At 41.1% G+C, this 144,179-nt stretch overlaps 1 protein-coding gene, 1 long non-coding RNA gene and 2 pseudogenes across 9 annotated transcripts in view; 1 reads left to right on the top strand and 3 right to left on the bottom strand.

The window, feature by feature from the left end:
• The window catches only part of LOC116566742, a 1,313-nt pseudogene extending 1,074 nt beyond the window's left edge, over positions 1-239 (bottom strand). Inside the window, exon 1 of the transcript XR_004275997.1 lies at positions 1-239. This exon is cut by the window's left edge and continues 1,074 nt beyond it. The product of XR_004275997.1 is annotated as a keratin, type I cytoskeletal 18 pseudogene (transcript).
• Positions 240-25,258: 25,019 nt separating this feature from the next.
• Positions 25,259-27,488, bottom strand: LOC116524271 (annotated as a pseudogene). Its single transcript, XR_004257247.1, has one exon. The product of XR_004257247.1 is annotated as an annexin A7-like (transcript).
• A 22,976-nt stretch (positions 27,489-50,464) lies between these two features.
• On the top strand, positions 50,465-65,773 carry LOC116524270. Its single transcript, XR_004257246.1, has 2 exons — positions 50,465-50,942; positions 64,446-65,773. It is a non-coding gene; the product is annotated as an uncharacterized LOC116524270 (long non-coding RNA).
• SOCS5 (suppressor of cytokine signaling 5) lies at positions 64,703-123,017 on the bottom strand. Of its 6 annotated transcripts, XM_032239471.1 has the most exons (3): positions 90,175-90,230; positions 88,279-88,313; positions 65,060-68,841 (listed from the first exon to the last, which is right to left on the bottom strand). In XM_032239471.1, exon 3 carries the CDS (start codon positions 68,827-68,829, stop codon positions 67,219-67,221), a length of 1,611 nt encoding a protein of 536 aa, XP_032095362.1. In that variant the 5' UTR covers positions 68,830-68,841; positions 88,279-88,313; positions 90,175-90,230; the 3' UTR covers positions 65,060-67,218. The 6 variants fall into 6 exon arrangements, with proteins under 6 accessions (XP_032095363.1, XP_032095361.1, XP_032095362.1 ...); XM_032239472.1 differs by lacking the exons at positions 88,279-88,313; positions 90,175-90,230 and adding an exon at positions 122,800-123,017 and having other exon boundaries at positions 64,703-68,841; XM_032239470.1 differs by lacking the exons at positions 88,279-88,313; positions 90,175-90,230 and adding an exon at positions 122,455-122,725 and having other exon boundaries at positions 65,057-68,841.
• Positions 123,018-144,179: the final 21,162 nt, after the last annotated feature.

Raw genomic sequence — 144,179 nt, 5'->3', positions numbered from 1 at the left:
TCATTTTCAAAACAAGCATTATGAGAACAGACTGAACTTGACTGGCTGTTATGAGAGGTAAGTGACCTCGTGCCTATAACGTCCTAAGTCACTGAGACATTGGTGGTCCATGGATGTTACTGATTATTATTCGCTATGTTTTATGGTTGTTGTTGGCATTACATTTGACTATTTACATGATACACTTAGAAGAGTGCTTATGGCTGGGTGTGATAGCTCACGCCTGTAATCCCAGCACTTTGCAAAGCTGAGGTGGGTGGATCACCTGAGATCAGGAATTCGAGACCAGACTGACCAACATGGATAAATCTCGTCTCTACTAAAAATACAAAATTAGCTGGGCATGGTGGTGCATGCCTGTAATCTCAGCTACTTGGGAGGCTGATGCAGGAGAATCGCTTGAACCTGGGAGACAGAGGTTGCAGTGAGCCAAGATCATGCCGTTGGACTCCAGCCTGGGCAACAAGAGTGAAACTCCATCTAAAAAGAAAAAAAAAGACAGTGCTTGCAACTTAGTTATTTTTTAAAGACTCTTTTTGGGAGCAGTTATAGGTTCACAGCAAAATCGTGAGGAAGATGCAGAGCTTTCGCATATACCCCCTGCCCTCACACATGCACAGCCTCCCCGACTACTGACATCCGGTGCAGTTGTTATAACTGATGAACCTACAATGACATATCATCATGCAAAGTCTGTATGTTACACTAGGGTACATTCTGGGTGCTGCACATTCTATAGGTTTGGACTAATATATACTGACATGTTTCCACCATGATAGTATCATTTGGAATAGTTTCACTACCCTAAAGATCCTCTATGCTTCACCTACTCATCCCTCTCATCCCACTAAGCCCTGATAACCACTGATCTTTTTACTGTTTCCATAGCTTTGCCTTTTCCAGAATGTCATATAGTTGGAATCATTCAGTAAGTAGCTTTTCAGATTGGCTTCTTTCACTTAAAACCTAGTAATTTAAAAATAGACACAGCCACCATTTTCATCAAATCCAAGACCCATATTTTAAAAAATTGTGGTAAAATGCACATAACATAAAATTTATCATCTCAAACATTTTGCAGTGCACAATTTGGCGGCAGTTAGTACATTCACAGTGTTATGGAGCCATCACCACTGTATAGCTCCAGAATATTTTCATTATCTCCAAAGGAAACCCTGTTCTCTCCAGTAGTCATTCCCTATTCCTCCCTCTCCTAGCCTCTGGAAGATGTTTAAAGAAAAAAAATCACTTCTCCAAACATTTGAGATTGCACAGTGCTTACAATCAAAAACATCATTTTTTTTTTTTCAGGGCAGAGTCTCACTCTGTTGCCCAGCCTGGAGTGCAGTGGCACACTCACAGCTCATTGTAGCCTTGACGTCCTGGGCCTAAGTGATCCTCCCACCTCAACCTCCCTGGCAGCTGGGACCATAGGCATATACCAGCTATGGTCATGGATGTACATGACCTTGCTAATTTTTGTATTTTTTGTAGAGACGGGGTTACTCCATGTTGCCCAGGCCGATCTCAGGCAGTTGACCCACCTTAGCCTCCCAAAATGATGGGCTTACAGGCATGAGCCACTGCACGCAGCTCCAAAACATCTTATAATCATCGTTTATCCTGCGGCGTTCCCACATAGTTGTCATTGCCTGAATAAGCATAAATTTGGTCTTTTGCTCTTTACAGCTATGAGTTCTAAAAGAATGAGTAGTTTTGTGCATTCCTAGATATTTTATGTGTTGAATTTAACTGCCTCTAAAGTGCCTTCAAGACTGCTATGGCCCAACAAAGAAATGAAAATTTGTGAAGAAGGACATGAAACAAAGCTGCAGGGCATAAACTCAATATGAATGAGGCAAACATTCACCAACAGAGGCACCACCATAGTCTGTGCTTCTGACTAGAGTCACAATCAGGTGCTTTATGGGACAGGAAAGGAAGAGGTAAATAGATGAAGTTGTGCCATGTTTTGTTACTGAAATATGTCTGAAAAGACGACCTGTCACATATCAAGCAAGGCACCCAAGGCCCAGAGAAATTGTGAAATCCCTGGGAATAGCTAATAAACAATTTCAAAATAAAGGGAGGTTGGTGTGTCTGGTTCATGTGTCATGTGAGGCTATTGTTAAGGTATTATGATTCAGTTTAACGGCAGTATATTTTTTCATGATGGTACATAAAATTTAAAATTGCATACTACAATTGATAGCATCTTAAAATGATAACATAGTATTATTATCATCATCACAGTGCATTTTATTTCCACATACTTGTCTGTTTCTCCTACTGGATTGTCAGTGTTTTGAAGAAAAGGAATTTCTCTTATTTGCTACCGTACCCTCAGTGCCTTGCCAGATGTCTGGTATGTAGCAGGAGCCAATAAATGAACAAACAAAATTCATTTCGGAGATGAAGCTCACCAATTTAATTAGTCTTAACACCTGGTTTTAAGGTTGCTGTGAGAATTAAATGAAAAACAGCTTTTAAGACTTTGCCTATTATAGTGCTTGGCACAAAGTAAGTGCTCAATAAAGACTCATTGGTTGGTTGTTGTTTTTGTACCAGTTAGGATAGTATTTGGCTAAAGTGACAGAAGACCCAAAATAATAATGGTGTAAACAAGAGAGAAGTTGATTATCCCTTCAGATAAGCAAAGTGTGGAAGTTAATAGCCCAGGTATGGGAAGCTCCATGACCATCAGGGTCTCAAGTTCCTTAGTTGCATTGTTCTGCCATTCTCACACATGGCATCCACCTTATAGCCCAAAATGGCTGCTTGAGCTCCAGCCATCATGTTTACATTTCAGCTGGAAGGAAGTAGAAAAGGACGGCAGAAGAAAGGTACCTCACCATTTATCAATACTTTCTAGGAGTCATCATGACACTCTGTTTACATCCCATTGATCAGAACTTGACTACATCTAACAAATGGCATCTGGAAAATTCAGGCTTTTGTATAAGCAGCTTTGTGCCTAGCTAAAATTCAGGAATTTCATTGCTGAAGAGGAAGGGGAGAGTAGATGTGCAGGGACAAGTCAGCTCTGCCAGAGTTGTTCAACTTCATGGTGCTGACTACAAGCCCAACATGGGCTCTAAGAAGGCTTGTTCCATAAAGGCGGTGGAAGACTTCTAAGTGGAGATGGGCATGAGCTGGGCTTTGAAAGATGAGGAAAAACGTGGATGGGATAGGTAAAGGCATTTCAGGCAGGGGAATGGCCAAACAGAGGCCCTAGGGCAGGGAGGCACATGTGTGCCTGAGAGTGAATAGGGTTGTTTGGTCGTGTAGGGGCTTTGTGTTGGGAGGAAAGGGGCACTCAGATGGTAATTAGCTGGGTGTCAGCCCTGGAAGTGGGGGTCAATCCTGTGCTATGTAAGCAGCATGGAGCCACTTAGCCCTCTGAGCTTTGCTTTTGTCCCTTGTGAAATGTGCACAGTAATGCACCTGCTGTAAAGATTCAACAAAATGAGCAAGAGAAGCGCTTTGTAAACTGTAAGTTCCTACACACTTTAGATGTTCAAAAAACAAGCAACTGTTATCACAACAGAGGCCAAAGCTTGGAAGGGGAGGGCTTGGAGTTTGTACATACTCATGCTGGTCCAGGTGGCTCACCACTTGCAGATCCCCTTGGGTGGGCATGGGTTGTGGGTGGTGATTGAGGGACTTGAGGGCAGAGAGACAGGAGCCTTGGGTGGGGACAGACAAGGCACACAGATACTCCTAGGATGGGAGACAGTGATAGGAAGAATTGGGGGAGGGCAGACCCGGACTGTCCCAGTGCCCATTCCGCTCCCACCCACACCAGGAAGCACTGTGTGTCAGGGTCCTGTGCTAGCCAGGGCCTACTCCTGGACCTCCGAGCCTACTGTAGTCAAGTCAGTAGGTTGCTAGGCTCTGGAGCAGGTCCAGCCCTCTGGGGCATGGACCTTCTTCACACCACTGTGGGAGTCTCTGTGGCAGAAGCCAAAGGCCACGAAAGGTGATGGTGTAAAGAGGTGCAGAGTGCAGAGCAGAGCTGACTTTGGTCCTGGAGCCTCACCAAGCTGCTGCCTTCCCTGCAAAGGGGCAACCAGGTTGCTATACTATACCATCTTAGTCATCTTGGGCTGCCGTAACAAAATCTGGTAGACTGGGTGGCTTAAACAATAGGAGTTTATTCCTCACAGTTCTGGAGACTGAGAAGTTCAAGATTATGGCACTGGCCAATTCAGTTTCTGCTGAGGGCTCTCCTTCTGGCTTGCAGGTGGCTGCCTTCTTGTTACATTAGGGTGCACTTTTGGTGCTGCATATTCTGCCACAGGCAACAGGCCTGTAGCCTCCATTTAGGCAATTGTAATATCTTAGATGGGACCTCCCACAGCCATTTGCAGGGCAATCGTACCAATGCCTGCATCTATCATGGCATCAATGACAGTTTCGTAGCCTCACATGGCAAGGCAGAGAGAGCACTCTGGCTTCTCTTCCTCTTCTCATAAGGGCACTAATCCCATTATGGGGGCCCCACCCTCATGACCTCATCTAAACCTAATTACCTCCCTGAGGCCCCACCTTCAAATAGCATCATGTTGGGGGTTAGAGCTTCACCTAATCCCAACATATATTCCATAGCAGACATCTAATTCCATCTGGACACCTGCTTTGGCCCCTGGGCTCCTGCTGTGTCCCTGTACTTGCCTGTCCCTTCAGGACATGCCCTGAGGATGGTGGGCTTTTGCTCTAGAAGTGTCAGGCAGGGGAGCTGCACCAGGGCTGGCGCCTCTGCTGAATGTACGCAGACTGCCCTGGAAGAAGAAGGGTGGCAGCTTTGAGGTGACCTGCAGCTGCATGTCAAGCCCACCAGGTTTTACTGCGGCGATGAAACCACACAGTGCCTTCTCTTTTCTTTTTTCCATGAGATTGCTGCAAAGTGGGTTGTCAAGGGGAGAACTCTGGAGGGGGAGGAGAGTCCAAGAACTGGTCAGAGAGAGACAGGACAGAGAGGCACAGGGTGAGAGGGAGGCTGAGAGTGGCATGAGGACCTGGAGAGAGTCGGGGACACTGGCATAGACACAGAGAAAGAAGCCAGAGCTAGAAAGCAGAGGGACAAGGTGGCAGAGATCTGGAGACACAAAGAGAGATGAGGTCTGCAAGGCAGTGCAGAGAGCACCTGAGGCAAGTGAGGCAGGATGCGGAGGACAAGGAGGAGGGGGAGGACGGGGCATGGGGGAGGGGAGGCAGACAGAGGACTCGGAGGCCTCACCCTTCTCAGAGGCCCCTTCCCCAACCCAACCCATCCCAAGACAGGCAGAAACAGGAGCATCCAGGGCAGAGCTGCCCACTGGGCATCCAGGTCTCCCCACACTCTTACCTGGCTGCTCGCCCCCTCCAGCCCAACGCCTCACCTCTGAGTTAGGGGACCAGGGCTTGAGTGAGGAGGGCTATAGTACCTCGAGGTTCCAGCTGACAGGTGGCTGATCTCATGGGTCCAGTATGGCCAGGCCTACAGGCAGGGGATGAGGACTTCTGAAGCCCCTCGTAGCCCCCAGCTGCCTGGACTGCAGTGAGGAGTCACTCACACTTATGTGCTATTGGCAACGAGATGAGATGAGGGCCAAGGGCTGCCAGGGGATCACCACAAATCGGACAGGAAAACCCACCAGAAGCCAGAGGTTGAGGACAGAGGAAAAGCAAGTCCACCTGCAGGGGCGGGCAAGGCTGCGTCCTCCCTCTGCCTGCTTCCCCGCACGTCCTCAGGTAAGTGCCAGAGCGAGGCCCTAAGCTGTCGTGGGGAGTGACTGGGGCTGCTGTGGCGCCTCCTCAGGAAGCTTCCCTGGAGCAGGGGAAGATAACAGTGTTATTTTTCATAAACAAAGATGGTGACGAGGGAGGCCGGGGCTCACGGCTCCTCTGAGATCAGCTGGCCTGATCCTCCCAGTGTACAGAGAAGGGCAGGCACTCGCCCAAGGCCACCAGCCCAGTCCATCTCTCCACGCCCGTTGGCTGCCCTTCCACTGCCTCACAGTGACTCTCTTCTGACTCGCCCGTGTCTTTCCTGTCTTATCTCAGTGACTCTCACAATAGCCCTGAGCTGTGGGTAGGGTTGCTCCCATTCTACCAGTAGGAAAACTGAGGCACAGTAGGTGACCTGCACAAACTCCAGCCCTCTGAGGCAGAGCTGGGGCTAGCACTGACAGGGGCCTGGGGTCCTAGCTCAGTGCTCTCTCCACCGCGGCTGTGATGAGGTGGCTCATCTTCCTTGGTGGTGGCCCACACTAAGCTAACATCCCCAGGCTTCTCTCCTCACCTCTCAGCCTCGGGCAGACCCTCCCTGTTGTGGCAGAGAAGGTGGTCAACTCTGAGCGGAGCCCCGACTCTGTCTCTCCAACTGGACCGGTCCTTCCTCATCAAAGAGACTCATTCCTTCGGCAGAAGTCTTCTTTTCCATGGGCCACTTTTAAATCTGCCCCCGCTTCCTCATCCTCTGCCCCATGCCACCCTGAGTTCATGACACCTCAGTGAGGGGGAGTGTGTCAGCCACTAGCTTTCCGTGGCAGGAGGCTTCGGGGAAGCCACAGCACAGTGACGCATGGGTTGATGTGCAATGAGAATATTTTAGAGCTGAGCTATCCTTCTGAGACTGGAACACGTGGCTGCCAGAGGCCAGAGGGCACTGTTCCCGAAGAGGGGAAAGGAAAGGGCAGAGAAGACAGCAGGGCGGGGACAAGGACAACCTAGCAGAATTCGAGACATCCTCAGGGCCGGCCTTAGCAGGCTGCTGTCCTCTGATGCTCAGGGTCAGTCCCTCCCAGGCTCTGGAAGCCCATTCTTGCCCTCCCGGGACCCCCACTCCCAGCACGTTTCTGCAGCACCAGCAACACTTTTCTCTATCTCCCGATCTCCCTGGTGGCCCGTTTCACCCCACCAAAGTGGGCCTGCGCAGCAGATGCGTCCCTCACTCCACTAGGAGATGTGTGAGAGGCAGGGGCAGTCGCATTTCCTCATCCTCTAGACTCCAGGCAGGGGACCCCGGGAACCGGACAGCAGGGCCCTGAACTCATCAACCGCCTGAAAGCCTGGCCGTCTGGGTAGGGTGCCCAAGTCCTGTTGTGGTCAGCTGGGCCAGGGCCCTCGCACAGAGAGCACCCGAGAAGTCAGCGCAGCCCAGAGGAGAGGCCCAAGGGTGGCCGGTGAGCAGCCAGAGAGGGACCAGGGATGGCTGCCCTCCCCTGCAAGGCAGCCTTTGTAGTTCGTCGAGAAGAGACAGATGGGTGTGGGGGGAGCTCAAGGGCTCTGCCTCCAGGGCTTTGCAGAAGTACTTCCTTCCCAGAGGGACCAGATGAAATTCAGTGGCCCTTAGGACAACTGCTTCCCTCAGTGAGCCTCCTCCTAAGAAGCCAGCTGTCGGGCCAGTTAGCCACCACCCCAGACAGAGTTCCCGCACTGGGCAGTTTCTGAGCAGGCCATCAGGGAAGAGGTCAGCCCCCACTACTGGCTGTGCGGTTGCCTTCCAATCTCTGATCCAATCCCGTGGAGCAGGTTGAGGAGGTGGTTTTGCAAATCAGCTGGCACCAGCCATAACAGCTTTATTTGGGGCCTTTCCTCTAAGGAGCTCTAAGAGAGGCAGGTACCAGAGCTCTTCGGCTTGACACATGGCTACCAGGATCTCAAGGCTGGATTTCTTGATTCATTCAGTAAACATGTACTGAGTGCTTGCTGTGTACCGGGACTTGATAATGCAGGGGATATAGAGTCCCAACCCTTGTGGAGCCTTAAAAGTAGCCCATGATTACAATCAAACCGGGGAGAACAGGGTGTTCCGGGAGCTCCTGGAGGCCCTGACTCGGTACTGGGGGTCAGGGGAGATCACCTTAGAACGTGGACACCTGAGACAATGGCCAAAGGATGTCAGGTAAGCAAGAGGGTGCAGGGAAGAGCCTTCCAGGTAGAGAGGATGGCCTTGCAAAAGTGATGGTGCTTCCCAGGAAAGGCTCCCAGAGCAGGTGCTGGAGAGACGGGCGCAGAGATACGCAGGAGCCACTCGCACAGGGCCTTGCTGGCCCGGCGTGTTTATACCTGTCCCCAGTCCAGCCAGAAGTTTTCTGGGCCTCCAACCCCAGCAGGAAACCCAGTGCGAAAGAGTTATTTCCTGCCCTCAGAGAGAAGAAGAAAACAAAAACCCCAGCAATTTCTGCCTAACTCCAGAATGTCAAAGTTGACTTACGCTGGTTGGGTCAACTTTGACATTCTGGAGTTAGGCTGAGAGACTTTCTCTTTCAAAAACAGTGCTTACTGCTTTTCTATTTAGAAAGGTAGCACATGCCCTATGTAGCAAAATGTACAGAGGAGGGTGAAATCACATAGAACCTTCATGTGGAGATAACCAATAAAACACTTCGTTTTTCCTTCCAGTCTTTTTTTTTTTTTTAAACATGCACTTTTACATTTGTTACATAGCTGTGGCACAACTGTACATGCGATTTGTTACCTGTCCTGTTCCCTTAATGTCTGTTCTAATGTTATTAAAAAATTCTTCTTCTTCTTCCTCTTCCTCCTCCTCCTCTTCTTTCCCTTCTTCCCCTCCTTCTTTTCTGAGACAGAGTTTCACTCTGTCACCCAGGCTGGAGTGTAGTGGCACGATCTTGGCTCACTGCAATCTCCGCCTCCCGGGGTTCAAGCGATTCACCTGCCTCAGCCTTCTGAGTAGCTGGAATTACAGGCACATGCCACCATGCCTGGCTAATTTTTGTATTTTCAGTAGAGACAGGGTTTTACCATGTTGGTCAGGCTGGTCTCAAAGCCCTGACCTTGTGATCCGCCTGCCTCGGCCTCTGAAAGCTCTGGGATTACAGGCGTGAGCCACCACGCCTAGCCAAATTCTTCCTTTTTAAGGACTGTATAGTATGCTGCCATATGGCTGTATCATAGTTTACTGAAGTGCCTTCCTGGGCACTCCTCCCATGTGGCTTTTCCTGGACTTTTCCTAGGGTTTCCCCCTCAGCCCTCAAGACCCCAGTCCTCAGTAGCCCCTGGAACAGCAGTGCCAGAGCCAACCAGTCTGTGGAGTTACCTGGGGGGCCTGGGGAAAGCTCACAGGCTTCCAATAAGAATCGAGGATGTGGGGCTGAAAGTCTGCATTTTAAAACATCTCCTCCTATGCTATGAAGCCACTCCTGCGTCAGCATTTGGAAGATGCCGTTTCAAAGCCTTCTAGGCTGCATAGCACCTGCATGGCCACATGGAGTTGAAATAGCTTATTTTAAATTAGGCAAATCATATCTATTTTGCAGAATTGTTGGGGAAAACAGAGGTATGGCTTGTGAAGCTCAGGGTCTGTCATATCTTACGTGCTCAAAAAAATTGTAACTGCAGTTGTTACCATTCCAAGCAGAAGCCTTTGCACTGTGTCCTGCTCAGATGGACACTGTCGGTTCCTATACCCATCCCGGGAGGGGCTTTCCTGCCTTAGGACCCAGTTCTCCTCATTCTCTTTTGCATCAAATACGGAATCTATGCTCACCTTTTCACGAACACGCCGACTGTAGGGCAGTCAATAGAAATAAACATCAAGCTGGGTGTGGTGGCTTGTGCTCGTGTAATGCCAGCACTTTGGGAGGCTGAGGTGGGAGGATTGCTTGAGGTCCGGAGTTCAAGACCAGCCTGGGCAACATAGTGAGACCTCATCTCTACAAATAATAAAAGTAAAAAAAATAGCTATTGTGGTGGCTCACGCCTGTAGTCCTAGCTACTAGGGAGGTTGAGGCCGGAGGATTGCTTGAGCCCAGGACTTGGTGGCTATAGTATGAGCTATGATCGTGCCATTGCAGTCCAGCCTGAGCGACAGAAAGGCTGTCTCAAAAAAAGAAAAAAATCATAACATGTTGCCCGTGAGTCAGAATATGTATAATTGGGACTGTTCCATATGGCAAATGGTGTTAAATGACCAGGAAGGGCCTGCGACGGGGGAAGAGGTTCTAAACAGATGGTGAGGGGCTATTAGAACCCCTCTTCCTGTCTAATCAAGGAGGAGGTAAAACTTCAGGAAGAAAAAGAGGGAAATTAACCTTTATGAAAGTGGAGTGTGGTACCAACCAGTGGTACAAACTGCTATTGGTTGCTGATGAGCTAAACACGGACATTGAGCGTAAGCACACAGAACAATTTTACAGCAATTTGACATTGACATTACCACAGTACCCAAGTGTGTGATCATTTTTTTGGAAATTTTTATTGCATTTTACAAAAGCACTGATCTGTGACTGATTATACAGTTTAAACAGGGATTCTTCACCACAGCGAGCTTGAAAGGCACTGGTTTAGAGACTGGGATTATGAGCTCTCACACCCCCTCTGCAGGGTCTTGAATTAGGGGCTCCATCACTTCTCCTCTGGTCCCTCTCCGGAAGACAGCACCCATCCCATGCTTGCTTGCCAGGCGTCGGCCAGAGGAAGGCAGTCCTGTTCCCGGGCCCCCCATCCCACACCAACCACAAGGCAGGGGTCAAGACTCCCCAGGAAGAAACCGGGCCGAGTTTGAAGGATCTAGATTTTCCCAGGAGGACAGGAGTGTGAGACCCTCAGGACAGACCAATGTGAGGGGACTGGCATGTTCCTGAGGCCTCAAGGGAAGGAAATTCCCCGATGACTTCTGCCCTTTTTTTTTTACAATCACCCCTCCTCATCAGGGAGCTTCTCTTGTGTCTGATGTCAGTTCTCACTGCTGGAGCTGAAGTCTTTGACTAATAGTCAAGCCCCTGCTCCACGCTGAGTCTGGTGCTAGCTGCTCTGGGGGCACATGCAATGGAGATATTTTTGTTAAGCACTTACTCTGATTAACTCATTTACTTTTCCTGATGATCTCATGAGATAAGTCCTATTTTTATCTTCATCGCACAGGAGAATCTCAAGGAGGTTGGCAGTAAGGGACTGGCTTAAAATCACACAGCTAATATGTAGGTAGGCCTCCAGCCCGCCCTACTCCAGGACCCGAGCACTGAACCACTGACTGATGCCGTGGACCTGCCTACGAGGATCTCACAGTCTAGTTGGGTCTGTGAGAGCCTTGAAGAATCCCAGAAGAGGCAGGTAGTCCTGAGTGTGTGGCCCAGGAACCTAGAGGAAGGAGGGACACTGGGGAGGAGGCAGCCAGCCCTAGGCCTTGCTCCTGGCTCTCCATGCTCCCCCGGGAGGATGCTCATATCCTGTGTTTCTGCCTCCTTCCTCCCCAGATGTGATCTCACTCCTTTCCCTGGAGGCCCCAGAAAAGTGGCTATTGTTTCCTTCCACACAGAGAGTTTGGGGACCCATGAGACCCTCTCACTCTGTCAGGGCAGCTAATGTTCCCGGCAGTGATAGGGTTGGGTGGTGCCCCTCAGCCTCCCAACTACACCGTTTGTATTTTTCCTTTGAGAATGGTCTGCATTAGGAATCTGGAGGAAAGACCCTTGTTGGAGTTCTTCCTCTTTCCCATTCTCCTGTTTTCCTATCCCCTACTTCTGGTATTCCCTGCTCTTTGGATGGGACAGAACAGGGTAGAGCAAGTGATATCAGGAGAGCCCAGCCAGTATCCTGCTGTCCTAAGCTCTCAGTGGAGCATCACTGAAACTCTCAATGTGCTCATCCAGTAAAGCAGTGTTTGAGGATCCAATAGGAAATAGCTGTGGAAGCTCTGCTTGGTGTGGCTCTGCCTGGTTTGGCTTCCCTCTCATTCTAGACTCACTCAATTCTTGCAGCTTCCAAAGCTTGGCTCAATTCCACTGCCTCCAGGAAGCTCTCTCTGACTACACAAGTCTGGATCCAGGCCTCAGCCTGGAGGGATTATTGTTCACACTAGTGATACGAGGCTGTGTTCCATCAGCCCTAGAGAGCCGTGGGGACACCAGGCAACCCTATCATGACCACGGGTTGGAATTTGCCATGCTGCTCCACAGCACCAGGCCCCACACAAGCTCAGGCTTGCTCTGCTCAGAACTTCTCTGCTTTAGGACTTGGTGGTTTTCCATGTTTTTCACCTGGGATCACCAGCTATGGGGGAATCTCTTAACTCCCAGGGAGATGGTTTTAGAAGAGATCTTTGTTATTCCCACCACACTGGTGAGGAAACTAAGGAAGGACCTGGGCAAGGTCACGAAACTGGTTTATGGACTGCAGAGTCAGGACTCAACCTGGGTTCTGATGCTGTCAATACACCCCAGGCTGCCACCTTTGCCCAGGGCCCGAAGAAAGCCCCGCACAACACAAGTGCCTGCACCTGGGGCTCATTAGACCTCTCAGTGGGCTTTTGCCCTGTCTTTGCTCCAGCAATTCCTCCTCCTGGCATTCTTAACCTCTCCTAGAACCCTCCCACAGCCCCACAAGGAGCCAGGCGGAGACAGCAAAGGCTGGAACAGACCCTACACACTACATACATGGGGATCCCAGGCCACAGCGGGTGGGGCTCTGCTCTTGGCAGGACAAACCGTCCTGGTTCCGAAAGGCCCCAGAGGCCAGGACAGAGTTTTAAATAACCAGTGACAGGCCAATTGTGAGGCCCGGTTTAAATTAGTTGTCAGGGCTCCATTGAATCAGGTTTAATTGTTGGTTGGTGCTGAAATGATGAATGAGATGTGGCTTTAAATAGGAAGCATAAGTGTTTCAACCTCACCCTGGGCTGGAACTGCAGGCAAGATCTGGTGTCCTCTTGTTCAAAGAGCTCCCTAGAGGAGAGGAGGCGAGAGGATGGGTGGACTGAGCGGCCCAGGTTGGCTGGGGCTGCTGCACCTGTTTCTGAGTGGTCTGGTGTTCCAGGACAGACACAAGGATCACCTGTTGGAGGCTCAGGGAAATAAGGTCTCAATAATTCAATCAGTCAGTCCTTCTTCAGCCCATCTGTCCACTATTTTCCTTGCCATCCTTTGACCAAGGATGCTTATTCCCACCTGTGCCTTTGCAGGGGTCCCAGACCAATCTTCCGAGAGTTGACAGAGGAAGTGGAGGGAAAAGGCAGACAGAAAAAGTCCACCGTACTTGGGAGTTCCTGCATTTGGACCTCACTCTGTCCCTCATCATCTGCTTGGCTTTGAGAAGTCACATGAGCTCTCTGAGCCTCAGTTTCTACATCTGTGAACTAAGACAAAGCTTGCCCTACCTCCCTCCTCCAAGGAGATGTTGAGGGATCAAGAAGGCTAAGGCGGGGAAGGAGCTCTGAAAACTGTCATCGTGCCATTACTGATGATCAGCGATCAGTGCCTCCCCTGCCTGGCCCTGGGCCAAGCTGGGGTGAAGGGAGGGCGGAGTGTGAATCGGGAGAGGGAGCCCCCAATGTGCCTCCTGCAGCCCCCTACCGACCCCCAGCAGGTCACTGCCAACTCAGTGGTGGTTTGGTACCTTCTCCAGGGTTGCTGGACAGTTCCAGTTCTCTGGGCCAGGGCAGCATTCCCCACCCACCTCTCTCATCTGGGGCCTGCCTGGTAGGTTCCCCCAGCTGCATTTTCCACCTCCAGCTTCCTCTAACCCTTACCTGGAGCCAAGTGGGGCAGTCAGAAGAGAGGGCAAGAGAAGTCCCACAGAGCCAGGTTGTAACCGCCAGTCTTCTTGGTAGAGGAAGCTGGAGGGCTGATTTCTGGGTTTGCCTCTCAAAGCTGGAAGAATGGTAGCAGGTGGGAACAAAGGACCAGCCACTGGTGAGGGAAAGCTTGGCGGCTCCGAGAAGGCACTGGAAGCCTCCACAATGGTGTTTCTGGGGCTCAGGGCTGCAGTGGCTGCTGCTGGTGACACCCTCCTGAGAGGGCCAGGAAGGGGCCCTCACACCCATGTCAGCAGGCTCCTGTGCCCCTGGCCACACCAGGCTCAGCAGAGTCCTCTCCATTAAGCAGGCAACTGTCCTAAATTGCCACGTTTCTCATGATGTCACTCCCAGAGGTGGTTAGCAGCTCCCTGTGGCCTATAAGGTGGTGCCTAAGCCCCTGAGCTCACCTATGACTGTCCTCATGGCCAGCTCCACCTGTGGCTTTCCCCCTTCCCTTGTACTTTCAGCAGCAGAGGGGTGCACTGAGCAGATGCAGGATTCCACACTGGAGTCCAAGCTCACACGTCATGTTTTTGGTTTTTGAGATAGTGTCTTGCTTTGTCGCAGGCTTGCCTGTCTCGTCTCTGCTCCCTCCCTAGCTGTCATCTGGCCCCAGCCTCCTCACCTGCTGGCATGAGGAATATTTACCTGCCCCAGAGCAGGGCTGTGAGGGGTTGGGAGGAGCTGGGAGATGGCCCCAGGACAGCAGCACAAGGTGCAGCTGAGGAGCTCAGGTAGGGCATGTTCAATCTCCTTCCTCACCTTGCAGGCTTGGTGGGATTGTCTGAGGAAAGAATCTACAGGAGAAAATGTGCTGCTGAAAACTTTTAAGAACACAAATTCTGGCCTCAGGAACCTCTTTCTCCTGTATTTCAAGCAAATGGGTCTGTGCACTCCAATAGGGCCTCCCAGGTGAGGGGTGGGCCACATTCCTCCCACCCCCAATACCCTCTGATTCCCACCCATTTCTCTCCCACCCTCCAGATCAGTGGCCCTGGGTTCCCTGTGGACACTAGCAGTCCTCTCTGCGCCTGCACACCTTCTCTGTTCTCTGTCTTTGATATGCATGCCATTTCATCTTCTACCCTCAACTGTCTTTTGACTTTTACCACCTCCAGGAATGGAAGATTTAAATCACCCTTGTTATATTGTAAAGGGTGGGAAGACTCCAGCTGACCCTAGGGTGCATGCAGAAAAAAGAGACCAAATACTTTTTTTTTTTTGGAGACAGAGTCTCACTCTGTTGCCAAGGCTGGAGTGTGGGGGTGTGATCTCAGCTCACTGTGACCTCCACCTCCCAGGTTCAATCAATCCTGCCACCTCTGCCTCCTGAGTAGCTGGGAGGCAGCTACTCACACCCCACCACACCCGGCTAATTTTTTTTTTTTTTTTTGTATTTTTAATAGAGATGGGGTTTCACCAGGCAGGTCTCGAACTCCTGACCTCAAGAGCCAGTACGCTTGGCTGACTAAACGCTTTTCTATTTCTATGTTTTTTTCTTTAGCTTAAAAAAGTTTGTTGGGGGTGGGGAGTGGGCTACAGAGGAGATGCTTTTCAAGAGAAAAACATCATAACTCTGAAAATTCTGGTGAAGGACAGAAAGCTCAGGAAACAGGCTCCTGAGAAGGTAACCAGGGTGCTAGAGCACGCATGACCTGCTCTTTGCAGTTTCTGAGCCCTCTCTGCCAGCATTACTGTGTGCTCCTCCCGGACATGTGAAGTTGCTATTATTGGAACGCCCACTTGCGTTGATGGGGGAAACAAAAGTAGGTACTATAATTCCCACCCCATAGAAGAGAAGCCAAGGTTTGGAGAGGTTAAATACTACTGATGATAAAACAACGACGATAGCTACCATTGGCTGAGTGCTAATTATGTGCAGGCTCTGGGGGAAGTGCATTGGAGACATCTTCTCATTGACTCCCTTAGCCATCTGGCAACATAGACACAATCGCCCCCATTTGATGGAAACTCAAAGATGTTAAGAAATGAGTCCACATTTAGGAAGTGGCAGGGCTGGGCTCTCAAGAGCACCCATTCCAATTCTAGGACAGGGATAGGGACAGCCAAGGGTCATCTGGGGCCATCTCCTCATCTCTGAAGGACAGACATGACCGAGGGCAGAGCTCTGGCTTTCTTTCCTTTGCCTGGAGTTAGATTTAGGACTTATAGGACCCATAGATAAAAGTGACAGAGAGGCAGTTTTTAGTCCAGTCCCCAAAAACATTTTAGATGAGACTTCCCTTAGAAATAAGAGGCACACACAAGGAGTTCAAAATCTGGATGAAACTTCTACCTGGAGTGCTGTAGAAGAGACTCCCTCTGTGCCTGGGACAGACAGGGCTTGGTCTCAGGGCTGGAAGACCATATCCCAGCACTACCACTGACCTACTCACGTCATGACCTTGAGCCAACTACTTGACCTCTCTGAGCCACAGTTTCCACATTTGTAAAAATGGGAAAGTAAGGCCTTTCCAGAAAGATGGTCATGTGGATTTTGAAATATGAAATAACAGGTGCGAAAGCACTCCTGGCTTGGCCCAGGGTTGGCATCCAGTAAATATTGGCTGAATCTGAATCTAAGCCAGGCAGGGGGCTGGGATCAGAGGACAGTGACAGTCCCTTGCCACCCCAAATGTCTATGACTTTCATCACCACACTGGCCATGGGCCCTGCTTATTGTATTTGCCACAGGTAGCCAAATACCCAGGTGAGGATGTGCCCACAGGGCCAAGAAGAGATCTGCTAAGAGTATTCAGTTTCACGGTGGCACACCATGTCCTTGGTTCAACTTCTTTTTGGAGAGGAGTGTGGAGAGAGGAGGGGAAATCTTATGATCTGTCTGAAGTGGAAGGAGAGCTCTTATCTCATTTCCTTCTCAGAGCTACATGTGATGGTGTGACTCGGCCGTGGACGTGCTGGGGAGAGTAACGGGAACTGACAGAGGCCTGGGCCACGTTCCCTAGTCCTCTTCCCACACAGGCGTCCAGAGAAGGGAAACTGGGCCCTCTTTGCCGTGCCAAAATAAACTTGCATTGTTTCCAGCTCCATGAGAGGCCTCGAGTGAAGCTTTTGCCAAACCCTAAAAGGAAGGAAGGCTGCGGGGGGAAGGGGCCCTGGATCGGGGGATGCACCCACCACCCCTCTTTCTCCTGACTTTCCGAAAACTCCATGTGGGCAAGCTCTAAAGCAAATCTCAGATAGTACTATGAAAATCTGGGCTTTTAGGGGAGAAAGAAAGAACTGGAACTTCCATTTGTTGAGGGTCTGCTATGTGGTAGGTACTTTGCTCATTAAGAGTCATGTTGGTGGGCTGGAGGCACATGCAGACGTGGGTTCAAATTCTGACCCTGGCCCCATTTGCTAACCAGGTGACCTGGGCAGCAAAGAACTCTGAGCTTCCATTTCCTCGCAGGTAAAATGGGGCTGTTACATAACAGCAGTACTTCAGAGAAGTGCGGCGAAGGTTAAGTCAGGTCATGGATGTAAAGTTCTCAGCATAGTGCAGGGCATATAAAGGCCCGCAATATACGTGAGTTATTATTGCTGTTATACAGCTGCTACTACTAATAACATTTTAAAACTTTCACGAAAATGCTGAGAGGTAGGTATTGTTCAATAAACATGACAGATATGGGCAATGGGGGCTCAAAAGAGGCTGAGGAAGTTTTTCAGGGTCTGACAGTTCATGAGCGGGAGGGTCAGGTTCAAACTCAGGTCCGCCCGGCTTGCGGGCCCATATGTGTTGCACCTGCATCTGAAATGAGGGCTGACTGGGTTTTCTGATACAGATGCCAAGTTGCTCTGAGGCTGGAAAGCTGGAAAACGGCAAAAACAGAGACCATGGGCATCACTTTCATGGCCCAACTGCTCCCCAGACTTCATAGGCTCAGCTAGTATCCAGCTGGTTCTGGCTGACCACCAAAGCCTAGGGTTCTCCTTCCCAGGCCCTGGGGCTCCTCTGTCTTTCAGCTTCCATCTGGAGCCGGCGTCTGCAGCGTGGGCCCCGTCTGTACCACTGGACCCCAGGCCTGGCACAGTTGGCCTCTTGCTCCTGCATGGACAGCTTGTGGGAGCTGAGCCAAAGCAGCCTGGGATTGAAATCCTAGCTCTATCCCTCACTAGCTGGGTGATGCTGGGCATGTTACTTGCTCTCTCTGAGCCTCAGTTTTCTCATCTGTAACTCTGGAGCAACAGTACCTAGTGAGAATTATAGGAGACAATGAAAATGGCAAGTGCTCTGAAGGTGTTAGCTCTCCCTCCTCCCATTCCCTGCCTCTGGAAATGGGTGCTCCTGGCTCTCCTGCTCACTCAGGATCATAAGGCTGTGGAGCCCCAGGCCGGGGCCTATTTTTCATTCTGATATGTACTCTCTGCATGTCATCCTTAATGAAAAACGAATAACTCATGTGTTCATTTCATTAAATGCTGCCCCCACAAAAGTGTGGGCTTGTGCAATTCTCCAAAGACTGTCAGCTGGAAGATATCTCAGAATTCCTCGTAAATCAAAAGGTTTCATTTTGCTGCCAAGACAGTCAATTCTCTTTGCTTGAATAAGGCGGTAGGCGGTGCTGGGCTGGGATGGAGTCGGAGACTTGCCTGCTTGTCCGGGCTCTGCCAATTACCCACACAGGAAGGGAGCAGACTGCCTGTGACTCTGGCAGAGGAATGGGTGGGGTGGGGTGCTGGATCCTGCAGGGTCCTTCCTTCTCCTCCTCCAGTTCTAAAACTCTAGACTGTGAGCTTCCCTTCTCCCTCTGCCTCTCCCAGCCCCTCCCACTATCCTCCTCCCCCTCTGCTCCCCCATCCTGGCATCTCCAGTCAATCAGGTCAAATCAGCTCAGGGCAGAGTCTGCAGAGAAAAAGCATCTATGCCTTCCTGGTAGAGGATGATCTTCTAATGCCCCTTAGCGCAAAAGCTGCCCTCCTTAGGAGTGAAAAGAAGGGCAGCCAAAGTCTGTGTTTCTATTGTGGAGTCCAGGAAGAGCGGGGCATTTGCTCATGGAGCTAAGGATGGATAAATTTAGAAGTAAAAAGAGGTTCCCCTCCTGCCTCCAGCTTTGGAAAGGGCTCCCAAACCAGCCCAAAGGGGCTTCGTGGTCACCTAGTGGAGCAGGTTCTGGACCACCCAGAGGGGTCCGCACTTTGTGGGTGGCAGTGGGTGAAGGTCCCAGAGGAAACTGGGACTCCTAAAAGACACAGTCAGAGCTGGTCTCTTGGGGAGGGGAGATGAGGTTTGCAGAAATGGTCAATGTCTTTAACGCTGGGGTGTCTGACTGAGAGCAGGAGATAGACATCTCTTCTGTGTGTGGTATAAACAGACCCTACAGCATATTTAATGATTTAGTGAAAGATTGCTTCTGAGTGCAGGTGTTGGGAAGGAGAAGGAGACAAAAGAATGACAAGGACAGAAACAGACACAGGCTGAGGGGACAAAGAGAAGTGAGGAGCCAAGGGGAAGGAAGGGGAAAGGGGACAAGAGGAAGAGAGAAAGGAGAAGAAGGAGGAAAAGAGGAGGGAGAAAAACAGGCGAGAAGAAACAAAAAAGGGGGAAAAAGAGTGAGGAAGGACAGTGTTTCCCAACACGTGTCATCTGAGTGCCGCCCTCCTTGACAAGGGGGTGGGGGCATCGAGCAGCCAGCCTGCATGCTCAGCAACATCTCCACACCTCACGTCCTGGTCATCGCTGTGCCTGCCGCTCCAGTGCCTCCCCAGCAAAGGTGGGCTCAGAATCCGCCCATCGACAACTCCAGGAGCACTATTTACCTAAAACACCAAGAGAACAGGTACCCTGGAGCTGTACAGGAGGCACTACCCCCTGTGTGGCTGACAAATCCCAGCAGCATAGTAAGATGGGGACATAACGAAGCACTCAAAATACAGAATGCGCTGTCCCATTCACTAAATCATTAAATATGCTGTACTCTCTGTTTATACCACACTAGCACTTTGATGTTTATAAAATCGCTCTACTCACCATGGGAGGCTTAAAAAAATCCCTTCACTAATTCTGAAAATAAAACCCCTGGCCAGGCATGGTGGCTTACACCTGTAATCCCAGCACTTTGGGAGGTTGAGGCAGGCAGACCACCTGAGGTTGGCAGTTTGAGACCAGCCTGACCAACATGGAGAAACCCCATCTCCACTAAAAACACAAAATTAGCCAGGCGTGGTGGCACATACCTGTAATCCCAGCTACTCAGGAGGCTGAGGCAGAAGAATCGCTTGAACCCAGGAGGTGGAGGTTGTGGTGAGCCGAGATCATGCCACTGCACTCCAGCCTGGGGGACAGAGTGAGACTCTGTCAAAATAAAATAATAAAATAAAATAAAATAAAATAAACAAAACTCCCTAAGATGTCTATCCATCCATCTAACTGTCCATCCATTCATCTGGAGTCCATCCTTTCAGTGACCTTTTAATTGAGGAGCTACAGTGTCAGGCACTCTGCTTTACTGGTACAAGCATGAAAACTTCCCAGTCCTTGCCCCCGGGGGCTCATTCACTGCTGGGGAAACACACTTAAGTAATTTATTATATACATCATTACAAGTAAAGTCACGAATAAATCAATTTATCATATTCAGCATTCTGGGTAGAATAATAACTGTATTAACAATTGTTATCTGGGAAAAACAAGACAATCCAAAACAAAGCACGTGTGTGGAGTGACCATTACAGGTCACCTGTGATATAGTCCCCTGTCCTTCAGTAGCGGATGCCCGGCTCTCTCCACCTCTCAACTGTGCCCTGATCTCTTGCTTGGCTAGTGTGCCCTGAGTTCAGAATCGGCATCTACAGTTTTATTCCCTCTTTTTATTTAAAAAATAAAACCATTTTAAATGCATAAAACATATGCATAGTTTAAAGTAGAACTATAAAGCTAATAGTTCTGGGCGTGGCGGCTCCCGCCTGTAATCGCAGTACTCTGGGAGGTCAGGCAGCAGGATCGCTTGAGCCCAGTAGTTCACAACCAGCCTGGGCAACACAGCAAGAACCATCTCTACAAAACATAAAAAATTACTTGGGCATGATGGCACATGCTGGTGATACCAGCTACTCGGGAGGTTGAGGCTGGAGGATCACTTGAGCCCAGTAGTTGGAGGCTGCAGTGAACCATGATCATGCCACTCCAGCTTAGGCAACAGAGCAAAGTCCTGTCTCTAAAATAAAATTAAATAAATAAACAAGGCAAATTTTTTTGACCACCCATGAGATAAATAAATAAACTAGAACATCGCAAGTACCTGTTAAGTTCCTCACTACCAACCCCACAGATCCTTCCCCAGTCAAATCTGCCTTCTTTCCTTCAGAGGTAACACTATCCTAACTTTTCTGTTAATCAGAAAAAGTCTGATTCAACCTTGCTTTTTTTTTTTTTAATGGTTTTACCATTTATGCATGCACCCTAAACAGTATTAGAGTGAATAATAAGCGGCATTTATAAGAGAAAAATAGCTGAATATCCGCAATTTCATACAGCTTCATATAGTTTAACCCACTAGTTTAGTCTATTTTTTAAACTTGGAAATAAATATACTGTATGCATGCTTTTATGATTCACTTCATTTGGTCAGTATAGCTACATGGACCTATTTCATTGCATGTATTTTCACTGCTGAGATTTCATATACTATATAAGCTCACAGTTTATACATCTTACCGTTGATGGACATTTGAGTTGTCCCGGTGTTTGGTCCTTACCGACATTGTTGGAAGTTTTCTTGTCTCTGGCGCACACATGCATGGGTTGCCCTAGGGTGTTTAGCAATACGGTTTGCTGGATGACATGGTCTTTAGCATTGCTAGATCAAATCCAGTTGGTTTCCACATTGGCTGTACCAATTTATACTCCCAGAGGCATCTGCATCCTTGTCATCTCTTGGCGTTACAGACTTAATTTTTCCAATCTGGAGGATACAAAATGGTATCTTATTGTGGTTTAAATTTTTATCTCCCAGATTATTAATGAAGTTGAGCTGTTTGTTTTTTTCTTGCCTATTTGGATTTCCACTTTTCAGACTTGTCTGTTCAAGTCTGTTACCTTTGAAAAACTGTTTTTCCCTTGATTTTTAGTTTTCTCTATATTCTGGATATTAGGCCTTCATTGGTTATATGTGTAGTTCCAGTCTGTGGTTTGTTTTCCTCTCTGTATAGTCCCTCCTCAGTCTTCTCTCTCTCACAAAGTTATTTATGATAAAATTCCGAACATATACAAAAGTAGATAGAGTAATATAATCAATCTCCTTGTACCTATCACTCAGCTTCAACAATTATAATTTCATGGACAATCTTGTTTTGCTTACACCTTTCTAACTTCTGCTCCTCTAGCTTCATTTTTAAGCAAATCTAAAACACTATTCATCATAAAATTTTGAAGATTTATCTCAAAATTTATCTCTCTTCATAACATAACCACAATACCAGTATGACACCTAAAAATATTTTAAACTATTTAATATCACCAACTTTTATAATAACTTTTGATAAACAGAGGTGCTTAATTTTAATACCTATCTACTTCATGGACCTATTTATTTATTTATTTATTTGTTTGAGATGGAGTTTTGCTCTTGCTACCCAGGCTGGAAGTGCAATGGCATAATCTCAGCTCACTGCAACCTCCACCTCCTGGGTTGAAGCAATTCTCCTGCCTCAGCCTCCCGAGTAGCTGTGATTACAGGTGTGTGCAACCATGCCTGGCTAATTTTTGTATTTTTAGTAGAGACAGGGTTTCACCATGTTGGCCATGCTGGTCTCAAACTCCTGACCCCAGGTAGTCCACCCACCTCAGCCTCCCAAAGTGCTGAGATTACAGGTGTGAGCCATCGTGCCCAGCTATTTCCTTACTTTTATATCTCATTTAAGAACTCTTGCTCTGAGACCGCAAAAGTGTTTGCTTCTCTCCTTTTTTAAAAGGTACATAGTTTTACTTTTCACATTTAGCTGTTTATTCCAAATTAAAGAGATTTTGGTATGTGGTTTGAAGTAGAGGCTCATTTTTTTCCCCTTTAGCTCTTTTTTCCCTCCAGTATCATTTCTTAAAAAGTCTTTTTCCCACTGCCCTAAAATCTCCAGTCAGTCATATATCAAGTATCCGTATATGTGTGAGTCTGTTCATGTCTCTCTCTTCTGTTTTATTAATCTGTTTCTCTATGGCTATGCTAATGTCACGCTCTTTTAATTACTATGGCTTTATAATAAGTCATGATACCTGGTAGGGCAATTCCATCACCTTGTTCTTATAATTATTGCACTTTCATATGAATTTTATAATAAGCTTACCAAATTCTACATGCAAAAATGTGTTGGGATTTTGATTGTGATGCATTGAATCTACAGATAAAGTTGGGGAAAATGGCATATTTACAATATAGGCTCATTCATCCATAAATATAGTATGTCTGCATTTATTAGTGCATTATTTAATGTCTCTCAATAAAGTTTAATATTTTATACAAAATCAGCATATATTTTATTGGACTTATTCATAAATACTTCGTTTGCAAATGTAAATGATCACTTTAAAATTTTTTATTTTCTCAATGTTTATTGCTCATCTGTTGAAATAAACTTGTGATTTGCACGTTTACTTTGTACCCTGCAATTGTGCTAAACTCTTTTACGTGGTCTAATAACTTGGATTTTCTATTTAAACAATAATATTGCCTGTACATATTTAACAGTTTGTCTCATCTTCCCCAAACTTAAGTCCCTTTCTCTCTTTCTCTTCCTTCCTTCATCCTTCCCTTTCTTTCTTTTCCTCTCTTTCTTTTTCTTTCTTTCTTTTCTCTTTCTCTTTCTTCTTTCTCTGCTCTCCTCTTTTTCTCTTTTCTCCTTCCTTCCTTCCTTCCTTCCTTCCTTCCTTCCTTCCTTCCTTCCTTCCTTCCTTCTTTCCTTTCCTCTCTCTCTCTCTCTCTCTCTTCTTTCAACAGAGTCTCACTCTGTCACCCAGGCTGGAGTGCAGTGGCATGATCTTTGCTCACTGCTACCTCCGTCTCCCAGGTTCAAGCGATTCTTCTGCCTCAGGCCCCTGAGTAGTTGGGATTACAGGCACATGCCACCATACCTAACTAATTTGTGTATTTTTAGTAGAGATAGGGTCTCATCATGTTGGCCAGGCTGATCTTGAACTCCTGACCTCAGGTGATCCACTCACCTTGGCCTCCAAAGTGCTAGGATTACAGGCGTGAGTCACTGTGCCTGGCCCTTTTCTTCTTTGTTGAAATGGGTAGGATTCCTAGTATAATATTAATATAAGTAGTGATAGTGACCATCCATTTTTCTTTTCTCCATTTCAAAGGCAGTGGTTGGACAAGATGATCTCTTTCCAATGCAAAGCTCTTGATTTTCCTTATAATCATCTTCTTTTTGGCTCAAGAGACTACTCATAGCCTTCTAGAGTGAGACTAAGAATCATAATTTATATGCCGACTTTATGTTTTTGAGACAAGTCTGGCTCTACTGCCTGGACTGTAGTGCACTGGCACAATCTCAGCTCACTGCAACCTCCACCTCCCCAGCTCAAACCTTCCTGCCACCTCCGCCTCCCAAGTAGCTGGGACTACAGGCGCAGACCACCATGCCTGGCTAATTTTTGTATTTTTCATACAAACAAGGTTTCACCATGTTGCCCAAGCTGGTTTCAAACTCGTGGGTTCAAGCAATCTTCCCATCTCAACCTCCCAAAGTGTTGGGATTTGGGGTATGAACCACCCAGCCATATTCAGACTTCTGATAGTTGCGTCTCTCTAGCCTGAGTGTAGAAGATCCTGGAGTCTGATCTCTGCTCCAACAATCCATATTTATTGAGTCATTTCCTCTCAAAACCCCATTCCTCCTCAAACTCCCAAGCCATTTCTGGTTCATATTTTGAATCATGACTAATCGTCATAAAAACTGTGATGGCCAAAAGGTTGGCTGTGCCCATATCCCTTTTTGAAATTCTCTCTGCCCTCCTCCAGGGTGAGAGTGATGGACTGTGCCTTTGCTCCCACCTCCTAGCTCTGGCTGAAAGATGCGACACATGCTATGCTATGCTGTTGATCTGGGGTGTCTAAGCTGTGTCCAGATGGGAGAACACCAGATACAGCACAAATAGATTCTCCAGGATCAGCTCCTTTCCCCAGAGAAGTGCCTAATGCTCTGGCCTGCTTTTATGGAGGGTTACTAGAACAAGCAGCTATTGGAAGAAAGTTTGCCATATAAGTATTGGAGATGGTGTTCATTGTGTTGTTCAACATTCCCTACATAAGGACACATAGATGATATTATGTTTGGAATTAAGTATCGGTCTAGTGAGTCTCTCCTGTTGAACTAACATGTGTCTGCAATGGGGCTGATACTTTCTGGAATTATTTTTAGATAAATTTTTATATCCTGTAAACATTGTTCTGTAGTTTTCTTGCACATTGGAGTAATGTTTGAGTCTCAGATGGAAAGCTAGATGTTGAGAGAGAAAATGTTTACTAAATTCTTTTGACCCTCACTTAGCACATCAGGAGGTAGGTCTGGCTGACTACATTTTAGATGATGAAGGAAAGTGTATCCCTTCTATCCTCACAGACTGTGGAAAGGGGAAGGAGGATAGAGAGAGAACAGGTAGCTCAGGAGCCACACTCTTCTCTGCCTCTACCGTTATTACCTTCCCCACCGATGTGTCAGGAGACAACCTGGCAAGTTGGGAGGTTTTTTGTTGTTGTTGTTGTTGTTTTGTTTTGTTTTTTTTTTTTGAGATTGCTGTGATTTTTCGTTCAATTTGACATCTCGATTAGAATGAAACTAGTAAGAATGAAGCTTTACAAACATTGCAATATTACCGTATCATTGTGATATGGCTTTACATTGATTATATGTAGAGAACAAAGTGACATTAGAATTAAGGCAATAACAACATGTGCAAACCAAGCACATTACCCTGATATGGTCCTTAATAGAAAGCTCTTTTGGTTAGCTGATGGTTGATATTGCTGCATGCAGGTCATTGCTCTGAAGGATAAGCTGTGCATAGCTTCATTCGTTAAAAAAAAAAAAAAATCCCTCCTACTGGCCCACAATAGCCAGAAGAAGTCTTCGGTAATCTCCACTCATGTCATCTGCAATCACTGTGACCAGGGTCTTCTGATACATCTGAGTGAAGATTTGTTTTATTTGTACAAGATCAATCTCACTTTGAGTGATCACAATCCTGACCAGGGTGGAGTCATCTGTGCCAGCACCTTTCATAGTGTAGTAGAGCCTCTCAGCAAAGAAGGCAGGGCAGCTCAGGGCACACTGCAAGATGGTCTTCAAACCACTTTCCACCATCCGGAAAACTCATGGCTCACACTGCTTAACAAATCTCAGTTAGCCATCCTGGAATAAGCCTCCATGGTAGCTCACAGCTGAGGAAAGCTTCTCGTGGCAAGGATCATGTTAAAGCAAGATTCATCAGTCCCTAATCTCCCCTCGCCAGCTCGATAGAGACGCTCAGCATCTTCCTGAGCCATTTGGTGGGTTACACTCTGTTTTCATCACGATTTCCCTGGCACATGGACACAAGTAAGCATTCAAAATGTCCTGAGATATCTGACCTAATGTCCTTTTCAAGGTCTCATCCAAATTCTGACTGATAACATCTGACAATTTCTCAGATTTCCTGATTTGTTCCTGTGCACAAAATTTCAATCAATACACATTCCAGAGTTCCTGCATCGCTTTCCGTAAGCTCCAGGCATCATAATTTGTAGGAGGCATGAATATGGCCAGGATCAGTTCTTCCATATTTCCACTTAACTCTGATTTGAGATCTTTGATTAAATCCTTGCCATATGAGGTCTTAAATGCTGCTTTAATGTTTTGCCTCTGATCATTGGAACGGTTGGCCACCACATCCACAATTGCCTGCTCGTCTGTCCCAAAACCCTTCATTGCCTTATGGAGAATTTCTGCATCTCTCATAGCATTGAAGTTGGCACCTGGTCGGATAGTTCCTTGAGTGCCCTGAGTCATTGTGGCAGGCTGACTAGGGTAAGTAGGCTGTCCTCCAGGATACTGAGAAGGCATCTGTCCTCCAGGAAAGCCACCAGGTAGTGGGACCTGTGCTGGACCACCTCCATAAGACTGTGAAGGTGGCTGTGGATAGCCAGAAACGTCTGCTCCACCTGGTGGGACTCCACATCCATGGCCTGGAGGAACTCCGGGATAGGGTGGAGCTCCCCCTGGCTGCGGGGCACCAGGATAGCCTCCAGGGGCTGGATAACCTCCAGGCGCAGGGTAGCCTCCAGCTCCTGGATAGCCACCACTTGGCACTTGGGGGTAGGCACCTCCCCCCATTGGAGGAAAGCCACTAGGATAAGGATACTGACCAGAAGGGGGAAAAGATGACTCCTGACCTGCAGGAGGATATCCAGGGAAAGGTGGGTAGCCTGTTGGGGGATAGCCTGGGTATGACATTCTGACCCGAGCAGCAGCATCACAGCCAAACCTGGTTGTCTGCCAAGCTGGGAGATTTTAAAGCAAGCAGATGTCAGAAGGCCACAGGGAGTGGCCTTCAGAAGGCTAGAGACAACCTTCTCCAGGAACACTGGGTCCAGGAGAAGCACCCACATGAAGATGTGGAGGTAGTGCAGGAAGTAGGAGGTAGGGGAGTCTGAGACAGCACCTGAGCAGGTGTTGAGAAAGCCAGCAGAAAGGCAGAGGCCTGGAGACAGGACTGAGTGACCACTAGGACAGCTGGCAGGGATCACGGGCTCCAGCAACAGCTCCTGGCACAGCACCCCAGAAAGCAAGATGAGGCCATCCCATCACAGCAGTCATGAGCTCAGGAAGCAGGAGGTGAAGATCCAGGCGATGCCACAGGAACCCAAGGGTCTCCCTTCTGAGCTGCGCAAGGTTCTGGTCAGAAATGTCTGCCACACTGGGATTCAGCAGCCAGAGAGGGCAGTCTTCAGAAGGTTGACATTTACCTGAGTCAGTCCAGTTATCTATGAAAAACAATTTTGATTACCAGATCAAGCTTGACATTTACCAAATTGGATAAAATTTAGGATTTTACCCTCCTGCTTCCCAGTGGAACTGATAAGAAAGAAGATGTTCATTATAAAGAAAAATTTAGCCAGGTGTAGTGGCACATGCTACTTGGGAATGTAAGCTGTTCGAGAGGCTAAGGCAGGCAGATCACTTGAACCCAGGAGTCCAGCCTGAGCAACAGTGAGACAGCCATCTCTAAAAAAAAAAAAAGAAACAAAATTGTAAAAGTTACATTTTTCCCCATCGTTGCATCGTATTGCATTTTCCCCCTCACTGCATTGTAGAGTAAATGTTTCCTCCCTACACGTCACTACACATCCTTTTTATGAAACTTAGAATTATTAATCTCACTGTGGTCTCTGTTTAGCTGCAGAGCTGACTCGTGTGTTACACTCAATGACAACAAATGTTCTTGCACAAGTGGGGAAAGGGTACAAGACTTGGAGTTAGGCAGGCCTGAGTGTGTGACCTGGGCCGCATTATGACTTCTGTGGACTCCGGGCACTTTTACACTTGTGGACTTCTTCCTCCACAAAAAAATTAAATACATTTTACAATTGTGTGGGCATAAAGACAAATCTATTAATATCATATATTAAAACATTTTCTTTAACCTAAAGATTCTTTTCTCTTCTGATATTAAAAGAAATTTTAAAACATTTTAGTGGGCTCCTAAAGGTATCCTGGACCCTGCGCCTGTTGGTGAGGTCGGCCCTGCTTGCACTGTTGCCTGGCACAGGCATGCCTCTTTGCTTGTCTTCCTCATCTGTAAAATGGGGCTGTTGGACTCAATGATGGAGTGCATTCAAGGACTTGGCACCTGGGTAAATAAATGTGGTTTTCCTTTCTTCATCTCCATGGATTTGATTTTCTATTTCTATTTTCGTGATCTTGCTGCATATGTGGTTTTCACTGTGAGTCACCTTCAAAATTCTCTTTGGAAGTAGGTGGAGTATAAATTAGAAATAAAAATTCCTTTTTACTTCCTCAGCACTTAGCACAATGCCGAGCTTTATATTCCCAGTCCTTGTTTGTTGACTGTGCCGGTAAATGGCTCCCTCCCGGCCAACCTCCGCCCACCACCCTGTCCCACCCGGCCTGGCTGCTCTTAGAGGAGGCATCCTTTCTTTCGTTCTTTGGTCTCTTCTCTCTCCCTCTGAATTCTTCTTTCCTTAGTGGCCTGTGCTCATCTGGCTGTCAGAGTGAGGAAGGTGCCCGCTAAATGTCACATGGTGAGCCGGGTAATCTTCCCACAGCCCCACAGGTGCACACCCTGGCCCACCCAGGAGGATGCTGTGGCTCAGCAAGGGATTGCCTCCCTACGTGGTGGGACCGGGATTTGAACCCTGGCCTGTCTGGCCAGGTGGTGGCATGGTGTGTTAAGCCTCCATGGTGTGCAGTTTCTAGCGGTCTGAAATTTCTTGGCACTGCTCAAATAAAACCCTACTGGAAAAGATGGAGGTCCCTCGAGGTGTGTGCTCAGCTTTGTCACCATCGCTCAGGTCCCACCATTCACCCAGCTGGAAGCTTGTGCTGAAACTCTCTTCCTAAATGTTAGATGGCAGCAGTGCCACAAGCAAGGGGGGAGGAACCGGAAGCCACAAAGCTCACACTGGAGATTCAATGGTGTGTCCATCAAGAAGGTGGCCACCAACAAATTTCCTTTATTAGCCAGACTTCAGAGTGCTCGGCTCCAGGACTTTAAGATGGCACCAGAGTATTCAATGAGCTGGTGTATGTGAGGCGCTTACAACAGCTCCTGGCATATGTGTTGGCAAGAGCCGAACCGAATGCACCGACTCATTCAGCACACATTGAGCACCTACTGGGCTGCATGCTGGGAAGATACACATGAATAAAACATCTTCCCACTTATTCAAGAGAAGGCAAAATAAAAATTGCCCCGTGATGGGATAGAATCTGCAATTAAAAAGAAGAGCATGTGCAAGTTTATTTATGTCCTATTACACAAGCTCCTCCATTCTCCACCCCACCCCCACCCTCTCAATCTGTCGCATTCAGGGATCTGGGGCTCTGAGCATTTGCTTGAATTAAACAGAGTCAATGGCATGTCAGAGTTGGAAGGAGGAGGAATGGAGAAGGTGGAAGAATGAGATGGAGGGATAAGTTTAAAAGAGAGATGTTGGAAGTCAATGCACAGATGTCTCATCCTGGAGAGGAGACGAGGTCAGACAGACAGACCTGGAATGTTCTAGTGGGAACAATCATATTATTAATAACTGTGATAACGATTCATGTTACTGAGTGCTTCCAGTGCCAGGCACTGCTCTAAGCCTTAACACAGATAAGCATATTTAATTCTCCCAATCCCCCAAGGAGGTAGCTCCTATCATAAACTCCATGTTAGACCCCAGAGCCTCAGCAGGGAGCAGTGACTTGACCACAGGCACCACTGCCAAGAGGCAGCCTCCTGCCTGGAGCCTGCCTGTGCTGTGGCCGTCACACACGTGCGTGTGACACTGTGGGCCAGGTGAGGTCAGGGTGGGGTATATAATACCACCACAGCCGAGCTAGAGTTTAGAGCAGAAAGCATGAGGTCGGACTGGTGGAGTTTGAATTCTGGCCCACCATTACTAACTCTGTGGCCTTGGCCAGGGTCTTTCTGTCTTGGTTTTCTTATAAATTAAATGAAGATTGAGGATGGTGATGATGACACAACCTCCTGGAGTGGTTGTAAGGCTTTAACACAATTCTGCACACACAGGGTTTAGCAGGGCCTGCCCAGATGAGCAAGATACATGGCAGGCATCCCTGAGGTCGTGATTTGTCCCTAGGAGAGTTCCCCCTGCCATCATCCAGGCAGATCAGTTCAGGCTTTCAGACTTCCACGCTCACAGATGAGGGGGCCAGCTCGTGACAGACAGTGGGAACAACAGAGGGGGAAATGCTAATGAGAAGTGACCCCACCCATGGAGCCTGTCCCCAAACTGATTGAGCATATTGGGAAATGTGCCCAAGTGTGGCAGGACGTGCCCCGTGGAAATGCCTTGGGCATGGGCAGTTGATGACTGGCCACGGGAATGCTGGAGGACATCGCCTGATCTCTGCCTCCAAGCAGGGCACTGTCTGGCAGGGGGCAGAAGACTCTTCACAAGAACCAATGAGTGGCCCAGGTGGGGTCTTCCCAAGAGTCACCTGCAGCGTGTGGTCCCAGCCGTTGGAAAGCAGGGTGACCAGTGAGCCATGGGCTGGGAGCGGGTATGCACAGGCCAAGGGGCTGTGGGAGGTGGCGTGTGTGTGGGATGCTGTGACTCAGCCACCCAAGGACTAGCTTCAAGTCTGGCTGCCCCACCTTCATCAGGCCTCCGCGCTTTTGACCAGCCATTTCTGATTTTCTCTCCTTTTCCTCTTTTTGGTGAGGGGCAGCTGTAGTGTCATAAGTGAGGCACAGCCAGGGCTGTTCTGGGCTGGGCTGACTCTGCTGTTTGAATGTACAGGGCTCATTCTACAGTATACCAATAAATGTGCCCATGAAAAAGAAGACCTTTAGAGATGTGCTCATGCAGATGATTCTATCCCACCTGTCACAGAGGGAGGCACGGCAACCATCTGCTAGATTCTCTATTCCCACCCCACCCCTTACATTTTTAACCACAGATTTTCACAGTTTGCCTTACTTATTTAAATCTGTTATTTAGAAAGACACATGTATGGCTAAGTAAAGAAACGGCAGCTTTTGCCCATTGAAGCCTGTTCTTCACATATTCTGTAGCTGGCTGGGGTCCCCTGAGAGACCCTTATATGTGCAAGCTTGGGTGTCCTTTAACCAGGCTGGATTTATGACTGAATCCACTGTGGATTATCAAGTGCTCTGTACTGGGCGGGAGGAGAGATGACAATTAATGTGACTCGTCTTTCAGAGCAACATCGAGGCCCCAGTCTCTTGGTCTCTACTGCGGGGGATGTAGATCCCTCCTTTAACCCGGTGACAATACTGTATGTCCATATGCTATGCTCTTGAAGTCATGCTGCTCAGCCAGACCACTGATTTAGTTATTCAGCACCGACTGCATGCCATACATCATGTGCCAGGCACTGGCAATGCCTCGGGATGCGACGAAGTCCCCACCCTCATGGAACTGACACTTTTGTGGGGAAAGAGCTAGAAAGCCCAACATGGACAAATTGTGCTAAGTGCCCTGGAAGGAACAAACTGTGACAGAGAATGGAGAATAGCAAAGAAGACCAGGGGAAAGGAGGGTCCACAGAAGACTGATGTGGAAGCCAGGCCCTGGCAGGAAGAATTCCGCACATGCAGAGGGAGGGTGAGTGCAGGTGGGGAGGAGAGTGAGCTTTACATATCGGAAGCAGGAGCAGAGTCTGGCCGTGGGCCTCCTCCACACCACCTACCTGCAAGCCCTGGGGTCTCCCTGGCCTTCTCTGTCTTTGTGGCTCCTTGGAATAGGAAGTACCAGGCCCTGTGCTTCTGTCCATGGCCAACAGAGCTCCCTAGAGAGCCTGGCCTGCCTGCTCACCCAGTCGTTCCAGGCTATGCCAGAGCCTGCAGCTGGCCAGTCCCGAGGAGTTCCGCACCTCCCTCAGCCCCCACAACTCCGCCCCACCACACCCTGCTCAAGTTACAGAGCTTTCAGCCTTGCAGCCACCGCTGCCATCTCTTTGGGCCTCTGGCCACCTTGACACAGCCTCATCCCTCTGATCATTTCTGCTGCAACTACAAGGCACCATTCACTGCCCTGACGTGACTTCAGCCTTCAGCACGCTGTCAGGAATATGCTACTGCCTATTCCCCTTCTTTCTAGTGACATCTGGTGACTTCTTTGAGATCTCTTCAAATGCTGCTCCCTTCTGCACCTCCTCTCCCACGCCTTCCTGCCTCCTTCCCCTCTGTTCCTGGCACTTCACTATAAGGCTTACTTACCCCATCGTTAGCTATTTGAGTCTCTCCCCGGCTTCCCAAGGGCAAGGTCTGAATCACTTTTATACTTGCAGTTCCAGGAGCTGATGCAGGGTAAATCATCAATACAGCTTTGTTGAATGAATTCCTCATGAGCCCTTTAGAATAATAATCTCCTTCATGTATTCGGCATTTAACAAGCTTATCCAAAACTTTGTGCCATTGTATGCTTGCAACACCGTTAAGAGTAGGTGGTGACCTGCTGCACAGGTAGGGAAATGTGGAGAAAGGTTACGTGACTTATGTTAGATCACACACAAATAGGTGGCAGGGCTGGGGCATGGTCCTAATATCCTTACTCTTAGTTCACTGCTCTTCATTAACTTCAGAGCACTCAAGCCTGGAGTCAGAGAAAAAACACATTTCTCAGTAACACATCTTAAGATATAAGCTGAGTACATACCTGTTTTAACACAAACTTAAAAAAAAGTGCACCATATTTGACCTTAGACTTCTCACGCCAAATAAATAAATTAATTAAAAGTGCACTATAGACAGGAGGTAGGCCTTTACTGAGCACCTATTATATACGGTTATATACGGAACTCGGTATTCTGGGAGACACAAAAGAATTACAAGACTCTCCTTCACAGTACTCACAATTATTCAGGGAAAAGGACCAAGTGACAAACAGAGCAAATGGAGATAATGTACGGGTGGGTAAATGCAGAAGCTCTTGGAGCACAGTTGCTCCTGAGAGGCCCATGGAGAAGGTCCCAGGAAGTCATTCCCATGGGAGAAGTGATAGCAGAGAGGAGACATGGGGATGAGGAGCAGAGTGGGCAGGTGCAGAGGACAAGGAGGCAGCCCAGGGGCTGCCTGGAGGGAGGAGCTTTATAGGAACACTTGTGTGAGTGCTCCTCTGAGGACCAGAGAGGACACAGACATGGTCTTCTGGGATGTCTCAACCACACGTAAAGCATTACTCTTTCTCATCAGTTGCCAGAAACAGTTTTAAGAATAACAAACTCAATCTCTGGCATCAGAAAGGATGCCTCATCCCCAGGGATTCTAAGAGGGTAGGAGCTGTCTTTCCAGCTCAGCTCAGCTCGGCTCAGCTTAAACCAGCTCAGCTCAGCTCAACTCATCTCAGCTCAACTCAATTCAGCTCAACTCAACTCAGCTCAGCTCAGCTCATCTCCACTCAGCGTGGCTCAGCTCAGCTCAACTCAGCTCAGCTCAACTCAGCTTGGCTTGGCTCAACACAACTCAACTGAACTCATTTTAGCTCAGTTCAGCTCAGTTTAACCTGGCTTTTCATATTACCTGTCAGTCATGGATCAGCACTTCCTATCCCCAATGCCACAGACAAAGCTAGTGAAGTAAGACACACAAACAGAGGTTTCTGTCTCTTCTCTGCCCCAACAGCAATCACGACAACCACTCCCTGTTACCTCCACCTACCCCCATTGTAGGCGCTCATAACAAGGTCCAAGGACCCAGCTTCATTACTGAATATGGTTGGCAAAGGCTCTAGCCCTAATGGAAAATCCTGGAGAACACTCCAGGAGTGTGATGGAAGTGTGATGACTCTCCTTGCAAACTGAGACCTTAGTGAAATGGACACAATGAGAGAAGAGGTTGTTGTAAGCCAATGGCCCTGTCTGCCTGGCCCCATTGGTCTGGCCATTGAAGTTGTGCTGGAACGCAGGCAAGTGTCCAATGTGTCCCTAGGTGAATTTCTAAGGTCATAAGGAGGTTTCTGAAGGACACATAGGGGCCTCATGGAAAAGTAGGTTTGGTGGGGGCCCTTCTCTAATTCTCTCTTTCAAAGCCATGCATTGCACTGATTCAGGGTACCAGGCTGGGCTCTGCTTCTTTCACTCTGTCCTATGGCAACACTAATATATTTCAGCAGCTCTTTAACCTAAAGACCTGTGGGTCAGTGTAGAGCAGGTCACACACAGAGCATCTCTAGTTGAGTCTGCTGGCCTCATCACAATGCCTGGGAGCTGTTCATGGGCCTGTAGAGTTCATGCCCCTCCTCATGTGTCAACACAGGAGCTAGTCCACGCTGAGGAAATCATTTATTGTATCTTTCCCTAACAGAGTTTCTGTGGAGAGATTCCCCACCGATTTTCATAACTTCTTTCAAAGTTTGACAATCTTTGTTCAGGTGTAACCTGGATCTAACCTCCTACTACCACACAAGCCAGTTCTCTTTGGTCTGATCCTCAGAGACAGGCCCTTGAGTGAGAAACTCCGGATGTACACCATCACATTGGGAGTGGAAAGGTGGAAGAGAGAAGAGACAACAGAAAGGGGAATGCCTACAGCCACTGCAAAATCAACAAGCAGAATGGTGGTAGATGCAATAATGACCATGATGGCTACCAGTTAGTAAGCACCCACTCTGTATTAGGTGCCCTACATGGACATTATAAACATCTCATGTCATTACATGTAGCCGTCACCATCTCTGCCCTATGAATGAGGAAACTGGAGCTCAGAGATGAGGTTACTCGTTTGATAACACGGCAGTCTAGGGTAAAGCTTATATTTAACCAAGGGCTTACGATTTCAGCCTTGTAATATTATCTATTCAAAAAATACTTGCGTGGGCCAGGCATGGTGGCTCACACCTGTAATTACAGCACTTTGAGAGACTGAGATGGGAGGATCATTTGATATCAGGAGTCCGAAACCAGCCTGGCCAACATGGTGAAACCCCGTCTCTACTAAAAATTAGCCAGGTGTGGTGGCACGCACCTGTAACCTCAGCTACTCGATAGGCTGAGGCAGGAGAATCACTTCAACCAGGGACGTGGAGGCTGCGGTGAGTAGAGGTCATACCTGGGTGACAGAGCAAGACTGTGTCTCAAAAACAAACAAACAAACAAACAAAAAAAAACCTCAAAACCATTTGTGGAGTATGTATTACATGCCAAGCACTATTCTAGTCATCATGAACATACATGAATACAAACACATGGACAGATATCTCTCTCATTTCAGAGTTGTTCACAGAGTCACAGCTGCAGTGGAGAGAAGCAATTATGCGCAGATGAGTAAGAGAGCCCAGGGATGCTGAGTGACATGCTTTTTGTCACCCAGGAAATTGAAAGGCAGAACCAGGTGTCTCAACTCTTGAATTCTCCTTGTTATTTCTCTCATCTTTGGAAGTGAGCGTTTCCTAGGTAGACAAAATAATCTTTTATTTTCTGGGTTCCTGGCCAAGAAGTCCTCTTCACTGCTTTGGAGGGGTTTTCCTTGCCCAGGGAGACACTGGTAGGTCAGCCCTCGTGTTCATGGTGCCTGCTGCTTGCAGAGAAAGTTACATTCCTGGACCTTCATCTTCCGGAAGCATGACATTACTTTTTTCTTTTTATGAGGTCTTTTTCCCCCTGGGGCTGCTCTATGTTCTGAAATGTGAACATGGTAGACAGGATGGATACATTTTTGGAACAGTAAGTACAACCAGATGTGTGGATGGGGCTGAAGAAACACAGCGAGCTATAAATATCCCTCAAACATTGCTTAGCTGCATCTCACAAACTTTGACATGTTGGATGGTCATTTTCATTTGACTCAAATATGTTTCCATCCCCTTCATGATTTCTTCTTTGACCCATGGGTTATTGGAAGTGAGTTTTTACATTTCTAAGCATTTGCATATTTTTCACATCTTTCTGTTACTGATTTATAATTTCATTTCAAATTAGTATGGCCATTCATATTAGTATTAGTACTCTAGATTATTTAAATTCTTGTAAGTTTTTTGAGACTCTCGATCTCAGCATACAGTCTATTTTGGTAAAGGTTCTATGTGCACTTGAAAAAAATGTGTCTTCTGTTACCGTCACATGAAGTGTACTATACATGTCATTTCTGTCAAGTTAGTTGATAGTGTTGTTTAAGTCTTCTATGTCTTTGTTTTCTAATTATTTGTTCTATCAGTTACTGAGAGGGATTTTGGGATCTCCAGCTACTTTTGTGGATTTGTCTATTTCTTCTTTCAGATCTGTCATTGTTTTGCTTCCCGTATTTTTAAGTTTTCTTATTGGGTACATATACATTTTGGGTTGCTTTGTCTTCTTGATCTATTGACCCCTTTATCATTATAAAATGTTTCTCTTTATCCACGGTACCGTCATATTCTCTGTTCTGAAGTGTACTTTGACATAACATAGTTACAATGGCTTTTTAAATGATTAATGTTGTGCATGGTATTAGTATGTGGTATAGCTTTTCCATCCCATTCCTTTCATCTGTTTTTTAGGGTTTATATTTTAGGGTTTTTTTTTAAAGAGTGTATAGTTGGGTCTTGGTTTTATATCCAGCCTGACAATCTATGTTTGTGAATTACGGTGTTGAGATAATTTACATTCAATGTGATGATTAAGTCAGATGTATAGCTACCATCTTGCTACTTGTTTCCTATTTGTCCCATCTGTTCTTTGTTCCCTTTATTCCTTTTTGTCTTCTTTTGCATTCATTGTACATTTTTAGTATTCTATTTTATCTCCATTATTAGCTTGCAAACGATATCACCTTGCTTTATTGTTTTTAGTAGTTGCAATAGTGTTCAAAATATACATAATTAATGTATCAACTCTACCTTCAAATAATATTATACTAATTCACATAGAATATAAAAGCCTTCCAACAATATACTTTCATTTTTGTGCTATTGTTGTCATAAACTTACTTTACTGCTGCATGTTATTAACATCACAATACATGCTTTTGTTCTAAATCATTGTTTTTAAAACTAATTTTAAAAAAAGGAAAGGAAAAAAGGTCTTTTCTTTTTATCCGAATGTTTGCCATATCCTTGTCTCTCCAGTTCTTTGTGTTGCTTCAAGTTTCCACTTGACAGCATTTTCCTATTGCCTGAAGAACTTTATTTTTTGAAGTCCAGTGCTACTGGGAACAACTGCGCTCATCTTTTTTCTATCTGAAAAAGTAACCATTTCACCTTCATTTTTAAATCAGGTTTGGGCCATAATATTGAAAGACATAATCCTGAATGCCACAATCCTGTTAAAATCCCAAGAGATCAAAATCCCTAAAGTCTAAAATTCTGGAAAATCATAGTGCTGAAAGATCAAATTCTGAAAATGTAATTTTGGAAAAACTAATTTCAAAAATTCTTTAAAGACATTTATTTATATTTTTAGAGAGAGATTTATTTGAGAAACATATAAAGACAAAACAGAACACTTCATACTTTACCCAATAAAATGGGCAATCATAACATACATATTTTTACAAGCATACACACTCAGGTATACTAACAGCAGTCACATGGATATAACAATGATAAGGAGATGACTCATATTCATAAAGAAATAGGTGAAAAAGCAAAATGTATACATGCATAGCAGTATGGTTGGTAATTGTGTGCACACCCAGCTTTATAACTGCTGTCATTTGAAATAACATGATGGACAACCTAAGTCTTTTGATGAGATCAATCAAAAACATCAGTGGGTCACCACTGTATATGCAGTGGCCCAAAGAGCCAAGATTTTGAGACATTTTATCTTTCTCAAGTGCAGATGTACAAAAAGAATATCTTTTCATTTACTGAGGAAGTTTCAATATTTTACATATATGGACAATGCTTACACACAAAGTCAATGCTGTGATATGCACTTTTGTGGAATTACATTTGCAAAAATTGCACAAGACAAATTAGAACTCACTAAAAGTCTTTATACAATTTATACTTAGTACTGGAAATGATGTGAAGATGAAATACAGAGCATAGCAGATTGGTGCTATGTGTGAAGGGGCAGAAATCATATACAATTGAATAATTTAGCAGGGGAGATTTCTTGTATTTTTTTGCCTGCATTTTCACTTCTATGATCTTTGAAACACTCACTGCTCTTGTATTTGGAGAGTGGTTGAGGTGTACAAATTTCTAAGTAGATGATATCCCTTTGAAATTCTGGTTATTGCTTGGCTATTGCAATTAAGCAATTTTCTGTTTTTTGCAGTGTCAAAAATAATTAGCTTTTTTTTTTTTTTTTTCTGAGATGGAGTTTCACTCAGTTGCCCAGGTTGGAGTACAGTGGCACAATCTCTGTCCCTGTAACCTCCGCCTCCTGGGCTCAAGTGATCTTGCCATCTCAGCCTCCCATGTAGCAGCTGGGATTACAGGATCATGCCACCAGGCCCAGTTAATTTTTTATAGAGATGGGGTCTCTGCCACGTTGCCCAGGCTGGTCTCAAATTCCTGGACTCAAGCGATCCTCCTGCCTCAGGCTCCCAAACTCCTGGGATTGCAGGTGTGATGCACCATGCCCAAACTAAAATTATTAGCTTTAAAATTTTTATCTTTCACCATTAAGTAGCCTTGTATTTTTTTTTTTTTTTTGAGACAGAGTTTCGCTCTTGTTACCCAGGCTGGAGTGCAATGGCGCGATCTTGGCTCACCGCAACCTCCGCCTCCTGGGTTCAGGCAATTCTCCTGCCTCAGCCTCCTGAGTAGCTGAGATTACAGGCAAGCGCCACCATGCCCAGCTAATGTTTTGTATTTTTAGTAGAGACGGGGTTTCACCATGTTGGCCAGGATGGTCTCGATCTCTTGACCTCGTGATCCACCCACCTCGGCCTCCCAAAGTGCTGGGATTACAGGCGTGAGCCACCGCGCCCGGCCAGCCTTGTATTTTTCATTCACAGTTTTGTTTTGTTTTGTTTTGTTTGTAAAGAAACAATTTCACAGATCACTTCCATTGAGCTGTAAGGAATATATTAAGAAGGAATGATACTTGGCTTCTCCAATACCAAATCTGTATTAGGCAATAATCCCCAGAGAAACAGAAACAATAGGATATGTATATAGGTATATGACAGGAATTTTTTAGGGGAATTGGCTCATGCGATTATAGTGGCTGAGAAGTCCTACGACAGGCTATCTGCCAGCTGGAGACTGTGGAATATGGGAAGTATGGGTCAGTCTAAGTCTGAAGGCTTCAGAGCCAGGGAGGCCAATGGTATAACTCTCAGTCCAAAGCTGAAAGCCTTGGGACCCAGGTTGGGGCTGCTGACAAGTCTGGAGCTCTGATGTCCAAAGTAGCAGAAGAAAAGCCTGTCCTAGCTCTGAGAGAGAGACTCATTCACCTTCTGTATTTGTTCTCTCTGGACCCCTGGATGACTGGATGGTGCATACCAATAGCGAGGGCAGTTCTTCCCCACCCAATCTCCTCTGGAAACACCCAATCTTCCACACCAATCTCCTCTGGAAACACCCTCGCTGACCCACCTGAAATAATGCTTTACCAGGTTTCTAGTATTCCTTAATCCAGTTAAATTGACACCTAAAATTAAGTGCGCAACTCCCCTTGTCAATTTGGCACATAGATGCATCTCCTTAAACCAAACTTAATTTCCAAATGAAGACAATAACGAGGTAACAGTTCTGCGTAACATGCTGCAACTAACATGATGTAACTATCTTGTGTACAACCGAAGACACACTAATCCCTTCTCCAGAATTTAGCTTTCAGAATTTTAGAAATTAGGATTTTAATCTTTTTTTTTTTTTAGACTTAGTCTCACTGTGTCTCGGCTCACTGCAAACTTCCGCCTACTGGGCTCAAGCAATTCTCCTGCCTCAGCCTCTAGAGTAGCTAGGGGTAGCACGTGTCACCACATCCAGCTATTTTTTTCTTTTTTTGGTATTTTTAGTAGAGGTGGGGTTTCACCATGTCAGCCAGGCTGGTTTTGAACTCCTGACCACAAGTGATCTGCCCAACTTGGTCTCCCAAAATGCTGTGATTACAGGCACGAGGCACCATGCCAGGCAGGATTTTAATTTTCAGGATTTCAACATTCAGGATTATGGCATTCAGAATTATTATTGGCAACATTTTAAATTATATTTTTGCTAGATTTACAGTACTGGGTTGGCTTTTTCCCTATCCATACTTTAAAATGCATTCCATTGTCTTTTGAATTGCATTGTTTTTGATGAGGAATCTGTAATATGTTTTATGTTTTTTCTTCTGTACAAAATGTTTCTTTTGTCTCTGGATGCTTTAAAGATGTTTTCTTTGGAGCCATTTTTCAGAAATTTGGTCAGATATTAATAACATCTTGGTGTAAGACATTTCCCTCTATCGATTTATAGCTCTCATCAAGTTTAGGGGGGAAATTCACCATAAAATTTTCAAGCTTTTTTCTATTTCCTTCTCTCTCTTATCTTTGTGGCACTCCAATTTCACGGGTACTAGACTGCTCGATATTGTCCCACAGGTCACTGAGGCTACGCTATCTCCCCCTACTCCCGCTCAAGTTTTCTTTCTTTTTTTTTTTCCTTTGGTTTAGATAGTTTATATTGCTATGTCCTCAAATTCACTGTTACTTTCTTCTGTAGTGTCAAATACGCTGTTAGTCTCATCCAGTGAAATTTTTATCTCTAAAAGTCCCATTTGGTTCTTTTTCATATCTTCCATTTCTTTCCCATTATCTTCGTTTTTCTTTGACTGTGTAAACTTATTTATAATAGTTGCTTTAAAGTTTTTGTGTGCTAATTTCGTTATCTCTGTCATTTCTTAATTAACTTTTATTACTGATTTTCCTCCTGGTTATGGGTCACATTCTCCTGCTTCTTTCCGTGCCTTGAAAAGAATATTCTTTTGGATGCTGGGCAGTGTGGATTTTATTTTGTTCTGTGTTAGATTTTGTTATGTTCCTTTAAAGAATGTTATCTTTGCCCTGGCGGGCAGTTAAGTTACCCGCAGATTAGCTTGACCCTTTTGAGGACTGTTTTTACGCTTTGGTAGCACTTCTGCTAAGGGATGACTCTTTGTGGTCTCTAACTGAATGGCTCTGGAGCTCAATGTGCACTTTCTATTCTGCCTGGTTGAACGCAAGTATCTTGTAGCCCTGTCTGACTGCTGGGAATTGTTCAGCTTGTATCTCCCCAGTAATTCTTTACTTAGTCTCATGGAGTTTCACCATACTCAGGTTCAGCTTGGTGTACAGCAGCAGATTCGGGGGACTTCTCTGCAGATTCTGGAAGCTTTCTCAGCATAACTTCCTTCTTTATGGTACTTTGTCACACAAATTCTGGCTGACTCAGCCTCCCTGAACTTTGATCTCTGATACTTCAACTCAGTAACACCACCAGGCTCTTCTAGGATCCCACTCCCTGCAACATGGTCCCAGAAACTGTCCCCAGGCAGACACTTGCTGGCAACAAGAGGGTTCACCTCATTTATTTTTCTTCTCTCATTTATCACAGTCCTAGGCTGACTGTTAGGTCTAATACCTGAACACAGTTGTGGTATATAATTTGTCCATTTTTGTAGTTGGTCACGGTAGGAGGCAAGTTTGGTCCCTGTTTCCCCAAAATGTTATTTATCATTTTTAACAAAATGAAAAATTACAAGCACACAGAAAAAATATGGAGAAAATTCAACCAGTGAACATGTTAAAATTTGCTATATGTGCTTCAGATTTTTTTTAAAGAACAAAAGTATTACAGATACAGCTTCAGTGCTTTAAATCTTTTTTGATTTTATAACAACCCTGCCAGGTGGTGATAATGACTTGAATTTTATTCAAGGAAAAAGAAACTTTCCCAAGGATGGCATAGCTAGTCCTGGGCAGAGCTCGGTTTAGACCTTTTTAGGCCATCTTCAGCCTACAGAAATAGACTCTTAGGTGACCTGCACATAGTGTGTGTGGGAGCAAGAAGGCCTCTGGGCTGACTGGGGGGCAGTGGAAGGGCCCATAGGGAGGAGTGTGAGAAATGCCTTTGGGTTAGCTGGGTGTGCCCACCGACAGAGTCTCGAAAAACACACAGGAAACTGGCTTTCTTTCTGTGAATCAATGATGCGTGAACCTCTTTAACCTGCGTATGACTGGGCTTTTGAAACGAACTCCAAAGCAATGTGACTTAGCCGGGGAAGGAGGACACGAATAGCCAATAGGTATGGATGAACTCATTTCCGCACCGGATTTTTTCTCAGCCGCTGCCATCAATCAGGTTAACTAAGGCTCCCTGAAACATCCCTGTCGTCACCTGAAGTGACCAGTTTTGCTAGGTCTCTGTGGCATCCCTGTCGGGGGCCTTTTCATCGTCTGTGACTCAGTGGCTGCTTCCTTCCAAATGGCTGCCTTGCTGCTCAAGTGATCCACCCACAGACTGCATGGCTCAGGTCCATGTTGAATTTCACAGACTGTTTCATTATCAAATTTTAGTAGCTGGAGAGGAGGTGAAAGTTTTCACGCAGGTGTGCAAAGTTCTAAGGAGGATACAGGAGTGGGAGGTGTCATCTGGATCCCTCCATGGATGGAAGAACAATTCTTTTTAACCAAAGAGCCAGATTAAGCAAACACTAATAATCATGGATATCGTGGAAACTTCTTGTTGTGTTTGAGGTTCCCTTCCTACTCTCTGGGAACCACCCCATCCTCTCACTACACAGTTTCAGGGGGTCGGGGGGGCAGTCGTATTCTTATGTGGCTTGGCTTCTGGCCACACTGGTTCTCTCAAGCTGGGCCATGAGTCCCTCCCCAGAACCTCTGGACGTGGGACCTAGACTAGCATTGCTGTCTGTCTGTGAAAAAGGAGCTGTGCTTTGCCAACTCTGTCAAATGTGGGCAGTCCCCACATTTCCTGCCCTGGGGAAGCAGAGGCTGGTGGTTAGCAGAGAGAAAAATGGAGCAGGTGCTTTAAGAGGTACATAGATAAAAGATGGAGAGAGCCCCATCTCATGACTGAGAGCCTGGTTGTGCCCTTGGGTCTTATGACACATCCAGGATGTTTCTTTTTTAAAAATCTCCATCTTGTGTAAGTTAGTTCAATGTGGGGTTATTTAATACAATCTGCATTGGGTCTGCATAATGGTAATGATTACATACTTAATCTCACCTAGGACTAACAGCCACTGTAGCAGGGCAACTTCAAGGCATTAAGAGAATTGCTGCGGGCAGGTGAGAGGGTTTCCCTCGGGTGGGTGGGGGTTTAGAAGAAGGTCCATTTTAGCTAGACTTGTTGACGCTCAGCATGCCTGGAGGCAGAAGATTATGTGTGTTGATTCCTTGACACTTCAATTTCAGTATTGGAACTAATGTGATTGCTAAAATATCTAAGTTCCTCTTTTTGGAGTATTTCAGTATAAAGCAGGGTCTCCAATAAAAATATTGAATATAATGTGAACCACATATATGTAACTGTAAATTTTAATGTGGCCACATTAAAAATGTAAAAAGATATAGGTGAAATTAACTTTAATAATATATTTATTTAAACTGATATATCCAAAATATTCTCATTTTAACATAATCAATATAAGCAAATTATTGGTGAGATATTTTATCTTCTTTTTTTGGCCTTAAGTCTTCAGGGTGCAATGTGAATTTTAGACTCATGGCACATCTCAGTGTGGACCAGCCACAGTGCTTGAGCTACAAGAGCTTGAGAGCCACGTGGAACCAGTGGCTGCTGCATTGGACAAGGCAGGCTTCTAGCATTATCCTCAACTAGCCAGTAGACCTGCCCTTGATCAGCAGGGGTTTCAGAAACAGACTCCCCCTTAGGCTGGCTCAGAAAAGAGGGCTTTTGTGCAAGGATCTATGTGAAAGAGATGGTGTCTCAGAACAGGGGCCTTGGCCTGGGTGGCTTTCGTGGGAGCTGGGACCAAGGTGGCAAAGCCATGCCAAGCTAGGGCCACACTCCCACCTTTCCAGGAATCTGTGGAGCATTAACCCTGCTCTCTGAGCATCTGCTCCATTGTCCTGACTCTGCTCCTGGCCCCTTCATGCCCTTGCCTGCACATGGCTGTCATGGAGATAACCCGTTTCTCTTCGTTTCCCTGCTTTCTGCACCACAGTCCTTCTGCTCTGGCTCCCACTTCAAATCTCAACAGCCACTCGGTTTCCCAAACTTTGTCCTGAAGGGGGAATCTTAAGAGGCCTGGATCGCCTTTTTCGCCAGGCCACAACTCAGTGGCCTTGGGAGAGGCTACCTTAAGTCAGAGCCCACCCGATCTAGCTAGTTATAGCTGAGATGGGAGGAGGGGCAGATTCCTATGGAGGTGGTCTCTGGGAAGGTGACAGAAGATTGGCCTCTCATGGAACATCTTTTTCCTTAATGGGAACAAAGGAGACAAAAGCCACTCTTTCGAGGGTTCAGACACCCTTCTCACAACACTCTATCCAAAGGGAAGAGAAATGTCCTCTCTACACGCCAGGTTAATTCAGTGGCGGTCTAGAGGCTTCACAGGGAAACAGTCTGTGTGTGGCAGCAGCTAGACTCAGATCTGAGGGTTTAAAAGGAGCAAGAGATATGAATTCCCAGTCATCTGTGCCCTTGTGGAGATCCAGACACAAAAGCACAACATTCACAATAGACTCTTACTAAAGAGCTTCCTTTTGGTCTGATTCCAGCAGAAGGTTCATAACTTGCATTGCTAAGTCCTCACTTTCCTGGGAGGAAGATGGAAAGGTTAGAGAAAAATGCTGCTCAAGAAAGGTCATAATTCCCTGGAGTTGTTGGACACGACAAAGAGGCAGGTGTTCCAGTAGAAAGAGCACCAATTTCCTACTCCTTGTCCCCCAGTAAGGAGACCTCAGCCCACTCTAGGATTCAGTTTTCCCTGCAGGTGAGACTGAGCAGGACTGAGCAGTGGGGCCAGGCCTGGAGGGCTTGGAGTTTGTGGTGGATGGATGGGGGCAGGGCCCCTGCTTCCAGCTCCACAGCTAGCCTTGCCGGGAAGGCTTGGAGCTGCTCCCTGGCCTTGATCAACCCTAGGGAGCAACAAGCAAAAGGCTCTGAGCCAGGGCATTGGTGCTGCCAGAAGGGCCCCAGCATTTGGCCAGAACTGAATATGACGTGGCAGAGGTGGGCTGCTGTTCCAGCCAGCAGCCCACCTCCCCCAGGTTGGGGAAAGCAGAGACCACATTCATTCAGCCTCAGAGACCACACTTTATTAGCATTGCTTTCATCGTATTAACACAAGCAATAACAAGTGCTTTCAACATCCTAAACCACACATCTGGAAGCTACAGTGGGCTATACAGATATAAACCCTTCAAAGAACTGGCCACTTGTTCAGGGTTTAAGGGGCTCTGATGGACTTCAGACCGGTCTCATTTGATCCTGAGCCCAGCCCCACATCACCACGCTGCCGTGCCCATGCACAGCCAGGCCGCATGGTCATGACTGCCCAGGAACCAGCCAAGTTCTGATGTTCTATCCAAACATTGCCATTCCTAGAATCAATGGCAAAAAAACAGGACTTGGAAATCTCCTTGATAAAAGAGCTTTCTGTTAGAAAGTTCGACCAGCTGCAGTGGGGGCTCCAGAGGACAGACGTGTAGAAGAGAACGGCGTTTATAGGGGCTGGCTTTCTGCCCCTGGTGGGACCAGCCCAGCCCACTCCCGGAACAGCGCTGAGTCCGCCAGCAGAGGGCTGCACCCTTGGGGCCTGCTATAGGAGTGAAGCCATATTGACAGGTTCTGTGCATTCCCCTGACCCATGCTTGTAGGGCAGTGCTACTCACAGCTGGGGCGCTGTGGGCACATTAGCCAACATCTCAAAGGTGGCAATGTAACCCTCGCGTTGCCTGCTGCACCGGGTGACTTTATCAGTACAAAATGGAAGAGCTATGTAAATGGCTGGGTGCTGAAAAATGTAATGATGGCACTTGCTGAAATGCCATTTAACCCACAGAACATATTTTATCAGCTGCAAAAGTGTCCTTACTCTTGGAGTAAGGACAATGGAAATGCCAGGGCAAAAATGCAAAACAAGAAATACTGGGCCAACAGCAAGCCAATAGACGGCATTTCCCATTTCACTCTTGAAAAGCTTTGGCTGAGCCTCTGGGTGAATGTGGCCCCTCTGGCATTGGTCCTGGGGCCCACTGGCACAGTTCCCTTTGCTGATAGAGGCGGGTTTCCAGTCCTGATTCCTTCCCCACTGCCCCCAAGGATGTCCACTGTCCCCACCTCCCTCTCTTCCTCTCACACCTTCCATGCCAGGCTCCTGCCAGAAATGCCATTTGCCAACCTTAAATCCTCACCTCATCCCTCCTCAAGCCACACCCTGAGTGTCTCCCTCTCCTTCAAAACTCAGCCCTGAGCCCAGGTCCCAGAGGGTCCCACTGGCTCAGACGTGTAAAACCTTAAGACAGGATTGCTGTCTCCCTCAAGGTGCCCCCAGAAGCAGACCCTGAGACAGGGATTCAGGTGCAAGTCGTTTATTCGGGAGCTGATTCCTGGAGGCATGGAGAGGTGGTGAGGAAGACAGCCAGGGAAAGAGGAGAGCTGCTGAGGGCCACGCGAATGAGCCCTGGCCAGGAAGCCACCGAGAGTCAGTGTAGGATGCTCCGCGGAATCACGCCACCAGGGGCAAGCAGGCTGGAGTGGCAAGGAAGCTGGGGTATTTCCACTCTATCTGGGCCTTTACTGTTAGAGGGGTGCCTCTGAAAGGCACTGATCCCCTGAAACTTTCAGTCTAGCCTTCCCATGGGCAGATGGTGTCAGAGAAAGCCCTCAGGCAGAGTCACAGGTCCGTACCTGCATGTACAGGAACTGTCCTCCGGTAGGCCAAGGGCATGTGTGCTGGGCAGAAACACCACCACATTGCCCAAGGCCCCAGAGGAGCTCCGGAGCCAGCACGCAGGCCTCAGTGCCCATACAGAGGAAGGCCTGCAGGATTCAGAGTCGGAAGATCTGAGTGGGAACCCTGGCTCTGTCCCAGAGCAAATCTTGAGCAACTTCCTTTCTCTCTAACCCTCACCTTCTTTGTCGAAATGGGATATTCATACTTCCTTCACAGGATTGCTGTGAGCCCTGAAGCCAAGACACCAGGTACTATTAGAAACTGGCTTTCAACCTTTCAGATAATGTCTTTTTGAAGTTACAAGTTGAATACTTCCCATTCTTACCAAGAATTACTCATATTTCTGACTAACATTACTAATGCCAAAGCAATAATGCTGGGGAATCAGAAGTTGAGAAGTAGTCTTGGAATCATGTTTTAAATAAGCACTATTCCACGTTATCCTCCAAAGAACTGGCCACTTGAGAGCCTGGTAAAAAGTGCACAGCAGTGTGACAGATATGTTCAGTTCGTGTCCACAAGTATCAGTAAATAAGTTCATTCTGTCTCACCTGGCTGTTTGGAACATATGATTTTTGTCCATCTCAAAATGGGCAAAATTACACTGGGATTAGTGGGGAAAATGACTAATTGTGCCATTATAAAATTCTTTTGCCAACGGATTTCTCAATAGAGGAAAATAGCTGTATGTAAAATAAATAAACCAACAGGTTGAAAATACAATTTGCTAATAAATGATAGACAATATACTATTGAATGGGGGAAAGTAATTAAAAATATATGTGTATATATATACATATACATAAACATATATATAGAGAGAGCACGCGTGTGTGTGTGTGTGTGTGTGTGTGTGTGTGTGTGTGTGTGTGTATTCAGCCCTGGCTGGAAAAACGTCACAGGTTGGATTCTCCAGAAACAGATAATGAGGCAGAATTTGGGGTGCAAAATTTTATTATGGCTCCACACCTGTGAAGGAAAGAGGGAGTGGGCAGAATGGGGAAGAATTTGAACTGCAACAAGGCCTTAGCTAGTCCCCCAGAACTCTGGAGTGGATGTTGTCCTGCAGAGCACGACATGGCTGTGCTTTCACACCCCTGCCTCTCTGTGACAGGATGCAAGCTGCTGCCCAAAGACAATGCAAGACAGCTCTTTGCAGGGAGGTGGCCCTTTGCAACAAGGCAGGTCCTGACAGCTGATAGCTGGACCAAGATTTCAGTGGATGGGCAGCAAGTCCTTTAGGGGAAGGGGATCTAGGATTTGCATCCTGGCATCTACCACAGACAATGGCATTAACTCTCAGTCATTTTATTTCGACAGCTTCTTTTGGCTGACCATAACTCTTCAAGGAGTTTTCCTCCCACCTCCCTCTGCTGCCCCCCACCATTTCTCTTGGTTTACTTTCAATCCTCTTTGCTAAACCAAAGGCAAACAGGGTGGGAGAGTGAAGAAGAAAAGAACTATTCCGGTCCATTCCTTCACCTTTCAGCTCTGGATACGGCTGTCTGCAGATAGTCACAACACCAGTGACCTCCATTCCCTCAAGCTAAGCTCTGTCTTCCCGCCTCAGTGCCCTCATCCAAACTAATATCCTCATGGAATAACCCTTCTACTCTGTTCTATCTATTTCTATTTATCCTTCAAGGGCTTTTTAAGTCTCACCCTCTGTGAAAACTGAAAATCCCTTCGTGTGCCCGATTCTCATTGTTTATAACCTACGTTCAAGTATTTGATTACATTTGAGGCAATATTTAACTACACATTTTCTTAAATCCCAGCCTGGAGTGCAGTGGTGCAATCTCAGCTCACTGCAACCTCCACCTCCTGGATTCAACTGATTCTCTTGCCTCGCCTCCCGAGTAGCTGGGATTACAAAGTCACATGCCACCATGCCCAGCTAATTATTGTATTTTTAGTAGAAATAGAGTTTCACCATGTTGGCCAGGCTGGTCTCAAACTTCTGACCTCAGGTGATCTGCCCGCCATGGCCTCCCAAAGTGGTGGGATTACAGGCATGAGCCACCATGCCTGGCCACAAAAATGAATAATTGAGGAGTAGGATATGCACCTTTTGCATTCCCTTTAGTACCCGGATATTATGGGTGCCTGAAATGTACTTACGAAGTTTTATATTTAATCAAAAGAAATTTCTTTTAGAAGGAATACTCAAAATGTTGTGATTAAATTCCAACCATATGCAACACTTCTAATTGCTTCAGTTTCCACTTTGAAGAAAAATAAGTGATCATGAAATGATCTGGAGAAGCAACATGTGGGAATTTAAATCCATTCATTTATCAACAGCAAAACAACTATTTCCAGCTTTTTTTTTTTTCCAGACAGAGTCTTGTTTTAGAATATATACATGTGCAGTGATACAGTCTCAGCTCACTGCACCCTCTATCTCCTGGGCTCAAACAATTCTCCTGCCTCAGCCTCCCAAAGCTGGGATTATAGACATGTGCCACCATGCCCGACTAATTTTTTTTTTTTTTTTGAGTAGAGATGGGGTTCCACCATATTGGCCAGGCTGGTCTCGATTTCCTGACCTCAGGTAATCCACCTGCCTTGGCCTCCCAAAGTGCTGGGATTACAGGTATGAGCCACCGCACCTGCCCTATTTCCAGCTTTTTAACAAGGACTGAATCAGGGCTTTCAGACTCATACTGCAAAGATAGGAGGATTTAATGGATCCAAGTGAGAATTCATGGCTCTTGAACTGTTAACCTCCGATGTCTCTTACTTCATTCAAAGCATCAGCAGCTCCTGAAATCCAATTCTAGGTTCTACAAGGTGCATCAAATAAAGAAAGTGTAATAAGCATACTTAAGATAATTTAAATTCATTTAAAACTGATGGCTCCCTAGACCAGTGATTCATCAAACGTAGCCTGGGGACTCCAGGGGGCGCTAAGAGGCCAAGGCTAGAGGAGTGCTTGAGGCCAGGAATTGAGACCAACGTGGACAATGAGGTGAGACTCCATCTTTACAAAAAATTTAAAAAATTAACCGGGCTTGGTGGTGCACGCCTATAGGTCCAGCTACTCAGGAGACTGAGGCTGATCGTGCCTCTGCACCCAGCCACTCTAGTCTGGGTGACAATGTCTTTGGTGAAGCAATAAAAATTGCGAATTTTATTAAATTCCAACTCTTGAATACATATCTTTTTAATGTACTGTGTGACAAGATGAGAAGCCCACATCAAGTATTCTGCTGCATCCTGAAGTACAGAGGTTGTCTCCAAGAAAAGCACTTGTGTGACTGAACTGCAAGCCGAACTAGTCACTTTGTAATAGAATACCATTTTTATCAGAATGACTGAAAAGTGTGCTTGCTCAGACTTGAGTATCAACATTTTCTCAAAAATGCCACTACAAGAAAAACAACTGACAGTATTTGTTGCTAATGATAAAATTTGAGTTTTCAACCAAAAATTGGAATTTGGGGAAAATCTGTATTGAATATTATAAGTTTCCCAGTACTAAAGTATGAGATCATTCGTGCTATTATTAAATAGGATTTTAAAAGTATTATATACTGAAATGAGTAAAAATTTGGAAGAACTCTGTGACTCAATGAACCGGTATTTTCCAAATGAGCAATGCAATGCACGATGCTACAAAATCCACTTAGAGTACAGATGGACCAGTGCCTTTTAATGTAATACATTTTCACAGTTCATTGATAGGGTTTCAGATTCTACTCTGTAACTAGCCTTTAAGAAACTAGGATTTGTCAAGCTTTGCTCTAATATCACTGAATACCCACAATTATTTGAAAAGGCTGTCAAAATGCACCTCCCCTTTTCCAACTGCATATCTATGTGAAGCCAGATTTTCTTCATATTCTTTAACCAAAATAATGTATTGGAACAGATTGAATTCAGAGGCAGATAAGAATATCCAGCTGCCTTCTATTGAGCCAGATGTGTGTGTGTGTGTGTGTGTGTGTGACGGGGTCTCACTGTCACCCAGGCTGGAATGCAGTGGTGCGATCATGGCTGACTGCAGTCTCAACCTCCCAGGCTCAAGCGATCTTCCCACTTCAGCCTACCAAGTAGCAGCTGGGACTACGGCCGTATGCCACCATGCCCAGCTAATTTTTAAATTTCTTGTAAAGACTGGGTCTTGCTATGTTGCCCAGACTGGTCTCTAACTTCTGGGCTTAAGTGATCCTCCCATTTCAGCTTCCCAAAGTGCTGGGATTACAGGTGTGGGCCACCATGGCCAGCCTAAGCCCGATACTAAATAGATGTGCAAAGATGAAAACAATGCTGTTTTCTCATTCGTTTTACAAAACAGTTATTTTCAAAAAAAATGTTATTTATATTAATGTATGTTGGGCTTATTGTTATTTTCAGAAGAATAACCAAATGTAATTTGTGTTTTAATTTTAATATGATAAATATTGGTAGGTAAATCCGCAAATAAAAGCATTTTGGGGTCATCAATAATTTTCTGGAGTGTAATGGGGTCTTGTAACCAAAGAGTTTGAGAAGCACTGCTCTAACCGGATGGGAACTTAGGACATGTTGAGCAGTGGGCTGGAGCGACTTGAGATGGGTATCAGAGGAGAGAAGTGAGTCTACCTAATTCCAGAAAGAGACAAGAGAAAAAACGCACAGGCCAAAGGCCACGTAATTGCCACACCTGAATGTGTTTCTTGTTACAAATGGTGGGGACTGGAGCAGAGGTTTCAAGGGTTGGGACAAGTTCTTTCTTGGAGGAGTAATATACTGGACCTAGGGCTGGTAAGCATAAGATATCCTTTTCTTGAGATGTGAGGTTCAAAAATTCCAGATGGATGATTTTTTTTAGCCACTTAATATATTTAACCAAAAAATTCAAATTAAGTATATTTTGGGCCATTAGATTTTATACTTTCATTTGATAGCCAAATAAAATTACCACCGAATCAAAGACTATATAAAGTTTTTAAACCTAAAAGAACTAGTCACCCAAAGAGCCAGAGAATCAGAGATAAAGGGGTTAAGATTATTTACTTCTTTCCTCAAAATTTTTCTGATTTGATTATGTAACTTACATGACATCGGTTTTCTTTTTGTTGTTGCTGTTGTTGTTGTTTTGAGATGGAGTCTTACTCTGTTGCCCAGGCTGGAGTGCAATGGCATAATCTCAGCTCTCTGCAACCTCTGCCTCCTGGGTTCAAGTGATTCTTTTGCCTCAGCCTCCCAAGGAGCCGGGATTACAGGTGCATGCCACCATGCCTGGCTACTTTTTGTATTTTTAGTAGAGATGGGGTTTCACCAGGCTGGTCTTGACTCCTGACCTCAGGTGATCTGCCTGCCTAGGCCTCCCAAAGTGCTGGGATTAGAAGTGTGAGCTACCGCAAATGGCCTTTTTTCTTTTTTTTTTTTTTTTGAGATGGAGTCTCACTTTGTCACCTGGTCTGGAGTGCAGTGGTGCGATCTTGGCTCACTGCAACCTCCACCTCCAGATTCAAGCAATTCTCCCACCTCAACCTCCCAAGTAGCAGGGACTACAGGTGTACCTCATCTGCCCAGCTAATTTTTGTATTTCTAGGAGAGATGGCGTTTTGCTATGTTGGCCAGGCTAGTCTTGAACTCCTGACCTCGTGATCTGCCTGCCTCAGCCTCCCTAAATGTTGGGATTACAGGTGTGAGCCCAGGAAGAAATACGTGCCTCTAAGTGGAATACCATGTACCCTGTGACACACCAGGATCTAAGGATAAACGTTCACTAGAAGTCACAAACCATTAAAATCAAAAGACCACTTTTTTTCACTTGATCTGTATTTGGGTGTTTGGAGGCATTCCTTATAAGTCGAATATAGTTTTCAGGACATCCAGTTAGAAACTTCTCCATCTAGGTCCCAAGGACAATACTCAAAATATTCTGCCTTAGAGAATGAAAGCATGATTCTGGTATCCATCCGGTGCAAGCAGAAACAACCAGGAGTGACAGCTATGTGGCCTTTTACCTATGTCCCACTGTCTCTTGTTTTTTGGGGGAAAACTTTGTTAATAGGTAGAACTACTTTCCATTTCCTGACACACAACAGGTCCCATTTCTCAACGAATGGTAGGCATTTCAACACTCAAAGTAAAGCAGGCATCTTCTCAACTTCTAGCAGCTATAGAATCAAAGGATGTGAATTCCATTTTTTACTGTTTAAAGGGGTATATAACCAGCAGACTGAAGTAATAAGGCCTAAAAAGGTTGGGTCTCAATTTCAAAATTAATAAGGTCAGAAAAGACTTTTAGCTATAAGGTAGTCAGGTAATTGAATCTAGTGTTAGAATAAAGAAATAAAGTATTATTAAAAAAAAATTTTTTGAGACAGAGTCTCACTCTATTGCCCAGGCTGGAATGCAGTGGCACAATCTCAGCTCACCGCAGCCTCTGCCTCCCAGGTTCAAGGGTTCTCCTGCCTCTGCCTCCTAAGTAGCTGGGATTACAGGCACATGCCACCACACCCATCTATTTTTTTTGTATTTTTAGTAGAGATGAGGTTTCACCATGTTGGCCAGGCTGGTCTCAAACTCCTGACCTTAAGTGATTTGCCCATCTTGGCCACCCAAAGTGTTGGGATTACAGGCATGAGCCATCGTGCCCAGCCAAAGCGTGACTTTCAATTAAAGTTTTTGACATGAAGCAAGGTAAAACTAGTAGACAATGCTATCTTATTCTTTCAATTCTTCGAACTGAAGCAATTTAGTTTTAGAAGAAAAGACCATGTTTTATGCCTTTAAAATATTTATACAGTAGATCATTACATATTATTTTTGAAAACATTATTACATATTATTTTTGAAATCATTTTTCAACAAATATTTACTGAGCACCTACTCTAAGCACTGGTAGCCAAAGATAAATTCTTTCACTTGATGGGAAACTAAGCCAAGCACTGGGCTGGGCTCTAAGGATGCGGCAAGGGCCAGGATGGCAAGGTCTACCTTCAGGGAGCTCCCAGGAACAACTAGCAACGATTCAGTAGGTAAAAGAAAGGAGGGACCAACAGGAATTAGATGAAAAGGAGCACTTGGGAATCTTCCCAGAAATTTGTCATAAAATGAAGCACACTAGTTTTCAAAGTCTTAGGCAGCAGCTGAAGACGATGAAGACAATGTAGATGTCCCAGAGAGGACACACCCGTGATGATTAGTATTGGTGGGAGAAGATGGTTAAAAAGCTCTTACGGCTACTGTAGCCATGCCCCAGGTCATGTTGCAGGCGCGCGCACGTGTGTGTGTGTGTGTGTGTGTGTGTGTGTGTGTGTGTGTGTTTCCTGGTCCTATACTCATAGCCAAGGTTACAAAATAGAGTGGTGTATTTAGAGAAAAAAAAATTAATGAAACTTTTATTTTTATGTATATTGCTACATTTCTACTAGGATGTAAAAGCATAAACTAAATTTATAATAACTATATTTCTATTGATTCCAAAGATAAATTCTTTCACCTGATAGAAAACTAAAACATTTTATGAGTATAAAAATAAAAACTTGAATAGAATTATGGCCTGCTTTATACTATCTGCTTCCCAGTAATTTTCTGAGCAAGATATTTTATAGATTTTTTTTTCCTATGAAGATTTGGAGATAATGTTTCAACATTTTGACCCTGTCCTTTAATAAAACTCCACAGTAAACCAATAGTGTATAGGAGAATTACCAGCTGAATTTACATTTTAGCCAAGCCTTTGGCAGAAAAAAGAAACACTGCCATTTGGATCAGGACCCCTGGATTCCAGGACCGTATTTCCACGAATGGACTAATATGCATAGATGGATGTAAGCACAAAGAAAATGATAACGACATTTACCAAGCACATATGCTGTGCAGGGCCCTGGGCTATGTATCTCTCGAAGATTATTCAGTTCATATTTCCACACCACGACGAGGTAGGTGATGAAGAATCCACGCCTAGGAAGAGTTAAGAAACCCATCAGTGAACAGTAGCTGGGCTGAGTACAAGCCAGGCAGTCTGACAGCAGTTCCATAGCCATGGAAGAAATCTGAGCTCTTCAGAAGAAAAATGTTACCGAAAGACCAGCTTCTCCACTCAAAAATTATTTTAAGTAAATCTGCTCTGTCTTATATTAATTCATATTACTTATGTTACAAAATGTCTATTCTTCCCAAGTGCCACAGTTCTGAAAACTAATCACTGGTACTTTATCTGTCATTTCTTATCTGAGATGATTTCCAAAATATAATTCTGTGGGGTAGACCGGTATTGTTTTCTTCATGAGAGGAAGAAACAAAGGTCATTGGAAAGTGTGAGCTGACCAAGATGATGGGTGTGACAGCTCCCAAACTTTCAGTTAGCCCAGTCTGCCTAACTCCACCATACCTCAGCTCCCAAAGATCTCATAAAACTTCATCCAATGTTTATTCAAGGGCATTGTTTTTCATTAAAAATGAATAAACAACTTTCAGTACCAGATAACCTAGGACCTGCAGTTTCATAGATAGGGTGAATTACATGAACCTTAGTGTTTCCCAGCGTTCATTTTTTCTCTGTATTATCCACAGGCTTCTCCACTCATCACAAGAAGACCAACATGTTAGTTACCTACTTGTCTCTTTTTCAAAGACAGTTTTGTGCCCATACTGCAAGAGAGGACACAGTACCCATACCTACATTTCATCCATTCAGATGTGAACGTAGGATTCCCTCAAATCTCATTTATTGCGATTGAAGAAAGAGTAATCCTGCATCTATATATACTAGAGGTCAAGATCAACAAATTGAGACTATAATCACAATCTATGTGAAAACATGACACCATCCTTTTGAGTTTTCTCCATTTCCAAAGCAACACTTTTTCATGGTTTGCTGAAGTTCTAAATAGTTTTAAGGTGCTAGTATAAAAGCAATCACTTTTTTTTTTGAGACAATCTCACTCTGTCGCCCAGGCTAGAGTGCAGTGGTATGATCTCAGCTCACTGCAACCTCTGCTGCCGAGGTTCAAGCAATTCTCCTGCCTCAGCCTCCCAAGCAGCTGGGATTACAGGCGCCTGCCACCGCACCTGGCTAATTTTTATATTTTTAGCAGAGATGGGGTTTCATCATCTTGGCCAGGCTGGTCTTGAACTCCTGACCTCGTGATCCACCTGCCTCAGCCTCCCAAAGTGCTGGGATTACAGGCGTGAGTGACCTCACCTGGCCAAAAGCAATCACTTTTTATTTTGTATTTATAACACACACACACACCCCTCTTCGTGTTGGAATTCACAAGAAATTACCCAAAGAAATTTGAAAAAGAGTATGTATACATAAAAAAAAACTCTTAATGTATAAAGGAGAAAAAATATTTTGAATGTGAAAACAAGATTGAGGAAACAGGTGAAGAAGGAAAAACAGAGGTTTGTCCATTTAATTTTATCACTCATTGGGCCCTGCATTCTGGATATTCAGGTAGAGAACACAACTTAGATTTTTTTTTTTTTTTTTTTTTTTTGGTATGAAATCTCCTCCTAAACACTTTCTTTTCTTTTCTTTCTTTCTTTTTTTTTTGAGACAGTCTCGTTCTGTTGGCCAGGCTGGAGGGCATTGGTGTGATCTCAGCTGACAGCAGCCTTTGCCTCCCAGGTTCAAGCAATTCTCCTGCCTCAGCCTTCCAATTACCTGGGATTACAGGCTCCCACCACCATGTCCAGCTAATTTTTGTATTTTTAGTAGAGCCTAGATTTTATCATGTTGGTCAGACTGGTCTTGAACTCCTGACCTCAGGTGATCCACCTGCCTTGGCCTCCCAAAGTGCTGGGATTACAGGTGTGAGCCACTGTGCCGGGTCTACTCCTAAACACTTTCTAAAGTTTCAGATGTGGCAAATTTCCAATTTTCTAACTTCAGTGAAAAATACCACTCTGCATTCTTTTAACTATCTAGTTATAGCAGCTACAAAAGTGTATTTTATCTTAAAATGCAAGCTTTTCAAGAGAAACTATTTTAGAGTCACCTCTTTTTGATAGACAGCTGTGGCATATTTTAAAATTAACTTATAAAGACATCTAATCTTGTTATCTTTGGGAAAGTATTTTGATTATAGACACACGCACACACACAGAGTTTCAGTTATGTCTGGGACAGACTTAACTATAGACAGACTATAAAGGAAATGGTAAATGATAGAATGTTGATGAATGACAGAAAGCTCATCCAATTCCTATTACACTTCTACTTTTTCTGGAAAAGGCAGAACAAAAGCTGGCAGGAAGGAATCAATAGTCCAAATGGGTGAAGAGATTCTAGAAAAAAACATAGTTACTATAAATATATTCCAATATCCTTGCCTGGATTAGTTTCTTCCAGAGAACTAAGCATCTCCAAATAAAGTCTCTGCAGGTTGCCATCAGAGGAGCTGAGGCAAATGAAAGGGAGGCTGGAAGACCAGAGACAGGTGATTTTTATCTTTAAATAAGGAGAGTCAGATGGTCCCACAGCCTGCAGACTGATGAAACTGACATAATCCTGGGCAGCATTCTGGGATGGATTATTGAAAGGTAGGGCCTGTGAGTATTTAGGGGAAAAAGGGTAATCTCCAGGAACCAGCAAGAATTCACCAAGAATAATTCATGTTAGATTCATCTTATCTTTTTTCACAGAATAAGTGGGAGATTGTGGAAATATGTGAAGCAATCTAGATTTCGGAAGGACAAGCAATAAGGTTTTCACGACTTTTTTGTGGGTAGACAGGAAAAATAAATACAAATGAATTAATTATTCATTTAACAAATATTGGGTTGCTACAAAAGTAATTGCGGTTTTTGACATTGGAAGTAATGGCCAAAACCGCAATATTGCACCAACCTAATAAATATCCTGCTCCATATTAAGCCCTGTCCTAGGCATTGATGATAAAACAGCAAACGATAGATATGGTCTCTGCCCTCAGAGATCCTCAAGAGGGACAGTCAAAACCCAAAAGCCAAATAAATAACATAAGTGCAAGTTTTTGTGTAATACAGACTATAAAGACAACAGAGGCAGAGCAGAGACAGAGAGTGGGAGGCAATCTCCTTTAAATGGCATGAGCAGGTCTGAAGAGGTAACACTGAGGCTTAGGTGTAAAGAATGAAAGGAATCTACTTTGCTACAAGGAACAGTGGGAAGATGACAGTTTCAGGAAGGGTAGCATGTGCAAAGGCCCCGAGGAAGGAAACATACTGGAATGAGGGAGCTTTGAAAGGCGGCCAGTGTGTCAGGGGAGTGGTATGGGAATTGCTGTGCTAGATTAAGGTTGGAGAAATTGGCAGGGGCACGCCCCAAATAAACTGGTGACCAGTTCTTTCAACTCTTTTACCAGTGGTTTAGAAACCATTTTTATCAGTTATGTATATCCTATTGTCTTGAAATACAATATAAGAGAACGAAGCATAGAAAGAAATGTTAATTTGGTTGACAAAAGGAGAATCCAAAGAGGAAACTATAGTGGATAAGCGCTTAGGCTTTGATCTCAGCCCAGTGTTGGAAATCTAGCTCTAACATTCTCTCTATGACCTTAGACAAGTTATCTAACCCCTCTAAGCCAGGTATCAAAGACAAGTATAGGGCCAGGACAGTGGCTCACGCCTGTAATCTCAGCACTCTGGGAGGCCAAGGAGGGCGGATCATTTGATGTCGGGAGTTCGAGACCAGCCTGGCCAACACAGCAAAGCCCCATTTCTACTAAAAATACGAAAATTAGCCAGGACGGGTGGTGTGCACCTGTAATCCCAGCTACTCGGGAGGCTGAGGTGGGAGAATCTCTTGAACCCGGGAGGTGGAGGTTCGCGTCACTCCACTCACTCCAAGCTGGGCAACAGAATGACTCCATCTCAAAAAAAAAAAGACAAGTATAGGATGAGACCCAGGCAGCTCAGTTAAATCTTCTATATTACACAATAATCTGCCCAATGCATCAGGTTATAGGTGGTTCATTTGGTGACCAGGAAACTATTGTGGTAGCTTTCTCCCAGGATTATTTTAAATACATTATCCAGCCTCTGAAAGAATTGTTTATAGACCAAATGTAGGCCCTTATATTTATTTTGCTTATATCACCAATAAACTATAGTGCCTCACAAATTATCTGTCTGAACGATTGAGAAACTTAGCAGAGCCAAATTCTAGAAATTAATTTTAGCCTTTCAGTTCTATTATCATCACTGGGAAAGAAACTGCTACTATACCCAAGTATTTCTCTATTCCTTTAGTGCCATTAAAATTTAATACTGTTGCAATTACATCTAAAGCTACTTAAAAATATTTTTTAAATTAGGTGGCAAACCTTTAAAATATTCAAGTTCAATTTTTAAAAATGATTTAAAGGGTTAATAAAAGCACAATAAATTTAAAACAATTCACCCTTTTAAAAATAGAAGCAAATAAAATGTTAGGTAGGATTAAGGGCATAACTGTTTGTATTTTAAGACAGGTAAGAAAAAAATTAAACCATTCAGTGTAATGATAGATTTACAAAAACAACCGTAAAATCTTGGGTTGCTAGCTGGGAAGGAATATTCAGTAAAAATACCCAGAAAAATAAATGTCAGGCAGTAATGCTATACATTTCTAAATATACTACTACTAAGCAACAAAAAATTCAAAGCAGGCCAGGGATGGTGGCTCATGCCTGTAATCCTAGCACTTTCCTGAGGCTCAGGAGTTTGAAACCAGCCTGGCCAACATGGTGAAACCCTGTCTCTACTAAAATGCAAACAGTTAGCTGAACATGGCGGCGCGCAGCTGCAGTCCCAGCTACCTTGGAGGGGAGGCAAGAGAATTGGTTGAACCCGGGAGGCACAGATTGCAGTGAGCCAAGATTACGCCACTACGCTCCAGTCTGGGCGACAGAGGGAAACTCTGTCTCCAAAGAAAAAGAAAAAAAGAATTCAAAGCAGTTTTCATACTTAGTAAAATTGAGAAATGAGAAAAAACTACATCAATTATAGAAGTATTTCGGAGGTTAAAGTCAGCAACTCCCTCTTAAGATTGTGCCACCTTTTCTCGGCATTTTGTCAAGTAAAAGTGTTTTTGATGTTGCTTTTTTTCATGTTCCTATTTTCTCTACATAAGCATAGTTAGTAGTGATAGTTTTCCTTATTTGATCAAATCTTCATATTTTCTGCATTAAAATGTGCCTTTTAAAATGCTATCGGTAATTAAAATGTTGTCCATAGAAAAGTTACCCTAGTTTTCTCTATGTATGCATAGTTAGTAGTGAAGTTTCCCTTATTTGATAAAATATTTATTCATTTTTTGCATTAAAATGTGTCGTTTAAAATGTTATCCATAATTGGATATCCATAATATCCAATATACATGTCCTACTTTACTGTAGTTCAGGAGTTTGAAACCAGCTTGGCCAATATGGTGAAATCCCATCTCCACTAAAATGCAAAAAATGAGCTGGGCATGGTGGTGTGCACCTGTAGTCTCAGCTACCTGGGAGGCTGAGGCACGAGACCTGCTTGAACCCCAGAGGCAGAGGTTGCAGTGGGCCGAGATTGCGCCATTGTGCTCCAGCCTGGGCGACAGAGGGAAACTCTATTTAAAAAAAAAAAAAAAAGTAATATACTTAGTTTACTGTGAGACACGTATATTAAATGAGAAATACAGCTTGGCTTATGATTTGCTTAAATTTGGAGAAACTATCAAACATCTAACTAGAAGTCTCCTAGGCAAGCAAACTGCTTGCTTTTCCTTACTGAAAATTAAGTTGATTTTTCTTCTGCAACTTCTCTTACATGTGCTCCTGTTTGATTCCAAAGCTAGCGACATGACCCAGGCAAATTTCACAGGACTCCTGACTCCAGTCCCTCTTGGTTATAGGCTATCTTACAGCTGCTGCCATAATGTCTAAATCTTTCTTGCTGCAGAGCCTAGGTAATTTCAGACTGTTCAGTCTAGCGTATGCTACAATCACCTGATTCCTCCACCACAATCCTGACCCTCTTCTTTTGCTACCTGCCACTCTACTTCTGCACCTGGCTTCTCCATCATCTGCTGCTAAATGAAATTCTCATTTTTGTGATAAAAGAAACCCAATACCTTCCCGAATCATCCCTACTCAACTTGGGTTACTTTTCTGTTTTTTCTTTATCACCAATGAAACCAGTTTTTACTTAATTACTTTATGTCCATATGTTCTCATAACTATACATTTATATAGTTGCCTACATCCCCACCAGTTTATAAACTTAGTCAAGGGTCTTCATCTTCTACTGAAATCCTATTTCGAAAAAACCCTTCAGTAACTGACTCAAGATGTACAACTTTCTTTTATAAAATATGATTTTTAAAACTGTGAAAATATATGAAAAATATGAAAAGGAATGTAACAAATATTAATAGCAGTTACCTCTGGAAAATTTCAAAATGGGAGTTGGGAGGGGCAGGGCTGGTGGTAGTAACGTACCTCAATATATACCCATTACCTAAAATTGTGACTGGCACATGGGTCTTCAATGAGTATTTGCTGAATGAATGACCAGAGTCTAAATGTCCAGTCAACAGTATGAACTGTTTTGGATAGGTTCTTTTACAATCTTTAGTGCTTCTTAAATATTCCATAATGAACTTGGATTTCTCATATAAAAATTCACACTAAAAAAGATACACAAACAAATCTGACACAGAAAGCATGACAACCAAATGTGATGTGGATAAAGTTTTAAAATTCAGTGCAAGGTTTGATTCCAGTATTTTAAAACTTTTTGGAAGACAAGTCCTCTATTCAAAGCAGATGGCTTTTAAAACATCTAATGATACAGAATCCTGAATTGACAAACTAAGATAAATGTTGCCATAATTATTTCCTCTAAAGAAATTCTTAATCCCATGCAAAATCCCTGGCTGTTGCATCCTGTTCTGTGGCTTTAAATACTATCAATATAGTGATTCCCCATTTTATTTTTAATATATATTTTTAGAGACAGGATGTGACTGTGTCTCAAGTGATCCTCCTGCCTCAGCCTCTCAAGTAGCTAGGACTACAGGCATGTACCAACCCACCCAGCTAATTTGTAGAGATGGGGTCTTGCTATGTTGCCCAGGCTGGTCTCAAAATCCTGGTCTCAAGTGATTCTTCTGCCTTGGCCTCCCAAAAGTGCTGAGGTTACAGGTGTGAGCCACCGTGCCTGGTCTAGTCATTCCCCACTTTAATTTTCTCCCTTAAACTCTCCACTCATATATCCAACTGCCTACTATGCAATGTCTCTTAGGATTATTAATAGGAATCTCAAAACTCAATACTTCAAGGCAGAATTTGATTTATATCCTCCGATTTGCTCCTCCATTGGTTTTCTTAAATCTCAGCTAATGGTAGCACCACCCTTCTCACACCCAAAACTGGAGTCATCTTTGATCTTTTTCTTCTTGTTCACATCTAATCCATCGCCATATCTTATCAGCTCTACCACGAAAATATGCCCCAATTCTGACTTCTCCCCATGACTATCACCTCGTCCAGGGTCCCACCATCTCTCACCTGAATGACCGTAAGTCTAGTCCTCACCTTGTTCCACTGGTCTTTTCTCCACTGACAAGAGAAATTTACAACACACCACACGTCTCCTTCACTTAAAACCCTCCAATGGCTTCCCATCACAATCAAAATAACATCCTAAATCCCTCACTATAGGCTTATAGCCTTAAATGGTCAGGCCCTTGCCAGTCTCTAGAACCTCATCATTTATTATTCTCCTCCTTACTCAATGGACTTACCTTACTGGCATTCTTTCTTTCTCAGCAAATAATTCCATTTCTGCTTTGGGGACTAGTTTTATTGTTCTCTTCATCTAGAATGATTTGTTCTTTGATCTTGGTCTAATTTTCCTATCATTCAAGGTTACGACCCTATAAAATTCTGTCCTCTACCACTATATTCTGCCTCATTTTATTCACAGCTTCAGAAATTATTTTGTATTTCACTGCTCTCTTATCTACTAGAATTCAATAAACTCCAGAAGGCAGTAAAACTTTGTCTTGTACCCCAATGCACCCCCATTACTTAAAATAGTGAGTGGCACACAGGTCTTCAATAAATATTTGTTGAGTGCATGGCTGAAGAGAGTCTTCACGTTCAATCAAGCGTCCAGGGCATGAAAACAAAACAGTTGCTCCAACTCATCTATGCTTTGCAATAGCAACATCTCCTCCCGTCCACCACAAATAGCCAGCTACCTCCCACAAAAATTCCACCCCAAATCTCTTTAGAATATACTATTTTAAAAGTCTATGTTCTGGATCAGCTGTTGCAAATTATAAAACAAAACCAGAGTCTCAAATGCATGTAGCTTTTATGCACACAGGCCAAGCAGCATTGCCCTCTTCAGAAACTTTTCTCACCTTTGAGTCAGCCCTTGGTGTACATTTCTATCTAATTTCATCTAAGTAAAACTGCATGTGCTGGGGTACAGATAAGCAAACAAACTGGTGCTATTTGCCCTATATTAACGCTCTCAAAGATGAACCTGGCTCTGTATCCTTCTTAGGAGGGTCCTATGGCCGGGTGCAGTGGTTCACGCCTGTAATCCCAGCAATTTAAGAGGCTGAGGCAGGTGGATCACCTGAGGTCAGGAGTTTGAGAACAGCCTGGCCAACATGGTGAAACCCTGTTGCTACTAAACATACAAAAATTAGCTGGGTGTGGTGGCAGGTGCCTGTAATTCCAGCTACTTGGGAGGCTGAGGAGGAGAATGACTAGAACCTGGGAGGCAGAGGTTGCAGTGAGCCAAGATCAGATCACTTCACTCCAGCCTGGACGACAAGAGCAACACTCTGTCTCAAAAAAAAAAAAAAAAAAGGCGGCTCCAGATTCACTGACAGGCTCTTTGGTTCTACCAAAAAGCAGTATTTGCTATAAAAATAAGAGATCTAAGACCAGTCTCAATAAAACTTTCCAAATTAGTGTTTAGTGCCAGAGAGAAAAGAAAGCTTTGGAATAAACATAAATAGCAACCAGATCAAAATGTGAAATTAAAAAATTCATAAGCTTTGGATTTTGTCAAATGAAGGTTAAAATTCAAGTATCAGTTCTTATGGTTCCAGCCATTATAAATCTTATGTAAACATAAGAGGCAAAAACAGATTGGTGTGTAGAGAATGATTATTTGGGTTCAAGTTTTGTCTAAGAAACATAAATTTAATTATGACTCTTAATAACTATTTAATCCAAGCTGCTTTTCTTCAAATATTTTGTACTGTGTTAAGCCAGAAAAGAAAATACAGATGAACTCTTTCTCTTTGTAAGGTGACTGTATTATAAACAAGACTAAAGTAGCAAGGCTAAACTTTAAGTGCAGAGAATAAAATTTGAATAGTACAAGAATACTCTTCAGGTAATATCTATAGCATAAGATCTCTAAATGCTTTTGTATCAGGTGGGAATGCCATCTAAAGTAATATTAACAACATAAATGTATATATGTGCATACATACATAATACACACTTGTACATATGGGGGAAGGGAGAGGTAGGGGTGTGTGTGTGTGTGTGTGTGTGTGTGTGTGTGTGTGTAAGGGAATGAAGAGAATGAATGAGAATGGGTACAAATCAAAGCAACATTTTCTTGGGTTAATTATTTCAACTATAAAGATATATCTCAACTTTTAAAGAAATTCCTGGTTTATATTTAAATGCACTTTAAAAAGACCATAACACTTAAATTCAGTTGACAGGCTACAATGGGATTCAGAAAAGGACACAGTGAATATATAGACTTAGGTGCAATTCATGCTGGTGATTTTTCTTTTTTAAAATGTAAGCCACTAATATTTTAAGAAAAAAATTTAAACCAAAAATTGCATATTAATATTATACACAAACTGAAACAGAAGTGACTTTTAGCACAGTGTACACATGCTTACATAAACTCAAACACATTTAAAACAATTTCCATTTAACACAAGAAAGTTTTAAATACATAAAAGCATTAATATTTTCTATAAAACTACAGTTAGAACATCAATTTGCTACAAGCATATAAAAACATCAAGTGCTTTCTTGGAGTTTCAAGTTTCCTCTCTAAAACACAATCTTGCTTATATATATAGTCCTTTTCCAATAATCAGTATGGACTTTTTTTTTCCTTAAGAGGTTTATTTTCCAGGTACATTATAAGCTCAAGAAAATAGACCCAACAATTACGCAATATAATAATGTCATAACAACTTAATTGCACATAATGCTTTAAAGTAGGTTTGGATGAAGTTCTCAAACACTTTGGTATATGATCTTCAGGGACTTCAATAGAAACAACAGAAATTATAAGTCCCTTCAATCCCCATTTTGCTTTAAAATGGACAAGTCTTTGGTTAAAGTTCTACATTTTGGGCATTTATTTTTAATTAAGATGGTCCCCAAACCAATACACGGTACTGATGTATTACTAATTCACAAGACTTCATTCAATCTGCTTCTGATGCAGTGGGAGGTTACATACTCATTTACTATGTCATTGAATAGTTTCACTCTTTCACTTATAAGCAGAGAAATCAATAGGCTTACTATTTCTCTGTCAGTTCTGTTATAACCTAAACTGTACAGTAATTTGCAGTAACTATACATACTGTTCCACAGTATATGTGATTATGACTGATCAGATGTAGAGCATTAAATTTGGAGTTAGCTTATTCTGATAAGTCAATATTAGACTGTATAATAACTCTGCATTAACTATGGAAAGGTTGTTAGTTAATGCTTATTTAAAAACCCCAAACTATTCCATTTACAAGAGAAATTGTTGCAAATGTATAAAACAGCAGATATACAAGGAGAACACCAAACATACTTTATTAGCACAAAAAAGCAGCCATAACAAGGCACAGCAAGCAGAAACATACATTAGCAGTCAAAGGGTTAGTGTTGCATACAAATATAGCTTTTCTTTTTTGTAGCCTTGGCAATAACCATAGGGATGTAAAATAACATTCTGTAGCAGCAGGTAAGGGAACTATGGAGCACTCACCAGTGGTACAGAGCACATAAACAGAAAGACACAAGAATGGATTTGGCTACTTTAGTGCAAAATGTCTAGGACAGAACTGTAAATTCAGTCCAGTTACTAAGAAGCAAACACTAGAACTTGATATAACTTCCAAAAGAGCTCACTCAAGTAGTAGTACATATTATTCTAAGTGACAAAAAGGTGCTAAGTAAAGTTATTTACAGATATAATGGTTGTACAGTACCTTTTAACTCTGCAATTTAGGTTTCAGATTTTCCATTAAGAATTAACTGCACTGAAATTCCTATAAATTATACTTAAGCAATTCAGCTATGAGAGTTTACAAAAAAGAGATAAATACTGCCATCCAAATTATTAATTACAGTTCAACAATAATCTCAACATCAGCAACCACTGTAGTTACTATCATCTGATTTGTTTGGGCATCTTCTAGTCTCATGTACTTCATGGTTCACAAAATCATCCTGGGCATAGGAAAAGATCCAACTTTTATGAAACAACAATTAGACTGCACATCAACTGAAAAAAAATCACACGCAAGACTACATTGCAGCAGCTATTCCAAATGCCTGTTTTAAGTTAAAGCACTCACTTAAAAAATTAATACCTAGGGCCTTTCAATAAAATCCTACTACTAGCTTTGTAAGTCTGAAATTTTAAGAATGACTACTTAGAAAATCTGGTTTACTTAACAGTACCTTTTGCAGAAGAGAAAAGGTGTCTGATTACAAACTACATCAACACTGAAGTCAACTGCACTATGCCCTTGTGGCCAGAAAATTGCATTTTTTTCTAAAAGGAAGGCAGTCTTTTATTTTTTATTTTTTGGACTTCCAAAGCTTGATTTATAGTAACTACAAACATCACTACTTTTGGAAGGTTATAGAAAAACTCTTAGAAAAAATAATTTCAAACATTACTCACACTGTTGAAATACTCATCCAATATTAATAATTTGTTCTTCAGTAAGAAATAGAATTCTTCATAACAAATGCCCCAGAGTTGCCTCACTCAAATACTACAGCCATTAAAAACCAAACTGTTAGCGAAATCGACACAATGTTTTTGTAGTCTTACTGAACACCTGTAGCTCTATCCTCTGTTGTTCCAATAGGCACCATGTTTATCTGAATAAGTAAGAGCAGGTCGCATCTGACAGATACTAACACTAAGCTTACATACTGTATGAAAAAGCCTAACACTGCTACGTGTGCTTGCTATAAGTGTACTGTCTGATGCACATGAAAGCGGACCTAGTTAACACCCTTTGGGGACAGGAGAGTTTACTTTGCCTTGACTGGTTCTCGTTCCAACCAGCGAACTCTAACTTTTTGTTTATAATGATATTCTTTTAAAAAATCCTGTAACATTGAGGGTAGAGGGAGCCCATCAATGCCATCATACGTAGTGCACCTGCAGATTACCGCACGGCAGATATACTGCAGGCTAAAAGGAAAAGTCCTATTTAGTGATATAGTAAGCAATGGTTCAAAAAACATGCATGAACTTGGATCTTTATAATGTTCTAAAAGTCCTGTTACAGTGGAGGAGTGAAATACACACGGGTCATGGGCATCAAAACTAAAGTTGTGATTCCACTGCTCAATTCGGGCATGCAGGGATCTGTTGTAACGTCGGAAGCTCACAGAGAAGAGGTAGTCCTCTTGTGCAGAGTCCCTGAGCAAAAACGTGCCTTCAGGTTTCCCTTCAAGAAGGGCTTCTGCTTCATAACGGTCCATCACTCCCCAGTAACAGGGATTCCCTGTAATTTGAAGCAAATCAGGCACAAGGCAGTGTATGTAATCAATCTGTGTGTGGACTTTCCAAGCTCCCTGTCTGCTAACATGGGTATGGCTGTCTCCAGATACCTGACGCTGCTTCTGCCTCCGTGACTGCAAACACAGGGTGGTTGCATCCTCTTCTGAGTCACAATTAGCTTGTGGAATTGCAGAACTGTCCCCACTTATTTCAGTCATTCCAGGAGCTAACTTTGGTCCCAGTTTATATAATGGATTAACCTGTGCGGTAGCTTCAAATGTATGTATTTGTGCATTGGGAGGGGGATCAACCCCTTCTTCAATACTAAGCCGCCTTCTCTCTCTAAGCCTATCTTCTTCATCTTCTGTAGAAACCAAAGATGGATCAAATGTATCAAAAAATGTTGAATGTGGGCTCACAGGCGCTGTATGCTGTTTAATCAAATGCCATTTTTGAGCTAAATCGGAACCAGCAGGAAAAGGGCATTTCTCAAGCATTAATTCAGAAAGATGGATTTTTCTTTTATTGGAAAAGAGAGGCTTTGACTGCTTGCTGTAAGTTCTCATGGGAAAACACAAGCCCACAGTATCCTGCAACCGCTGTCTCAGAGAACGACTTCCTACAGTTCTGCTGGAAACACTGTCCATGTCGTGTACAGAACTTACGCCATAGCGCCTCTCTCTCCTTTGAAGTCCACTTCGAGTTCTACCAAACTTTTTATCAGTATCTAATGAACTCTGGGTCTTTGTAGAACAGGAATGTTTTTTCTTCCCACCCCACGGAGCATGTCGAGAGTAGGAATCTCTTCGTGCAAGTCTTGTTCCTGGGGTAACACAAGAATCATTATCCTTTTCAATGCTTATTTCAACAATTTGAGGGATTTCAGTGGCACAATTTTGACTTCTCCTTGAAGAATTCTTTGAAGGGCTTAATCCCAGTTCTAAGGCAACATTTTCTCTTAAGGGACTGCTTTGTTGCTGAGGAGCTGAGTCTCCTATGCTGATGTTTTTCTCTTTGACAGACAAACATCTGTTGGAGTTCATGTCCACATTTTCATTGTGGCTTCCTCCCTCATGACTGAAGAGATTCTGACACCTGTATTTGAAGTTATTCCACATTTTTCCCACTTTATCCATTGATTATAAAATCTAAAGACAAAACAGGAAAAAGAGAAAAATAAATTAATCAAAGTAGCATGTAAAGGTAGCTAATGCAGTGCCCATGCCCCTTCCCATTCAGAATTTCAGTGATACTGGCCAAGAGTTCACTGAAGCAATGAAGCAGTTCACTGCCCTGCTGAAGTGATGAGGCGCGTGTTCTATTGGGCAGCAGGAAAGCCACAGGGCCTTTTAGGCACTGACCTGTTCAAGCCAGTCCTTACTTCCCATTTCCCTTCCAGTAGCATATTTTGAACTCAGGTGAAAGGAAATAAACACTCTTAAACTCTGGTTTCTTTTTCCTGTGCATCAACCTGTCTCCTTAATTTGAATATTACAAAGACAAAATATGCTCCATATTGTTGAAACACACTTCTATACAGCTTTTCAAAAGTTATAACCAGGAGCACATTTGTGTAACACAGTAAAATTAGTTCAAAACCTTTAATTAGTAGCAATCTTCCCAATTTCATGTAACCAGTTCCTTGTGATTCTAAGGTTTACAGCTTCATCACTTACAAAACACCCTTATCTTCCCTCTCACTCTATAACATATCAAATGTATCCATGGTTTTGAAGAAGCAGTTTGAGTACAAAAGAAATAAACTACAAAAATATTTTTCTCTCTTTTTTTTCTTTCTTTTTTTGAGACGGACTCTCATTCTGTGGTTCATGCTGGAGTACAATGGTGCAATTTCAGCTCACTGCAACCTCCACCTTCCAGGTTCAAGTGAATCTCTTGCCTCAGCCTCCCGAATAGCTGGGATTAGAGGTGCGCACCACCATGCCCAGCTAATTTTTGTCTTTTTAGTAGGGATGGGGTTTCACCATGTTGATCAGGCTGGTCTCGAACTCCTGATCTCAGGTGATCCACTGGCCTCAGCCTCCGAAAGTGCTGGGATTACAGGTGTGAGCCACCATGCCCAGCCAGGAAAGGTGTTTTTAAACTTCCCAATTCTTAATCCAGGAAGAGTTTGGAAATTAATAGTAGAGTAACAGAGAAAGACTATGATACTATAGTACTCACAAGAACAAAAACCAAAAACATACAATTTGGCATCTTTATTCTTGTTCCTTAAAAAAAAAATCTAAAGCAGTTTATGACACTTTGCAAATAAATTCTTTTAAGACTACAGTATCAACAGGCACACAACAATATCAACAGTAACTAAATGTCAACATTAAAGAAATGGAAAAACCTAAACTTAAAATTCAATTGGCTTTGTCACATTATGATAGCAGAAAACTTTGGCTGATATCTTGCCATAATTTTGACTTATTATTTTTGTCATAAATGCTTGTATTTTCAAGAAGCTGAGCAGGGATAAGAGAACGATAGAGAATAAACTTTCTTAGAATGAATTGTAGGTCTTCCCATTAGTTTCTCACAGAAAAGGCTCTTGAATTAATGGAAACACAGCACAGAAAATTAATATCTGTGATATCATAAAATGTACTCTCAGATGATTTAATTCTTTATTAAAAGCATACTGTCAGGCACATAGGGAGTTTGCATAGTTGTTAATATATATTAGAATAAAATGTATTAGGCAAAACTGTTAAATCTCAGTAAAGTCTATTTTAGAACACTGCCTCCTCTGTCTTGCAAAAATCTTTTTTGTAAGCCTTTTTATGAGGTTTACGCCATTTGAACTTCACGTGCCTTGTTATCATTTATTATTCTTCTTAAGATCTCAGTTCCTTGCCCGTAGTCCTGTTAATGCAGCCTAATTCCTGCCATATTCTTGGTAACTCCATTATCTTGGTATATGTCCTCTTCCAATATCCTAGCCCTTTTCTATCCTAGTTTCTTCTCATTTATTTTAAAGTTGCTTTTTATTTTTACCTAATTCATATATTGGTAGTTTCAAGGTCAAAATACCACTACAAGACTCTTAACAAAAAATAGCACCACCCACCATGTGGCTACCAGAAAATTTAAAAGTAACATATGTGATTCAGGTTATATTTGTATTGAACAGTACTGATGGAGAGCAAAGGCCAGCGAACCAAAGCCTGAAGGCCAAATCTGGCCCACAGCCTGTTTTTGAAGGGATCCCAGCTCAGAAAAGTTTTTATATTTTTACAGGGATTAAAAAAAAATACACACACAAAGAACATTTGACAGAGACCACATGTAGTCTGCAAAGCCTAAAATATTTTGTATCTAGCCCCTTTCAGAAAAAGTTTACTGACCCTAATCTACCTATTTAAGATAAACTACATCACTCTAGACACTAGAAGAGCCACAATCAAGAAATCCAATAATTTAACTCCCTTCTCTATGTTTACAGATTTTGGAGCTATCTAAAGATACTTCTCTGACAAGCAAATTATACCCCAAAAATAACTTTTAGAAAGTGACCTAACCTAAAACCACTCATCTCCTTACATAGATCTTTATAAGTTGTATGAATGAATATGGTATGCAGAAAACATTTGTACTTGCCAGGGTACAAAAGGCAGTTTCTAACACTGAACCCTCGGTTTGGTTTCACAGAGCATGAAATTTAGTGATTTCTCTATTCTTACTCTGGAGCATGTTATCAGATTGCATTGTGACAGAATATTCTAATTTAAAGAAAGGTATTATGCTCCATACTCCATGGAGATAGTTGATTTTCTGGACAGGTGAAATGTGATATGGGCAGCTGTACTATTAGGAAGGAAAAAATATTGACAGTAATTCATAGATTAGTCGACATAAGAATCAGGAAGGCATTTCAACTATCTTGGTATTAACAATGTCAGATTCAAACTTCTTTTGTTTTGCTGAATTTTTAGAAATGTGTTTCAGATAGGGCTGAAACCCTGTGAGATCTAAATGACAACTCTATTACTTTATGGTTTTATATAAAATTATACAGGGGCTAAAAAGTGTTAAATTTCAATTGCATTGATTTTAGAATACAAGTTTATCATCCATTACAATCCCTTACATTTCTACACATGCTTAGCTATTCTTAAAACTATCCAAAACAAATTTCTAAAAAGGTATTCTTTCCCCAAAGGAATAAGTTAAAACTGATTTTATAATGTTTTGGGAAGTTAAATAGCTTTTGTTGAAAAAATAGATTTAACCAGATAAGCTACAAATTAGAACTATGGAAAATTAGGTCAAATTCCCTCACTACATAAATTTACATATATAAAAATGAAATAGTACAGTCAATGGCCCTTGTTAATGCCAAGTAGTATCTATTACAAAATTTACACAAAACAAAATAATTGAAATAGTTCCCAGGAGTTTATTTCAATGGGACTTAACCCATGCTTTGAGAAATAAGTTTAACATGTTTTAAGAATACATTAAGAGAGAACTATTATACTTACATAATTATGACAGTTATATTCTTAAAATATACAGTTAAATTATAACATAGTTATTATATTCTTAATGTTGAATGCCATAAAGAGGAAGAATGTGACAACTCAATTCCTTCCTCTACTATTCAATCTATCTAGACTTCTTAGCCATAACACCTTTCCAACAGAAAGTCCTTCAGTTATAGTAACAAAATTTGTGGCATGTAGGTTGATTAAAAGTATTTCTGTATCAAATTCAGGCACAAGAGGCAGTTTAGGAGACAAGTTTTGATTGATATTTTGGTGGCATTTCAATAATTTTTAGAAAAAGATAATACAACATTTGACAGTAAAACTGACCCAGAATTTCAGGAATGTGTAGCTGTCATAGCTACAGCTTGGTAAAAAGAATTTTAGAATCACCTGGCCTTTTAAAAATGATTTATTTTTAATTGTTATTTAATATTAGGTTGAACCATATAAAATTGCTATTTTGTGGGTAAAAAATGAACATATAATTCAATCTCAGAGTTAAGCTATTATAGTGTACATAATACATTAATACAGTAGACCATGTACACTCAAAAAAAGGTGGAGCCCTCTAATCTGGTATACCCAGACACTTGTGGTTCCCAGCAGTCGAGTTACACTTTTAGTTATGTTAGGTTCCAAACCTGTTCATGCCATTTATATTACTTTAACTTTGTGATTTAATTAAATGTTAATTAGCCTAATGAAATATGGAAGAGTGGGGAATTGGATAAAGTTAAGTGACTCTGAAATACTCAATAAAAGTGAAATACTTATGCTGCTGAATTAGGTATAGGCCAAGAAAATAGTTCAAAGAAATGGAAAAAATATTGCAAAGATCTATAAAGATTCTAAACTAAGAATTCATCTGAAGAGCCTAAATTCTTGTTCTACTTAAAAAACTCAAACTGGAATCTTACATGATATATTATGGGCATAGATTCCCCAATATAGGCAATATGGATCTACAACTAGTAGACCCATTCTGAAAGAAAAGGCCTTGGCTCTTTCAGTAGTGTTTGAACCAAAGCAACTCCATCTTGAATAGGGGCTGGGTAAAATAAGGCTGAAACCTACTGGGCTGCATTCCCAGGAGGTTAGGCATTCTAAGTCACAGGATGAGACAGGAGTTGGCACAAGATACAGGTCACGAAGACCATGCCGATAAAACAGATTGTGGTAAAGAAGCCAGCCCAAACCCACCAAAACTAAGATGACAACCAGAGTGGCCTCTGGTTGTCCTCACTGCTCATTATACGTTGGTTATAATGTATTAGCATGTTAAAAGACACTCCCGTCAGTGCCATGACAGTTTATAAATGCAATGGAAACATCAGGAAGGTACCTTACATGGTCTAAAAAGGGGAGGAACCCTCAGTTCCAGGAATTGTCCACCCCTTTCTGAAAAACTCATGAACAATCCACCCCTTGTTTAGCATATGACCAAGAAATATCAATAGCAGCCATGCTGCTGCTCTGTCTCTGGAGTAACCATTATTTTATTCCTTTGCTTTCTTAATAAACTTGCCTCTCTCTTTTCTATATTGACTCGCCCTTAATTGTTTATTGCGAAGGTCCAAGAACCCTCTCTTGGGGTCTAGATTGAACCCCTTTCCATAACAGCTCCTTAATCAAAAGACTGGCAAATTAACATACAGTTATATTCTTAAAATTAGAATAAACTATTTAAGGTATATATCCCTTCTTATGACTTCTCGCTTCATTAGACTTTATAGACAATTGGTTCTAGCTGAATCAGATAAGAGGTCTTCCTCAACAATCATAATTAAAATTTATAGTAGTGCCAGGATTAAGTAGCAAGCACAAAGTCCTAAAGATAATAGGGAAACATGACCTAGTTTTGGGGTTGAGGAGCAAGGAAGACTTCTCTGAGGAGGTGATATTTCAAAATTTTATCCTGAAGGATAAGAAGAAATGAATCAAGACAATGTTCTACAGGCAGAGGGAATAGCATTCGCAAAGGTCCTAAAGCAGGAATGAGCATGGCATGAACAATGGCTGAAGTTAATACAGCCCAGTGAGTGAGGGGAAACATGTCAAGATGAAGTCGGAGAGGTAGGCCTCATAATCCGTGATAAGAGAACAAGGGTGGATGCTGATATGGCACTGAAGGCTACCACAGGAGTCCAAGTAAGCACCTGACTAGGATGGTGACAGTAGAGATGGCTATGAGATGTTCAGAAGTCAAATCTATAGGATAGAAGATCAACTGAACATGGGAAATGAGGAGAGTTGTATAAAAAAATGACACTAGGAGACTAGCTCAGGCAAATGTAAGAACAGAGATGATGTTTAGAGATAGCAAACACAAAATAAAACTATTTTGTGGGTAAAAATGAACTTAGATCTAAAAAAAAATTAATGGGAAATAATTTAACAACTTGTAATGAATCCAAGAAAGAAAGAATAAAAGACCAATCCGGACAATGTGTGCCCCTTTTTTGGATAAGGCTTCTCTGACATCATAAGAGTAAGAAAAATTTGGCCAAGCACAGTTGCTCATGCTTATAATCCCAACACTTTTGGAGGCTGAGGCAGGAGGATCGTTTGAGCCCAGGAGTTTGAGGCCAGCCTGGGCAACATAGGGAGACCCTGCCTATAAAAAGATTTTCTAAAATAAGCCAGGCAAAGTGGCACGTACCTGTGGTCTCAGCTACTCAGGAGGCTGAGATGGGAGGATCACTGGAACCTGGGAGGCTGAGGCTGCAGTGAGCCAAGACCACACCACTGCATTCCAGGCTAGGTGACAGAGTGAGAAAATGTTTCAAAAAAGAAAGAAAAATAAAAAAGAAAATGTAAACATCTTAAAATTAGTCTTTAGGAGGTTATTTGAGAAGGGTATCAGGAGAGGTAAAGGCAAATAAGGATAACTTTTAATCATGTAAGAAAACAAATGTAAAGAGAAGCATGTCGAACAAAATAATCAACTGGAAACTCCAAATAAGACAGCTTAGTTTTGGTTTTACCAATTAGCATGTAACATACAAATTTAGTTTTCAGTCACAGAAATCAAGAAATCTTTATTTTATTAACAACTGAAATTAAACCTAATCTATCAAAAGCTGAGAAGCTTAAAAGATTTTTAAAACATTCGTTTTAACATTTGCTGAGTACCACATGTGGACAACATGATGATATAGTTCAAGCTCTCAGATGTAAATATTTAAAGTTCTTTCTTTATGCCTATTTACTCTAAATTGACCAAAAATTTAAGCAAACTTTATTTGCCAGATACCAAATGCATAGCAGCTTAGAACCTGCAAATTAGAAGGATTGGGGATGTGGTTATAGAGGAGTAGTACTATGAGTAAATACGCTGTCCAGAGCAAGAGAAGACCAAAGAAACCTTAAAACGTGTAACAGCCCAGGGCCACAGACTACATGGATACATTATGCAAGACGTAAAAAAAGGAAACACATGAAGACATAAAACAAATATTTAAAAGATAAGAGACCAGCTGGGCACAGTGGCTCATACCACTTTGAGAGTCCAAGGCAGGCACATTGCTCAAGAGTTTTGAGACTAGCCTGAGCAACAAGGCAAAACGCTGTTTCTATATACAAAAATTAGGTGGGTGTGGTGGTGTACACCTAGGGTCCCAGCTACTCTGGAGGCTGAGGTGGGAGGATCACTTGAGCCCAGGAGGTCAAGGCTGCATGAACTGTGACTGCATCATTGTACTCCAGCCTGGCCAACAGAGCAAAATCCTGTCTCAAAAAAAAAAAAAAAAAAGGTAAGAGACCACTATGAACAACTATAAGCAAATAAATTTAAAAACTAAAAAGAAATGGCTAGATTTATGGCTAGATTTTTAGAAAAACATAAATTACCAAAGCTGACTCAAGAAGAAATTAAAAATCAATGGCCATTAAAGACTGGATCAGTAATTAAGATCTTTGCTCAAGGAAAACAGCAGCCCATGTGAAGTGTTCTAGGCAGAGGGAACTAATCTATCCAGCAACACTGATGTGTAATCACTGATGGCCAGAGCAAGAGGTCAAAAGAGATCCAACAGCCAGCTCAATAGGGCAAGATAAAGAAATAAAGTCATACAAATTGGAAAAGATAAAATAAAACTTCATTTCTGATGACATGATTGTCTACATAGAAAACCCTAAGGAATCTTAAAAAATGAACAAAAGTAAACTAAGACACAGAGTCACAGGATGCAAGATCAACACACAAAAATCAATCACATAACTACATACCATACTAACAACAAACACGTAGAAACCAAAATTAAAAGAGATGCAACAAAGAATACAACCTTAAAGAAGATAGGCTGATAGGATATTTCTATACTCTAAAAGGAGAAGATTCAAATGGCAGGGTAGAAAACATGCTAGATATCCTAGAGTTACCACTGCCTTGTATTTACTATAGGGAGTGGTGAATCATAAGAATGTGGGTCTACAGTCTACTTCACAACCATATCAGGCCTATCCCTCCTCTCCATCTCCACTGCCCCCTAACAGGTTCAGTCTTCATCATTGGCATGGATGAATCAGGTGCCTAAATCGTCTACATTTCTCCATTCTCCCTTTTGAAACATCCTTCACAATATTGATCCCAGAATTTCAAGCATCAAAGAAAAAAAAAATCAAACGGCTCTATATCTGGCTACTTCCTCTACCCTTTAAAAACTGGAAACAAAAGGTGCAGCAAAACAACAGATAATGGTATTATAATTTAGGAATACTGAGATAATATAGCTGGAATTATGCCATCTGGAGAATGATGGTGATCAAATGGTTGTTTTTACATATACAGAGACTCTTTCTTTAAAAATGGGAATTCTGACTGGCCACTCTTCAATCCTTCTAAAGACTAATACAAAGAAACTCTCAGGAAAATATTATAGTTCAAATGGTTAAAAAGGTAAATAAACAATCAAAAGAGATTTGTGAAGAGTCTTTCATGGGAAATGTTACAGAGGATAAGCAACCTTCTGTCTCTAGCCAGGCCAGTTGTCCTTCCTGTACAAGCAACTCAATTAACTAACCTCAAAGATCTGTGATCTTTCTTTAAATATGAGAATTTTTAAAATAAGCAGAGCATTCCACAAACAAAATCAAATTATTTAAGGTCTCTAACACAGCACAACAGTTAACTACTAATTCTGATTATACTACTCTCCAATTAAATTAAAGTAAAATCCTAATGTATAATACTGTGTTATTTAAATAGTCTCATACTCCATAGCTAGAAATTGATCAGGTACAAATTTATGTTCAATTTGAACAATGTAAGTTTAGTGCTAGCTACAAAAACATGTAATCAAAGCAATACTCTTCCTCTAATACACACTTTCCCTTTCCTGTCTCCCCTAAGAGAACTTCCTACACAGTTTAAGGTATAGTCATTTCCCATAAACACGGCTTAAAATTAAGACTTCTTTTACAGATAAAGAAAAGTAGGTTTAAACAGTCTCAAGGATGAACTGAGCAGTTTAAAGTAGAATTCTCAATATTCTTTGACAAAGATGTAGTGCTTTATTAATATACCCAAAGTTCTTAGACGTTCTCTGAGATCTGAAATGAATTAGCACTTACTATCAACTTAAACAGTTCACATCATAATTGTTTGAAGTGTAGCAGGTAAAAATCCTTTGTTATTGCTTGCAGGTCAGTCCTAGAAATCCACTTAAACGGGATAATCCTACATCTTGTTATATAGTAGACTTTCTAATTTTCACAATAAAATGTAAAATTTTCCAGGGAAAATACTTAGATCTAGTATGGATGAACCACTCCACAACTATTTTCCAAGTACTAAACAGAAATCACAAATATACATAAAATCAGGTAAAAAAAATCTTGATTATTATTTTGAAAGAACTAGTTTGGGAATATCTCACCACCCATACTGATTTTCTGTGCTCTATCTATTATCAAATTACTTCACCAGAAAGATATATATGTGGTTTGTACTATTTTGGCTCCCTACACAAATACTTTACCATAATTACAGCTTAATGTTATGGTCTCAACTTTTAGTTTATCAAATACATGGTCTTGTATTATTCCATGTTCTGTAAAAATGGTATCAAAGGGTTGGGTGCGGTGGCTCATGCCTGTAATCCCAGAACTTTGGGAGGCAGAGGTAGCCGGATCACTTGAGGTCAGGAGTTCGTGACCAGTCGGACCAACGTGGTGAAACCCCAACTCTACTAAAAATACAAAAATTAGCCAGGTCTGGTGGTTCATGCCTGTAATCCCAGCTACTCGGGAGGCTGAGGGAGGAGAATCACTTGAAACCGGGAGGGGGCGGTGGCAGTGAGCTAAGATTTCGCCACTGTGATCTAGCCTGAGCAACAGAGTTAGACTCCTTCTCAAAAAAAAAAAAAAGAAAAAAAGTATCAAAGACATCACCCCTGATAATAAAGACCCCCACAAAACAAATTCCTCTTTGACTTTACTGCCAAGGTTTCTCTTTAAAAAACTGATGTTTCCTTTACACGGAAAATGAGAAAAATATAATCCATTGTGTTTCTCCTTCCTTTTTTCCCTGCTATTACCAATAGAAAATACAAATGGAAGGCCTTTGTTTAAATTTCTGATATATTTGGAGATGCCCCCCCAGTCCTTTGTACAACTCTTACTCAATTATCATTATACAAATGTTCGAGTATACATATGTTTGTCAGAGGCATGTGAACCATCTTGAGTAGGGGTTGGGTAAAATGAGGCTGAGGCCTACTGGGCTGTATTCCCAGACGGCTGAGGCATTCTAAGTCACAGGATGAGACAGAAGGTCAGCACAAAGCACAGGTCATAAAGACCTTGCTGATAAAACAGGCTGCATTAAAGAAGCCAACCAAAACCCAGGAGGCCATGAGTGACTTCTGGTGGTCCTCATGTGTTACACTCCCACCAGCGATAGTTTACAAATGCCATGGCAATGTCAGGAAGTTACCCTATATGGCCTAAAAAGAAGAGGCATGAATAATTTGCCCCTTGTTTAGCATATCATTAAGAAATAACCATAAAAATGGGCAACCAGCAGCTCCCAGGGCTGTTGAAAGGAACAGTCATTCTTTTATTCTTTTACTTTCCTAATAAACTTGTTTTCACTTTATGGACTCACCCTGAACTCTTTCAGGGCGAGATCCAAGAACCTTCGCTTGGGGGTCTGGATCAGGACTCCTTTCCTGTAACATGATGATTATATGTGCATATATATAGTGGGCGGGGGGGGAGGAAGTAAATGAAAAACTTACAAAAAGTTAACAGTCGAGTTTTCTGAAACTAAAAAACTATACTTTGGGGCCTAAAATTGAGTAATCTCAAAAGTTCCCATAAGATGAATGGGTAAGAATTTCAACTAATTATAAAAACATAAACCTAATTTTAAAAGTAGTAAACAGGCCGGGCGTGATGGCTCATTCTTGTAATCCCAGCACTTTGGGAGCCTGAGATTGGCAGATCACAAGGTCAGGAGTTCGAGACCAGCATGGCCAACAGTGAAACCCCATCTCCACTAAAACTACAGTAAGCTGTCATATGTTGAAAATTAATATATGTAATTTATAAGAAAAAGATATGCCAGATGCAGTGGTGTGCACCTCAGCCCAGCTACTAAGAAGGTTGGGGTGGCAGTGGGGGTGTGGAGAGGATGCTTGAGCCCAGGACTTCAAAGTTCAGCATGGGCAACAAAGCAAGACCTGTCTCTATTTAAAAAAGGAAACAAGACAAAGAAAATGGTAAAACACGACACCTCAATTAAAAAACAGCAAAGGATAGCTCCAGAATAATCACAAATCAGATGTATACTTGGCCAATAAATATTGGAATAAAGGTCATTCTTGGAATTTGTCAAAGACATACAAATTAAAATGTGATATAAGATTTATCAACCTGGCAAAATTTGCTTTTATTTCTTTTACATTTTAATGGTACCATCTAGCATGGGTAATGAGAAAGTACTGTTGTCACACACTAATGTGAGAACATAAATCCATATGACATTTCAAAAAGGAAATTGTATATTATGTACCAAAGCTTTAAAACTATGCACGTCTTTCTATTCAAGGTTTCACAATTAGAAACTTATTCCAAGAACATAATCAGGTAAGAATGCAGATTTATATACAGGAAATATTCATCATTGCATTAGTTATATTCAGAAACAACTGGCAATAATCATAATGCTCAGTGAATGGAGGGCGGGTTAAATAAATTGTGGTACTTTTATATGCTGGAATATTAGACACAAAAAACCATGTTTCTGGAGCATTTAATATTCTGGAAATGTTCATGAAATTAAATAAAAATGGTTATAAAATAGTACAAGTAAATAGACCTCAACACACATATATACCACAAATTACAAATATATACATATATATATATAGTTAGGAAATACCACTGTGGTTATCTCTGGATGGTTTCTGATGATTGTAATTTTTTTTCTTTTTAGTACTTTCCAAAATATTAGATTCAATATTTTTAAATGCGATTTAAAAAGGAAAGTAGATCTTGGAGCTGGGTGTGGTGGCTCATGCCTGTAATCCCAGCACTTTGAGATTTGTAAAAATACAAAAATTAGCTGGGCGTAATGGCGTGCATCTGTAATCCCAGCTACTCAGAGGCTGAGGTGAAAGAATTGCTTGAACCTAGGAAGCAGAGGTTGCAGTAAGCTGAGATCATGCCACTACACTCCAGCCTGGGTGGTAGAGTAAGACTCTGTTTCAAAAAAATAAAATAAAAAGGAAGTTGATCTTGAAAAAGATCAATTTAATTTCATATTATAAATTCAAAGATATATTTAAAATGCAGAAGAAATTAATAATGAAATATTTTTAAAACTTTTTAAAGAAAAGATGAAGCAACGGTGAGAACGGAAAGCGACGCAAAGAAATGGTGGGTTAGATGGGTAGAGAACGCAATCAAAGGAGAAAGGAATCGCAAACACAGATCTCTACTCAAGCCAGTGTGACTTTCTCAAACAGTATTGGGAATTAGTGGTAAGTAATACCACTAATGAATTTCAACTCATTTATGAGTCTCTCTTGGTTGCAAGGTTCTAACACTCAGGGTAGACAAATGTAGGTGTGTATGGATGGGGAAGGATCCTGATTAATAGGCATGGATTTGATCAGGAAAACAGGTCAGAAGTCCAAGAACAAAATCAGTAACATGAGTGGGTCTAGGCCTCAAGGATACTGGGACTGGGAATGGGTCTGGTTCCAGGGCTGCCCTAGGAAGCAGCAAGAGGAGCAGCAGGCATTGGCAGCTCTTCATTCTACAACTCTGGTTCTTACTAGGACCCAGCAAATCCCCGGGTATCAGCTTTAGATATGTGATTTGCCTCCAGCCACCAACTGGTATCTCTGCTTCTAGACTCTGTATTCTTCTTCTGCCTTATAGGTACCACTTTCTAATATCTTTTGCTAATTCTTGGTCTATCACAAGCCCCTCCTATCGCTTTCTCTTGATTTTTCAAACTCTGCTTCCAGCCGGGCGCAGTGGCTCATGCCTGTAATCCCAGCACTCTAGGAGGCCAAGGCAGGCGGATCACCTGAGGTCGGGAGTTCAAGACCAGCCTGACCAACATGGTGAAACCCCGTCTTGAAAAAAAAAAACTCTGCTTCCAATACTTAACTGCCAATCTCTGTTTTTTTATGTGAGTTTTCTGATACACATTATGTGTATCCTTACAGTAAGTGGCACTCCACCTTGTCTATCTGGAGTATATACAGACAGAAAATTAAAAGCAAAAGCTGTATTTCTTTAAACAAATATAGCCAATCGTAAGGCCTGTCAGAATGTGATTGGTTAAGCTGATTCCCAAGTGTAAACAAGTTTCTGTGCTAGTCCACCTGGTTAGGCAGTGGCTGACCAATCACTGGTGACTTTAATTTGGATACCCATGCCAGTCCAATCACCTATGACCAGGTAAGGTAAGGTCATTCATGATCTAACGCACAGCTATCTTGGTTTACTCCCTTAGTGAATGTTCTCCTTAGACGTGACTGTAGGAATAGCAGGCACTGAAATTACTCAGTGACAAAATGTAATAACAAGAGGTCTCATCCAGTATTTCATAACTCATGGTCCCTAGAAATCTAGTATACAACATGATATTAAGAAGTATTCTACAAATAAAGGTTTCCATTTGAATAGCTAATACCTTAGTTCTCTGAGAGAGGAGATTCTCCTTGGCATTACTTCCTATTTCCTAAGCTGGTCACAGCTGCATTTTTCAATATTATAAAGTAGAACAGAATACACATATTATGGTATATTGATACAATGGAATAGTATATGCACAATGGATTAGAGAAATGAAAATATACACATGAATACTGACATGTAAACATATGTGTGTAGACATGTATATACAAAAGAGGCAAAACTAAACCATACCAGTTAGGGATGCAGACATTGATGGTAAAAGAGAAAGAAAAAATAATCTTCACAAAAGTAAGAACATGGTTACTTCTGGGGGATGGCATGGGGTGGGGACAGGTAGAGTTTGACTGGCAAAGGGCACACAGCAGGCTTCTGGTACACTGGCAATATTCTATTTCTTAATCTGGGTAGCAAATATGCTTTGTAATTGCTCATTAAACTGTACCTTTATAATGTATTCATTCTTTTATATATGGGTTACATTTTACTACAGAAAAGGAAAATAACCAAAAAGCAGTATACGCAAGAGAGACAACAAAGAAAGCAGAAAGCAGTACTGTACTTGTGCTTGGAAGTACTGGCAAAGTGCTACTAACAACCACCTCAGGCATCCTTCAGTGAAACCCCAATAATAGTCCACTCCTACACAAGACTATTATTTCTCTAATTACATTACCTTTCTATTATTATTCCTGTAAGATATTACATCTTAGGACAATTTACAATCAAATAATAATGGATATAGTCTTCTGCCAAGTTTTTTTCTCTTTGACTTCATATAGTTATATGTATGTTTTGCTATTTACAAAAACAGAGAGTAAGCCACAAATAAAATTTGGCACAGTTGATCCAACTAAATATCCCACCTAAGAAGAACCTGAAGCATCCACTTTTCTACTGGTATGTTACTTCAAATGTTATAAAATTAAACATGTTAAATAATCCAATAATTTACAATATTTAAGAATATATTTCTCCTTGATATGACATTATTCTGCGACAATGTTCATTTTAAGATGTTGTTCTTAAAAGAATCTGAGTTCTTATCCTGATTCTGCGTCTTACTTACTGCTAGCAAGATGCAGCTTATTAGCTTTCTTATTTCTCTGTATGGGAAAAAACTTCAGTTTCCTGGATGTGATTGATGAACTTCATGTATTTAACTAACCTAGTTCCTTCAAGTAAAATGTTCCTCCTAATGGGAAAAAAGTTTTACTTAAAGATTTTTTAACATATACATAGAAGCTATGAGAACATATGTTCCTGCCTTTACATTTATAAATAAGTATTCTCTAGGATCAATTTTTACCTCCTCAAATACAACTGGATGTGTATGGGAAACATACTTCTAGTCCACACATTCAACTCCACTAAAAGCCTAAAAGTCTGTCCCACTCTGGCTATTCTCCATTGGACCTCAAATTAACTATATCTAAAATTAACAATATGTCCCCCCAGGTTTGTACTTGAAATGTCATTTACCAGGTATGTACTTGATTTCTTGGGAAAATCTTAGAGAATCTCATTATTCCCTCCACTAAATGCCACCATATGAAATGTTACCTAGTTCAATAGTTTCTTTTTTCAAGATGTCCCTCCAATGTACCTTTTCTGTCTATTTTCACTGTCAGTAACTTTGTCCAGATTTCTTTCGTCCCATTCTTAGATTTCTACAACACCTTGGTCTCTCCTGTCTTCCTGGACTCATTATACTCAGATTTTGTTTCTTCTAGTAACATTCAACAGTTACAGCATCTTGTGCCTTGCACTCACTCACTACCACCCATAATCAGGCCTTGCTTTATCCAAAGTAATTTCTCTTTACTCTGAAATACCTCTCTTACTATTTTTAACATCTACATCAAGTTCAAATGTCTCCCTGTTGATTTCTCTAAAAGTGTTTACAGTTTAACACAACTTTCAGATCATTTCAAGCATATCAATTTATCTCTACAACTATAAGATTCTAAAGATAAAAAATAGTCATACATTGCTTCTTAAAACCCAAAGCGCATTGGGGAGGGATGGAAATTTACATCCAGATTTTTTTTTTTTTAAGAAATGACAGGTGTCTGAGCCAAGGTACTATCTTGTATTCTGCTGCTTTCATCTTGGCTCAGGTAACTGATTATACCAACAGCTGGTGTGCGAGTTGGCCAGTAAAGCATGACTCACCATTTTGCCAAACTGGCCAAACAATCAGCTTCAATGGGAAAGCTTCTATGAAATTCTGTTTAAACCACTGGATATGCATTCTATGTAAATGCATTAATTATTTGAAAGCTTGACCAGATAATTTTAGTAAAAGAATTTGACTGCTAATTTGGAATTTGGGCTATGTGCCCACTATGATACAGACTCCAAATCAGAATTTTCTAGGCATCTGGCAAATTATAAGCAACAAAGCACCCAATAATAACTATTGTCACCAAACTAACTCCTATCTGATAACAAAAGTCAGGCAGTAGGAATGGAGTTAATTTTTCTTTTTCTTTTCTTTCTTTTTTTTTTGAGACGGAGTTTCACTCATGTTACCCAGGCTGGAGTGCAATGGCGCGATCTCGGCTCACCGCAACCTCCGCCTCCCAGGTTCAGGCAATTCTCCTGCCTCAGCCTCCTGAGTAGCTGGGATTATAGGCACGCACCACCATGCCCAGCTAATGTTTTGTATTTTTAGTAGAGACGGGGTTTCACCATGTTGACCAGGATGGTCTCGATCTCTTGACCTCGTGATCCACCCGCCTCGGCCTCCCAAAGTGCTGGGATTACAGGCTTGAGCCACCGTGCCCGGCCTGGAATGGAGTTAATTTTTCTTACTTTACCCATTAAGAATCCTTTTCTCTTCAATGCCAGAGGAATTTTATAAAAGCAAAACCATCAAGCTACAGCTATAATATTTCTTCTCATTGTCATGATAAAATCTCCATAGTTCAAAAGAAAAAGAATTTACAAATTGTATTGTCCTGTGTCTCTCACCAAATAATTAAGAGACTTTTAAAATCTAGTGTTTTATTGTGAAAGGCCACTGTATTTCTCCAATTCCATAAGATTTGACACCTGGACAATGTTTCATAACTTTCTTAGTTTACACTTCAGAAGCTATGATTGGGAGAGATGATAAATGACTTGCTAGAAAAATAAGTTCTTAATATAGGTGAGTGTACTTTTCTTAAATTTCCTTTTAAGAAGCTATGTGAGTAATGGTTGAGCATCCCTGAATCGAAAAATCTGAAATTCAAAATGCCCTATATTCTGACACTTTTTGAGTGCCTGCATAATGCTCAAAGGATCATTTCGAATTTCTACATCAGGGATGCTCAACTATTAAGCATAATGCAAATATTTAAATCCAAAACACTTCTGGTCCCAAGCATTTCAGATAAGGGATACCAACCTGTATGTGGCTTGTGCTGTGGATAATGGGTGTTTGGGAGTAGCACAACAACCTAGGCGTCCATCAACATATGCATGGACAAACCAAATGTGGTATATATATATATGTATATATATATATATAATGGATATATATATAATGGACATATATATATATATAATGGAATATTACTCAGCCTTAAATAGGAAGGATATTCTAACAGATGCTACAACATGGATGAACCTTGAAGACATTGTGCTTGACATTTGGGGCTGGATGGAAAGAAAAAAAAGGGAAATGACATTGTGCTAAGCGGAATAAACCAGTCACCAAAGGGCAAATATTGGATGCTTCCTCTCATGACGTTCCTAGAGCAGTCAAATTCATAGACACAGAAAGTAGAATAGTAGTCTCTAGGGGCTGGGGAGAGGAGGGAATGGGGAGATGGTTTTTAATGAGTATAGAGTCTCAGTTGGAGAAGACAAAAAAGTTCTGCAGATAGATGGTGATGATGGGTGCACAATAACGTGAATGTGCTTAATGCCACTGAGCTATACACTTAAAAATGGTTAAAATGGGCCAGGTGTGGTGACTCACACCTGTAATCCCAGCACTTTGGGAGACCAAGGCAGGAGGATCATTTGGGCCCAGGAGTTCAAGGCCAGCCTGCGTAATATAGTGAGGCCCCATCTTTACAAAAAATTTTTTTTAATTAGCTGGGCATGGTAGCATACACCTACAGTCCCAGCTACTTGTGAAATTGAAACAGGAGGACAAATTGGGCCCAGAAAGTCTAGGCTGCAGTGAGCTATGATGACACCACTGCACTTCGGCCTGGGCCACAGAGAGAGACTGTGTCTCAAAAGAGGGAGAGAGAGGGGGAGTAAAGGGGGGAGGGGGGAAGGGAAAGAGAGAGAAATGGTTAAAATGGCATATTTTATGTATATTTTACTGCAATAATTTTTAAAAGTATACCACAGAATCATATTACCTTTTAAATAACTATGTTCTGTGGGGTCAATTTTGAGGCATGCCCTCTACTATTGACTGTGTCTATTCTTTCACATAATGGAGAAAATTGGGTAAAAAATTAAGTATAAGAAATAGACATCAATGTCTACATAAGCAATTATCCTTGTACACATGGGTATTTAAATACTGCCATCTGCTATGTCTGACATTTTTGCTGTACTCTTCCCAAATGTCTTTATCCATTCATTCAACGTGTATGAGCATGGATCATGTGCTAAACTTTATATAAAGAGCTAGAGATGAAAAGATGAAACACAGTCTCTGAGAAGTCCAGAATCCAGCAGAGAAGGCAAACAAATTACAATACAGACTAAATGTGAAAATAATTAGAGTGCTCTGGGAACATAAAGCAACTACCTTTATTTAGAGTAATGTGGCAGACAGCCAGTTGTTCCCATACCTGTTCTCTTTTCTTCCATAATAGTATAACCTTCCTTATGGTCATGGACTAAGTTCTGGCCAATGAGATGCAAGCAGATACATGGTGTGAGAGGCTTTAGGGAAGCTTTCTTCATAAACAGCTGGCATATGCCCTTTGTCTCTTTTTTCTTCCAGACTGCTGATTAAAACAAAGATACTCCAATTTTGAACCATGAGGACAAGGGTCAAATCTGCGAGCTTCCAAAGCCATGAGGTGGAAATTACTTCATGAAGCAGAGCTGTCATTTTAGCCCTACATTGCAAACTCTGAACTTTTACAGGAAATAAATTCTCATTTTTAGGCTATCCTTATTTTGGAGTTTCTGTTACTTGCTACTATACCCAACTAATCCTAACTAATGCAGGGGGTCAGGAAAGGCTTCACAGTAAAGGTGATCATGAGCTAGGTTTTAATGACTGAATAACTATGTGCCAAGTGGAAAATGGCATTTCAGGCAAATATCACAAAGGCATGGACTCAGGAAAGGGCCTGGCTCTCCAGAAGAAGGAAAATGATTCAGATGGCTGATGTATGGGATGGACGGTGTCAAGTAAAAGACAAAGCAGCCTGACAAAGCAACCTGAAAACGGGAAGAAAGAGATTCTAAAGGGTCTTCCATGCCATGCTTAAAAGGTGCTTTTATTCCTGGATGTGGTCCTATTAAATGACTAAGACTTCATTTCTCTGCATATTCTAGAAGAACCAAACATCAGTCAGAAGACAATCAAAGCAATAAGGATTAGGTATGATGAGGACAGGGGTTCAGGAAAAAAAATCTTATTTTTATAAGAGATGGGTACATTATTATTTTAGTAAATGCTGAGGACTAGAAGAAAAATTATATGGCATGAAGAAAAATTTATGATTCTGAGAGTTAAGGGAGAAGAATACGGGTAAATGTATACTTTAGCAATGTCTAGATTAAGTGAAGATTCAAATATCTGCCTATTAAAGTGAACTAGGGCCAATGAATTATGGTATAACTGTCTATCAATAATAAAATTATCATCTATCAATAACAAAATTTCTTTTTATTATATGCCTACACCTGTATGTTGGTTTCCTTTCATAAATGGCTGTCATAGGTTAGTAGAGCTGAACAGCATCTTACCAATAGCAGAAACTTGGTATTTGATGATCTGACCCCTAAGAGTTATAAAGAAAAATCAGCGCTTTTAAAGGTCGTTAGAAGCTTTCATTTTTATTCATGCAAGTAGCATTCTTTTATTTTCTGTAATAATTATACATTATTTTTGTAAATTTTAGTTTTCTAATAAAAAAAAAAAAAACACCAGTGCCTATTAAGGAAATAAAAAACGCCAGCAACTATTGCTCCACAGAAGTATCAAAGACAAATTATTGAGAGGGTACATGGCCTCTCTGAATGCATAATTCATTAATTATACTCTCCCTAAGTTTCAAAGATCAGAAAAATCTAAAAGGTCCCACAATGTTTCCATTATTTCTGTCTAACACTCCCTTAAGTACTACATTTCAGACTTTTAATAAATAGTTATTACACACTGATCACATCCTAAATAGAGTATGGGATAGTTTATTAACCAGAAAACTGTAGAACATGGTTTTTATGTTTTAACCTGATATTCCGGTTTTCAATTACTTTTAGTGTGTCATTAGTATCTTCAACCTGATTATGAGTTTTCTCAGCACCTTGCTCTGTAACAGGCACCAAAACACTCGCTAAAGAGCACTGTGGGAAAATATTGATTTTTTTTAAAGAGTGGGATATATGGCTTTCTTCATTTAAACATGTTATTTAAATCATTTGTATCTAATTGTAAATTTTCTGTGAAAGAATGTTATAGCTTTTTTAGCCTTGAATCTTATTTGCTTATTATTTATTCATCCCTTACAACGGTTATTTATTTATTTATTTTGAGACAGGGTCTCAGTTTCACTCTGTCACCTAGGCTGGTACAATCCAGGATCACTGCAGCCTTGACCTCCTGGACTCATGCGATCCTCCCACCTCAGTTTGCCAAAGTATTGGAATTACAGACATGAGCCACCCCACCCAGCTGGGTTTTTGTTGTTGTTGTTGTTTGTTTGTTTTTTGAGACAGGGTCTTGCTCTGCCACCCAGGCTGCAGTGCAGTGGCAGGATCTTGGCTCACTGCAACCTTTGCCTCCCAGGGTCAAGCGATTCTCCTGCCTCAGCCTCCTGAGTAGCTGGGATTACAGGCGCGTGCCACCATGCCAGGCTAATTGTTTGTGTTTTTATATAAAGCCAGCATGGTCTCAAGCTCTTGACCTCGTGATCCGCCTGCCTCAGCCTCCCAAAGTGCTGGGATTATAAGCATGAGCCACCACACCTGGCCTGGTTATTATTATAAAATAATCTGGGCTGGGCACTGTGATTCACCCCTTTAATCCCAGCACTTTGGAAGGCTAAGGCAGGTGATCAACTGAGGCCAGGAGTTCAAGACCAGCCTGGCAAACACGGTGAAATCCCATCTCTTCTTAAAAGACAAAAATTAGTTGGGTGTGGTGGCATGCACCTATAATCCAAGTTACCCAGGAGGCTGAGGCAGGAGAATCACTTGAATCTGGGAGGCAGTGAGTCAAGATCATGCCATTGCACTCCAGCCTGCCTGACAGAGTGAAACTCTGCCTCAAAAAAGTAAATAAATAAATAAAATAAAACTAATTTGGGCAACAATAGGAATCTATGTAATTATTTGTCAATGGATACACATTAAGATGTTAAAATCTCTCCAATTATGATTCACCATCTAATTTTTAAATATTGTAAGAATAAAGCTTACAGCGAAACTAGCTATTGCGAAAGCTGGTTATAAATTCACCTGACTCATCACCATTTTATGCCTAACTCATGGCCCTGACCCTTAATATCAAAAGATGAAATTACAGTAATAATGATTTCTAGGAACATAGAAAGGACACAGTTGCCAGTGAGCATCTATAAGCTTTTATAATATTCTCAAAGGGGTCAAGCCTATTAAAGATACACATTTGTTCTTCCTTACCTCCAGATTCAGAGCCCAGTTGGACCTGCCTGAAACTATCTTCCATACTGTCTCCAGGGAGTGCCACAGAAATCAGCTCTGGGAAATAGCCTCTGTTCAAAATTCTTCAGTGGTCTCTACCCCTTGAAGGATAAAATGTAAATTCTTTCAAGTGGCACATTGGGCCATGATGAATTTGGCCCCTGCCTAACCACTAAGTTTCATTAACTGTTTTTCTTTCCAGGTTCAAACTACGCATGAGTTTTCTGCAGACACCAGGCTTCCTTCTGCATGCTCTTCCACAAGCTGCTCTTCCCTCTGCCTGGAATGTCCTTCCTCTACTTACACTATACCTGGCAAAAATATTATTACACTCATTCGGCAAGTCTCAGTTCACTACTCATCATCTTCCCTATAAAGGCATCCAAGAGCCCTCCAGGCTGACTGACAGCTCCTTCCAGTGGTGCTCTGGTAAGCCAGCTCTCAGAATGGAATAAAAGCTCTGATACAGTCAGCTCTACTATAACATTTGCTTTGAAAACTAGAATTTCTTTCAGTGTACATTGGGGAACAACATGAGCACATGCATCCCATTTACTTATGTGCCATTTAACACTAGATGGATAAAATAAAACTGCGTCCAGCCACAGAGCCTGAACATAGGAATACACAACACATACACATCAAACATCTCCCAGCGACCTCAGTTATGTTGCCAGCCACAGCCATCCACATCTGGTGTTAACTTTTCCTCAGATTTCAGGCAACCATCCTTCCACCATTTCACAGTAACTCACAAGAGGCAACTTTTCCCATTACTACTTCCACAAGCAAACTTCAGGCCTTTTTCAAGGTAAAGTACCATATTTATTACAGTATTTTTCTTTCTCTTAACCATTTTAACATGTAAAATTGTTAAAACGGTACTATAATTTTTATTAGGTTCCTACTTCTTTTAGAAATGTGTTACTGATGAAACTTTCATGTGTTGTGCCCCAATCCCAATTTTCCCTACACCAGGTGATTTTTAAGAATGTATACATCTCATTATAGCAGAACTGACTAGACACAGCATTTTGCTGGTTTCTGTGGTGTATATACCACCAACAGTTCAACTCTACTGGCCAGACCTGGCTCCAACACACCACATCCACAGTCCTTTGTACATATCTGTATCACAGCAATCACGTTTTTGTCTAAGTCCTTTCCTGTTTATTTCAATAGACAATAAGCTCCTGGAGGGCAGGGTCTGTGTCTTAGTATTAATATTTTCTGGCTGTCATAACAAAAACACAACAGAAAGGTAATTCTCATAGTTCTGGAAGCTGAAAGTCTAAGGTCATCAAGGCATTGCAGATTTGGTGTCTGGTGAGGGTCTGCTTCCTGGTTCACAGATGGCCACCTTCTCACTGTAACCTCACATGTGGAAGGAGAACTCTCTTCAGCTCCTTACGAAGGCACAAATCCCATTCATGAGGGTACCAACCTCATAACTTAATCACTTCCCAAAGGCTCCACCTCCTTATACAATCATGCTGGGGATTAGGTTTTGATACAAACATTCGGCCTATAGCAGCCCTTTCTACCTTAGTACTGATACTCCTTGAAGAGTATCCAGCAGATAGTATGCATATTGCTAATGCAGACACCATGGAGTAATGGACTTAAAATACAAAAAGAACGGCTATAAAGCTTATTTCTACAATAGAGAATTAATAACCTCTGCTCTGCTCCAAACCCCCACCAAACTAATTAGTAAAAGGAGAACTCAGATTTAAACACAAGTGTTTCTGACCCCAAAATTTATCACAAAAGAGACAATGGTCCACAATTAACCTTCATATCTGAATATACCTACCAATCTAATATACTAGCCTACATACACTTAAAGGTAAATGAGAATTAGAGACTAATTAAAAAAGCAGACTCTGAAAATGTGGTTAACAAATTTTTTTCCCCTGATCAGCAAGTGTATATAAAATGTCTTATAAGAATATACAAATTAAATTTAGTTATACATTTAATATTTTGTGGAAAAAACTGTATGAAATAGAACCCATTCTCCAACCATGGGCCATTTAATCATTTTTTTTTTTTTTTTTTTTTTTTGAGACCGAGTCTCACTCTGTCACCCAGGCTGGAGTGCAGCATGATCTTGGCTCACTGCAACCTCAGTCTCCCAGGTTCGAGCAATTCTCCTGCCTCAGCCTCCTGAGTAGCTGGGATTATAGGTGCTTGCCAATACGCCTAACTAACTGCGTATTTTTAGTAGAGACAGGGTTTCACCATGTTGGTGGCCAGGTTGGTCTCAAACTCCTGGCCTCCCAAAGTGCTAGTATTACACAGGCATTAGCTACCACGCCCGGACAACCTAATCTTAATCTGAGACAATCTCAAAAGTTGCCCTGAAATCCAGGACAAACAGTATTAATATCCTGAAATGTAAAATATAGGGCATTACATAAGATAGTAGTTACCAGAGGTGAAGTGATTTGTTGGCCAAAAACGATATCTAAGTGTGCTTTCTTTACTTATATAGTCATGTGCTGCATAAAAATGTCTGGGTTAATGAGAGATGGCATATTATGATTGTGGTTCCTTAAGATCACAACAGAGCTGAACAGTTCATATTCTAGTGATGTCTAGATGATCCTGACCAGGTGTATGCTCACGATAATGTGTGTGTTTGTATCCTAGTCTTTAACAAAAAAATCTAAAAATTTAAAAACAGAAAAAAGCTTATAGAACAAGGATATAAAGAGAAAGTATTTTTGTACAACTGTGTGTTTGTGTTTTAAAATAAGTGTTGCTACAAAAGGGATAAAAAGTTACAAAGAATTAAAAAGTCTACAAAGTAAATAAGCTAAAGGTCAAATTATTATTGAAGAAAGAAATTTAAGTAAATTTAGTATAGACTAAGTGTACAGTGGTTATAGGGCCTACAATACAGTAATGTTCTAGGCCTTCACATTCACTCACCACTCACTGACTCACCCAGAGCAACTTCCAGTCCTGAAAGCTCCATTCAAAATAAGTGCCCTATACAGGTATGCCATTTAAAAATATTTATACTGTATTTTTACTGTACCCTTTCTATGTATAATGTTTAGATTCATAAACACCACTGTGTTACAACATCTAGAGTATTCAGTACAGTAACATGCTATATGGGTTTCTAGCCTAGGAGCAACAGGCAACGCTATATAGCCTAGGTGTATAGTAGGCTATACAAGCTATACCATCTAGGTTTGTGTAAGTCTTATCTATGATGTTGGCACGATGAAATCGCTTCATGACATATTTCCCAGAACGTATCCCTGTTGTTAAGCAACACCTGACTACTTTTGGAGCCCCTATTATGCACACATATTTAAAATTTTTAAGTCACAGTATTTATATTTTAACTACTGTTGTCTTGAGTAATAAAGTGTCCATTTCAAGCTGTATGTCAGTGATGTTAGCAGAAAATTAGATTTTAGCATACTGGCATATGTCTCAAACAATAGTGAAAAATTGGTTTCTTATATTAAGGTTTTGCTAAGAAACTAAACCACACATAGTGCTTGTGAAGTTATATAGCATGGAGAAGTGTTTTTCAAATTTAGCATGTATCAGGGTAACAGAGGGCTTGTCAAAATTACTGGGTCCCACTACCAGTATTTCTGATTCAATAGATCTGAGGTAGAGCCAGAAACTTTATGTTTCTAACAAGTTCCCAGGTGATTCTGATGATGCTAGCCCTGGGACCACACTGGCATAGAGGCAAATGGCAAAGCTTTGGGGGTCGGAAATACAAATCCCTGGCAGGTGTGGTGACGCATCCCTGTAATCCCAACACTTTGGGAGGCCGAGGTGGACAGATCACTTTGAGGTCGGGAGTTCAAGACCAGCCTGGCCAACATGGTGAAGCCCGATCTCTACTAAATATACAAAAATTAGCCAGGCATGGTGGCATGCACTTGTAGTCCCATCCCAGTCATTTGCGAGGCTCAGGCAGGAGAATGACTTAAACCCAGGAGGTGGAGGTGGCAGTGACTGAAATAGCGATATTGCACTCCAGCCTGAGAGACAGAGCAAGACTCTGTCTCAAAAAAGAAGAAATACAAATCCTTGCTTGTATTTAACATCTATGGACATAGGTTAACAGTTTTACCCTAAAATTTCCTCATGTCTAAAATGGGGAAAGTTATTGGAGAAGTAAATAACATATGTAATAAGTGCCCAATACATAGTAAGCACTCAAATGATAGCTACGTGTGTTGACTGAAAAAATGAATGTCATACTTAACAGTACACATTGCTCCAAAGCAAACCAAGATAGAGTAAAAACACTCCATCCTGTCTCTCCTACTTAATATAGCTACAAAACCCCAGAATGCCTGCAGCAGCTATTTAAAGGCTCTGAAAAGTAAATGGTGGGTGGAAGATGGGAAAAGATCAAAATTCAACGGTAGCATGGAACCAGTGGTAAGTTTACTTTTTTCTTTTCTTGTATCCTGCCATCGACTTGAGAGAAACCTAGAAGTGGAAATCAATGCAGAGATCCAGGAGAAGCCCTTCAGTTCAGGCTTAAGAAGCTAGGAAAAGGATCGTGGCAGGTAATAGTTGGGCTCCCACAGGTACCTAAAATTCTGAGGGAGGGATACATTCCTCCATAATCCTAGAAGCTGTCATTTCAAGAGAGTGGGCAACCTCTTTCCATCAACTTTTTTTTTCCTCTCTGTATTCCTACCACTTAGCCCTGGATGTGGGTGCAATCACAGGAAGTGAGCAGAGTAGAAAAAGACCCAGCTTTTCCTCTCAAGGACTCAGAGGTCAGGAGCAGAAAGTATAAGGGAAATTGCTGAGAGGGAGGAACGTGCAGAAAAGTCAATCCATAAAGTTGATTATAAACTCCTGGCTTGATCCCAGGGCTGAGCACGGCATGGATCTCAACCTAAACAGCATACCAAAAATGATGAGAACTGAACTAAGAGAGAGATTACCACCTATCTCAAACTGACTGGAACAGTATCAAACTGATATTGCATACAGGACAGACCCAAACAGCAAAGCACCACAGTCTTTGAAAACAAACTGACATTGAAATCACCACCCACAGAAAGCTGGCTGCAACTTGAAGGTTGTGCCCAACAGAGTCAACTGACTGCTAAAACACAAATATCAACATTCTCCATGGAATTTAAATAAGACCCAGAGTCTTATAATGTAATATTGAAGATGCCCAGGAAGCAATCTAAAATTACTTGGAATATGAAGGACCCAGAAAATATCAACTTGCATGGGAAAATAAACAGACACCAACATTGAGATGACACAGTATGTTAATTATCTGACAATGACTTTAAAGCGGTTATTATAAAAATGATCCAACAAGTGAAAACACTCTTGAAACAAATAAGTCTCTTAACAAATAAATAGAAGCCATAAAATAAAACAGAAGGAAAATTTTAGGCTGGGCACAGTGGCTCATACCTGTAATCCCAGCACTTTGGGAGGCCGAGGTGGGCAAATCACTGAGGTGGGGAGTTCAAGACCAGCCGGACCAACATGGAGAAACCCCATCTCTAATAAAAACATAAAATTAGCTGGGCATGGTGGTACATGCCTATAATCCCAGCTAGTCAGGAGGGTAAGGTAGGAGAATCGCCTGAACCTGGGAGGCAGAGGTTACAGTGAGTCAAGATTGTGCCACTGCATTCCAGCCTGGGCAACAAGGGCAAAACTCAGTCTCAAAAAAAAAATTTTTTTTTAGAACTGAAAAATACTGTAACTGAAATTAAACACTGGATGGACTTAATAAGCAAAATGAAGATGAACCTGAAGATGGACTGATAGAAATGATCTAGTCTGAACAACAAGGAGAAAAACAGTGAATAGAGCCATAAGGACCTTTGGGATATCAAAAGGTCTGACATTTACGTCACTGATATCCTGAAAGGAGAGTAGAAGACAGCAATGTAGAAAAGTATTTGAAGAAATAATGGCTGAAAACTTTAACAAACTTGGTAAAAGATACAAGGCATATCAGATTCTAGAAGCACAGAGATACCAACCAGACTAAATCCAAAGAAATCCATGCCCAGATATATCATAGGCAAACTGCTGAAAAATAAAGACAAGAATTTTGACAGTAGCAAGAAAAAAACAAAAGAAGTAATGCATTACTTATAGGGGAATAGTAATTTGACTACCTATAAATTTCTAACTAGAAACAATGGCATTCAAAAGGAAGTAGCACATTTTAAGGGGTTGAAAGAAAATAACTATCAACTCAGACTCTAGGAAAGTAAGCAAAATGAAGACACTTTTGGATGAAGGTAAAATTATGAGAATTCATTGACAGCAGATCCAGTCTGAAAGAGTTACTAAAGAATAGAAGAGAAATGATATCAAGGGGAAAAAAATGTAGTATCTAGAATTAAGGAAGAACAAAGAAATGGTAACCATCTGGTGGATACTGAGGTTTAAAAAAAAAAGAAACAGTAACCACCTGGTTGAAAGCAGAAACTATGTAATTGTCTGATGGGGTTTTATATGTATGTAGATGGAATACAAAAGACAATACAACAAAAAAGGAAGAGGGCAGAGGATGTGGTGTTAAGGTTTCTACAATACACTTAAGTGGAAAAAGACTTATTCTAAGTAGACTGTACAAACTTAAATGTACATGTTACAATCTTAGAGCAACTACAAACACACACTATAATGAGACATAATTTTTAAAAAACAATAAAATCAAAATAGAATACTAAAAACTGTTTAACTCAAAAGACAGCAGGAAGGGGAAAAAGAGGAAAATATATAAAAAGAACAAATAGAAAGCAAATAATAAACAGCAGGGCTAAATCTAAACATATCAGTAATTACATTAAATGTAAATAACCTAAAAATACCAATAAAAGACAAAATTGTTAGATTTTTTTTGAAAAGGATGACTCAATTAAAATTTATTTCAAATATGATGAGATAAGTAGGTCAGAAGTAAAAGGATGAAAAAAACATATACCATGGAAATGTTAATAAAAAGAAATGTGAACTGTCTGTATCATTATCAAATAAGTAAGTTTTGAAGCAAAGAAAATTACTAGGAATAAAAAGAGCCACAATATAATAATGAAAATGGTAATTCACCAAGAAAATATAACTAAATATGCATGCACCTAACAACAGAATTTCAAAATATATGAAGCAAAAACGGACAGACTGGAAGGAGAAATAGACAAATTTACAATTACAGTTGGAGATTTCAACACCCTCCTCTCAAAAAACTATGCAACTGGCCAGGCGAGGTGGCTCACACCTGTAATCCCAGCACTTTGGGAAGCCAAGGCGGGCAGATCACTTGAGGTCAGGAGTTTGAAACCAGCCTAGCCAACATGGTGAAACCTCGTCTCTACTAAAAATACAAAACTATTAGCCAGACTTGGTGGTGCGTGCCTGTAATCCCAGCTACTTTGGAGGCTGAGATAGGACAATTGCTTGAACCCGGGAGGCGGAGGTTCCAGTGAGCCGAGGCTTTGCCACTACACTCCAGCCTGGGCAATAGGGCAAGACTCCATCTCAAAAAGCAAGCAAACAAACAAACAAACAAAAACCTATGCAACAAAAATCTAACAGAAAAAAAAAATCAACCACAAGACGGAACACTATTAACCAACTGTTATCTAATTGGTATCTATAAAAAATTCTACCCTGCAAGAGCAAAGTACACTTTCTCTTCAAGTAAACACAAAATGTTCGCCAAGACAGATCATATCCTAGGCCATAAAACAAATCTTAACAAATTTAAAAGAACTGAAGTAACACAAAATATGTTCTTTGACCATAATGAACCTACACTAGAAATCAATAACAGAAGTAATCTCCAAAAATTTAGAAATTAAGTGATATAAATAATCCATGAGTCAAAGAGGAAGTCTCAAATGCAGTTAGAAAATATCTCGAACTGAAAGGAAATAAAAATACATCATTTGTATAATGTAGTTAAGCAATGCTCAGAGGAAAATGTATGGCATTAAATGCTTATTATTAGCAAAAAAGAAACTTAACAAATCAGTAATCTAACTGTCCACCTTAAGAAGCTAGAAGAAAAAACCAGCAAAACAAACCCAAATCAGGTAAAAGGACGTGCCTACAGCTAACATGCTTAATGGTGAAAGCCTTAATGCTTTCACTCTGTAATTGGGAAAAATGCTTTCCCCTCTATAATTGGAATCAATGATATTTACTCTCATCAATTCTATTCAGCATTGTATTTGATGTCCTAGCCAGTGAAAGAAACCAAGAAGAAAAAAAAAGCGTACAGATTAGAAAGAATTAAAACTATCTCTATTTGAAGACATATTTATCTACATAGAAATCCCAAAGAATCTACCAAGAAAACCTTCTAGAACTAAAGAGTAAGATTACAGGGCCACAGGATACAGGTCAATACACAAAAGTCAAACATATTTTTATATATTAGCAATGAACAGTTAGAAACTAAACATTTTAAAGGCTATTTGTAATACCTCTGAAATACTGAACTATTAAATCTAACAAAACATGTACAAGAGCTGTTTGCTAAAACTAAAACACCATGAAAGAAATAAGAAAATATGTAAATAAGCAGTGAGAGATACCAGATTCATGGGCTGGAAGACTCAACATATTAAAGATGTCAATTCTTCCCATCTGATCTAGAGATTTAACACAATTCTAATCAATCCCTTCCCAGTATATTTTTTATAGAAACAAAGAAACTGATTTTAAAACCAAAGGAAAAGGAACTAGAATAGCCAAATAATTTTGAAGAGGAATAAAACTGAAAGAATCATACGTCCTGCTTTTAAATATAATAAAAAACCAACAGTAATTAAAACATTCCGTAGTATTGGGAAAGGACAGACACACAAAACAGAATAGAGCTGAGAAAGAGACCCACACAAATGTGACCAACTGATTTCTGACAACAGTTCAAGACAACTCAGTGGAGAAAGGGTAGTCTTTCCCTAAACAATAGGTGTTGTAACAATTGGACAACCCATATACCAAATATACAAACCTCAACCTAAACTTCATGCCTTATACAATAACTCAAAATGGATCACAGATGTAATGTCTTGTAAAATGCAAACCTATAAAACTTTTAGAACATGAGATAAAATCATTGTGACATAGAGTTAAAGAATTTTTAGACGTGACACCAAAAGTACTATCCATAAAAGAAAAAAAAATATGAATTGAACTTCCTCAAATGAAAAATTTTTGTTCTGTGAAAGACAGTGTGAAGAGAATAAAAAGCAAAGTACAGACTGGGAGAAATTATTGGCAAATGACATATCTGACACAGGATTTCTATCCTGAATATACAAGGAACTCTCAAAATTCAACAGTAAGAAAACATATAACAGCCATTAAAAAATGGGCAAAAGACTTGAACAGAGTTCACTGAAAAGAACAGATAGAAGGCCATTGAATAGATAAAAATATTCAATATTATTAGACATTAGAGAAATCCAAATTTAAAGCCAAAATGACATAGAACAGATAAGATAAAAAGTGGTGGTAACACAAAATGCTGGCAAAGATGCAAAGGAACTAGAACTCTTATAACATTGTGAGTGGGGCTGTTTTCAGCCATTCTTGAAAACAATTTGGCAACTTTTGATAAAGTTAAACATACATATACCATATGACCCAGCAATCCCAACCCTTGGTATTTATCCTAGAGAAATGAAAACTGTGTTCACACAAAACCCATATATAAATGTTTATAACAGTTCTATTCACAATCGCTTCAAACTGGAAATAACCCAAATATCCTTCTGTAACAGGTGAATGGATAAACAAACTGTTAGTGCAGCTATACAAGAGAATACTATTGAGCAACGAAATGGAATCAACCATTGATACACGCAACAACCAGGCTGAGTTTCAAAGACATGCTGATGAGTAAAAGAAGTCAGCTTGAATACACCCACTAATCTAACCTACTAGCGTACATATACCTCAAAGTAAATGTGAATTACAGACTAATTGAAAAAGCAGACTCTGGAGAGTTGGTTGACAGATTTTTTATCCCCAAACTGGCAAATGTATATAAAATGTCTCAAGTCTTTTGAGTATGTGTGCATTAGTGAAACAGGAGAATGAATTACCTACAAATATATGAAATGGGTATAAATTCTAGACTGAGAAAGAAGCATCTCTTTCAACCAACCATAGAGGCTAGTAATACCTAGTATCAGCTAAACACAAATATTTAATATCATCATGTAAAAAAGAGAATTTAAGACAAGGCAAACAGAGTATACACAAATCAAATAGAAGTTTGAATAAAGATTATATATTCATATTAGATATTCATCGGGTCCTTGAAACAGAAATGATAATGCTGTCCATTGTTAATATGGAATGTACCTTACTTTTTCTAATAGCAGTAACATATTTATACTAATCGATCCATATTTTTTTCACCTAATTCCCTCTGACACCAAAAACATGCCCTTTGAATGCTGACTGGGATCAAGTACTAAGACTGGTCACATTTGCACCCCTCTGTAAAACCATCCTAAGAAGGCATGAAATATTTCTTTTTCCTCCAAGATAAACCCACAGCAAATCAGTACAACAAAACACACAGAAGATTATAATTCAGATAAGACAGGTATTCATTATTTGTAACTACATATATTTTGGGATGATGCCATAAAAGTTAACAGACTAACCAAATGACTAAAAGCTACTTAAGTAAGTGACCTATCTTATTCTTCCTGACTTTAATTCTTAACATATTAAATATAACTCTAATGTGGGAGCACTGGCTCCTTTTAAATGACAACAGCACTAAATAACTTCTCTATCTTAAACCTTCTGATGGTATGAACTTTATGTAGCAAATCCAGCTCTTCATATGTTTTCCATTATGATAAAATGTAAAATTTGGTGCAATTAGAAACTGATAACAAATATTTACCTACTATTCAAGTTAATTATTGAATGCTTAAAATGTTCCATACCCTGAGGTTCAAACAAAAGAGAGATCAAAATGATACAGGACCTCAGGGACTTTGCTAAGGAGACGATGCAGATCTGAGATAATTAGACACCAGAACTGTGTATAAAAAAGTACTATGGCATACACTTAGGGAATAACACCTAAACAGATGTCAACACATTCTTTAACAAGTCTCCCACATAAATCTCTTTCATGGAAGAGAAATTAAATTCATTTCAAGTAGAGAGGCACTGCGATACAAAGGAGTCTGAGCTCTGCCATTAAAATGCTCTTAGGTAAGTCTCAACTGCCGTAAGGTGTCTAGGTAGTAGAAACGAAATCTGACACAAAAAGGACATTTGTTCTTTCACCTCTGATTGGGATTTGGCTAATCAAGAAAGCAGGGGCAGGCAGGGGCTCCTCCTAGAAGTAAGGAACTTACGACGTCTGCACCTCTGGATGGCAAGCTCACTGCTTAATTCAATACTGCCTTCTCAAAACCATGTGAAAGAAATGATGCTGACACCCAAAAGGAGGAGCTGGCTCCTCTCCTTGCCTCCTCCAGAGTACACACACTTATATCAAGGGCCTCACTGTCCTGGGCCCAGCTGCACTGGCACCTCACAGTCCCAGGGACACCCTATGATGCATCAGCTGTCTGGCTTAGTTTCACTGTGGTTCTCTGTAAACTCATCTGAAAAACAGGGAATTGGACTAGATCCCTTAAAAACCACAGTCTACAAATACAATGAACTGGAAACACTAACAACACAACACCAATCTTAAAAATTTGTCAGCTTTTAGTAAAAACAGCTTATTAAATTTGCTACCTGGATTTAACTTCTTGTTTTACAAGAAATATCAAGCTGTTTTAGAAATACCAAATTGGAAAAGCAAATACTGCTGAATTCTTTAAAAGAGATTCTTACCATAGATACGAAATAGTAAAACAGGCAGATCTTACAGTAACACATAATCTATGCAGAAACTCATAGATTGAGTTAAATTTTACCATTTAGAACAAAAATATTCTTGTAAATAAAGTAATGTTAGTATCCTATAACATCAAGATCAGTAGAGCTCCCAGCAATGTCTGCAGGAATCAAGAAAAGATCAAGTCAATCTTTAAGACTTCAAATTCAGATGTATAGGTAAACAATCTTTACAATTACTGAACAGCAAGGATATGCAAGGAATTGTACTAATCACTTTATTGGATTATCTTTAGTTCTCACAACAATCTTATGAGGTATGAGTTTTTATTACCACTTTAATGATGAGAACACTGAGGCTCAGGTTAAAAAACAAAACTTCAGGATGACATGCTCTCATCAGCGAACCCAGTCGTTCACATCCTTTCGGCAGATATAACCCTACAATGACAAGCCATCAGACTATCATGGCTTGATATTGTTTCTTAATATAAATTTTTAAAATCAGCCTTGCTTTCTTTATCAGTATTCCATAAATTTGCTTAGAATGGAATCAGTTCCCTGATTCAACTGAGTTTCTGGATCTGTGACTGCTGAGGAATAGACTCTAGACCACTTAGGTTAAGGTCATTCTTCTTTGAGGTCTGGTATGAATGACGCTTCCCTGAAGGACGCGCCTATTTCCTTGTTTATTAACCATAACAATGCTCTGACTCTTAATTATTAACTTTCTGCTATGAATTTCCAACATGTTCTATACATAGCAAAATATGTGAAGCTGAGTCACTACAGTGAGTTCCTGAAGAGCACCAGGTCCATATGTTTAACATGCCAGGGATACAGACAGCAAATGTAATATTTTATTGAGAAAATAAAAGACTTATGATGTCCATTCTTTCTTTAGCATAAGGACTTCTACACCTGCAAGGAAGTGGGCAGGAACACTGGCTGAGAAAGCAAGATCAGAACTTCTTTAAAACCAGCTCTAGAAAAAAAGAAAACAGGAAAGATAGCAATATTAAATTTATCCAAGTGCATAATGAACTGTTTGATAGAAACTCATAACTTTAAACTATGAAGCATGGGAGACTGCCTTAGTCTGGAAAAAGTTTAGGTTACATATTACATGTACGGTGTAAGAATAAGTGTTCCTTTCATTAAATCTAGTTATAAAGCTATCAATAAAGCTCAAGCTTAAAGTGGAATAATATATATATATATTTATTTATTTTTTTAAAAAAGCTCAAGCTAAAGTATCTGCAAAAACAGAAAAAAAGGATTGGGTATTTATCATCTTGTTTTTATCATTAACTTTTCTTATAACCCTCAAAATCCAAATTCTTAATTTTTCATCTCCTGCCTGTTATTTTTATTATAATCAGTACAGTCCACTAAATAAAAATTTTAAACAACATGATTTGTAATAGTTTTATGGTATTTGGTTACACAACTGTAGCACAACTTAATCATTTGAGGTTTCTAATTTTGTAAACATTATAAATACCACTGTAATGAATAAGTAACATACACATTTTGTGTGCATCTCTATTGCCTCATAATAAATTCATAAAAGGTAAACTTGAGCAAAGGTTATGAACATTTTCAGGATTCTGAATATTGCCAAACTGCCATTTAGAAAGCTGTATCACTGTATGTTCCTAGGAGCAATGGATATTTGCCAATACTTTATTATTTTCTATGTGAGAGACCTACTGGAGCACACAATTATTGCTATCATAAGTCAGCTCTTTGGCTTTTTCTGTAATCTTATTCCTTAAGTCTAGAGAAAGCTCTTTTAGAAAGTATCTGTGGTTGAGCAGTTTTTCCCATATTTCTTTTATTTAACAAATTCAGCTCTGTTGATTAAACTTAAATGCCTTATATCAGAAATAATAGGAATGACATTTTAAAAATAAAATAACTATCCTTCTATGAGTAGACCACCAATAAAAGATGCCCAAAATATAACTGGCAAACTTTGGGTTTAGGAATATTGAGTTATTATTCCTTTTTAAAAAAATTTATTCTGTAACTTTCTGTATTGCTTGAAAATTAAAATATGAGCCGACATGACTTTTAAAAATAAAGCCATCGTCTAAAAATTATAATATACCAAAAATTATAAAGAGCTTTTTTAAAAAAAGTAAACTCCTATACGTCCACTTTCAATTATCATGGAGTAAATTGTTTGGGCTAGACCTTCTGTAAATAACTATAAAACTCAGCAACATAAATGAAATATTATTTTCAGATATTTGGATGACAGGCAGCACAGGACTACGAATCCCGAGAGAAGAGAAACAAAGACTCACAAATGCCCTGGCTTTCTGCTTATATCCCATAGAGGAGAAACACCGAAAAAGCCACAAGAATCTCACTGAGTTGAGGAAATAGAGCTTGAAGTTTGAGGCTACTGAGGTTGCTGGAATTTGAGCAGCAAAACTAGAAGGGAGTTGTGGAGACAAAGTTTCAGAAATCTTTAGAGTGATCTCCTGAGTCTTTGCCTAGAGACTAAGCTGCACATGTGCAGGCAATACTGCATCGGATCAGTCAAAAAATAACATGTAGGGAAAGAGCAACTACAGAGTGTGAACCGAACAACTTCTGAGCTTGCAAGCACAGATCCAGAAGACATTAAAATTCCTAGCAGCTAGAGTGAAATACCTTGTTGAATACCTCATGCATTCAACAGAGACTCAGAAAAGGCATGCCTCTATATTAGAGGTAACCTAATCCTAAAATTAACAAAATTGGTAAAGCCAAAGATAAAAAGAGAAATCTTTAGAGCAGTGGGAAGAGAAAAAAGAATACATATTGTATCAAGTGAGCAATGGTAAGAAATACCACTAATTTCTCATCAGAAAGCTGGAAGATAATGAAATGATGACCTTAAAACGCTGAAAGAAAAAAAAAAAAACCCTGTTAACCCAAAATTCTATATCTGGCATGAATATCCTTAAAAAATGAAGGCAGAAGACTTCTGACTTCTAGTCATGAGCCAGAAGCAAAGTCCAGAATTGTCTGGCTGTTATAAACAAATAGAAAACTAGACAATATATCAAACAATAGTTTTTACACAAGGTAAGAGACAATATGAAAACATGATCCCCTAAAGAAGGAAAACAAATAAGGGAGCCCTATGATTGCTCCAGCTTTCTGCCTAGGACCAAAACACAGGGAGAGGAAGCCAAATAGAGTCACTAGTCTCACTAAGTTGAGGTGATAGAGCTCAGAATTTATAGAGTCTGAAGCAGCTAGAATTTGTAGGGCATTGAACCACAAAGGAAGAAATTACACAGAGAAAGTGCTCTAAAATATGCAAAAGGGGTCTTCTTGAGTTTCTGGCCAAATACCAATCTGCATACATGTGGTATGTAACTCCATGAGGCTACACAAAGAAAAATGTCCAAGAAAATAACAAATACTGGGACACTCTCCGCCAAACAATTTAGAGTTCACACAGGGCAGGATCAACAGCCAGCGGGGATGAATAAATCCTGATGAATATATGGGGGGATTAAAAGAGACACAAAAAAGTGCACACCTCAGTGGTGGGCCCGAACAGGCCCTAAACTAAAAGCTATTCCATATCTGCCCAAAAACAAACAAAAATTCCCCAAACAAAATACTCTGAAAATAAAACTTGAAAGTTCAAATTGATCCATAAAATTGGCCAAGCACGGTAGCTCATGCCTGTAATCCCAGCATTTGATGAGACCAAGGAGGGAGGAATCCTAAGCCTACAAGTTCAAGACTAGCTTGAGCAACACAGAGAGCCCCTGTCTGCACAAAAAAGTCAAAATATTAGCTGAGTGTGGTGTTGTGCACCTATGGTTCCAGCTACATGGCAGGATAAGGCAGGAGGATCTGTTGAGCCCAGATATTCAAGGCTGCAGTGAGCCATGTTTGTGCCACTGTACTCCAGCCAGGGTGAAAAAGTGAGACTCTGTCTTAATTAATTAAATTTATTAGTTAATTAAATAAAAAATTTAAAAAGTTGATCCATAAATAAACTTCTTGCCAGGACAAAACTCAACAATCAAGAAATGCCATATTAAAAAAAAAAAAAAAAATCAAGATACTCAACATCATGAAACCCATAAAAAATTACCAGACCTATGAAAAAGAAATAATAACCTATAATAAGTACCAAGAAATGGCTGGGGTAAGTAAAGGACATTTGAATAAAAGACCTTACAACAGCTATTGGAAAAGAGTTTAAAGACATAAAGAAAAACATCAACACAATGAAGAAAAAGGGAATACCTCACAGAGAAATGGAAACAATATATATGTAAAAGGAGCCACATAGGAATTCTAGATCTAAAAAAAAGGGGGGGCAAGGATATCTGATATGAAAAACTAACTGGACAGGCATTACAGCAAATTAGACAAATAAGCTGTTAACAAAAAAATCAGTTACCTTGAAGACAGGGCAGCAGAAAATTTCCAAATTAAAGGAAAAAGAAACATATTGGAAGAAAAATGGACAGGGCCTCAGTAATCTGTAAGTTAAAGTTAATATTAAGTGGTTGAACATATGTAGGATTAGAGTCTGAGGAGGAAAGAGACAGCTGGGAAGAAAAATATTTCAGGATAGATGGCTAAAAATTTTACAAATTTGATGAATACAATACACCCAGAGATCCATGAAGCTCAATAAACTTCCAAAAAAACCATACCAAGTGGAAACATAATAAAGTTGCTGACAACCAGTGATACAAACAAAATCTTAAAAGCAGCCAAAGGAAAAAAGCATATTATATATAGGGAAACAAATATAAGAATTACAACAAACTTCTTGTCAGAAACTATGCAAACAAGAAGATAGTAGAACAACAAGATGGTGGTAAGGGGATCCTAAAAACCTAGAATTCTATATCCATACCAACAACTTTCAAAACTGAAAACAAAATGAGAGGAATGTACTACAGGAAATGTAACAAGAAGTTTTTCAAGCAAAGGGAATATACTAGACACAAACTTGAATGGAAGAAATAAAAATCTAAAGAAATGGTTATATGAAGGTAAATATTAAAGATATTTTTCTTCCCTTTTTTTTTGACAGGGTCTCACTCTGTCACCCAGAGTGGAGTGGAGTGGCACGATCTCAGCTCACTGCAGACTCGACAGCCCAGGCTCAAGCTATCCTTCCACCTAAGCTTCCCGAGTAGCTTGACTTACAGGCATAAGCCACTGTATCCCACTATTTTTGTTATATTTTGTAGACACTGGGTCCTACTGTGTTGCTCAGGCTGGTCTTGAACTCCTGGGTTCAAATAATCCACCCACCTCAGCCTCCCAAAATGCTGGGATTACAGTATTTTCTCACTTTTAATTACTTGAAAAAGTAACCGCCTGACAAAGCAAAAAGAACACATAAGTTCAAAATGTATGACAACAAAAGCACAAAATATGGAGAAGAAGAAATATGGAAGTAACTATTATGATTCTTGAATTACACATTAAGTGGTAAAATACTAGTTGAAGGCAAATCATGATTAACTAAGGCCACCAACAAAAAATACTTAAAGAGATATAAGTTACAAACCAACAGAAAAGATAAAATAGAATCATAAAAGAATAATCCATCCAAAAACAGGTAGAAAATCAAAGAAAAAAGCAAGAGACAAACAAAAAACAAATAGTAAGACAGCACATTTTCATCCAACTATATCAAAATTACATTAAGTGCAAATGGTCTAAACCACTGCTTGGCATGGGGGCATGGCTGTGTTCCAATAAAATTTTATTTACGTGACAGGCCAGATTTGGCCTGCCAGCCATAGTTTGCCAACCCTGGTCTAAACACATCAATTAAAGGAGAGATTATCAGACTAAGTAGAAAAAAGCAAGACCCAACTACCTACTCTCTACAACAAATCCACTTTAATATAATGATATAAATAGGTTAAAAGGATGAAAAAGATATATCATGTAAATACTAATCAGAAGAAAAGTTTGTATCAGACAGAGACTTCCGAACAAGGGAAATTACCAGGGATAAATAGGACCATTTCATGATGACAGAGGGGTCAATTCATCAACAAGACTTAATAATCCTAAATGTACATGCACTCAACAGTACTGTAAACTATGCGTGAAATAGGAAACAAAACCTAACAGAAGTAACGGAAAGAAGAAACAGACAAATCCAAAATTTTCGCTGGAAACTTCAACCCTCCTCTCACAATTGTTGACAGAACCATAGACAGAAAATCAGTAACGATGAAAGACATAAGAAGATCAACTTAACCTAATTGGCATTTATAGAACACAGGAAAATAAACATTGTTTTCAAGCACACACTGAACATTCACCAAGATATACCATACGTTGGGCTATAAAACAATCCAAAAGTTTATAATTGGTTGAAGTTATTAAGAGTATGTATGTTTTCTGATCATCTTGGCATTAAATGAAAACACAGTAACAAAAGGATACCTGGAAAATACCAAGTATTTGAAAATTATTTGTAAACATTCTTTCAAACAATCCATGGGTCAAATAAAAAATTACAAGAGGAATTTTAAAATATTTTGAATGGAATAATAATTAGATCATATTATTATCTGTAGGATAGAGCTGAAGAATGCTTACAGGGAAACTTATAGCTTTAAACGTTAATAATTGCTTTTAAGAGAGTTTTGAAAATCAATGATCTAAGCTTTCACCTAAAAAAACTAGGGAAAAAAGAGCAAATTAAACCCAAAGTAAGGAGGAGGGAAGGAATTAAAGAGCTCAAATAATGAAACAGAAAACAGATAAACCATAGAGAAAAAGGAATGTCAAAAGTTGGTTCTTTGAAAGGATTGATGAAATTCATGTTCCTTCTTCAAGTTAGATTAATCAAGGACAAAAAAGGAGAAAAGGCATCCAATCTCAAGAATGAAAGAAGAAATAGATCCTACTGACATAAAAAGGAAATACTGTTTCATAAAATTTATAATTTATTTTCATGCTGATAAATTCAACAGATTTGAATGAACAGATTCTCCAAAGCAGAAATTACCAAAACGGACAAAAAGAAACAGAAAATCTGAGTAGTCTTATATTTGTTTTAAACACAGAGTCTCACTCAGTCACCCACCCTGCAGTGCAGTGGCATGATGATCACAGCTGACTGCTGCCTCGACCTCCCAGGCTCAAATGATCTTCCTGCCTCAACCTCCTGAGTAGCTGGAACTACAAGTAGGTGCCACTATGCCTGGCTAATTTTTAAATTTTTGGTAGAGATGGGGGTCTGCCTATGTTGCCCAGGCTGATCTTACTTCTGGGCTCAAGAGATCCTCCCACCTCAGCCTCCTAAAATGCTGGGATTACAGGCATGAGCCACTGAGCTGGGCCTATATTCACTCTTTTTAAAATTAAATTCCTTAATTAACAAGTTTCCACAAAGAAAACTCCAGGCCCAGATGGCTTCATTGATAAATTCCATCAAACAGTTAAGGAAGAAGAACATCAATTTTACCCAAAGTCTTCCACAAAATAAAGTAAGAGGAACCATTTCCTAATTGATTTTATAAAGTCAGCATAACTCTGATACCAAAACAAGATAAAGCCACAAAACAAATGAACAAACAAACAACAAAAACAAAAAAACTATAGACCAAGAATCCCTCATTGAATCTAGGGGGACAAAAAACCCCTGACAACACATCTCAACCAAGTGTTTATCTCAAGAATGCAAGGTTGATTTAATAATCAAATACCAATCCATGTAATTCACCATCTTAATAGAATAAAGAAGAAATACCACATAAGCATCTCAATAGATGTAGAATCATTTAAGAAAGCTAAACATCCACTTCTGGGAAAAAAAAAAAAAAAACCTCTAAGCAAAGAAAACTTCTTCAATCTGATAAAGGGCATCTATGAAAAACCTATAACTAACATATTCAGTGGTGAAAGACAAGAGTTCTTCTACACTAAAAAAGATCTTAATAGAGCTATATCATGTTCATGTTAAGATGTAAATTCTCTCCGATTCATAGATTTAAATGCAACCCTAATAAAAATTCAAAAAGGCTTTTTTTGCAGATATTGATAAACTGATTATAAAATTTATATGGAAATGCACAATACCTAAAAAAAGTCTAAACAATCTTGAAAAAGAACTAACTGGAGAAGTTATATTATCTTATTTCAAGCCTTAATGCTATGGTAAATCAAGACAGTGTGATAGTGGCAGAAAGACAAATAGATGAACAGAATAGAGTCTACAGACAGATCCACACTTACCCCATTAACTGATCTTTAACAATGTGCCAAAGCAATTAAAGGAGAAAGGAAAGTATACTGTGTTGGAACAATTAGTTATCTATATGGGGCAAAAATCTAACCTCAACCAATAACTCAGCCTCAACATACAAAAATTAATTTGAGACAGTTCATAGAACTAAAAATAAAAGCTAGCAGTATAAAGCATCTGGAAGAAAACACAGGATAATATCTTCACAACTGTGGTGGTGGCAAAGATTCTTAGGACCCAGAAAACACTAACATAAGAGGAAATATTGATAAAACAGACCACTAAATTAAAAACTTTTGTTCATTGAAAGATGCCACCAAGACAAAGAACAGTTAAGCCACAGACTGGGAGAAAAATCTGTAATACATTTATGTGACAAAGAACTCATATTCAATTAATATACAAATCCTAAACCTTAACAGTAAAATGATATAAAATTGGCAACTGGCTAATGTCTTGAACAGATATATCATTAAGGATGATATGCAAAACAGTCTATAAGTACATGCTAAAAATGCATGACATCAGTAGTTACAAGGAAAATGCAAATCCAAACCACAATGAGATGTCCTAGTATGATTAATAAACCAAATATTGATAATGATAAGGAACAAAGAGAACTCTCACAGATTGCTTGTGGGAATGTAAAATGGTAAAACTATCTCAGAAATTAAATTGTTGTGCAAGTTCCTCGTAATGCTAAGCATACACCTATTTTAAAACCCAGCAATTTCGCTTCATGTATTGACCCAAGAAAAAAGAAAACATGTCACAAAAAGACTTATACAAGAATGTTCATAGCAACTTTATTCATAACAGTTGAAAACTGGAGACAACCTTTTCCACAATAATAATACTTATACAATGGAATACTACTCTACAACTAAAAGGAACAATTATTACATGTAACATGGATGAACCTCAAAAACATGCTGATCAAAAGAAGCCAGATTCAAAAGAGTACGTACTGCATGACTCCACTCATATAAAACTCTAGAACAAAGTTAATCTTACGTGAAATAAATCAGAACAGTGACTACAGTCATGGAAAGGGAGAAACAGCAAGGACTGAATGGGAAAGGAGCACAGGGGGCTCTTTCTGCAGTGATGGAAATAGTAAGTTACAAAGCTGTATTAAGTGTCAAAACTAATCTTGAACTTATGTATACCTTGAACCTGGTACATTCCTATGTAGATCTTTACATTTTCTTTATTAGTGTAGAAAGAACTCAGTCTTTCACCAATTAATATGATACTAGCTATAGGTTTTTAATAGATGCCCTTTATCAGACTGAAGAAGTTCTCTCCTATATTTAGTTTGCTTAGAGTTGCTTTTTTTTCCACAAGTGGATGTTTAACTTTCTTAAGGTTATTAAAGATATTTAGTGTATGGAACTATACATACACTTAATATCTATTTCACTATATGTAAATTATACTTCTGCTTTTTAAAAAAATTAAAGGAAAACAACCACCAAAAAATGAAATTCTATCTTCTTACTCTTTGCCCACTCTCTAAAACAGTATCAACTAAACTTGGGTCTGAGGACCATATATATCAGAATCACCTCGACCTTTGCCTTAACTTTTCTGAACCAGAATTCAGGCATGGGGGTGGGAGACTGGGAATCTGTATTTTAAAAAAGAGCTCCAGGTAATTCTCATGTCCAAGAAAGTTTAAGAATTGCTGTTATAGCAGTATGTAAGGAGAAAACAAAAAGATACAAGGGATTTAAATGTATGTAAATTAAGTAATCAGTGCTACAAACATCAAAAACTAGAACAGTTATCACTGAAGTCCCAAATTGCTATTTAAATTATGTTACGGTATCCTCTGTTCACATTCAATTTTCTACTTAGTGCTTTAAGGAGTTTCAATTCCCAATTTTAGTTTTCAATCATCTACCCACATATTTCATTAATCTCAACTCAAAATACCCATTTTAGATAAGGAATCTTGTTCACCTGGTCCTTTCTGCTCTCCCCCTCCCCTGCTTAATGTTCTATTTCTTTCTTGGTACTGTTTTCCCCATCTCTTAATAGGGTTATTCCTGCTTTCTTCTGCACAGCCTTGTCTTTCTACCGTCTTTAAAACTGAACCCAAGGGCAGGTGCGGTGGCTTACGCCTATAATCCCAGCATTTTGGGAGGCCAAGGCCGGTGGATCACCTGAGGTCAGCAGTTCGAGATCAGCCTGGCCAACATGGTGAAATCCCATCTCTACTAAGCATACAAAAATTAGCTGGGCAAGATGGCACATGCTCTAATCCCAGCTACTTGGGAGGCTGAGACAGGAGAATGCTTGAGTCTGGGAGGCGGAGGTTGCAGTGAGACTGCGCCACTGCACTCCAGCCTGAGTGACAGAGCAAGACTCTGTCTCAAAAAAATAAAAAATAAATAAAAATAAAAATACGGAACCCCAAACTCATCTTTTCCACTAAGTGCTAAACACCACCTAAGTCAGATTCTTTCCAAATTCCCTTCAGCACTTGAAGATCTTCCTTCTAATAGACATATTTATTTCATTGAAATTGGACATCTCATCTTAATGACTCATTAACCCCATTCTTTGCTAGAGAGCAGAACCTTTGGGGGAGAACTGAAAAGATTACAGCCTCTTCTCTCAAGCTGTTTTTATTTTTCCCTCTTTGAGTTGCTCAAAGGGGCTGGAGAGGTAAGGAGGGAAAGGGGCAAAGTGATAGTTGCTTGGGGATGCTCTGAAACAGATACTAAAGAAAGTGAAAAAAGACTTCAATCTTCAGTATCTGTTCAGACCACTTCACCAGCCCAAAGCAGCAAACAGGGATTCCAAAAAGTAACTCTAGGTGAGGGATAAGGAAATGTATTTGTCTAAGAATCCTGTGTTGTACTGGATGGCTAGCCAGGATACTGAAGGCAGGAAGAAAGATCCCAAGTGGTACAGTGTTTCAAGGACACTCAAATATTTCTGGCAGCAAATATTTTCCTATATTTTTTGTAAGACTAGGTAGCAGGTTTGGGGTGGCAATGGGTAACAGGTAAGTATTATGAAATGTCTACACTCTTGAACCAAATACCAGTAATGGCAGTTACTTTTTGTTCTGAATGCATTATCATTTAGATATTATGGGCATTACTCATCTACTTTCATAATTTTCAGCTATAAAGTATATGCCTTCAAAATCGTATCTATAAGCCTGACCACACTTCTGATCCAGAATTTCTGATCTGTATTTCCAACTGATATTGTGGTATCTTTACTTACCTAAAAAGCATTATTACTTATCTGAAATCAAACTCAGTATTCTCTCTCTCTCTCTCAAACTTGCATGTATTATCCTATTGCCAAGCCAGGAACCTTAGACTCATACTCAACTTCTGTCACCTTCTAACATTAACAAAATCTGGAGGACTCAAACTTTTAAGTATCTCTGAAATGAGCAGTGCTCTTGTTTCCAACCACACTACAAATTCCTTAAATCAGACCATCGTATGATCAATCTCTTTCTTGAACTAGAGCTGAGCCTTAAATGGCCTCCTTGACTGTCATCTATCTACCACAAGTCAAGGAGAATTGATTCATTCACTCACCTTGCCATGTGTAATACAGTCCCTGACTTACAATTTGGTTCAATTCACAACCATTCTGTTTTTCATTTTCAGTATGGTATTCATTAAGTTATATAAGATATTCAACTTTATTATAAAATAGGCTTTCTGTTAGATGATTTTGCCCAACTGTAGGCTAATGTAAGTGCTCTGAGCACATTTAAGGTAGGCTAGGCTAAGCTATAGTGCTGGTAGGTTAGGCATATTATTATCATTTCTTATCTAATGGTATTTTCAACTTAGGATGGGTTTATCAGAACTACACTGTAAGTCGAGGAGCATTTGTATTTGCTTAGTAATTACTTGGTGAATGTCTCCAATCTTTTCTCCTTCAGACTATTCTCTTTATTACTGCTGTGATCAATTTTCCAAAACATAAAACTGTTTGTATCACTTCCCATCCATAAAACTAAATAAAAATCCAAACTCCTGGTATGGCATACATACAAAACCCTTTACAATTTACTCCCCTCCTACCTCCGTCCTAGTCTGGTTTCCTAATTTTCTTTTGCACTGATTTAGAAAAATCAAATAGCACCTTCCTCCTTAAACACTCTATAGCCTTTCATTTCTAATAATCTACAATAAACAGTAACTCAGTCCAGCTTACTTCATTTTTATGAGCACTCTTATAACTATTTACAACCATTAGCTAAACCTGTACAGAAGTAATAAGTGAAGAAACAATCACAAAACACAGCAACTCTCAATTAGCTTATTTTCATAGCCTTATTAACGTGGTCAATATAGACTAAATGAAAAGTGATTAAAATGTTTCAACTATCTCCTGAGCCACCACTTTACAGTAAATTGACATTAAAATTCTTCCATTATAGACTTATCTACCTTGTGATTGACAGGCACAAAGAGAACTATAAATCAACTTTCTTCCCATCTGTCCTTTTCCGCTCATCTTTAATACCTCCCTTCCCCACCTCTCCTCCTCTACTTTCTGTCCTAGTCCTGCCACCTAAGTTTTCACGGCATCCTTTTTCTCCACTCTTCAAAGGAACATCAGCATTCCTCTATCCTCATTTGTACAGCATTTAAAATTTATAAAGCATTCTTACATATACTTACTTGATCTTTACAACCTTACTTTTTTGAGATTTCAAAATCAAATGCTGCCATTGGTACTTTCTTATATTTTTCTCAATTTTGAGGAAACCATGGTTCAAAGAAGTTCAGTGACTCATCTAATATACTGCTATTCCCTTTGCCTGCAACTCGACAACCCCTTTCACCCGCTGATCTCTCAAGACACAGTCCAAGCTTTCCTCTACCTCCAGGGCAAGAAGAATGGTATGCTTATTTCCATACCACCCATACCATCCTAATGTTTTTCACATCACTACTTTATACCACTAGAACAACCCAGGTCTCTAGGTTCCTATTCTGGTGACTTTTCTATTAAACAATATTTTCCTTGTTAATTAATGTTCCTTTTATTAATGCAACCATCCAGCATTTTACAAAGTCAATGGAAGAAATGTCATGGTTAACCAGAGGTGACTAAAACTGTACACCAAGACATTCCTAGCTTTCCTTAAAAATCAAGAATTTAAGGAATGTCTCTAAATCTTCTCAAAGTATTTAGATACCATCCTTGTGGTAAAATGACATCCAAAGCCAAACATAGCAAAGAGTAAAAGAGCACTTCATAAACCCTAACTTAAATTATTACAAGTTTTAAGTGGTGCCTCCTAATATCCTGGGAAATGTCTAGGATTAACAATCAATAGACTAGCACATTAGTCTCAACTCTACCACACATGGGCTGACTTGGGAAAATCACTTAACCTTCTCTTGCCAAACTTCCTTTTCTATAAAATTAGATAATGCCACCTGCCTTTCTGAATTAACAGAATTAAATGTAAGAACAGTCATAATAAATCACTTAGCCTGGAACATAATAAACAGTCAAAATATGATAACCCCTTCATTTTTTTATATAGCATCATTTTTGTTTTCAGAACCATGCCCAGCGATGCTTCACCTATTCTTGGACTTTCTGACCCTGCAGCAACCACAATAAATGCCTTCAAGGAAGTCATCTACATAACTTCTGGATCCCCTTCCTGGGTCACAACTCAGGTCCTATAAATATAATTTGGAATACCTTCCCCTAAATGCATTATCTTATTCTGTGCCACATGAAAACTCATCAGAGGATATTCCTGTAGCTTCTCCTTGCTGGCTTGGCTTTTAACTACCTGGAACAGCACATGGAGTCAGCTACAAATCTGGCAACTGTCACTGCCAGTCTATCTTTTAAATCATTTATAAAAATGTTAAATAAAACTCATCCGAGTACTGATCACCTGAAGGATAATGGGGTTGGACTGCTGTTTTCATGTCAATACCCAATGTCAAAGATGAAATAATTAGATAAAGAAGCTCCCCTTTGGCCACATGCATATTTAACTCTTAAGAAAGTACTTGGGTTTCTCCTTATAGACTATATTTAACATTCAGTGGGTTTCTTCTTTAGCTTTAAGTATATTTCAGACGCTTTCCTGTTTGGTAATCTGTAGGAAAAAACAAACTCAGTTTCTTCACATTGTCATTCAACAATCAATTCTTGTGACCTCAAAAAGTGTGTAAGGATTTCTCTGTACCAAAAAGCAAGCAATCAATTCTACAGCAGATACCAACTGGGTGTCCTCTAATTCAATTCTGACACCAGCTACACCTAGAGGTAGCGTGAGATTGCACAGGTTGAGGACTCAGACCCAAAGACTGAGCCCCACTTCCGATGCCAATCCCAATCTCCATTATTTTACCTGTGCTCTGACCAACTGGCTATAAACTGGGGTTTCTACAACCTTCTCCTTGAGTTTGATTAATTTGCTAGAGCAACTCGCAGAACTCAGAGAAACACTGTGAAGTATGTGCTAGTTTATTACAAACTATATTTTAAGGACACAAATAAACAGCCAGAAATAGGGCAGGGTCTGAAGTGCAGCAGCTTCTGTCCTCCATGGGATTGGAGTGTGCCATTCTCCCAGAATGTGGATGTGTTCTTGTTCACCTTCACAGAGGCCCCCACAAGTCTGGCCCCCGTCTTCTCCCGGGTGGTTGGTAGGTGGAGTTGACAGTAGCAACCCTCAGAGCCCAAGGCTGATTTCCCTGGAGATCATCACCTCCAACCAGTGCTTACCTAGGGACTTTCCAAAAATAGTTTCATTAACATATGCTCAGGTGTGTTTGAAAGTGCTTGTTGTAAATAACAAAAGACTATCTTTCATCTTTATTGCTCAGAAGCTGTTTCAGAGCTGCTTCAGGAACCAAGGATAAGCGGCCAACTACTCTAACAAAAGATACTTTTATTGTTCTAGTCACTTAGGAAATAATGAGGCTTACAGGAGCTGTTTGAGCTGGGAATCACAGCTGAAAAGCAAAATATATATAGTACATAATGATATTACATCCTGATACAACGCGCCAACCTGTGGGATTTGGGATTCACACTAGAGTTAAATTCCTACAAAATCCGGTTTACCTTAACACTACTCTCTATCCAACCACCTCTGATTCTTATCCTAACTCCCCTCCTCCAACTTCCTACCATATACGCAGGTCTAAAGTACAGTTTCCATATCATTTCCATTCCATCATTCTAGTTCTCATTGTTCCATTTTCCCTATGTCTATTATTTAAATAAGCTTCCACCCTTTTAGATTGTTTGAAATACTTCTAACTCAAGGATACTGCTCAGAATAGGAAGACTGGACATTGCTCCTGTCTATGGTCATCCTCCAATAAAATAAGGAAGTCAATTTAAACATGATCCCAAAGCACATAAGCCCATTTCAAATACAATTTTTAAAAAATTATGTTCATTACTTCTTCCTCTTACCAGCTTTGATAAAAAAAAAATATTACTGTATGAAAGCTCATCAAAGTAAGGTAAATTTAATTTTGGTGTTAAGCAGCATATAAACCTGTGAAAACATATTCTTGCTATTTTACGTTTCATAACACAGTATGGTCTGTCTCAAATCATTCCCTACAATTTTTCACCTACATGTAAAGGCAGGCAGGCAACTAATTTTCAGGTCACTAAGATGCAAATTTATCCAACATTAACATGAGTCAACAATCCAGCCTAATTAGCCTTTCAAGATTATTTCTGCTCTGACCACATTCAAAAGCCTTCCCCCCTCCCCTTATGAGGAGGCTAGCTGGCTAACTCAGATGAAGAATCTGTTAAGATGGACAAGACAAATAATTCATATTTTCCCTCTTTCATTTTCTAACAACTGCGCTGAAGCTAAGAAAGTAATTTTTACAGTCTACACCTACTCAGTTCACATACCCATGAATTTTAAGTATGAATAACAGTCCATTCACAATGGCATAATTATCTTTAAATGTATAAAGAAACTCCAACCTAATGAAAAAATGAGCAATGGTTGGTTATATTTTAACATGACATGCCTTCTAAAACCATATTAAACTAATTTATTCACATGGTTAGATTATATAATAGACCTGAAGAAAGTACCTATGAAATCCCTAAAGGTATGTCATGAATGTAATAAAGGCCCAATACATTGTGGTAACTTCATAATCCTTATTGTAAGAGTTAATCAAAAGAATATTAGAAATTGGTCACTCTTCAAACACTAAAATTCTGTATCAGTGAAAAAATATATATAACTAGAAACTTGTGATGGCTACACATAACTTTCTTAGCCCTGCTAGCATCAATTTACACTAAAGAATTGGCCAAAGTATTCATCATTTGAAGTACCACCAACAGCATGACTGCCTGCGATCAAAAACAATAGCAAGACTACTGCTGGTATAATAACAATGCTTTTGAGCTATAGCTTGTTTCTAGTTTTAATCCCTCATCTGTAAAATAGACTCACTTCAATGACACTCTAAAAATAAGGGCATGTAACATACATTATGGAGATACATTTTTAAAATGATGAAAATTAATGTTAAAAAAAGTCATTAAAAAACAGCTCTTGCATGACAAACAAGAAGTTACATATTGTGACAGAAGGCAAAGATGCTGTAAGGAAAGACCACAAAGATGCATGAGAATCTAAGTTAAAAGGTCTACAAATGAAAGAAGGACTATTACAAAAGCAACAGAAAAACCTGAGAAGGCAGAACCATAGAACACCAAGAGAAATTCCCTATTCTTTAGATAATACACCATTAACAAGGACTCTGAGATAACTTATGACTCAAACTGTTACCGTCAAAAACATTTGCTAAAACACATGGTCATGACACTAGTTGGACCTGGGTTACAGCAAATTAAAAAGAACCATATGTTATAAAATTGGAGTCACACAAATTTTATCACTAAAATCTCACGGCTTAATGAATGAAGTCATCAAAATATTCACTTAATAGAAAACAGGATTCAATGATTTTCCCATGGTTCCAAGGGCAGAGAAGAGTTCCAATCAATAATATACCTTATAAATTCCTAACTTCCTCATCCAAGCATACCCAGCAGTTCTCCAGTACTCTAGTATTGTATTTTCACTAGAATACCTGCAAATCAATTATTAATATTTTTGTTCTAGAATAATGAAACTGCAACAAGGATCTCCCAACGACATTCAGAAACACTAGCACATTCACTTTAATCTGATATGCAGACCTAATTAGAAGTCCAAAGTAAGCAGAGGAAGGAGAGCGAGCAAATATGAAACATCAGAGGATCATTTGCACCAAGTACCCCTTACTGAAGACTATGATTTGATCATGCATTTTTCTAGGAATTTTTGTAGCTTGAAAGTGTGTGTACAGCAAGGAAATAAATGGGCACACAACTGCCTGCTTATACACCTAATAAACCACAGAGAATAAGGTCTAATATTTGCTGTACCCTTACAATGCAGTAGGCAGGCAAGGTTAAACCTCATCGCTATGCTATGAGGTAGGTACTTCGAACATTCTCACTTTACAAATGAGTAAAGTCAGGTACAATGTGGCTAAATCACTTGCCTGAGATACGTGAAGGGGCTGAGATACAAATCTTGTCTTTCTCTATTTCACCTATAATAGGAATTATGTATTCATAATGATCACGTAACTATTCTCTCTTTTTAAAGGTAGTAAATCCATTTTAACAAAAATCCCCACACTAACTGAAAATAATTTTCATATAATTTACTTTGAAAATATAAGAGCCTTTTGAATTTCGAAAATCTTTTAAGCAATTAATTTTTAACATAAAAATTACAGAATGCTAAACTATGCTAAGACATTCATCTAATATTTTAATCTAAATGACGGTTTGTCTCTTTCCAATGACAGGGAACTCTCAGCACTAACACTAACAATGCAGCATGCTGTTTTAAACTTTTAAATAAAGGCCCACCCAGTTTTATATAATTTCATGGATAAAAGTAGTCAACTCAAACTTCATCCTTAGAAGGGAACAATATCACGAATAATCCAAAAACCATTGACAGTTGGCACGAGAATGCTTTAGAAATAAACAATGTGAAAGCGATCAAGCAAAAAACCTCTGTACTGGAGTCCACAGACCTGCCCACCAATCCTGGCCGCATCACTAAATAGCACTTTAATCCCTTCAACTGCTCAGAGCCTTGGTTTCCTAATCTGCAAAATAATCATCTCCATGGTCGTCTACCCTTCCAGCTCTAAAAGAATTGTGACTCATACACATGTATCTTTTTTCCAAGCTTCCCATTCTCATTCTGTTTAGTTACTACCATTACTTCACAGCCATTAAGTGTTATTTTTCCTTAGTTCTACAAAAGGAGAAAACACCCCAATCTAAACAAAGGTGATAGGGGAAAGCTTTCCCGACCACTGGTGTGCCATAGATGATTCTCAAGGTGAATAATGTAAAAGCTATTATAATGGTAAAAGGTGTTAGGTTTCAATATTTTAGGCTACTGTTTTGTATGCCAGTACATTCTCCCCGAGGATGAATAGTAAAATTCAAGGACAATAGGGAGAAAAAAATACAAAATTATCCATTAGTTATTCAAGAACTAAGAAGGTGCCAACTGAAAATATTAACACCTTTTTGCAGAAATGTTTTCTCTGATGAATAAAAGGGCCAAAATATCTACAAATTTTTCCAAAATATGTTTCAGTACCAATTAGCTTTCATTTTGTAAACTGTAAAGTACTCTACAAATGCAAAAAGTTAGTATCATATATACGATTAAGAAAATATTCATAATATTAAAGATCTCTTCTCAGTGAAATGAAGAACTGCCATGGACTGCCACAGAGGTGGACTCTGGGGACCACCACTACTGCCTAAACCCGGTATGCATTTTCTGTGTTACCGACCCACTCTGTAGAGTGTTATGTAAATGAAAAATTATTAAAATTAAACTAAACAACTGACATTAAGACTACCAATTGTTAGGAAACTCAACCTGATTTTAGTATTGCTCAATAGAGCTGCTATCTTACCATCTTCTTCCCAGTCAACACTTTTGAAGTTCAATTTTGCATGATTGTGTAGAGAAATAAAAGGAAAAGAAAGAATGTGAATTACTTATTAGTCTTCTAGAATAAAACTCGGTAGTATATAATAGCACAATCCAGTCTAAATGTTAAATAGGGAAGAAGTAAGCCACCACTACGAATAGAGAGGTCGCTACAAGAATTTCAAGGTGTAGTTATGAGAATTTCCAGCAAAACTTGTAACTGATAGAATACCATCAAACATACATATACATTTTTCAATAAAAGACAACTGACAAAGTCCAGCAGCAGCCAGGCACCTTTTAGTTGGAATGTCACAAGAAAATGTCAAAATTTCCTTGTGGCTCCAATCCCTCAAGCCTTTCAAAGTTCAGAACCAAACCAAGATGTATTTACACGGTTTTTAAACAATTCCCTCTCCACAAAATCCACAAAATCCGCTTCTGCTACTCGGATACCCAAACCCCACATCAAAGACTCTTCGGAGCCCAAGTAGTTGCAGAGGGGTCTACCAGCTCCCGCCTCCGCATCCCTTACCCACCTTGGTTAGTTAAACCTCCCGGGGCGCTAAATTCATTTTCCACATCTATACTCCCCGGTTTCCTCCCTCATCCCCCAGTGGATCTTTTCTCCTCGACCTTGAGGACCCCCAGATCGGGCCCTTGGAGCCCCAAGTGACTTGGTCGGTGCCCCCTTCCCTGCAGCCTGCGTAATTGGCTCAGTCTCCGGTGGCCTCCCTGCGACCCACCAAGACCCCGATCACGAATGTCCTCCTACTGGCCCCGGACGACCCCCTTCCCCTTAGGTACCCCACGTTCCTCCAACCGGAATAACAATTCCACAGAAATGCATCGAAAGCCTACTAAGCGCAAGCTCCCACTGTGCGCGGCGTGATCTGCACGGGGCTCGCGGCCCGGGCTCGCCGTCCTTTTCCCGGCCAGCCCATCCCAGTCCCAAGCCGGCGCTGCCTCCACCGGCTTGCGGGGGCGACAGCCGGGGGCGCACTGCGCCGGGCGCGGGTACCGGGGCAGCGAGAGCCAGCCGCGGACCACGGCGTGGGGGCCGGGGAGCAGGCGGCGGGCCGGGCGCAACCGCAGAGACACTCACCGTTCGGGACGCGCGGGGCGGCCTCATCCAGGGCACCTGCGGCCAGGCAGGACGGGCCGGGACGGCGCAGTCACCGACAGGGCGAGTCCGCCCGCCCTCCGGTGCGTCCCGTCCCCTCCGGCTGCCCAGCGAGCGCAGCCTGGCTTCCTCCGGACGGAGCCTGGGGACCCCAGCTCCGCCGGATGCCCCCGTCAGGCCCCTACCCCCTTCCCGGCCGCCTCCCCCTCTTCACCCGTTTCCCCTCCCCCCTCCCCCCAACCCCCACTGGAATGGAAAATACCTCCCGGGGCGGGGGGCGGGGGGCGGGGGGCGGGAGGGGGCACGCCTCTCTGAAGGGCAGCCTACCGTGACCAATAGCAGGCGGGGCTTTGGAGGGGCGGGATTCCTAGCGGCCAATCCGGAGGCGTGTAGGTGAAGGCCGAAGGAGGAAGGCCGGGCGCGAGAGCTGGGCGGCCCGGGAGTCAGGGGGGTCCGGCCGCTTGGGTGCGCGCTATGCGCGGCTGCCATTTTGGAGTCGGGCAGCTGCGACGGCGGACGGGTCCGGCCAAGGAAAGGGAGGAGCCAGTCAGGTGGGAGAGAGGCGGTCACATGGGTTTGAGAGGCGTGGTAAAGCGGCTGCCGCCCGAAGGGAGGGGTTGGCGGAGGCGAGTTTCGGGGGGTTGGGGGGGGGTGTCACGTGGTCTGAGAAGGGCTAGCGATGGGCTTGTGGGTGGAAGGTTAACCTGAGGTGGGAGTGGGGGGAAAAGCGTTGTCCCTGGTTTCAAGTCTTAGGGAAAAGGAGAGGAAAGTGCTGAATGGAGGGTGTGAGTGCCGGGTAGGAAAATGTGAATGAGTCTCCCTAGCGCCCTTCAGCATGGAGCCACCCAGTTAGCAAGTTCCAAGATTCACGGGAAACCAGGCACCTCCTGCAATTCAAGTATTCCCATCCTCGCCCCCAGCGGCCACAATAATGACTCACAAATCCGATGTAGGGGTGTCAGTCTCCCTGTTTTTGTCTGCCCTTTACATGGAAGGGTCCCCTCCCTGGAAATGGCTGAAAGGGTAGCGGAAGAGAAGCGTAGTTCAGGGATCGTGACGCCTGAAAGGGCTCTTTTCTGCTGCCCCCCCCCCCCCTTTTTTTAGACGGTGTCTTCCTGTGTTGCCCAGGCTAATCTCGAACTCCTGGGTTCCAGTGATCCACCCGCCACAGCCTCCCGAAGTACTGGAGTTAGAGGCGTAAACCACCGTGCCCGTTCCCAATTAGCCTTTTAGAAACCTTGTCGTTCACAAACTTACCGGTCACTTCATAACTGTTAGACATAACCTTGGTCGTGTTCCAACACCTCAATTTAAAAAAGTAAACCAAAAAGCTCTCCTGTGAGACTAACACTCATCCTTTATTTCAATTCATGCCTCAATTACTGGCTAAGTTATTCTCCCTACTAATCCAGTGAAAAGTGCTTCTCTTAAGGCTACCAGTGACACCCATATGACACAGTTCAAGGGTGGATTTTTAGTCATCCCGCTTGGTCTCCTGCAGTGGATTTTGTGGACTACACGAAGACTTTTCTCTTCCCTGCTGCACCCCTCACCCCACTTTTCCTAACACCGTAAACCCTCAGATTGTCTTTCTGTTCAGGTAGCCTTTCTAAATCTGTTCTCTGTTGACTCTTAAGTCTAAGGATCTGATCCTCAGACCTTTACTTAGTAGGCACACAGTCGTTCTTCTGCACATTGGGTGATCTGACCATTCTGATGGCTCAACAGCTGAATGTACGTATGGTGATGTCCAGATCTGCAGGTATTAAGTGCCTCTTGGGCATCTGCACTTGCAAGCCATGATGTCTCCACGTGGAACCTGGTATCCTCCATTCCTTATCTTTTTTTGATGACACAATCATCCACTTACTTCCCCAAACCAGGAACTGGGAGTAACCTTTCATGCCACATCTTCACTGCTCTAACATCTCCCTACCTCTTCCAACTTGATTGTGTCGGTAATATTTACTAAGCTTTCCCCTGTCCACTTCTACTGCCACTGCCTCTGCCTCACCTGCACCATTTATTTATTAGGCCAGTACTTAACTGAGCACCTTACTATGCACCAGGCATTGTTTGAGATTCTCAGGATATATTGGTGAACAAAACTGACACAGTTCCTGAGTGGGACACGACAAATCTTAAGAGTAAATTAGTAAATAAATGAGGTAATTTAGGGAATGATAAGTATTTTGGAGACAATAAAGCAGGGAAACCAATAAGAACCTCCCAAGTTGTTGCTCAGCTCTTCACTGCTGTCTTCTCCCCTTTCCTCCTTCTTTCTTCTTACTCTCCAAGAAGAAATTGCCTTGATCCTTTCACCTAGTGTGTTAATTCCATCCCCTTTCATCAGCCAGGACTTTCCTCTTTCTTTATATTTTTATGTTACAGCTATCTGAATACAAATCCCCAACTAGATGATAAGTTATTTGAGGTCAGGGATCATATCTTACACACCGTTGTGCCCCCACAGTGCCTTAGCTCAGAATAGGTGCTCACAAAATGAATATTAAATGAATTGGTGAGTCCCCTGACACCTAAAACAGGATACCACAGAAGCATCTCCAACCCAAATCAGAATGAAAAGTTCAGTGAATTCACCTATTTGAGTGCAGCAGCAGTTATGTCTAAGGGCAAGGGACAGAATTATGAATGATATCGCCTGTGTTGGTCCTTTCTGGGCCTGGGACTTCATGATGCCGTGCCCCATGTGTGCCAGTAGTTGCTTCATAAACGATGCTTTACTTGATGGTGCCAAGTACATGCTGGCAATTTAAAAGGACTCTTTGTTTCTGATGATGAGCTTCAAACCCAGAGAACTCTGGGTGAGCTGCCAGAATAGGCCCTACAGGAGAAGGCTGCGGTTGCCACTTCACTTGGTATTTCCAGGCCCTTGGGTATTGCACCCCAACAGGGAGCAAGATGTTGCCAGTTCTGTCATAGTCATTGTAATTAAATCCAAGTTCTGGCAAAGGGCAGTACATAATTATGAAGTATTATTATGGTTTTTATCATTATTAGGCACCCAGCTGCCCAGCCCAGGAAACCACAGTAGTAAAACACTGAGAAGCCAAGCTCCTTTCCCAGCTGGCATGAACTAATACCAGGTGTATTGGCACATCATCCTGCAGCTTCACACTCATCAAGATGAGACTTTCTGTCCCCTCTTTTTGGCAAAATAAAATTGTAAATGAATGGAAAGAGGAAATGTAAAGAAGGACCTTTGCCACTGCCTCTGAATCAAATTCCTTTTTTTCCCATCCCCTAAGAACGATCTCTCCTCATCCACCTATTTATTGCACAAACCTTTTTCGACTTTATCCTTGACCTGCTAGCTTTGTAAACATCATTTCATAATGACTCCTGAAAATATATCCCACTTTATTAGGGTGAGAGTGCAAAGCACGGCAAAGAGTGCTTTCACTTTCAAGAAACTTAGAGACTAAATATTTAGGAAAGGATAGTCAGGTTTGACAAGAAATTTGCCATTTATTGAGCACCTCCTCAATGCTGCCGTTGGCATTTTCACATATACTATCTGACTTAATTCATACCACCCTGCAAGGTAGCTTTCACCATCCCCATTTTCTTCAAGGTCACAAAGACTTAGTAAGTGATGAAACTGAGATACCAACATAATTATATAAGTTGGATGATTGTATATTCATAGTGGATTTGTCCATACTGGTACTGAATAGAGGTAATAGAAATCTGTTACCTCTTTCTATCAAAGTAAAAATGGTTTCTTGTACAAAATAGATTTTAAGCTGAGCACTGAAAGGACAATTCAGAAGTGATGCTGAAGGAATTGGGCCAAACGAGGAGGCCAAATTGGCCAGAAGCCTAAAATCAATCAATGAGGAAAGATTTCTTGTTCAGCGAGGAGTCACATTGTATTCTTCAAGTAACTTTATTGTCTCTGCCACACCAAATGGTGAAGACAACCCATGTGGTACTGGGTTGGCAGGTGTAGGCTGAGGAAGAGTGTGCTCAGGGTGGAGGCAGATGGTTTGGGGAGGGAATAGGTCTTTGCATGGTGAGGTCTCCCAGTGGCCAATAAACTGACACATCTAGCAGTGGCTTCTGAAACAACTGAAACCATGACAACTGTCTCTGCTGCCAATCACTTGTTTTTAATTGATGTGTGTAGAACAACTTCCCCTTAAATAGTTATATAGTTATTTAAACTTAAATAGTTAACTATTTAACTTGTCATTAATTTCATCTTTAAATAGTTTAATGTTTGTCATTTTTTTTAACTATTCAGTACTTACTATGTTGTACAAGGCAGTTCATTTCTACTAGTTTTAGTGGGGTTTTCTAAGGGATTTAAGTTTCAGTAAAATACACTCGTTCTAAATGTACCAGCTTGATCTGTTCCGAGACATACAGAGTCCTGTAACTACTACCATAATCAAGAAATAGAACATTTGCATTATCCCAAAAAAGTTTCCTTGTGTCCCTTTGCAGTAGGAATTTTAATATAACTTGTATTTTGATGAATCTAAAATTTAGATCTCCAGCTTCAACCTTGTTTTTGAAGTCTAGTACCATATTTTTAGCTACTTGCTCAACATATCTACTTACCTATTACAAACAAGTTACTACAAACCGGTGGTAAATGCTTTCTCTTAACTACAAGAAAACTCCCATCTCCTGCCTACCATCTCCTTCTCAAACCACTTTTTCTGTACTCTCCAATGTGGTTGAGCTAATCATCTTTTATCAGAATCACATATGCTAGAAATTGTTTAAAATAATCTTTTCCCCCCTTCCACTTCCCAAGATCAGTAAGTGATTCTAACTCACACATACATTTTTTAGTAAGTCTTTTCCATTTTTACTATCCTCATTCACTTACCTCACTTGCACGATTGCAAAAACTCCTAACTTGTTGCTTCATGCTCCAATTCATCTACCAATCTGCCACTCTAATTTTCTTTTGAAAACCCAGACCTGACTCTTTCAGTCCCCTGCTTTCATAGACTACCCAAGTGCATGCAAAATGGCACTGAAAATCATTCACAGTATTGCCCCAGCCTTCCTACTGGACCTCTGCTCCCCACTACACAGAGTATGCTGTTAATTTTCATCTTTCTGTGCCTTTCATCAAATCTTTGCTTAAAATATGACTCTGTCTTTACCTGAAAAACTCCTCTTTTTCACAGCCCCATTTAAATGACTTTTCCTCAGTGAAGTCTTTCCAGACCTTTCCAAAAAAAATAGTCCTCTCTGTTGCACTTAACCTCTTAGGGCAGGTTGCACATATATTTATCACACTAAATGGACACAGTGGTGAAGCGGAACAGGAGACCCAGATCTGGGTTTCAATTTAAAGTCTCAGGTATTTGCCATGTCATCCAAGACAAATTACATAACCTTTTTGAGCCTGGTTATTTCACTTATATAATTATAATAAAAACTGTAGTAATACCCTACCTCATGGGACCCATGTGGTGATCAAATAATTATAAATATGAACATGATTTGCTCTATGCAGATATTAGATATTATAATTACAGAACCATATCTCCTGATAGATTATGAGTGCCTTGGGTAAAAAAACGGTGTCCAGTCATCTTTGTTTTTTGTTTTGTTTTGTTGCTTTTTTGTTTTTTTAGACAGAGTTTCACTCTTGTTGCCCAGGCTGGCGTGCAATGGTGCCATCTTGGCTTACTGCAACCTCTGCCTCCCAGGTTCAGGAGATTCTCCTGCCTCGGCCTCCCGAGTAGCTGGGACTACCGGCACCCACCATCACACCCAGCTAATTTTTTGTATTTTTAGTAGAGACGGGGTTTCACCATGTTGGCCAGGCTGGTCTCAAACTACTGACCTCAGGTGGTCCACCAGCCTTGGACTCTCAAACTGCTGGGATTACTGGGGTGAGTCACTGCACCCAGCCCATCTAGTCATCTTTATATGCCTTCTACCTAACATAGTGCCTGGGCCTCCCTAGATTGGTTTATGACATAAATTACTGGTTTTTGTGGAATCATATTCTCCCAATTATTCAATCAGTTAACTCTGTTAGCCTACTTTCTCTTTTTTTATTATTATTTTTTGAGACAGGGTCTCACTATGTCACCCAGGCTGGAGTACAGTGGTGCAGTCATGGGTCACTGAAGCCTTAACCTGCCAGGCTCAAGCAATCCTCCTGCCTCAGCCTCCCGAGTGGCTGGGACTATAGGCACATACCATCATGCCTAACTAATGTGGGTATTTTTTTATAGTTGCAGGGTCTCCCTATGTCATCCAACCTGGTCTCCAACTCCTGGACTCAATTGATCCTCCCACTTTAGCCTCCCAAAGTGTTGGGATTATAGGCATGAGCCACCATGCCCAGTTTCTTACCCTATTTTCTACAGTGTTTCTTCAAAAACCAATCATGACGTCCTCATTTATTTTAATAATTGTTTATTGCCTTTATAATTAAATAGTCACATAAAAAGGTATCTAAAGAAATGAAGTAAAGATTCTATCCATGTTTAATTTTAAAGGCCTTTATCTACTCAACAAAAACTTTTTAGAACATTATATGCCCAGCCCTATTCTAGGCATTGGGCATACAGAGATGAACACAGGTCTTCATAAAACTTACAATATAGTAGGGCCAATAAGCACAAACCAACCAAGATTTTCATCTATATAGTTAAAGGTGCCAAAATAGCATAGAACAATAATGTAACTGGAATGGTCATGGTGGACTTCACTAAGGAAGTGGTGTTTGAGCATCACTGACTAGAAGGAAGCAACTATACAAAAATCAAGAGGAGGGCATTTCAGGCAAAGGGAAGAGATCAGAGACCCTGAGACAGGAGCAGGCAAAGTAGACTGAGAAACTGAAAGATCTTTGTGGCGTGACAGAAGCAACAGGCAGTGGTAGGAATTGAAATCAAAGATGCAAGTGGGGCCGGATCATGCACAACTTTGAAGGTCAGGGTGAATACTTTCAATTGCAGTCTAATTGTAACAGGAAACCATTGAAGAGTTTTAAGCAGAGATGTGATATGGCTTATTTATTTATTTTTCAGACAGAGTTTGACTCTTGTTAACCAGGCTGGAATGCAGTAGTGCAATCTTGGCTCACCACAACCTCTGCCTCCCGGCAATTCTCCGGCCTCAGCCTCCCGAGTAACTGGGATTACAGGTATGAGCCACTATGCCTGGCTAATTTTGTATTTTTAGCAGAGACAGGGTTTCTCCATGTTGGTCAGGCTGGTCTCAAACTCCTGACCTCAGGTGATCCACCCGCCTCTGCCTCCCAAAGTTCAGGGACTACAGGCATGAGCCATCGCGCCAAGCCAACTTATTTTTTAAGAGTGCTCTGGGCTAGACACAGCAGCTCACACCTGTGATTCTAACACTTTGGGAGGCCTAGATGGGAAGATCCCTTGAGCCCAGGAGTTTGAGGCTGCAGTGAGCCGTGACCACACCACTGCACTCCAGCCTGGGTAAAGGAGCAAGACCCTGTCTCTAAAACAACAACAGCAACAATAAAGATTGCTTCAGCTGCGTCTAGGGAATACATCCTGGGGGCTTTGGGAGTGAGGATCAAAGGCAGATTAATTGTTTTGGTTCAGACTACAGAAGTCTGTAGTCTGGATTAGGATGATAACACTGAAGATGGTAAAGAGAAGTGGGTTTTAAGATATGTTTTGAAGTTAGAACTGAAAAGTCTTATTGAAGGATTTAATGGGGTGAATGAGGAAAAGACATTCAATGTAACTCTTAGGACTTTGGCCTAAGCAGTTTGGTAGATGAAAGTTCAGTTTATAGAGTGCCAATTTTGTGGCACGCACTGTGTTAGGCTCCAAGAATACAAAACTCGCTGAATAAGACACATTGTTTGCCCTTAAAAAACTCAGTCTGGTGGAAGAGACTGCCTCGTACCCCAGTGATTCCCATGGAATGTTTTAAGCTCAATGACAAAGCTGCACACAGGTGACCATGTGAGTATTGAGAAGGAACCCTGTTCCAGATACGTGAACCAGGAGTCTCACCCTCTTGGGAAGATAACTAGGGAACTTTCTTGGCATTTATGAATGTGTGCAATAATCTACATTCTTAGGAAAGCTTTAACTTAACTTTTATTAATAAATAAGGTATAATTATTGTCAGCAGCATCTTCCAGAATCTCTGGTTTGTTAGAGGAAAGAAAGCTATGAAAAGATAGCCAAGCATGCTGAAGATACTAGACAGGCGAGGTGCTCCGAGAATGGGACGCTCAGAGAATGGGAATCAGTGTGGTCTGGGCTTCTGTTGCAGCCCTCAACTTGACCCCTACTGACAGGATGCCTTTTATTGTTGAGGATGGATTCAGGATTTTTGTTGTGGTTTTAATAGCAACTATAGCTTTTATGAAATTTCCCTCTGACTCCTGAATGACTTCTCTCAAACATTTTCCTTTTTAATATTTATTTATATTTAACTAGCTGATACATTCACATTTAATAAATCAAAACCCAATCTATGGTTTTGCTTTCTGTGACTTGTTACCTCCGGTCAACTGTGGTCTGAAAACATCCGATGGAGAATTCCAGGAATAAACAATCAAAAGTTTTACATTTCACATCGTTCTGAGTAGCGTGATGAAAGTTCCCATCATCCCACTCTGTCTTACCCAGGGTGTGAATCATCCCTGTACCCACCCATTAGTCAGTAGCATTCTCTTATCAGATTGACTGTCGCTGTATTGCAGTTCTTGTCTTCAAAGAACCCTTATTTTACTCAATAATGGCCCCAAAGCATAAGAATAGGGAAGCTGGCAATTCAGATATGTCAAAGAGAAGCCAAAAAATGCTTTCTTTAAGTGAAAAGATGAAAGTTCTCAAAGAAAGAAAACAAAATTGTAGGCTGAGGTTGCTCTAATCTGCAGTACAATAAGGTATTTTAAGAAAAAGAACATTCACATAACTTGTATTACAGCATATTGTAATTGTCCTATTTTATTATTAGTTGTTCAAATATCTTACTGTGCCTAATTTATAAATTATACTTTATCATAAGTATGCATTTGTAGGAAGAAACATAGTATATATAGGGTTCAGCATCATCTGCTCTTTCGGGTATCCACGGAGAGTCTTGGAACACATCCCCAAGGATCAGGGGAGAGTACTGTAAAAAGGTGGGAGTGGAAAGTCTCTCTCCTTTTGTATAAGAGCTGGCCATGAAAAATAAAAAATATCTCTCTTCCACCCTGCCCCTTTTAGTCTGTTCTCCCCTTAACCCAATCTCATAGGTAGAGATGTCTATTTATATTGGTTTGTCTGTATATCCTTTCAGTCTTTCTTCATGCAAGTACAAGCAATTCTTACATTTCTTCCCCTCTTCTTACATAGGAGGTAGGATACTGTATGCTCGATCTACATCTTGCTTTTCTAACAATGTGTCTTGGGGACCTTTTGTATCAGTGCTAAGAAAGCTTCCTCATTCTTTCAACATCTGCATAGTGTTACACTGCAGAATATGCCATAGTTTATTTAACTGTTCCCCTCTTGATGAACACTCGGGTTGTTTGCAATTGTTGCTATTTATTACAAACAATTCTGTAGTGAATAACCTGGCACATCTCTGTGCAAATATATTCTTATGATAAATCCCCAGAAGTCTCCCAAACTTTAATAAACTGATATTAACTTCCAAAGGAATGGTCTAAGATGTTGGGACTCCAAATTTGAACCTCTGTTTTCCAAGAATTAACTTTCTCATTTCATTAAGAGTAGCCTGTACCATCTTTGTGGGGTTTTTTTGTTTTGTTTTGTTTTGTTTTGTTTTTGAGACACAGTCTTGCTCTTTCACCCAAGCTGGGGTGCAGTGGCGCCATCTTGCCTCACTGCAACCTCTGCCACCTGGGCTCAAGGGATTCTCGTGCCTCAGCCTCCTGCATAGCTGGGATTGCAGGCGCCCACCACCAGGCTTGTCTAATGTTTGAATTTTTAGTAGAGTCGGGGTTTCGCCATGTTGGCCAGGCTGATTTCGAGCTCCTGGCCTCAAGTGATCCACCTGCCTCGGCCTCCCAAAGTGCTGGGGTTACAGGCGTGAGCTACTGTGCCAGCCGTATTTTTTTCTAATAAAATACATTTAAAAATATTTAATCTGCCTCCTCTGCAACCAATAATAGTGGGATTGATGCTTTAAAAGGGAAGAAAAAAAACTCGGAGAGAGTAAAATTCAACTTGATTATGCCCCAGCTAATGAATTGCATGCTCTAGAAAACTTGCATTTTTTTAATTGAACATATAGAAGCATCTCTCAAATGAAATCTCAAATACGATTGATGGATTTGGAACTGAAAACTTGTAAGGTATTCCCTGTCCCAGACAGCTCTAGTGCTACCCAAGACCCAAGGCCAAATTCCCTTTGACCATTTTTCATTAGCATCCCTTCTCATTCCCCTTAGTAATTTTTCATTTTCCCACAGTTGTTTTTGGAAAATAGAATTTAGGGCTTGGTGAAGTGGGTAGACTTTTGTAAATGTGCTTTATAACTGGGCCATGTAGAGCAGGTATTCTATCTTTACATTAGTTCCCCCTCTACTCCCAAAAGACCTTTTCTTATTTATCAGATTACAGATATATAAGATGAGGATAGAAGAATCCTTAACTTATATGAGTACTTTGCAAGAATATATACAGATGTAGAAATGTGTACAAGTGATGTGACAATGAGAGCTGCTGTTTAAAAAATATATACATCTTAAGAAGCTAACCTAGCCACATCATTATGATTTTTATTTTATTTCTTATTTTCTATTTTTTTGAGACAGGGTCTCACTCTGTCACCAAGGCTTGAGACACGGTCTCGCTTTGTCACCTGGGCTGGAGTACACTGGCGCCATCTTGGCTCACTGCAACCTCTGCCTCCAGGGTTCAAGTAATTCTCATGCTTCAGCCTCCCACATAGCTGAGTTTACAGGCGCCCACCACCACACTTGGCTAATTTTTGAATTTTTACTAGAAACTGGGTGTGATCATGGCTTACTTGCAGCCTTGACCTCCCGAGTTCGAGAGATCACCTTCTACCTCAGCCTCCCAATAGCTAGGACTACAGGTACATGCCTCCATACCTGCTAAATTTTTGTATTTTTGGTAGAAACAGGTTTCACCATTTACGTGAGCTGGTCTTGAACTCCTGGGCTCAAGTCATCCATCCACCTTGGCCTCCCAAAATGCTGGAATGACAGGCGTGAGCCAATAGGTCTGGCCACTATCATTATTAGAAAATAAAATTATCTTTCCACATAGAATTTTTCTTTGGTTCTGTTTCATATATATCGAGGGTTTTTGTTTGTTTGTTTGTTTGTTTGTTTGTTTGTTTTTCTTGTTTAATTATGGCATAAGAGAAAGTGTTTAAAAATAGAACATGAGGTTAACAAGATGCAACAAATAACCATCCAGGAAGTTTTTCTTAGCTCCAGTGCTCTTCAGGAATCACAAAATCTACAAATTATAGAACTGTCCAAATTCTCTAAAGAGTAGCTAGTCCCAACTCTAGTTGAAACCATCTTCCATTTGTAAAATGGTACAGTCTCTCCTTTAGCTATTACTTTTTCTTTTCCTTAACTGGTAAGACTTGGACTCTATACATCCAGAATTCCTTAAGTGAAAAATAGTATTTTTGAAACTATTTGTGCACATAGTCCCAATATCTGTCGAGAATATCAATTCTACTGACCATACTCTCAGTCATGGGATTGATGAGGGGAATGGTGTCCCCACCTGTAATCCTTCCCTGCCTGCCTTAGGGGCAAAGCATGTGACCTTGGTCTATACCACCTAGTATGTCCTATTCCCCTGGCCGCAATAATCCATTCTGGACTCACAAGAAAATGTCAACTTGGATCTGAGCCTAGGTGCAAGTAGTCCCTGGAGTACTTTGCATCCATATTGGGCATACAAAGGGCAAACTTGCCTAAGAATGGAACCAATATTGAAGATGCTGAATTGAGAATGGAGAGAGAGAAATCAGGTCCTGGGTCACACTGTTGGAGCCCTAGATCAAGCTTCACCTGAACCAGATACACTAAATTGTCCAGTTACATGAACCAATAAATTCGCCTTTTTGAACTCTTTTTTTTTTCTTTTAAAATTTTTATTTATTTTTCTTTTTTTTGAGATGGAGGTCTTGCTATGTTGCCCAGGCTGGCCTCAAACTCCTGAGCTCAAGTGATCCTCCCTTCTTGGCCTCCCAAAGTGCCAGGATTTTAGGCATGAGCCACTGTGCCTGGCTAAATTCACCTTTTTGATTAATTTAGTTTGGATTGCATTTTTAAATCTCTGGCAGAGGGTTTTTTAGTTGATGACATATCTTCAAGCAAAATTAGACAAATTAAACTCATGGTATTCCCATGGTTTGACAAATGATTTCTCTAGTTAATTCACAGAGTCTGCTCTTCTTGGTAGGAATGATGCTGCCATGGCAGCCTACCCAAGGACTGAACACCAAGCCAGGCCAGAATTTCCTCCCCAAGGACTCCTCCAGGTCTATGCTTAAACCCAGCTCCCTGGTGAAGCTAAAGAAGCAAGGGAACAGATGGCTTCCTGAGGGAATTAAGCCAATTTACTTTAAGGGTCAGCTGCAGTTCACTTTCAGCAGTGAATGAAGTTTTTTGAATCAGTTTCTGGTTCAGGCCTGTAATCAACTGGATAGATCCAAAATTCTTCACATGGGACAAATATTTGGAGGGTTAAAATTTCACTCCAACTTGAGAGAACTATGAAACGCGGAATCAAGTAGCACCTGTCTTATCAGGTCTTTAGTATTAAAAGAGGTAGCATGTGGGCAGGATAGAGGGACAGTTAATAATATAGTTAATACTTTTAAAAGTGAGTCTAGATTGCATCCAAAATAAGCAGTGTCATAAAGCCTACCCTTTGGATTTACTTTTAATATTTCTAATCCACATGAGAGCATACTTTGAAATATATCCTATTGTAGCCACTAAGTTAGTAAAATATAGATTAAAACATCTTTTGTCCTTTCTGCCTCTTTTAGAGGAACAAGATTTTATAGGTGAAACATTTATAGCCTGTATTTGAAAATTATTTCTAGTTAGAGTGATATTTCATCAATGTCTTAAGGCCTGAAGACCTAGTGACCAGTCTTAGGTCAGAATTATTCTCTGGAAAATGTCATTAAAAACATAGGCTCAGAATACCAAATAGACCATTTTAAACTACTTCAGGTAATCTATTGAATATGCTCTGATATGAAGTATCATTTGTTCCTGCTTCCATAATTAAAAAAAAATTCAAGACACTTACAAAATGCTCAGCTTGTTCCAGCATATATTTTGTGAGTGGGTGGTATGCAAACAAAAGATAGAATGACAGATGCCATCTATATATTTTACAGAAACACCTCTTGCTTATGCATGTGTAAGCAGAAGTTGGATTTGACAAGATGCAAAAAGATGTCTTACAGATGGTACATGTGAGCAGGACAGGTCTTCCCAAACTGATGGAGCCATCAAAGCAGTTGTCATGAATATGTGGACATCTGTCACACCTGCTCTTCTGCAAAGAAATGCCCTCTTGTAACTATGACCAGATTTTCAGAGGGGCCCAAGGTTCGCTAAGCTTAGTTCAGTTTTCCATTAGTTCAAGAGAGGCTATGGCTACCAAAGTGGATTGCATGTCTTTTTGTGGTTCTGAGATTCTTATATTTTTCTTGGGGTTTTATATTATTTACTGTCAAAGACTAAGATTTAAATTCTTTTACTTGGCCCTCAAAAGAATAACCATAATTAATCTTATAGCATTAAATTCATTGGCAATCTGCTTTAGAGAATATAAACTCATGTTCTGCAAAAGGGCTTGGATATACAGAATTTCAATGCTTCAAATGATGTAATTGTCTATAATATTTAGCCTGCCATTTTTAGTTTGGTATTCGTATAATATGAGATTTCGAAGAAAAAGCTAAAGAGAGGCTAATTTGCCTGGTAGTGCTTCTGTTCTTTTGTTCTTTTAGAATCTAAAATTAACCAACATCTGCAGTGTCAACAAGGACTCCATATGGCATTCAAGTTTGTACTTTTCCTAAATAATGTATTTGAGGCAGTGTAATCTGAGAGGAATTCTGAGGTAATAATGAGCAGAATGTGTTATATTGTATAGCACTTTATAGTTTCAAAGTGATTTAACAATTAGGACCTTATTCGATCCTCACAACAACATTAAGAGGCAAGGAGGTTAGGGTATTTATTATTCCTGTTGAACAGATGAGAAGGCAGAGATCCAAAGTATTAAAGTGATATGACCATAGTTACAAACTTGGTAAACAGCAGGGTGAGAATAAAACCCAGGACATCTGGTTCCTAATTCAGTGCCCTTTCTACCATATTACTAGAATCAAGTTATTGACAACCCATGTTACAATAGCATGCTTTGAAAAATAATAGATTCCACAAACAACTCTGCAGGTAAATAAAAAGAACTCAATACCAGAAACTAAATCATGCATGTTTGATTTTCTAAAGTTTAATACATTTCATTTGCTCAATTAAGTTCGTAGATGATTTCTATAGGAGTTCCTCTACAGTTACACTTGTGATTTTCTATTTTACCTCAAAAAAAGTTTTCCTTCAAATCCTTTTTCTCCTTGTGAAGCTATACCTCATAAATCTTTATTAGTCATATCTAAAAAATTCAAAACTTTCCTGTAAGAGATGTTACAACTAAGTGTTTTCCTCACAGTAATAATATAATTTATGTCCAGCTGAGTTCTGAAACTTTTTGTTTCAATTCTAACTTCTGTAAATTTCTGTGTCAGAGCAATCAGAATTTCTGGGACAAAAACAAAGTTGTTTGACGTTAAAGAATGTGCTAGAAACATAACTTGTGACTGGCACACAAATGTAAATTTAGAAGGATTCATTTTTTTAAAATCATAAATAATGTTACTGCATTATTATATATTATATAAATTTCTATACATATCTGATAGAAATTTCTAGCTATGTAATAGTACCCTTTCTACTTTTAAATGCAGTGAAATTCAGTTGCTTCCATTTCTTGAAAGTTTGAGGCTTAAAAATTATGAATACTGGTACTCTGGAAGAGGAGCACTGTGAGTTTGTAACATCAAAAAGGTGCTGGCATTCTCTAACATTGACAGGCAGATGTATTTCCAACAAGTGGAAACACAGGACTGCACTGGCAGAAGGAGCAGACAGCAAGAATTTTCATCATGATTTGGCTTGGTGTATGCTGGTTCTGCAGAGACTTCACAAAAGTGCATCTTTGGGAAGCATCTTCTACCAAGTGGAAAGCTGGCAAGAGGCAGCAGTAGAGGCTGCTGACACCAAAGCAACCAGTGTTTACTGAAAGCTTAGAAAAAAATTTTTGTTTCCATTAGTTGTTTGGATATGTCTCAAAGAACCACAAACAGAAAGACAATATTTAATTTGCTACTGTCCAAACATTCTTGCAACTCTAATATCTTACCTACTCTGTGTCTGAGATTCATGGAAATATACTCCACATTTTTGAAAAGATTACTAAACTAGGTAGAATATTGTCTCTTCATGTACCAGCATACCTGGACATGGGAGCGCTAAAAAAGAAACAGAAAGAAAGAGACAAAGAGAACGATATGGAATGTATAAGGGAGTGAGAGGAATTGAGAGGAGGTGGAGAATTTGGGGAGGAAAGCCTCCAGAGAGAGGAGGTTTAAATCATTTGAGAAGGCAATAACTCAGTCTGGCGAGTCCTGGGAATCTGTGAGGAGGGAGCCACGGGTGAAGGAAGAGAGTGGCTATGGTGGTAGTATTCAGAGGGACTCTGGTTGCAGAGAGGCGGCAGGTGCAGAGGCAGGGCGTGAGGAGGTACCCAAGCCGCCATGAGAACCTCCGCTGTGGCTGTTTGCTCTTCACTTACCTGGTTAGGTCTAGTTTTGGTCTCCTTTCCCCACCACACCTCTGCCCCTGACTGCAAGAAAAAATTGTGTTCAGAAGCCTCAATTTTGTTTAACTTAGTTCTAATTATCCACCAAGTGATTTGTGGAGATGGGGACTGGTAATAACTTAGCAATGACTTCAGAATCCAGAATCAGAACTGGAATGATAGAACTTTGTTTGCAGTCAACCTGCTCACCACCACAGACCTCTCTGTGCTACAGCAAAATAATGTGGTCCCTTGACTATTCTGCTGCTGCTGAGTGGATTGGACAAAAAAGCATTGGAGGGACTTATGCAACTCTCAGAATAGTCCAACTCTTTTCTGCCAGATTGGCTCAAAAAAAAAAAAAAAAAAAAAGCAGTTGATCATGGCAAATCAAGTTAGCCAACACCTATATTGTCTGCCCGAATTATAGCATAACAGTACATCCTGTTCTCTCGAAGTCCTTTATTAGAAGGAAGAGGAAGAGAAAGTATTGGACCATGCCCATAATAGACAAGATAACTAGAAAACTTCCTACACTACCCACTGCAACTTGTCATTTCCACACTGACACAGTAACGATTACTCTCTAAGTTAGACACAATACCACTCCCTCTTCCCCTCCTTGCTTAGACACAGCTAAGCAATGACTTTCAGAGGAGTGGGAAGAGGACATGGCCTTGCCAGCTGATGCTGAGAAAGACCAAACACTTAACTACACACAAATAGCTCACGAATCTGCCATTCCCCAAACTCCCAGGCCACATGCATCATTACCACAGGAATGATCAGGTCCCCAAAAGTCATCCTAGAGATGTCTGTGGTGGGTGGCTGGACCCATGAGACTTTGCCTTCTTTCCTTAGAATGGCCTTTTGGAGCCTCTTGGGAAACTGATTTCTCATGTGGGAAGATATTGAGAGCCAGGAAGAATGGAGCACAATGTGATTTATTTCTGAATCTTTCATCCTGTTGGATATGCTCCAGGGTGGAGTAACTCTCTAGATCACAAATAATTCAGCCCTGGATGGATCAACATGCTTAAGAGAAGTTTCCAAATATGTCTTAAGACTCTAGGTGCAGAGACTTAAGTGCCTATTAACAAGGGCAGATTTAGAGTAGAACAGAGGTTGGAACTTAGAAAAAAATCAGGAGGCGCCATGACATAATAATAAAAAGAGCCAGCTATTGTTGGCTGTCAGTATCTGTCAGTAACTAGTTGTGTCACTGTAAGTAACTGGTTGTGTGCCTCTGGTCATTCTGCCCATGTCTCAATTGTCTCAACTCTAAAATAAACAATAAAATGAAAGGAATTTTATTTTAGAAAAAACTTAAGAGAAAGGCCTTTGAGATACTGATTTAATTTCTCTCCCTGTATTTTCTTTCCCTTTTCCCTTTTTCATTCTGGCTGGCTCTGTGTGTCTGAGCCTCAAGAGAGACTTGTGGCTGGACATCCAGGCTTTCATTCTGAATAAACCTCCAGAGGACAATAGGGTTTGAGGAGGGCTGTATTTTCCTAAACTAAAAAGATCTGTGAGCCAGGCATGGTGGCTCATGCCTGTAATCCCAGCACTTTGGGAGGCCGAGGTGGGCAGATCATGAGGTCAAGAGATTGAGACCATCCTGGCCAACATGGTGAAACCCCATCTCTACTAAAAATATAAAAATTAGCTGGGCGTGGTGGCATGCGTCTGTAATCCCAGCTTCTTAGGGGGCTGGGGCAGGAGAACCGCTTGAACCCAGGAGGTGGATGTTGCAGAGAACCGAGATTGCGCCACTGCACTCCAGCCTGGCAACAGAGCGAGACTCCACCTCGGGAAAAAAAAAAAAATCCGTGAATCCAGAAGCATCGAGGGTGTCATCCTGCTTCTTGGCGATACCCTATTGCTGTATGTACCTCTGGGTGGCTGGGTCTTTGCTAAAGAGTCTTTTTTTTTTTCTTTTCTAGAAAATATTTAATAGCAGAGGGGTAATCCCAAGGAGACCATGCAGATTGGGACATGCTCATGTGAACTAAAGATAGGAAGGGCCTCCGGATGACCTAGTGCTTCTTAAGATGACTGGTTCCTACCAGGGCCCTCAGCAAGTGTGTGAAACATGTTCCAGGAGTGACCTGGACAGTTGCGCTTCATACACTGGAGTCATGACCTGAAGAGTTCAATTTCCTGTCAGTCCAGCAGGGTAGGGGCTCCAAGTTTAAACTGAATTATCACATGCTAAAGATCCTAAGGAGCCATCCGTGACAAGATCACCTTTACTTTGTTTAATTTGTGTCTCTTTATTATTTATTAAAACTAAGCCTAAGCAAAGTTTTGCACACTATAGGAAATCTGCTTTCTCGGGGTTGAATTCACCACGGATTTACTTTGCCAGCCATCTTTGTCATATTTTTCTCACACCAGCCCTTTCTGGGTTCTGTGTTTTACCACTGGAGATGTTTTATTGAGAAAGGCTGGTGGCACCTTGAAGAACATCATGTGCCCACTCCCAAATCCCTGAAGGTTTGCTTCCAAGTTGGAAAGGAGTTTCTTTCATCCACGAGGGCAGCTATCTGATGTCCGAAAAGCAATTCAGGTCTTTGGTCCTCTTATTCTCTGGGGCCATGTGTGTTTTTGGAGTTGCTAATAAAACAAACAATGTAAAGCAAAATACAAGCTTAAAAACTCTCAAATACAGTTGTTTTTGTTGTTGCTGTTATGGTTTGATTGGTGAAAAGTATTTTTTAGGCTGGGTGTGGTGGCTCATAGCTGTAATCCCTGCACTTTGGGAGGCCAAGGCGGGCAGATCACCTGAAGTCAGGAGTTTGAGACCAACCTGGCCAACATGGCAAAACAACATTTCTACTAAAAATACAAACATTAGCTGGGTGTGGTGGCATGTGCCTGTAATCCCCGCTACTCAAGAGGCTGAGGCAGGAGAATCGCTTGAACCTGGGAGGCAGAGGTTGCAGTGAGCCAAGATTGTGCACTCCAGCCTGGGTGACAGAATGAGACTCTGTCTCAAAAATAAAAAGAGAGAGAGAAAAGTATTTTTGTAGTTTCAAGACTGTGTTGCAGTTGGAAAGGGAGACAAAATACTTAGCAGAAATGAAAACCCAGGTCCCAGGCTGCTAACTTTTTTGATCTCTGAAAGCACTTATTTGACATCTCTTGTATCTTTTTCTTGGTAGAAGACATAAATTGCCATGTTCTTCAAAGACCACTTCCTACTGTTCCTTGCTTCTCTCTTTAAATATTTTCAGAAGGAAAGTAGTGTGTTTTTTGTTTGTTTTGTTATTATTATTTTTCTCTTTTTCTAATTTAGGGAGCCTATGTTGTTGAGTCAGTGAAAATAATCTTTGGATCAATTTGTATTTCTTGCCAACAGGCTTTCTCAGAACTTGGAAAACAAAGTAAAATGGTACCCCAAACCTTCCCTTTCCTCTTATCCTCGAAATTCTCCGATATAGCCAAGGAACTGCCATTCCTGGGGGTGGGAGGAAGCCTCCCTCTAATTTAAGGCCTTCTAAATCTAGATTTTTTTATGTTGTTCAAGGAACTAAGTAATCTAAAATTTCTAACCAAAAAAATGCAAATAGTCTTCTCTCAATAGAAACTACTAAAATAGTCACATGGCCTACCTCTCAAAGTAGATTGTATTCCTTCTTTCTTTATTAAATGAGAAATAAAGGAAGTCATGTACAACCTTTCAGATCAATGACTATAATATTTTTAAAATATAGTTCTGGTCAGAAAAAAAATGTTGAAAATGGAAACAATGTGACACCTTACTCAAGTAGATCCTTATACTCCAACCAAATGCTGGAAGAATTAAGAAAAGCTCTAAAGCAAGGTAGAAGAATGCAGACAATAGAGAAAAGCAGAGGAGTATAGAAACTCACTAACAAGTGCATAATATAATAAATCAGAGTCTGACGTGGTTCTTAAATTACTTTCAAATTAACGTTTCCAATAAAACATGAGATTGAAAAAACTTACTGCCAGAAAAGATAGCATCCATTTTATTTTATTTTTGAAATGGAGTCTCACTGTATCACCCAGGAGGGAGTGCACTGGCATGATGTCAGCTCGCTGCAACCTCCACCTCCCGGTTTCAAGTGCTTCTTGTGCCTCAGCCTCCCGAGTAGCTGGGATTACAGGCATCTACCACCACACCTGGCTAATTTTTATATTTTTAGTAGAGACAGGGTTTCACCATGTTGGCCAGGCTGGTCTTGAATTCCCGACTTCAGATGATCCACCTGCCTTGGCCTCCCAAAGTTTTGGGATTACAGGTGCGAGCCATGGTGCCCGGCCAACATCAATTTTTTTAAAGCCCGTTTTAAACTAAGAACCTTCAGAGACAAGGTAGCTCATTGGAAAGGAGCTGAAATAAAGCAAAGTGGCACAGAGGAGTCTATTTACTAAAACCATCATGGCTCTGCTACATCCACCCCATGTGCCAAATAATGCTCCCAAATGTAAACATCTTGCCTATGTTGTTTGCTTCCAAAAAGTGTTTCATCAGCCCTCTTAGTTATATATTGCTCTGTAACAAGTGTACCAAAACTGAAAGCTTAAAACAACAGTTATTGTATTTTTTTTCTTTTTTTTTAAATTGTTGTTTTATTCTGTCGGAAATCCAGATGCAGTTTAGCTGGCTCCTCCTGCTCAGGGTCTCTCACAAGATTGCAATTAAGGCATCAGCAGGAGGAGGTTCAGGGTGGGGAAAATGCAAGGGGTGGCTTCAGTTATCTCAAGGGTCACTTGGGACAGGATCACTCCCAACTCACTCAGGCTTTCTATCCCTCGTGGGCTGTTGGATTGATGATGCAATCCTTCACAGGATCTCGATTCCTCACTGGTTCTTGGCCAGAGGCTGCCTCAGTTCCATGCCATGTGCCATGTAGTCCTCTCCACAACTCCTCTCTGCAATATATTGTTGCTGCTTCCCTCAGAGCAAGTGAGAAAGAGAATGCCAAGAGAGGATGCCAGGAAGAAGGAAGTAACAGTTTTTTGTAACCCCGTCTCAGAATTGACCCCCATCACTTTAATAGTGCTCTATTAGAATTGAGTCGCTAGGATCAGCCCATACTCACATTCTAATGATATCAGAATGTGAATTCCAAAAAAGCAGTATTGTTGGGAACTGTCTTAAAAGTTGCGTATCACATCAACTTATTTTATTTTTCCCTTTTATAATAACATAGAAATAATAAGCTGCTGTCTTCAAGGCCAAAAATACTTTCTTCGGAGAAAAATGCTTCTAAAATCTATGTGTTTCATGGCTCTTATATTCATCTGCAAATGGCTTTATTTACTTACATGATTCATATGCCACGAAATAGTACAGAACATCTTATCCAGTAGGCAAACTATTTGAATCAATGAAGGAACAATTATTCACATGTTTAATTAGAATGTAAGCTCTATGAAGGCCAGGATTTTATGTGTCATATTCTTTTTGTATCTCTAGTGCCTATCACAAGGCTTAACACTGAGTAGATACTCAACAAATAATTGTTAAATGAATGACTTCAACAAGTGCTGTCCACTTGACAACACTCCTTTAGAAACCGAGCATCAGAAATACTTGCATTTATATCCAAGGTGGGAAGGAAGAGATTTTTAGTTTTTAACATTTCCAACGGCAGTACCAGTCAGTTACCAACTTTGCAACACCTCAGAGTTTCTAATAAAGGAAGGGATCACTTCATTTTCTCATTAAAGGGAGAGTGGCCTTTTCTCCTTTACCAGACCTTACTTTTCTGTGGCCTATCACTTATTGTTTGAGATGACTGTAAGGGACCACACATTTTTAAAAAATTATACTAGGTTTTAAAAAGTTAT

Source organism: Sapajus apella, unplaced genomic scaffold (assembly GCF_009761245.1).
Source record: "Sapajus apella isolate SASKATOON/1434 unplaced genomic scaffold, GSC_monkey_1.0 scaffold44, whole genome shotgun sequence".
Taxonomy (NCBI): Eukaryota; Metazoa; Chordata; class Mammalia; order Primates; family Cebidae; genus Sapajus; species Sapajus apella.
Note: the sequence above shows the minus strand (reverse complement) of the source record. Positions and strands in the feature narration are given on the sequence as shown.

Bases quoted from the DNA above. Each gene is read 5' to 3' on its own strand.
- SOCS5 (XM_032239472.1), bottom strand. From the start codon at position 68,829: ATGGATAAAGTGGGAAAAATGTGGAATAACTTCAAATACAGGTGTCAG.